Below are 141808 nucleotides of genomic sequence, written 5' to 3' on the forward strand. Positions count from 1 at the left end.
GTTTGCTGAGGAGAGTCTGAGGTGCTGGGTGGGGACGGAGAGGCCGCCATTTTCCTCAGGCCCTGGAGAGTCCAGAGGGGGGACACATACATTTGGAGCCTCCCCCCCTCCCACAGAGACTGGGAAATGATCAGTGTGAGGACACAGGGGAATGCTCGGAAGATGTGGCCCAAACTCCACAAGTGAGTGTTGTGGTGTTACCTTGCACTGAAATACATGCAACAGCAACAGCACCGGTAGTGTTACCGGCAGATTTACTGCTGAACTGCGCTGCTGAAGGCACTGAAAAGTGTCCTGTATACTGTCTGTGAGGGGCTGTGTGTGTGTTAAACGTTCGCTCACTAAGAAATTGTCTGGGACTCTCTGAGCTGACTGGCAGCTGTTGTTAACTCCTACAGGCAGGGGCTGGCACCGTAGCTCTGAGCTTCAACTCTGTGCAAAACTTTTCTTTTTTGAAGTCCTGAAAAGACAGAGCTCAGGCCTGCGCTTCAGCAGGGAATTGTGCTGAGGGGCAGGGAAGGGGGGTGTCACAGTTACACATAATTCTACCTCCGCCTCCCCCAGCCCATTGCATCTCTGTGCCCTGCTGCAGCATCGCCACTGGTCCAACCCAGCCTGACTCCTGGCAGCGGCTTCCCCCTCACCTACCAGGTGGGTGGTGTCAGGGGCGGGCTGGCCCTTTTAGGGGATTTGGGCTCAGCCCCATCAGTGTGCAGTTAGCCCCCTGCCCCCTACAGGTGATGGGTTTGGGACACTGGCTGGATCAGACATCAGGTGATGGTAGCCTGGGGTAGGGTCAGGGCTGCTTGTCAAATGGAGCCTGCTGTCTCACAGAGGGGAGACAAGGGGCTCAGAATGACATAGAGGGCTGGTGGGTGAGGCCCAGAGTCTTGCAAGGGGCCGGTCGAGCTGCCTCGCTCAGGGAGAGCTGGTGCCCGGTGCCCTGATAGACGGGGAAAGGGCAGAAAGAGACCTGTGGAGGATCCAGAGGGGATCCTGGGAGCACCTTCCCCAACACCAACCAGAGGAAAGGGCCTGGCTGGAGCTACCTGAGTGAGGGCCAGGAGCCAACCCTTAAGGCCTGGTCATCACTGCAGAAGAGGGACCTTAACTTAGAGAATCATAGAACCATCGATCTATAAGGGGCCGCAAGGGTCGTCTAGTCTAATCCTGCCAAGCTGCCGGGTTTGCTGTGTCTAAACCATCCCAGACAGTCGGCGAGCCTTTGAAACCCTCCAGTGAAGGAGCTTCCACAAACTCTCTAGGCATCTGTTCCATTGTCCTACTGTTCTTACAGTGAGGAAGGTTGTCCTGAGATTTAATCTCGATCTGCTGTGCTGTAGTTTGAACCCATCGCCCGTCGTCCTGCCGTCTGTGGCAAAAGAGATCAACTTTTCCCCATCTTTCTTATGGCAGCCTTTCACGTGTTTGAAAATCAATGTCATGTCCCCCCTTAGTCTCCTCTTTTCCAAAACAAACATACCCAGTTCCTTCAGTCTTTGCTCAGATGACTTGCTCAGACATTCCATCCCTCTGGCCATCTGTGTCCACCTCTGGATACTCTCCAGTTTCTTTACACCCTTTCTATACAGTGGTGACCAGAATTGGACACAGTTCTCCAGCTGAGGCCTACCCAGCACTGAGTAGACTGTTACTGTCACCTCCTATGACTTTCATGCGAGGCCTCTGTTAATGCAACCTAAAACTGCATTTGCTTTTTCTGCAACAGCACCACATTGCTGACTCATGTTGAGGTTGGGATCCACCACAACTCCCCGATCCTTCTCAGCTGTGCTGCTGCCAAACCAGTTTCCCCCCATTCTGTATTTGTGTATTTGGTTGTTCTTCCCTATGTGTAGCACCTTACGTTTGTCTTTGTTGAATTTCATGTTGTTGTCTATAGTCCAGTTCTCCAATTTAGCAAGATCCCTCTGAATTTTAGCTGTATCCTCCAAAGTGCTGCAACCCTTCCCGCCCAGCCTTGGGTCACCGGCAGACTCAATCCGTGTGCTCTCCATACCTACACACAGGTCAGTACTGAAGAACTTGAGTTAACTAACTTGAGGTAAAATCTGAGTGAAGACAAGTCTGTGTGTAGTTTTCACATGAGCTCTTAGCAGATCACGTTAAAGCCGGTGGAGGAGCCTAACAACTAATGTGAAAAATATGATCTGCCTTGTCTCCATGAGGTTTTAGCTTGAGTTAAGGGCAAACCTTTCTCCCCATCCTGACAAGGCCATCTGGAGCTTAGGAACGATGCAGGGGACTGTTTAGCATGGAGAAAAAGACTTTTAATGAAAATTAGAATCTTTTGGTTAAACCCAAATGACAAAACATGCAACCGAGAGAGTAGGAGACAACTGGGGGATGATAAATCTGAAAGTCCTCTGCCTGAAATGCAGCCTGCTGGTAAGAAAATCCAATTTTCTGGTCCAACTGTGCCCTTGAATGACTCAGAAACCTCCTGCAACACAGAGTATATAGAGAGCCAGAATGCATGTTCTCTTGAGGTTAACACTAGGCTGGGGCGGAAGTTGGTTTTAACAGGAAACCCCCCTTTCCTCCACTGAAAATGTTGTTTCTCACGTTGGCTGAGGATGGAAGCTAGATTACAACAACTGCCCAGTGCAGTAGGACTGGGTTCTGCCATGCTTATCCACACGGGGTTATACCTTCCCCCACAAGCAGCCTCATTCATTTCAAGGGGACCAGCTGCAAATTAAGGTATTTCTCATAGTGAGTAAAAGTGGCAGAATCTCACCCTCTGGCTTGGTCTACACTGCAGAGTTCATAGAATATCAGGGCTGGAAGGGACCTCAGGAGGTATCTAGTCCAACCCTCTGCTCAGAGCAGGACCAATCCCAAACTAAATCATCCCAGCCAGGGCTTTGTCAAGCCGGGCCTTAAAAACCTCTAAGGAAGAAGATTCCACCACCTCCCTAGGGAACCCATTGCAGTGCTTCACCACGCTCTGAGTGAAGAAGTTTTTCCTAATATCCAACCTAAACCTCCCCCATTGCAACTTGAGACCATTGCTCCTTGTTCTGTCTTCTGCTACCACTGAGAACAGCCGAGCTCCATCCTCTTTGGAACCCCATTTCAGGTAGTTGAAAGCAGCTATCAAATCCCCCCTCACTCTTCTCTTCTGCAGACTAAACAATCCCAGTTCCCTCAGCCCTCCTCATAAGTCATGTGCTCCAGCCCCCTAATCATTTTTGTTGCCCTCCGCTGGACTCTTTCCAATTTTTTCACATCCTTCTTGTAGTGTGGGACCCAAAACTGGACACAGTACTCCAGATGAGGCCTCACCAAGGTCAAATAGAGGGGAATGATCACATCCCTCGATCTGCTGGCAATGCCCCAACTTATACAGCCCAAAATGCCATTATCCTTCTTGGCAACAAGGGCACACTGTCAACTCATCCACCTTCTCATCCACTGTAACTCCCTAGGTCCTTTTCTGCAGAACTGCTTCCTAGCCATTCGGTCCCTAGTCTGTAACAGTGAATGGGATTCTTCTGTCCTAAGTGCAGGACTCTCAACAAGGACATGTGCAACCTCATCAGGTTTCTTTCGGCCCAGTCCTCTAATTTGTCTAGGTCCCTCTGTATCCTATCCCTACCCTCCAGCATATCTACCACTCCTCCCAGTTTAGTGTCACTGCAAACTTGCGGAGAGTGCAGTCCACACCATCCTCCAGATCATTAATGAAGATATTGAATAAAACCGGCCCCAGGACTGACCCTTGGAGCACTCCACTTGAAACCGGCTGGAGCCGTTGATCACTACTTGTTGAATCCGACAATCTAGCCAGCTTTCTAGCCACCTTATAGTCCAATCGGCCAGCCCATACTTCTTTAACTTGCTGGCAAGAATACTGTAGGAGAGCATATCAAAAGCTTTGCTAAAGTCAAGGAATAACACATCCACTGCTTTCCCCTCATCCACAGAGCCAGTTATCTCCTCATAGAAGGCAATTAGGTTAGTCAGGCATGACTTGCCCTTGGTGAATCCATGCTGACTGTTCCTGATCACTTTCCTCTCCTCTAAGTGCTTCAGAATTGATTCCTTGAGGACCTGCTCCATAATTTTTCCAGGGACTGAGGTGAGGCTGACTGGCCTGTAGTTCCCCGGATCCTCCTCCTTCCCCTTTTTAAAGATGGGCACTACATTAGCCTTTTTCCAGTCATCTGGGACCTCCCCCGTTCGCCATGAGTTTTCAAAGATAATGGCCAATGGCTCTGCAATCTCATCGGCCAACTCCTTTAGCACCCTCGGTTGCAGCACATATGGCCCCATGGACTTGTGCTCATCCAGTTTTTCTAAATCGTCCCGAACCACTTCTTTCTCCACAGAGGGATGGTCACCTTCTCTCCATACTGTGCTGCAGAGTGCAGCTGTCTGGGAGCTGACCTTGTCTGTGAAGACAGAGGCAAAAAAATCATTGAGTACACTAGCTTTTTCCACATCCTCTGTCACTAGGTTGCCTCCCTCGTTCAGTAAGGGGCCCACACTTTCCTTGACTTTCTTTTTGTTGCTAACATACCTGAAGAAACCCTTCTTGTTACTCTTAACATCTCTTGCTAGCTGCAACTCCAAGTGTGATTTGGCCTTCCTGATTTCACTCCTGCATGCCTGAGCAATATTTTATACTCCTCCCTGGTCACTTGTCCAATCTTCCACTTCTTGTAAGCTGCTCTTTTGCGTTTAAGATCAGCAAGGATTTCACTGTTGAGCCAAGCTGGTCGCCTGCCATATTTACTTTTCTTCCTACACATCGGGATGGTTTGTTCCTGCAACCTCAATAAGGTTTCTTTAAAATACAGCCAGCTTTCCTCGACTCCTTTCCCCGTCATGTTATTCTCCCAGGGGATCCTGCCCATCAGCTCCCCGAGGGAGTCAAAGTCTGCTTTTCTGAAGTCCAGGGTCTGTATTCTGCTGCTCTCCTTTCTTCCTTGTGTCAGGATCCTGAACTCGACCATCTCATGGTCACTGCCTCCCAGGTTCCCATCCACTTTTGCTTCCCCTACTAATTGTTCCTGATTTGTGAGCAGTAGGTCAAGAAGAGGTCTGCCCCTAGTTGGTTCCTCCAGCACTTGGACCAGGAAATTGTCCCCTACACTTTCCAAAAACTTCCTGGATTGTCTGTGCACCGCTGGATTGCTCTCCCAGCAGTTATCAGGGTGATTAAAGTCTCCCATGAGAACCAGGGCCTGCGATCTAGTAGCTTCTGCTAGTTGCCAGAAGAAAGCCTCGTCACCTCATCCCCCTGGTCTGGTGGTCTGTAGCAGACTCCCACCACGACATCACCCTTGTTGCTTCCCACTTCTAAACTTAATCCAGAGACTCTCAGGTTTTTCTGTAGTTTCATACCGGAGCTCTGAGCAGTCATACTGCTCTCTTACATACAATGCAACTCCCCCACCTTTTCTGCCCTGCCTGTCCTTCCTGAACAGTTTATATCCATCCATGACAGTACTGCAGTCATGTGAGTTATCCCACCAAATCTCTGTTATTCCAATCACATCATAATTCCTTGACTGTGCCAGGACGTCCAGTTCTCCCTGCTTGTTTCCCAGGCTTCTTGCATTTGTGTCTAGGCAATTAAGATAACTCGCTGATCATCCCCCTTTCTCAGAATGAGACAGGAGTCCTCCCCTCTTGCACTCACCTACTTGTGCTTTGTCCCGGAATCCCACTTCCCCACTTACCTCGGGGCTTTGGTCTCCTTCCCCCGGTGAACCTAGTTTAAAGCCCTCCTCACTAGGTTAGCCAGCCTGCTTGCAAAGATGCTCTTCCCTCTCTTCGTGAGGTGGAGCCCGTCTCTGCCTAGCAATCCTTCTTCTTGGAAGACCATCCCATGGTCAAAGAATCCAAACCCTTCTCTCCGACACCATCTGCGTAGCCATTTGTTGATTTCCACAATTCGACGGTCTCTACCCTGGCCTTTTCCTGCCACAGGGAGGATAGACGAGAACACCACTTGTGCCTCAAACTCCTTTATACTTCTTCCCAGAGCCACGTAGTCTGCAGTGATCTGCTCAAGGTCATTCTTGGCAGTATCATTGGTGCCCACGTGGAGAAGCAGGAAGGGGTAGCGATCCGAGGGCTTGATGAGTTTCGGCAGTCTCTCCGTCACATCGTGAATCCTAGCCCCTGGCAAGCAGCTGGCGACAGGGTGGCTCTCACCACCGGGCATCACTTCTCATTTCTATTTCTGGGCCAGGGCTGCTGTCAGAGGGAGGCTCTAACCCAGCAGGCTGCAGAAAGGACCCACAGGCCAGTCATCAGGGGCTCGGCTCAGTGCGAATCCAGGACAATGGCCAGGGGCAATATCTATGAGAACATGCCGATGACGGAAGCTGCTCCCCAGCCCAAAGGTAAGCACAAGAGGCTGCACCGGACCCTGGACTCCCGCTGGCCTCTCCTTGGCTTCGCGGTCTCTGCATGAGCGTCCTGGGCAGCAATCGCTTGCTCCACTGACCACGAACCCAGAGCTCAGCCTTGTGCTGGCCAGACAGCACCACGGGCAGTGGGCGAGGGTGCTCGGTCAGTGCTTCCCAGTGCGTTCTCTCCCCTGCCAGTCCCCAACGGGAGAAGGGCACAGGGGGAGAGATGGGAGTCCCTGCCCAGCATCCCAGCCTCCTGCCAGGCAGAGCAGTGCCATGGGCTGGCCATAAAAGCCAGCCAGGCTCCCCCTCCCCAGCTCACTGCCACCATCAGCCTTTCCCAGGAGGAGATCATAAGAACGGCCGTACTGGGTGAGACCAAAGGTTCATATAGCCCAGTGTCCTGTCTACCGACAGTGGCCAATGCCAGGTGTCCCAGAGGGAGTGAACCTAACAGGCTATCCATCCAGGGTCGAATCCTCACAGCCCCCATCTCTGGGGACCAGCTCCCTCTCATCTCCCCCATTTCACAGTGACACCTCCTTTCCTTACCCTCTGCCCCTTCCCTGCTAGAGCACACGCGTCTAACCATGAGCATGGGCAGGGAGATGTAGCTGTGTTAGCAGAGAAGGGTTTTCCCCAGGGCTCGGGGATGGGGAGGGAGCCTGTTCCTCCAAGGACAAGGAGTAAATGGAGTTGGAAGTTCTGAGATAAGGACCAGGCTGTTTTCCTAAAGCTCCCAGCACAAGGGGCCCCTCTCAGGGCTTTGGCTGGGTGACTGGGCAACAAAATGGCAGATGAAATTCAGTGTTGATAAATGCAAAGTAACGCACACTGGAAAACATAATCCCAACTATACCTATAACACGATGGGGTCTGAATTAGCTGTTTCCACTCAAGAGAGGGATCTTGGAATCATTGTGGACAGTTCTCTGAAAACATCCACTCAATGTGCAGTGGCAGTCAAAAAGGTGAAGAGAACATTGGGAATCATTAAGAAAGGGACAGATAATAAGATAGGATATTTTCTATTGCCTCTGTATAAATCCATGGTACACCCACATCTTGAATACTGCATGTAGATCTGGTCACCCCATCTCAAAAAAGATATATTGGAAAAGGTTCAGAAAAGGGATTAGGGGTATGGAACAGCTGCCATATGAGGAGAGATTAATAAGACTGGGACTTTTCAGCTTGGAAAAGAGATGACTAAGGGGGAGCGGGGGATATGACTGAGATCTATAAAATCATGACTGGTGTTGAGAAAGTAGATAAGGAAGTGTTGTTTACTCTTTCTCATAACAGAAGAACTAGGGGTCATCAAGTTAAATTAATAGGCAGCAGGTTTAAAAGAAACAAAAGGAAATATTCTTCACATGATGCACAGTCAACCTGTGGAACTCCTTGTCAGAGGCTGTTGTGAAGGCCAAGACTATAACTGGCTTTAAAAAAGACCTAGATATGTTCATGGAGGACAGGTCCATCAGTGGCTATTAGCCAGGCTGGGCAGGGATGGTGTCCCTGGCCTCTGTTGGCCAGAAGCTGGGAATGAGCAACAGGGGCTGGATCACTTGATGATTCCCTGTTCTGTTCATTCCCTCTGGGGCACCTGGCACTGGCCACTGTCGGAAAACAGGACACTGGCCTGGATGGACCTTTGGTCAGCGCCCTCCGCTCAGCCCGGAGCTCGCAGCCCCGCCCCCTTACCACGCGGCTCTGAGAGGAGTGGAGTTCAGGGGGCCCGCTGGAGCCACGCTGCAGCTGTCCAGGGATGCTCCTGGATGCACTGCGGCTCCGGGTGAGGGGGGAGCCGGGGGTCAGGGTCCGGGGCCGGGGGGGTTGACTAAGGGGCAGGGGTCCCAGGGACAGTCAGGGGACAGGGAGGGGCAGAGGTTGAGGGGCGGTCAGGTGACAGGGAAAGGGAGGTTGGTTGTGGGCCTTCCGGGTCTGTCAGGACTCAGCGGGGGTGGATGGGGTCAGGGCAGCCAGGGGACAGGGAGCAGGGGTGGGGTCCTGGGGTGGTGGTTGGGGGTGGGGTCTCTGAGGGCCGGTGAGGGGACAAGGAGCAGGATGAGTCGGGGATTCTGAGGGGGGTGGGCAGTCGGGGGATAGGAAGTGGGTGGAGGTCGGATAGGGGGCAGGGCCAGGCTGTTTGGGAGGCATAGCCTTCCCCACCCTAAAGCTCATTCAGCAGTTTGAGGCTTGCAGAAGAGCCAAGCTGTTAGCTTTTCCATTAGGGCTCCCATCCCTTTCACTTCTCAAATGCCGAATTATAGTCTACATGTAATTTCAGTGCCATAGGGAGATTCGTGTCAGGGGAGGGGAGCTTCAAATTAAAATTAGCCACTGGGGGAGGGATCGCATGAGAAGAGCAATATCCTTCCCAACCCTACCAAGCGAGACCCCCCCCCCACTCCCGTGCATTCCCTGAGGCTCCAGAAGGGTTAATTCAGTGGTTCTCAAACTTCTGTCCTGGTGACCCTTTCACATAGCAAACCTCTGATGCGACCCCCCCCTTTATAAATTGAAAACACTTTTTAATATATTTAACACTATTATAAATGCTAGAGGCAAAGTGGGGTTTGAGGTGGAGGCTGACTGCTTGTGACCCCCAGTAATAACCTCATGACCCCCTGAGGGGTCCTGACCCCCAGTTTCCGAACCCCTGGATTAATTTAATTTTAGCACCTTGTGTCCATTCACATGCATGTGCTATTTTGAGCATTTCAGTGTTCACAACATAGGCTCATCCCAGATTCTGGAACAAGCTCAAATGCTCAGTTCCTGGAGTATGTACATAGTCTATACTAAAGACAAATGCACAGTAACCGTCTCCAGTTTGTGAGGGACCCCAGGGAGCCAGTCTCTAGGAAACAGATAAATTCATGGAGGTTAAGTCCATTAATGGCTATTAGCCAGGATGGGTAAGGAATGGTGTCCCTAGCCTCTGTTCGTCAGAGGATGGAGATGGATGGCAGGGGAGAGATCACTTGATCATTGCCTGTTAGGTTCACTCCTTCTGGGGCACTTGGCATTGGCCATTGTCGGTAGACAGGATACTGGGCTGGATGGACCTTTGGTTTCACCCAGTATGGCTGTTCTTATGTTCTAAGCTAAATGAACCCAAAGTTATGGAGACAGATATGAGTCAAGGAAGCCAGCAGAGTATCAGAAACCTGGAAAAATCTCTGCCTGGATGGGCTCAGGCGTTTGGTCACAAGCTGAGGTGGTTCAAAAGTTTTGGATTTTTTTTTAAGCGGAATATTTTTTATTGTTTCTTTAAACAATCAAACACAACAAGCAGCAAATATTTGGCCCCACACTTCTGAAACCCCAAACCATAGTCAGGTTTTGGCAGACTAATTTCAGCTTTTCAATTAAAAAAACCACAACAAATTTTGAAGGAAAGCAGACAACGTCCGTGCTTTTTTCTGCTTTTTAAAACCCCTAGTTTTCGATCCAGAAAAAGTTTTGATGGAAAATATTTGTCCAACCCTTTTAATGAGCTTTAGTGCCGTTTAGCACTAGCTGATGAGAAGAACCAGTGATTCCTCGTAAAGAAGTTTTCTCAAACCTGGGTTTGTGCCGAGATGCAGAAGGTTTATTTTTCCTAGGGCTGCCTGTGGGTGTGGAGCAAGTGGGGCAATTTCTGCCAGGCCCCGCAGGTGACCCCTACGAGAATATAGTATTGTCTAGTGTTGCAAATTTTTTTTATGGAAGGGGCCCCCGAAATTGCTTTGCCCCAGGCCCCCTGAATCCTCTGGGCAGCCCTAGTTAGAGTGAGAGAAGCCACTTCTGCAATGTAAGGGGATTATCTGGGCATCTGAGTGTTGTCTGCTGGTTCCAGGAACCACACCCCATGGGAGAGCGGCGCGAGCTAATGGCTGAGGCCCAGATCAGACAGGGAGGGGGTGCGGCAGGCTGAGACTTTCAGGGAGAGGAGAATCTGACAGTCTTGTGTCTCCAAGCAGCTGCCGTTCACCCTGGGGAGACCAAATCCAGAGCACACCGAGCACACTTACTTCTGTCTACACATAGATCCTGGCTCGAATGCAGCTCTAGTCTTCTCCCTTTAATGTGCAGGGGAGACACAGTCTTCGGGCTTTGCCCTGTGATTCGCCCCTTGGCTGCCTTGCAGGGGGGAGCCCAGCATCCTGGGGATGGGTTATCAGACAGGGATGCTGTAGAAAGGCCCTTCTGAGCACACGGCTGCTGTCAGCCCCACTTTTCTCCTGCACAGAATAATTTCCCCTCATTTCACAGCCTCGTTGAGTTCATATTTCATAAGTTGTTTCAGGTTCCTTTTCTCACTCCGTTGGGCTTGGACTTCACAAGCCCTGAACTTCCCTCTCAAGAAATGCTTAGGCAGGGGGGAAATCCTGCTCCCAGATCTCTCTCACAGGACGCCTGCCTGGCACTAGAGTCACTCCTGATTTAGGGAGGGTCGCTTTTCACGTTCGAGTTCTGGTCGGTTCTGACGTTATTTGGCCTCATTCCGCTGTTGCTGTTAACCACAGTCGGGGAATAGGAGGCTGAGCAGTTACTGGATTTGAGGGGTGGATTTTCCTCGGTCAGTGGCAGTTGAGCTGTAACTTTCCATGGATACGTTTCTTCTTCTCCTTCAAGGAAACCCTCCTGAGACATCGGTCCCTTGGCGGCACAGGGCGCGGGGCATCGTCACTGCTGTCCTTCTCCTCCTGAGTCTGGCCCTGGCCACATCCCTCCTTGCTGTGACGCTTCTATGTAAGTTCAACTGCAGCTCCAAGCCCAACGTTTGCCAACTTCCATACAGGCCAGCTGGCTCGACTGGGGGGGAGGGACACCCCCACATTCCAGCAGAATATCGACCGTGTTTCCACTCTGTCCCTCCAAATAAATCTCCTGCTCCAGGGAGTTCGAATGGAGCTGTAAGATCTTGCCCTGCTGGTTTGATACTAGCACAAACTTTCTAAGTCTAACGATGGCCCAGCACTGGCACAGGTCACCGGGGGAGGCTGTGGAACCCCCATCAGGGGAGGTTTTTCAGGACAGGTTAGACAACCACCTGTCAGGGATGGGATGGGTGAACTTCATCCTGCCTGAGCATCACCTCAGGACTTCAGATCACATGGGGCAGCCCCACATGCTCAACCTGCACCCTGAGGGTCACGCTGGGTCCGTTCCTGACCACATATCAGCAGCACGAGCCTCAGCCCCAGGCGTCCTCATGGCACCATTGAAATGCCCTATGGTGAGACCGGACGGCCCAGTGGTTCGGGCGCTTGTCTGGGGCTCAGACTGCTGGGTTTAATTCCCTGCTCTGCCAAAGAGTCCCTGCCCTGGAGCCAGCAAACAGCTGAAAGCAGGGAGCTGGAGTGGAGAGCTCTTGGAGGAGAGGGGAGACAAGCCCCTGTTCCTTAGGGGCAGTGAGTGGCAAAGACGACTGGTGCCTCCCCGTCCTGGGGGGCCCCAATCTAAAGGGGAGGACACATGACTGCCCCACGTGTCTCCTCTGCCCAGCGACCCCCGTGCCCAGCCCAGGGCCACCATGCACTCCCTGCCCTGCCAGAGTTATCTGCGGGGGGGGCTCTGTCCTTCTCCCGCCGCGCCTCCCTCCATCACGTTCGGCCAGTCTCCCTGGCAGCCGGGCCCGGGCGAGGAGCAGGAGGGAGCCGCCTCTCATGCGACTGAAGCCGGCTGCTCCAGGTCACTGCTCTGTGCAGGGCAGCAGCTGTCTGAGAGAGCCTGGCTGGGGGTGCAGGGCCTGGATACCCCCACCAGGGCCCCGCTGCTGTGGACAGGGGCTGAGTGAGCCGGAAACGTGCCGGGGGGTCAGGGGACTCCAGCTTGCTCGACCCCTGTGCCTGGTAGCCTGGCCTTGATGGGGCAGCCCCCCCACCTCCCCACCAGGCTCTCTCAGGCAGCCGCTGTGGCCCACAGAGCAGAGACCCTGAGCGGCCGACATAAGAAGTGGCTGGTCCTGCCCCCTCCACTCCCTGCCCGGGCCCGGCTGCCAGGGATGGGGCCGAGCGTGACAGGAGTCAGCGTCAGCGGGAGAAGGACAGAGCCCCTCTTCCTCCTCCCACCCCGGCATGCCAAGCAGAAATATGGGGGGCGCTTCACCCTGCACACACCCCCTATGCGTCGCCTCTGGCGAGTGGGTTCTGGAGAGTTTGCTGGTTTGTTGTATTCAGTTTGCAGAGGCTGGTACGGGCCGTGTGCTGAGAGATGCAGAGCCTGTGATCACATCAGATCGGGCGAGGGGCTTCCCTGGTTAGGGGGCGTATAAAGGCAGCCAAGCCGTGGTAAAGAAGCCAGCAAACAACTGGAAACAGGGGAGTTAGCGTGCGGGATTGTAAGGAGAGTTTCGGGGAGGGACGGTGACGTTCTGTTTTTGTGTGGTGTGGGGTTTTCTCTCTCCTTGGCAGGCGCTTAGGCAGGAAGGGTGTGACAGACAGAGGCAGCAGTGGTAGTGACCCAAGCAATGGAAGAGACAGTGACCAGATGTGGAAGCTGTGGGATGTACATGTTCCTGGTGCAGGCACCTGAAAAGAGCTTGTTTGTATGAAGCACCGCCTGAGAGAGCTGATGAAAGAGAAGAGCCGAGGGCTGGAGATGCAGGTGGAAACTGTGTTTGAGTTTTGAAGGGGATTCGAGCAGATGATGGAGGGAAGGCAAGAGGAGGCTGTCACAGGGTCCCCAGGCGAAGCTCTTGAACTGCCCCCCACCAAGCCAGTCAGGACTTTTGGGAGCCTCCTCTCCCTTGGAGCAGACTCTCTTCAAGGCAAGAAGTTCACACGGCTTCACCTCCTGGGTCTCTCCTTGGAGCATTCAGCATCCTCTGCCCCTCCGTGCACTTCCCACAGCAAGTCCACCAAGGAGGGGTCCTGGGGAAGCCAGAGGATCCTGCACCCCCACTTCAGTCAAACGTGACTCTTAGGCAGCCAGTAAAACAGAGGTTTATTTAGATGATAGGAACACGGTCCAAAACAGGTCTTGCCAGTACAGACAATGGGACTCCCTTTAGTTAGGTCCATCTTGGGCCCCCAGGGAGGCCACAGCCCCGTTGGGAAGCCCATGCCCCATCGGGGCTCCCCTCTCCATTTCCCAGCCAGCTCCCAAACTCATAACTCCCCCCAGCCTCTCACTCAGCCTCCCCCCGGCTCCTCCCCCAGCCTTTGTGTCCTTTGTTCAGTGTCCCAGGCAGAGGTGTCACCTGGCCTCCAACCCCCCATCCTGGGTTCTCATGTTACATGCTAAGGTATCCTCCCTTCCCCAGTGCAGCCGTCCCAGCACAACTCCCCTGCAACCTTCCCAGGTCACTACTCCCCACTCAGTACTCCCATAACACATCAAAAACATTCCCACTTCGTCACAGAGGCTGAAAGGAAAACTCAAACTGGACTGGAGAACTCGGAGGGGAGAATACTGGGTGAGTAAAGTGGCCAGTGGAAACATGATGAGGAGAATCGGGCAGAGGAAAAGACCAGCTAGTGCAGGAGAAGTAGAGCTCAGGAACAGGTTTGCTGAGTTGGAAAGTGAAGAAGGCTGCAGCAGGGAGTAGCAGAAGGTGGGAGGGCCAGGGAGAAGAGAAGAGCAGCTAGTCCTACAAGAAGAGGGGAAGAGTCAATGTACATACCCAGAGTTCGGAGCCCCAGGAGGACAGAGGATGACTTGCAGTAGATCGCAAGGGAGAACAAAAGACAGGAGGACTTGCATTCAGAAGGAACAGGAGGAAGGCTGGAGAATGGCACCAACACCAGGAAGATGCAGGTCTACGTGATTGGTGACTCCTAACTAAGAAGAATGAACAGGCCTGGCACCAGAGCTGATCCAGGGAACAGAAGGGTGAGCTGTCTGCTGGGAGCTAAGTTATGGGATGTGGACCTGAGGCTGAAGAGTATCCTAATGGGAGCAGGAAAGAATCCACTGATTGTCCTTCACGTGGGAACAAAAGATACTGCTAGATTCTTGCTGGAATGGATCAAGGGAGATGATGCCTGGCTGGGGAAGACACTTAAAGAAATGGAGGCTCAAGTGATCTTCAATGGGATTCTACCTGTCCCTAGAGGAGGAGAAGGGAGGTGAGACAAGATGATGATGATGAATGCACGGCTCAGGCAGTGGAGCTCTAAGGAGGTCTCTGGGCTGTTCGACCACTGGGAGGCATTCACGGACAAAGGACTGTTCTCATGGGACAGACTCCCCCTGAGTAGGGCGGGAAATAGATTCTAGGATGGAGGGTGGCACAGCTGATTAAAAGAGCTTTAAGGTTGGAATTCAGGGGAGACAGTTGAGATGCTCATGTAATCTCCACTTCTGATTCTGATATTGAGCAGGAGAAAATCAAGTAAGAGCAGACACAGCAAAGGAGAAAGGAACAGCAGAGGGAAGGAGAATGGACATCAAGAGGAAAGACAGTTCCCAAACCAATGATGCTAACAACCAAGTAGTAGGTGATACTGGCACTAGCATGACTGTGCCTAATCGCGTGAGGAGCCGTGGCAAAGCCAAGCGGAAACAACTAAGGTGTCTATGCACCAGTGCAAGAAGCCTGAGGAACAAAATGGAGGAACTAGATCTACTGGTGCAGGAAGTGAAACCAGATGTTATGGGTGTAACCCTTCTGCCCCTCTGAGTTGGCAGCATCCAGGGCCGGGTTCAGTATCCAGGGGTTTTGTTTCAATAACACAATGCAAAACCTCCTCAAGCCCCCACCCAGTGACCTGGGACAATTACATACCACCCCCCCAGGTGCCTCTAGGAGGCAATACTTTCCACTCGCACGCATGGATGCTGAGTGTATCAAAATCCTTTTAATAAAGGAGGGAAACAATGCTGCATCACCATTGGAGAGACACCACAAACCAGATTATAACACAAACCATAAGCAAAAGAAAACAATCCACCTCCAAGTACATTTGGCAATGTCCTTTTCCCCCTTAGGGTCTTAAGTCCAATCACCCCAAAGTCCAACAACCCAAAAGTCTCTGGTCAGTGCCACCCCAGAGTTCAACAGTTTATCTGCAGAGTTTTACCCCCCCAGCCTGGGTGGAAATGGGGGGGTCACACACGGGGTGTTAAGGGGGCACCTTACGTGGGCCAGAGCCAACTGCTCCGCCTCTCCGTGGAGTTCTGCTGCAGCCTTCCCCACGACTGGCTCCACTCCACCAGATGTGCCGCTCCTCCAGCCGACCCGTGAACCGCTCCAGCCATCCCCACAAACCGCTCCGTTCGCTGATCCGTGGGCTGCTCCAACACGCTGCAGACTGTTCCGCTCTGCCAGCCGCTTAGTGATACATCTTCAGGCGCCCCCACTAGTTAACACAGCACTCAATGATCTCAGCTCAGTAAGCTTAGCTCTTTTAGTGATTTCAGCTCTTTTAGTGGTTTCAGCTTGTAGTAGGGGACTCCCAGTGCTGGTGCACCATTGGCCCAATGTGAATTCAGGTCAGCAGCCTCTAGATGGACTCCTAAAGGATTCAAAATTAGCTCTGCTCTTCAACAATGGAGAGAGGGGGAAGTGCAATTGGTTTTCCAGGCCCTCAAAAGGGGCCCATACCATCAGCTACACACACCAATCCCCAACCTCTCTCAATTCACTGTGTTTTGGCACCCATGTCCCTTGTCTAGCAAGTGCTACTTAATGGATAGTGAGACATCTCTGTGCTAACGCAGTCTCATAGCTCCTCATTCACATAATCTGGGTGACAACACTTTATTCCTCCTGCCCCAATAACAAAGAAATTGGGGGTCCCAGAGCTGTCAAAATAACCATCCCAGGCTGCCGTGGGTAATATTAGGTGGGGTGGGTGTGCCAATGCAAATACCTGAAATTTCTTTCCACACTCCCCATACTTCACCACCAGATGTCAGGGTAGAGCTCATCCTGACTCTGCTTACATCGGGATAACAGAAACATGGTGGAATAGTAGCCAGGACTAGAGTACAGACAATGGAGACTATGTGCTGTTCAGGAAAGACAGAAATGAAGGTGAAGGTGGTGCAGTAGTGTTGTATATTGATGAGGAGATAGACTGACTGTAAAGAGATTAGAAGTGCTGGAACGGCTAAAACAGAGTGTATTTGGGTCAAAATCACTTTGGGGAAGAAAACTACCACAGGTTCCCCTGAGATAGTGCTTGGGGTCTGCTACAGACCCCCAGGATCCTATGTGGATATGGATGGAAACCTCCAGGGATACCTTCAATGAAATATATATTCCTGGGAGCTGTGTGATTATGGGAGACTTTAATTTCCCGGATATATATCAGAGTACAAGTGGTAATTATAATGGTAGGGCCCACACTTTCCTGGCTGTGAGAGCTGACAGATTTCTTCACCAAATAGTCACCAAACCAAGAAGAGGGGGTGCCATTTTAGACTGAGTGTTGGTGAGTCAGGAGGATCTCCAGAGAAGAACTGGCTGTAGGGGACAACTCGCGTGATCATGAGCTGATTCAGTTTCAACTAAATGGAAGGATAAACAAAACTAGGTCTGCAACTAGGGGCCTTCATTTCAAAAGGGGAAACTTTAAAATATTAAGGCAATTAACTAGGGGAACAGACTGGGCTGAAGAACTCAAGGATCTGAAAGGGGGGGAGGCTTGGAATTACTTTGAGTCCAAGTTCCAGAAGCTCTCTGAAGCCTGCATCCCAAGCAAGGGGAAAAACTTCCTAGGGAAGGGTTGCGGACCAGGCTGGATGAACAAGTGTCACACAGATGATTAAGAGAGAGCTGAAATCCCACAAGGAATGGAAGATGGGATGGATCAGCAAGGAAAGCCACCTCTTGGAGGTCAGAAAGTCCAGGGATAATATGAACTGCCAACAGAGTTGGACCTTGCAAAGGAAATTAAAACCAACGTAAATGGTTCTATAGCAATATAAACAAAAAAGAAACAAGGACGGAAGGAGTGGGATTGCCAAACATGGAGGATGAGGTGGACATTAAAGATAATCTAGGCATGGCCCAACACCTAAACGAATACTTTGCATCAGATTTTAATAAGGGAAATGAGTTTCGGGGTAGTGGCAGGGTGGCTAATGGAAATGGGGATATGGAAGTAGAAATTACCACCTCTGAGGTGGAAGTCAAACTCCAACAGCTTAATGGGACCTAATTGTGGAGTCCAAATAATCCCCATCTAAGACTATTAAAGGAACTTGCAACTGCAAGCCCAATAGAAGGGATTTTTAAAGAATCCATAAATGCGGCAGTTGTGCCCTGTACTGGAGAATTGCTAACAGCCTACCTATTTTTGAGAAAGGGAAAAAAGTGACCCAGGAAACTACAGGCCTGTTCGTCTGACCTCAATTTGATGCATGGTTTTAGAACAAATTTGGAAGAAGAAAGTAGTTAGAGACAGAGGTAAACAGTAATTGGGATAAAATACAACATGATTTTACAAAAGGGAGATGGTGCCAAACCAACCTGCTACCCTTCTTTGAGACGATAAGTGATTTTTTAGACAAATCTATCTGGATTTCAGTGGCATTTGATACAGTTCCACATGGGGAATTATTAGTCAAATTGGAGGAGATGGGGATTAATGTTGTTCTTAGTTCCTAAGTGCATGACCTTGCATTTGCACTATTGAATTTCATCCCAGCGAGCTCTGCAATGGGCAGATAAAGGGGCAGAACATTTTGCCACATTGTTTCTGGGGATCTTGTTCACAACAGAGTCTGCACAGCAGAACCAAGCTCGAAAGGGGCTTTGATTCTCCACTGAGACAATAACATTCTTTTATCCGGGAAATACAGTCACCCAACTCAAAATAGAACCAATTTCCAATCCAATTCCTGGCCCTTTATGGAAACTAGCCCCTCCCATGTCCCGAAGGAAAACAATTACTGCTGCAGCTCTCGGCACGGCCTCAAGAAAGAAGAATTTCCAAGGAATGCAGAAGACCCACTCGGCTGTCAAGACACAGTCATGCTGGCTTTGGATCTGGGCTATTAATTTGAAAAGCAAGGGCCAGGCTCTGTTCTCACACCAGTCTCATTCTATTGTCTTGAGTTACTCCTGTGTATGAGGCTACGTCTACACTACCCGCCGTATCGGCGGGTAGTGATCGATTTTTCAGGGATCGATATATCGCGTCTCATCTAGACGCGATATATCGATCCCCGAACGCGCTTCTATCGATTCTGTAACTCCACCGCCCCGAACGGCGGTGGCGGCGTCGACATGGAGAGCCCCGGACATCGATCCCGCGCCGTGAGGACGGGTAAGTTATCGATATAAGATACTTCGACTTCAGCTACGTTATTCACGTAGCTGAAGTTGCGTATCTTATATCGATTTTTCCCCTTAGTGTAGACCAGCCCTGAGAGACCAGAATCAGACCCCGAGAGTATAAACCCAGCTCAGGATTCTTTTCCCCGTCTAATTGCAGCCTGGCCTGGGGGTTGCAGCCTTAAGAAGTGTGTCATGACATTGTCCCTTCCAAAAATCATGGGGAAGCTTTTAATGGCCTTCTGGCTGTTGGGGCAGGTTCTGAGCAGGTTGGGCATAGCTGGGCTGAGCGTCAGCCCAATTTAGAATATATATTTTTTCCTTTCAGAAGTGTCTGAAATGGGCAATTCTCTGTTTATTGGGCAGTTTTTGGTACCTGTGCTGTCTACTTCACTTGCTGTTCTGTTTTCCTTTCATATGGACACAACAGCAAAATATGTGAGTATTTTAAAGAACTCCGACCCCCTGTCTGTCATCTCAGAGCTTAGTTAATGCTGAATACTGAGAAGCAATTAACCATTGGAACAACTTACTGAGGAATGTGGTGGATTCTCCATCTCTTGACGTCTTTAAATCAAGATTGGATGGCTTTTTAGAAATCATGCAGTAGCTCAACCACAAGCTATGGGCTCTACAGATGGGTCACTGGATGACAGTCTCCGGGTGGTGTTATACAGGAGGACAGACTAGATGATCACAATGGTTCCTTCTAGCCCTGGAATCTACATAACACAATTTACCAGTAGCAGCACGACTCACCCAGGGCCAGGCTGACATGGGCAAGTGGTAACTGCCTAGAGCATTTCACATCTAGGTCAACAATTTAAATCCACTCCAGCTGGTAATGGCTGAAGGTTGTTGACAGCTGGTTGCTGTTCATCATCTTCTGTGGAAAGACTCTTGTGGTCCCGGTAGAGAGGTGCCCCCAAACCACCACCATTATTGGTAGCTTATTGGTTAAGAACTGAGTGGGTCTCAGAGATGGAGCAACCCCATCCCCAGTGAGGAGGGGGGGTGTTGGTAGAGGTCCATCGGCAGAGCTACTTGCTGTAGACATCAATCCTCAGGGCTGTCATCTTTCTCCCAGTAATAAATGCCCTTGGAAATAAATATTCCACAGCTTTGAAGGAAGAGCAGCCTGAGATGCAGAAAAACAACCAATTGGGTCCTTCCAAGGAAGTGACAGTTTTGGGAGGGACTGCTCCTGTTGGGTTGGAAGGGACAGACACGTTTTGTTATGTGGCACAGTGGCACAGGGATAGGAGAATTCGAACAGCTGTTGAAGCCAGTCTCCCAGCTGAGCCTGAATTTATCTCCTTGGTGGCCCAAACATATTGTGCGACATACCTTGCTTACCACATACAATTGGACTTTTTAACATATATATATATCGTTGTGACATCATCACAACATCTGATCAAAAGGTGCAAAAATTAGAAATTCAAGTCAAGCAAATAATTATTTATTGGGTGATTATGAAACAATAACTCCATGATCCAAGGAATTATTCAGTGACAGACCTGGAAACATACAAATTAAAAGCCAGCCACACTGAGCGGCATAAGGGCAGCTCTCTCTGCTACAGCCAGAAATATCACACCAAGAGAAAGCGTCCCTGCAATGCACATTGTATGCGGCCTCCCTCAGTGAACAGGGTTCCTCACCAGCAGGTGGCTGGGAAATATTCTAGTTTGGAAATTAAGGTGCTTTCTGAGGTGCTGAGACCTGCATATCACAGCCCAGCCTGTCCATGGGCCTGCTTACAAATCCACTTAGAAGGCAGAGAGCAGTTGGCATCATTCCACCACTTCAGTTCCATTGTGCGGGTCTCAACACAGTCTTCTCTGCCTCCTTTCCCCTGATGCCAGTTGTCTGGCTGATTCTCCTCCCAGAACCTACAGATCAGAGTGTTAATGTCTCAGGGGAGAACCACAGCCAATTCCTGAGCTCAGTTCTGCTCTGTGGACTCTGTTGTTGGCAGGGGACCAAGACACCCAGCAATGACGCGGTGAAGCGATGCAGCCCCCGGCCACCCCTCAGAGTTCTCCACAGCTCTTGTGGCCATGGTAACGAAGGGCTTCTGACGGCCGGGGGTAGCACCTGCCCGGCGCCTGACAGGCCAGCAAAGAGCCAAAGTCAGTGTGTGGCTCCAAATGCTGAGCAGCAGCAACTCGGATCTCAGTGCCCAGAACCAGAGCAGGTGGCACAGCACGTCCCAGGCACCCCCGAGACGGGAACGCAGGAACGGGGAGAGAGGGCAGCGGGGGTCAGTGATTAACTTCTCCCTGGCCCTGCTTATGGGCCTCGCCCACAGCCCCCTGAGGTCACTGCACCAACTGCAGCTGGCTCGGCCATGCCCCCGGCCCCACGGCCTCCCCGTGCCCAGCCTGACCGAGGGGAGAGCGCAGCGCAATCCCAAGGGGAGCGGGAACCTGCCGCTCACTCCAGACTCCCCTGGCTGCACTGAGTCGACCTGGGGCCAGACCCTCAGCTGGTGTAAATCCCTGTGGTTCATTCAAGTCAATGCCGAGTTACCCAGGGGAGGCTCTGGCCCTGGGTCTCAGTGGGCACTGAACACACACTCCGTGTTGAGGCTCCTGCTCTAAGCAAAGGGGCGTTAGCAGAAATTCCTGAGAGGATTCACTGCTGTCGTGGCAGCGCCCGGGGGCCTCCCTCAGGATCGGGCCCACTGTACCGGGTGCTGCATAGACACCAGGGGACGCACAGACGCTGCCCGAAAGAGCTTGTGACCCAACGTGTAATAAATAATCACGTCTCTCAAGCTTTACTCACCCCCTGCTTGCGTCTGCTCTGTATTCTGTGCCATCCACCCAGCGCCAGCTGCCCTCTGTCCCCAAGTCGGTGAGTCCAATCCAGTGATCTTGTCCCTTGGTCTCGTTGGAGATAAACTCCTGCACAACACAGTTTGCAGCATGTGCAGGTCACCCAAGAGAGGCTGCAGGATGCAGCCGCAGCTGCCTGGGCTGAACAGATTTTGCGGGATTAGAAAGGGCGTCTGGTGGTGTGAGCAGGGCACTGGGCAGCGGGAGACGCGGTGTCCTGCCCCCAACGCTGACAGTGACTAGCTGGGAGACCCTGAGGGAGCCCTGGAGCAGCTCTGTGTCTGTGTCTACATCTGTATCTGCCTGGGGCTAGCAGCAGGGACCTGTCTCAGAACACTCCCCCCACGGCCCCCTCAGAGCTGGGCTGCGGCAGGTACTGACGGGCACCTCAGAGTTCACACCAGCCCCCTGCCCTTGCAGGAGGCAAAGCTCGGAGCAGAGAACTGGGTGCAAAGTCTGGCCCTGCCGGAGGGTGGGATTTTCCTCCTCCGAAAGTGCCGCAGAGGCCTGGGGTGAGGGCTGCAGTGGGCACGTGGGGAGAGAGGATTCTCTGAGAGGTGCATGGCCCCTTGCACACAAGCCTTCCAGATACAGGCTTCTAGATTGTCCAGCAGGAGCTCAGGCCTGGGGAGAGGGATCAAAGGGGTCCTCACTGGGAAAGGCCATTGGGTTTGCAGGAAATGCTACATGGGAAGTAGGGAAAATCAGAAATGAGCCTGACCCCAAATCCCCCTCCCCCAGCATCTCAGACTCTGGGAAGTCCAGATCCTGGCTCTGTTCCTCTGCCTCATCTCTACTGATGGGTGAATCCCTTGAGTCAGGTTCCAAGGCTTGGCATCCTCTCCGATGGTTTCCCACCTCAGCTGCCACCTTCTACTTCCTTCTGGTGTGAAACAAGGCACTGACCCATTATCCAAGCCCCTAGGAGCTTCCTGCACTCACCTGTTCTGCATGGGAGGAGACAGAGGTCAGGTGCGAGTCCTGAGACACACAGAACCGCTCGGCCTCGTCCCACGACTTTTTTCCTTTTGAAAAGTAATAGAAGTTCCCACCGTAAAACCTCCAGCCCCTGGAGAGCTTTGTCAGCACGTCACCTAGGAGCAGAGACTGAGGTGAGACGCCCGGGCTAAAGTCACAGGGACACGTGCAGGGAGCTCAGGGTTTCTAGTGCTGCATTTCCCCTGCCCTTCAGCTGCCCCCAGCCCAGGGAGCTTCTGAATCCTGATTCTCCAGCATCACAATAAGTAACTTGTGTGGCCACATGATGGATCCCACAGAGCACTGCAGAAAGCAGGCACCACGGGGTCACTTCCCCAGCACTGAAATGCAGCTGCATCTGGGCTGGAGCATGGGCACTGTTCCCAGTGCAGAGCACTACGGCTGTAACGGGAAAGGGGAGAATCACTGTTCAGCTGAGCTGGGAGGGAGAGTTCAGGTGGGGTGAATGTAGCTGCCCAAAGTGGAACATCCCCTGGTTCTGCATCAAATATTTTCAGTGATGAAGGTCTCGGGTCATTTCAGGGCCGCCCAGAGGATTCAGGGGGCCTGGGGTCTTTGGTGGTGGGGGTCCCCCATCGCCAAATTACCGCTGAAGACCCGGAGCAGAAGAAGCCCCACTTGCCCCCAACCCACCACCCGGGCGGCCCGGGGACTTTTGCACTTTGGCATCTCCTCCAACACCCCTGCAGGGGGCACTGGCTCAGGGATGGTTCTGAAAGCTACGCCCCATACGCTGAAATCTAAGAAGAGCTGACAGCTGGGAGCTCCCATTAGGCTAACGAGGCCTAGGGTGTAATTTAACTCCACACCGATCACCACGGTGTGGGCGCAGGTGCAGCCACCGGTGATTTTTAATGGAAGAGAACTCGGTGCTGGAGAAAGTCGCTGTGTTGTCAGCCTGGGAGCCTGAAATCCTCCGTTCATCCTCAGCACCTACAGAAATGGCATCAGCCAGTACTGCAGCTAGTACTTACTGCAGCAATCTTGCACTGGGGTTCGCGCTGCACTGACGTTGTCCAGCCGGATCTGGATTTCTCCATACGCTGCACTGACATTACCCAGCTGGGTTTTCAGCAGCCGGAATCCTGCCTGCGCTTCATCCAATAGCTGCAGACCTAGAAGAAAATCACCGTGACGTCAGTGGAGATGCAGAACACTTGATTATCAGCACGTGTGGTAGAGCAGCACCTGCAGGCCCCTGTGTGCCAGGCGCTGTATGGACAGGAGGGGACAGTCCCAGCTCTCAACAGCTCACAGCCAAAATAGACGCGAGGTGGGAGAAATAAAGGCTGATTTTCCTGCAGGGGAACTGAGGTGCAGGGAGAGGTGCCCAAGATCACACAGGAAGTTTGCAGCAGAGCTGGGAATTGATCCCAGCTCTCCTGAATTCTAGCCCTGTCCCCCCAGTCTCCCCAGCCACCTCTTCCCAATTGCTCCCCCCTTGTGAGCTGTGAGCGGGTCCCCTGCAGTGGGGAAGAGCTGGGGCTGCAAGAACATCCATGGCCCCGAGCCCTGGCCCTGGGCTCCAGGCCGGGTTTTGAACAGCCCAGCGTTCAGGCGAGTTCTGTGCCGGGGTTTAGTTCAGGCCCATTTTCTGACTGGACGCTGAATAACCTGATCCATGGACGGGTTTGTATGTGCAGCCCTGTGCCAGACAGACAGACAGTTGTGAGACGTGGCCACAAGGGGGCGCTCTGCCTCCAGCAATGGGACTGTGGCAGGTACCCAAATTATTGGAGCTGCACAGGGAGGGCTCCGGGACTGGGGGGCAAATGGAGACCCACGAGTGCAGCTCCACTGACGTCCTGCTGACACCAGGGTCTGAATTCGGCCCTGTATGTCTCCTGAGCTGCATCCGTCTTTCCCGCCAATGCAACCCTGACAATACAGGGGCCAAGGTGAAAACTATGGAGCGAAGGGAGCAACAGTGAAAGGACGGAAGATGGTGACCACTAGGCATCCTGCGCAGGAGCATGGGGCGGATGCAGCCAGCCTGCCACTGCCAGGAAGGGAGCTAGGAGGGAGCCTGGAGCAGCCACCCGTCCCTGGGAACAGAGCCTCCGCTGGCAGAGGAAGGTGCAGAGCAGCAGCTCGTTAGACAGGGGACGGGACCACCTGGCAGGGAAGTCTATGGAGGGGAGCAGGAGAATGCCAGGCACCCACCATCCCTGTAGGCAGGAGAGTGCTCAGCTTCCAGGCCAAGGGAGGGAAGCTGACCCACCCTGATGCCTAAGACCCTTGTCCTGCGACTTACTGTCCGATCCCTTTGCTGACGCGTCTGAGGCATCGTCAGGCTGCAGAGAGACTTGGAGCTTCTGCACCCCTTCTTCAACCGCTTGCAGCTTGCTCTGTGCCCGGAGATCTAGAAATCACACGTCTGCAGGTCAGCGACCGAACCGAACTGCGGCTGGAGACCAGCCACGCCAGAGAAGGAACATGCTCTGAGCGCGAGGCTGTTCTCTATAACGTCTTTTATTTTAATCTTGGACAGCTTCCCTCCCGAGGAGGGACACCGGCTCAGCCAGGGCCCCGTTCGGGGCTCTCTCCTGGTGTATATTACACCGTCTTAACATAGGGCGTCAGCTCCTTGGAGCAGGGAGCTACAAACTCCAGCAGAGCCGACTGAGAGTAAATCTCAGGAACAGACGCCTCGGGAAGATGTGGAAGCTCTTTCATGGGAGGTTTTCAAAAGGAGGCTGGAGCCGTCTGTCTGGGGGTACGTCTACACTACGGGATTATTCCGAATTTGCATAAACCGGTTTTGTAAAACAGAATTTATAAAATCGGGTGGAGCGCGGCCATACTAAGCACATTAAATTGGTGGTGTGCGTCCATGGTCCGTGGCTAGCGTCGATTTCTGGAGCGTTGCACTGTGGGTAGCTATTCCCTAGCTATCCCATAGTTCCCGCAGCCTCCTCCGCCCCTTGGAACTTCCGGGTTGAGATCCCAGTGCCTGATGGGGCAAAAATCATGGTCGCGGGTGGTTCTGGGTAAATGTCGTCAGTCACTCCGTCTGGGAAAGCAACGGCAGACAAGCATTTTGTGCCTTTTTCCCCTGGATTGCCCTGGCAGATGCCATAGCATGGCAATCATGGAGCTTGTTTTGCCGTTTGTGACTCTCACCGTATGTGTACTAGATGCCGCTCACAGAGGCGGTTCAGCAGCGCTACACAGAAGCATGCTTTTGCTTTTGCATGACAGCAGAGATGGTTACTAGCCATATTGCACCATCCAAACCCTTCCATAAATTGGAACTGAGGATGATCATGGCTACCAGTCCTTTTGTACCATTTGCTGCTAGTGCCCCTGGCCGATCAGCCAGGGGCGCAAAAGCCAAGATTGGTTACTAGCCATATTGCACCTTCCATCATTTTGTACCATTAGCTGCTGTCATATGTGCCCCTGGCCGATCAGCCAGGGGCAAAAGCAAAATTGGGAATGACTCCTGAGTCAATCCCTCCTTTTGGTATCTAAAAATAGAATCAGTGCTGCCTAATATAGGCAAGTGTGCTAGAGAACCACCGTATCATAGAACCAGAGAGCACAGCTGCTCTGTGTCAGAGCCTGCAGAAATTATGATCTGTATGCTATTCACAGGGGGTGCTCCTGTAACAACCCCACCTGTTGATTCCGTTCTTCCCAGCCTTTCTTGGCTACCGTAGCATTGTCCCCACTTGTGTGATGAATTAATAAAGAATGCAGGAATAAGACACACTGACTTGTTAGTGAGAAATGAGTGGAAGGCAGCCTCCAGCTGCTATGATAGTCCAGACAGGACATTAAGCAGTGTGTAGGAGAGAAGCCCAGCATCCCACTGCTAGTCCAGGGGCAACTGAATCTTTTCTTTACACATGAAGGGTGGGGCTGATGGAGCTCAGCCCCTGTTGCTATGATGAGGATGGTTACCAGCCATATTGCACCATCCATCCACCAGAAAAATTAGGGCCAATAGGCTGATGATGAGGATGGATTTCAGCTTATTGTACCATCAGCTGAGGCTGATGATGAGGATGGATTTCCATCATATTGTACCATCAGCCGCCCATGGCGAGGGAGCAACGATGTTGGTGTTGAGAGCTTCACTATCGAGTCTATCTGCAGCATTCAGTAAAGATAGGGTGACATGTAAAAGAGTCAGAGGATTGTTTTACAGTTCCAGTCTGGGGGTGGGTGGGGTGGGTGAGTAGATTGCCAAGCTATGCCTGACCCGCGGACACTGTGTTTGACCCTAGAAGCATTTGGAGCTCAGCCAAGAATGCAAATACTTTTCGGAGGCTGCAGGAACTGTGGGATAGCTTCAGTCCTCCAGTCCATGAGCATCCATTTGATTCTTTGGCTTTCCGTTACGCTTGTCACGCTGCAGTGCGCTGAGTCCCTGCTATGGCGTCTGTCTGGAGATTTTTAAAAAAGGATTCTGAATTTCATCTTCTGTAACGGAGTGCTGATAGAACGGGTTTGCCTGCCCTTACAGCGATCACATCCGCATGGTCCATGCGGGAGCTCTTTTTTTATTTTGATTTCGGACTGCATCGCCACCCGTGCTGATCGGAGCTCCACGCTGGGCAAACAGGAAATATTCAAAAGTTCGCGGGGCTTTTCCTGTTTACCTGACCACTGCATCCGAGTTCAGATTGCGGTCCAGAGCGGTCACTGGTGCACTGTGGGATAGCTCCCGGAGGCCAATACCGTCGATCAGCGTCCACACTAACCCTAATCCGATATGTTAATACCGATAATAGCGTTACTCCTCTCGTTAGGGAGGAGTACAGAAACCGGTTTAAAGAGCCATTAAAATCGATATAAGGTGCCTCCTAGTGTGGACGGTTTTGGCGTTAAATCGGTTTTACGCTCCTAAAACCGATTTAAACGCCTAGTGTAGACCAGGCCTGGGATGGGTCAGACACAATAAATCCTGCATCTTGCCAGGCGTTAGACTAGATGCCCCTGCGGTCCCTTCTCACCCGATGGTTCTGGGATTCTGTGACCTGGGTGCAGCTTCTGGGCACTATGGCCGGCCAAGTGCCGATCCTGACAGCTCCACTCCTGGTGTGTCTCAGGGGCCTTTCTGCTAACTGGAGGCCCAGACCCTTAGAAGTGTTCAGGCACCAAACTACAAGTGATTTCAATGGAAACCAGGAGCCCAAATGCCTCTGAGGATCTGGGCTTGCAGACTAATGGCCAGCTGCTCAGATAGTGTCAATCTGACTTCAGAGGAGCTACTTCAATTTACACCTGCAGAGCATCTGTCCCTAAAAATCAGCCTTTCACTTCCCTTAGGGTTGCAGGGCCAACACAGCGATGCCCCAGGGAGCCAGCTTCTCTTCCAGCTTGTGCACCATCAACAGACTTGTGATCTAGCTGCTGCCTGTGGAATCTTTCCCACAATCCATCGTATGTCTCTGGCTCCTTTCACTGCAGTATCTGAGCACCTCACAGTCTTTAATATATTATTTCATGTCGCACAACACCCCTGTGAAGTAGGGAAGTCTCCTCCCCCCGTTTTACAGGTGGAGAACTGAGGCAGAGACAGGTCTCATAGACCTTACAGCCAGAAGGGCCCATCATGATCATAATCTGAACTCCTGCAGGCCACAGAACCTCGCCCACCCACTCCTGTAATAGGCCCATAACCTTTGGCTGAGTTACTGAAGCCCTCAAACCATGATCTAAAGACTTCAAGTTACAGAGAATCCACCATTTACACTAGTTCAAACCTGCAAGTGACCCGTGCCCCAGGCTGCAAAAAACCTCAGGGTCTCTGCCAATCTGATTTGGGGGAAAATTCCTTCCCGACCCCATTGAAAGGTGCATCAGGACCCTGTTAAATGGGAGACTACAACTGATCATGCTCAAAGGTGAACTGTCAGGCTGGAGGGAGGTTACTAGTGGAGTTCCTCAGGGATCACTCTTAGGACAAATCTTATTTAATGTTTTCATTAAAGACATTGGCACAAAAAGGGGAGTGCGCTAATGAATTCTGCACATGACACAAAGTTGGGAAGTATTGCCAGCATGGAGGAGAACCGGAATATCATACGAATAGAGCTCGACCTTGAAATCTGGAGTATTAGAAATGCAATGAAATTCAGTAGTGCAAAGTGCAAGGTCATTCACATAGGGATTAACAGCAATATTAATCCCCATCTTCTCCAAATTGACTAATAATTTCCCTTGTGGAACTGTATCCAATGTCACTGAAATCCAGAGAGATGAGATCTACTGCATTTCCTTTCTCTAAAAGATGAGTTATCTTCTCAAAGAAAGGGAAGGTTGGTCTGGCACGATCTACCTTTTGTAAAACCATGTCATCGTTTATCCTTATTACCCTGAACCTCTATGCCCCTAATTACTTTCTCCTTCCAAATTTGTTTGAAGACCTAGCATACAATTGAGGTCAAATTAGTCATAGGGTCTGACCCCTGAGTTTATGGATTCACTAAAAATCCTTGCTGGTGGGCTTGCAACTTCACATACCAGTTCCTTTAATATTCTTGGATGGAGATTATCCAGGCCCCCCAGTTTGGTCCTATTAAGTTGTTTGAGTTTGACTTCCACCTCAGGTGTGGTAATTTCTACTTCCTTATCCTCGTTCCCATTAGCCAGCCTGCCACTAGGCCAAAACTCCCAATTCCTTTTAATAAGATCGGAGGCAAAATATTTGTTTAGGCATTTGCCCATGCCTAGATTATCTTCAATCTCCACACACCCTCCTCTCGGGCAGTCCCTTTGTGTTTATATGGCTATAGAACCCTTTACTGTTGGTTTTAATTCCCTTTGCAAGGTCCAGCTCTGCTTGGCTCTTGCTGTTCTCACTTTTCCCTGCACTTTCTGACCTCCAAGAGGTGGCTTTTCTTCCTGATCCATCCCATCTTCCATTCCTTGTAGGATTTCTGCTGTCTCCTAATCACCTGTGTGAGACACTTGTTCATCCAGCCTGGGCCGCAACCCTTCCCTAGGAAGGTTTTCCCCTTGCTTGGGATACAGGCTTCAGAGAGCTTCTGCAACTTGGACTTAAAGTAATTCCAAGCCATTCTCCAGCCTTCCTCCCATTCCTTCTGCATGCAACTCCTCTTGTCTTTTGTTCTCCCTTGCGATCTACTGCAAGTCATCCTCTGTCCTCCTGGGGCTCCGAATTCTGGGTATGTACATTGACTCTTCCCCTCTTCTTGTAGGACTAGCTGCTCTTCTCTTCTCCCTGCCCTCCCACCTTCTGCTACTCCCTGCTGCAACCTTCTTCACTTTCCAACTCAGCAAACCTGTTCCTGAGCTCTACTTCTCCTTCACTAGCTGGTCTTTTCCTCTGCCCGGTTCTCATCATCACGTTTCCACTGGCCACTTTACTCACCCAGCAGTCTCCCCTCCACGTTCTCCAGTCCAGCTTGGATCTGCCAGCCTTGAGTTTTCCCCTCAACCTCCTCTCGCCTTCCCTCCATCATTCGCTCGAATTCCCTTCAAAACTCAACCATAGTTTCCACCTGCATCTCCAAACCTCGGCTCTTCTCTTCCATCAGCTCTCTCAGGCGGAGCTTCATACAAACAAGCTCTTTTCAGGTAGCTGCACCAGGAACATGTACATCCCGCAGCTTCCACATCCGGTCATCTTCACTGTCTGTTCCATTGCTTGGGTCACTACCACTGCTGCCTCTGTATCTGTCACACCCTTTCTGCCTAAGCGCCTGCCAAGGAGAAAGGAAACCCCACCGAACACAAAAACAGAACGCCACCCCCCAAAAAAACTCTCCTTACAATCGCGCACGCTAACTTGACCATCTTTAGCATTAGAAGGTTTGTGCTAGTATCAAACCAGTAGGGCAAGATCTCCTTTTGAACTCTCTGGAGTAGGAGATTTATTTGGAGGGACAGACTGGAAACGTGGCCAATATTCTGCTGAAATGTGGAGGTGCCCCCTCCGACCCCCCCAGTCGAGCCAGCTGGCCTGTATGGAAGTTGGCAAACGTTGGGCTTGGAGCTGCAGTTGAACTTACATAGAAGCGTCACAGCAAGGAGGGACGTGGCCAGGGCCAGACTCAGGAGGAGAAGGACAGGAATGACGATGCCCCCTGCCCTGTGCCGCCAAGGGACCGATGTCTTGAGAGACTTTCCTTGAAGGAGAAGAAGAAACGTATCCATGGAAAGTTACAGTTCAAATGCCACTGACCGAGGAAACTCCACCCCCCAAATCCAATACCTGCTCAGCCTCCTAGTCCCTGACTGTGGTTAACAGCAACAGCGGAATGAGGCCAAATAAGGTCAGAACCGACCGGAACTCGAATGTGAAAAGCGACCCTCCCTAAATCAGGAGTGACTCTAGTGCCAGGCAGGCGTCCTGTGAGAGAGATCTGGGAGCAGGATTTCCCCCCTGCCTCAGCATTTCTTCAGAGAGAAGTTTAAGGCTTGTGAAGTCCAGGCCCAAAGGAGTATTTTTAAGTGAGAAAAGGAACCTGAAACAACTTATGAAATATGAACTCAACGAGGCCGTGAAATGAGGGGAAATGATTCTATGCAGGGGAAAAGTGGGGCTGACAGCAGCAGTGTGCTCAGAAGGGCCTTTCTACAGCATCCCTGTCTGATAACCCATCCCCAGGATGCTGGGCTCCTCCCTGCAAGGCAGCCAAGGTGCGAATAACAGGGCAAAGCCCGAAGACTGTGTCTCCCCTGCACATTAAAGGGAGAAGACGAGAGCTGCATTCGAGCCAGGATCTATGTGTGGACAGAAGTAAGTGTGCTCGGTGTGCTCTGGATTTGGTCTCCCCAAGGTGAATGGCAGCTGCTTGGAGACACAAGACTGTCAGATTCTCCTCTCCCTGAAAGTCTCAGCCTGCCGCACCCCCTCTCTGTCTGATCTGGGCCTCAGCCATTAGCTCGCGCCGCTCCCCCATGGGGTGTGGTTCCTGGAACCAGCAGACAACACTCAGATGCCCAGATAATCCCCTTACATTGCAGCAGTGGCTTCTCTGACGCTAACCAAAGGGTGAAGCTGCCTCTCACTAATGTACTGAGTTTACAGTTCTCAGCCTTTCCTGAAACAGATTCTGGGAAGAGCTTCTCTGTCACCCAGCGCAGGCTACATTCCCCTTGTGTTTTCCTTTGTCGCTGCAGAGAGCCTAGCTGAGCTCGGTGCGGAGCTGCAGCTGCCTTCGGCCGCACCCTCCACTTCTGTCTCCTGACCCTTCCTGGGCGTCTTTCATGTGTTCAAATCCAGAACAGCTGCCACACGGCATCTGGATTGCACTGAAACCAAAGGGGATAAACAACCCGCAGAGCAGGCCCTTGTTCAGCTGACACCTGCACAACCAAATGTAAGAACATAAAAATGGCCAGACTGGGTCAGACCAAAGGTCCAACCAGCCCAGTGTCCTGTCTGCCGACAGTGGCCAGTGCCAGGTGCCCCAGAGGGAATGAACAGAACAGGGAATCACCGACTGATCCATCCCGTCTCCCATTCCCAGCTTCTGGCAAACAGACGCTAGACACACAGCTAGAACTCCTGGTAGAGGCTGACGGTGGCAGTGAGCTGGGGAGGGGGAGCCTGGCTGGCTTTTATGGCCAGCCCATGGCACTGCGCTGCCCGGCAGGAGGCTGGGATGCTGGGCAGGGACTCCCATCTCTCCCCCTGTGCCCTTCTCCCGTTGGGGACTGGCAGGGGAGAGAACGCACTGGGAAGCACTGACCGAGCACCCTCGCCCACTGCCCGTGGTGCTGTCTGGCCAGCACAAGGCTGAGCTCTGGGTTCGTGGTCAGTGGAGCAAGCGATCGCTGCCCAGGACGCTCTGCAGAGACCTCAAAGCCAAGGAGAGGCCAGTGGGAGTCCAGGGTCTGGTGCAGCCTCTTGCGCTTACCTTTGGGCTGAGGAGCAGCTTCCGCCAACTCCATGTGGTCGTAGATATTCTCGCTCGACATTTTCCTGCCTTCGCACTGAGCCGAGCCCCTGATGACTGGCCTGTGGGTCCTTTCTGCAGCCTGCTGGGTTAGAGCCTCCCTCTGACAGCAGCCCTGGCCCAGAAATAGAAATGGGAAGTGGTGCCTGGTGGTGAGAGCCACCCTGTCGCCAGCTGGGCCATGTGTGGTCAGTGCTAGTGGTGGAAGCGAGAGTTCAGGCAATGGGCTAGAGCTGGGTCCAGCGTGGGCAGCATCTGGGAAATGGGCCCAGGGTCAGAAGCCAAATGGCAGAGCCAGGGTGGGGGGCACAGAGGCAGAGCCCAGGATCAGTACCAGCGAGACAGACGCCCAAGCCAGAAGTGGGGGGGGCAAGCAGTGAGTGAGGCAGGGGCAGGGCTGGGCATCAAACCGGACGTCTGAAGCCGAAGGGGAGCAGGGGCTGGAGCAGAGCAGGAGCAGGGCCTGGCAGCCAGCCGGAGCAGGGCCTGGACGAAGAGGAAGCACAGCTGCAGCAGCAAGATCCACATTGAGCAGCCACTGATCTCAGCTGGGTGCCAGGCTTCTAAGCAGGCTGGTGAGAGTCGGCCAGCAGCTGTCCCCGCCGGTCCGGTCCCTGACAAGACCTGGCAATAGGGACTCCCGGTTTCTATTCCTTGCTCTGCTCCTGACTCACTGGGAGACTGTGGGCAAGTTACCTGACCTGTCTGTGCCTCAGTTTCCCCCCCCATTTACCATTCTAAGGAAATAGGTGGGGGGATCGGGGGATCAGGGCTTTGGTAAGGGCCTACAGAGCCTTTCAGCTCAAGGCAGACCGGTAAAAGCCAACCAAAGTTGCCACGTCGCACGAGATAAATATGCGACCCTGCCCTTCAAAAACAAGCCCAACCCCCCAAAACAAGCAGGTTGGTCAGAGGTGACATGAGCTGCACCGAGGCTGGCCAGCCGCCCCCGGGTTCCTGGTCCCAACTTCCACCCCCGGCCAGCGTCCCCTGTTGTTCTCCTCCGACAGCCCTGAACCCCCGCCCTCTCGGGAACCCTGCGGGAGGGGCAGGGAGGTGAGCTGAGGAAGGGCGGGAAGCAGGGGGAGGAAGGATGCGGGTGGAGGGGAGAGATGGGTGGAGGGGGAAGCAGGGGTGGGGAGAGGCGGGGATAGGGAAGGAGGAAGGAATTGGAGGGGCAGGGGTGGATGGGGAAGGAAGTGGAGGGGGGTGGATAGGGAAGGAGGGGGAGTGGAGAGGTGGTTGTTTGAGGAAGGAGTGTGGGGGCATGGAGGGGAGAGATGGGTGGATGGGGAAGGAAGGAGCAGGGGGAGGGGAGGGGAGTGGAGGGGAGAGACGGGTGGATGAGGGAAGGAGGTGAGAGGGAAGAGGAAGACAGCACTTTCTCGGCAGTGCCTGGCCATAGGTGCTGGATGTAGGGGGGCTGCCGCACCCCGTGGCTGGAATCATAGAATCATAGAATCTCAGGGTTGGAAGGGACCTCAGGAGGTATCTAGTCCAACCCCCTGCTCAAAGCAGGACCAATCCCAACTAAATCATCCCAGCCAGGGCTTTGTCAAACCTGACCTTAAAAACCTCTAAGGAAGGAGATTCCACCACCTCCCTAGGGAACCCATTCCAGTTTTTCACCACCCTACTAGTGAAAAAGTTTTTCCTAATATCCAACCTAAACCTCCCCCTCTGCAACTTGAGACCATTACTCCTTCTTCTGTCATCTTCTACCACTGAGAACAGTCTAGATCCATCCTCTTTGGAACCCCCTTTGAGGTAGTTGAAAGCATCTATCAAATCCCCCCTCACTCTTCTCTTCTGCAGACTAAACAATCCCAGTTCCCTCAGCCTCTCCTCATAAGTCATGTGCTCCAGCCCCCTAATCATTTTTTTTGCCCTCCGCTGGACTCTCTCCAATTTATCCACATCCTTCTTGTAGTGGGGGGCCCAAAACTGGACACAGTACTCCAAATGAGGCCTCACCAGTGCTGAGTAGAGGGGAATGATCACATCCCTCGATCTGCTGGAAATGCCCCTACTTATACAACCCAAAATGCCATTAGCCTGTTTGGCAACGAGGGCACACTGTTGACTCATATTCAGCTTTTCGTCCACCGTAACCCCTAGGTCCTTTTCTGCAGAACTGCTGCCCAGCCATTCGGTCCCTAGTCTGTAACAGTGAATGGGATTCTTCCGTCCTAAGTGCAGGACTCTGCACTTGTCCTTGTTGAACCTCATCAGATTTCTTTTGGCCCAATCCTCTAATTTGTCTAGGTCCCTCTGTATCCTATCCCTACCCTCCAGCGTATCAACCACTCCTCCCAGTTTAGTGTCATCTGCAAACTTGCTAAAGATGCAGTCCACACCATCCTCCAGATCGTTAATGAAGATATTGAACAAAACCGGCCCCAGCACCGACCCTTGGGGCACTCCACTTGATACCGGCTGCCAACTAGACATGGAACCATTGATCACTACCCGTTGAGCCCGACCGTCTAGCCAGTTTTCTATCCACCTTACCGTCCATTCATCCAGCCCATACTTCTTTAACTTGCTGGCAAGAATACTGTGGGAAACTGTATCAAAAGCTTTGCTAAAGTCCAGAAATAGCACATCCACTGCTTTCCCCTCCTCCACACAGCCGGTTATCTCCTCATAGAAGGCAATTAGATTAGTCAGGCATGACTTGCCCTTGGTGAATCCATGCTGACTGTTCCTGATCACTTTCCCCTCCTTTAAGTGGTTCAGAATTGATTCCTTGAGGACCTGCTCCATGATTTTTCCAGGGACTGAGGTGAGACTGACTGGCCTGTAGTTCCCTGGATCTTCCTTATTCCCTTTTTTAAAGATGGGCACTACATTAGCCTTTTTCCAGTCATCCGGGACCTCCCCCGATCGCCATGATTTTTCAAAGATAATGACCAATGGCTCTGCAATCTCATCGGCCAACTCCTTTAGCACCCTCGGATGCAGCGCATCCGGCCCCAGGGGCTTTTGCTCGTCCAGCTTTTCTAAATAGTCCCGAACTACTTCTTTCCCCACAGAGAGCTGGTCACCTCCTCCCCATACTGTGCTGCAGAGTGCAGCTGTCTGGGAGCTGACCTTGTCTGTGAAGACAGAGGCAAAAAAAGCATTGAGTACACTAGCTTTCTCCACATCCTCTGTCACTAGGTTCCCTCCCTCATTCAGCAAGGGGCCCACACTTTCCTTGACTTTCTTCTTGTTGCTAACATACCTGAAGAAACCCTTCTTGTTACTCCTAACATCTCCGGCTAGCTGCAACTCCAAGTGTGATTTGGCCTTCCTAATTTCACTCCTGCATGCCTGAGCAATACTTTTATACTCCTCCCTGGATATTTGTCCAATCTTCCACTTCTTATAAGCTGTTTTTTTATGTTTAAGACGAGCGAGGATTTCACTGTTGAGCCAAGCTGGTCGCCTGCCATATTTACTTTTCTTCCTACACATCAGGATGGTTTGTTCCTGCAACCTCAATAAGGTTTCTTTAAAAATCTACAGCCAGCTTTCCTCGACTCCTTTCCCCATCATGTTATTCTCCCAGGGGACCTTGCCCATCAGTTCCCTGAGGGAGTCGAAGTCTGCTTTTCTGAAGTCCAGGGTCTCTGTTCTACTGCTCTCCTTTCTTCCTTGTGTCAGATCCTGAACTCGACCATCTCATGGTCACTGCCAAGGTTCCCATCCACTATTGCTTCCTCTACTATTTCTTCCCTGTTTGTGAGCAGCAGGTCAAGAAGAGCTTTTCCCCTAGTTGGTTCCTCCAGCACTTGCACCAGGAAATTGTCCCCTACGCTTTCCAGAAACTTCCTGGATTGTCTGTGCACCGCTGTATTGCTCTCCCAGCAGATATCAGGGTGATTAAAGTCACCCATGAGAACCAGGGCCTGTGATCTAGCAACTTCTGTTAGTTGCTGGAAGAAAGCCTCGTCCACCTCATCCCCCTGGTCTGGTGGTCTGTAGCAGACTCCCACCACGACATCACCCTTGTTGTTCATACTTCTAAATTTAATCCAGAGACTCTCAGGTTTTTCTGCAGTTTCATACCGGAGCTCTGAGCAGTCATACTGCTCTCTTACATACAAGACAACTCCCCCACCCTTTCTGCCCTGCCTGTCCTTCCTGAACAGTTATATCCATCCATGACAGTACTCCAGTCATGTGAGTTATCCCACCAAGTCTCTGTTATTCCAATTACATGCTCTTCCCTCTCTTCGTGAGGTGGAGCCCATCTCTGCCTAGCAATCCTTCTTCTTGGAACACCATCCCATGGTCAAAGAATCCAAACCCTTCTCTCCAACACCATCTGCGTAGCCATTCGTTGATTTCCATGATTCGACGGAAATGGAAGCGGTTTCCATCACATGCAGGGTTACAGTTCAGTTCAGTGGCTCTCAGCACCCCACTATTCACATTGTTCCAGCCCCCTGGGCCCAGCCTTTCATGGCCCCCTCTTGCGGGTGGGGCTCTGGCGAGAGCGTAAAGGCATCATCCCCGTGCGCGGCGCGTGCGATTGGCTGTCGGAGGTTGTGCGGTGGAGGGGCTGGGCCTGGGACAGCCTGGGTCCTCTCCCCTCCTGGGACACCCCCAGCTCCGCCCCAGCCATGGCATCCTGCTCTGTGTCCTGGGCCCGCTTGTGTTGTGGGGCCTCCAGCGTCATCCCGCTGAAGCATGGTGAGGGGCAGGCTGGGGGCAGTGTGGGGCCAGGCCTGTGTCCTGCTCCTTGCCTCCGGACCATGTCCCCTCCCCCCCGACCTTGGCGCCCTGGGCAGTCACCCACATCGCCCGCCCCGAAGGCCGGCCCTATCCTATGGGAATCCATGACTGTCCAAATCTGCATCTTTTTCCTATGTGTGACCATCCACGGGTGGGAGTTCTGCTGTCCAAAGAGACAGACCCTGCTCACTGCTCCGGCGGTAACATGGGATGAGAGGGGGCACGTGTGGTATCAAAGGTTAGCGTGTTACACAAGCACTCCTGGTGAGTACGAGCAGCACTGGCACAAGCAGCCAAGTGGGCACATGCCCAGCGATACACAAACGTTGGTGGCTGAACGCCGACATGACTTTGTAGCGTGGACACGGCCTCGGTCACCATCTCTGGGGCAGTACAGGAGGTTTCCAGGAAGGACAAGCAGCCTTGCAGGTTCCACATTCACCGGGAGCGGAGCCGGTCAGAGCTCAGGGGGAAGGTTACAAACATGGGAGCTAGAGACAGTCCTGGGGGCTTGGTGACTGATCCATGTGGGACCAAGGGCTGTGTCTGCTGTGAAGGCTGCATCCCAGTTCCTGAGCCACCTTGGAAACAGGCCCCTGATTCCCCATCTCACTGAAAAACGAGGAGATGCTTGTCTGTTAGCTGTGGGACGGGTGTAACCCCACGGAGATGACCGAGATTCCTGGGGCTCTGTCTGCTGGCAGCTCAGGGGGAGCCAAGGCAAATTCAGAGTCTGCCCGGCAATGACTCGGGAGTGAGATGCCCTCCCAGGGAGCTGTGGAGAGGGGAGAAGCCATTTTGAGTCAGTCTGGAGCCAGTCAGGGCAAGGGCAGGACTGGCTGTGTGGGGAGGTGGGGAGTCCCAGGTCTGCAGGCAGGTTCCCCCTGAGAACTGGCCTCTAGGGACCACACAGCAGATCCCTCAGCTGGGTTTTCCTTCTCCACTGATGATTCCCCGTTTGTAGAGTTTTCCCCAGCCAGGCTGAGTTCGCCCTCCAGCTCCCTAGGGGAGACCAGGCCCCACATGCTCAGCTCTGCTCTGGCTGCGAGTCCAGGGCTGCTGCCTGCTGGGGGGGTGTCTGGGCGCTGGGCTGGGAGACGACAGTTTGTATGTTAGTGTAGTTGTGTAACCTGCACCTTGAGCCCTGCACCCCTTTGTGGGGAGGGGAAATCCTGGGACCGACGCAGCCTGACTCCTGCCTGAGGAGGATCCCGGCCAGCAGAGACCAGCCCCTCTGCAGTGATCGAGGGGTCCAGAGTCAGCTCTGAACCTGAGGATTATTCCTGGAGTTTGTGAGGGCACCAGCTTTTACTTAGTCAGTCAGAGAATTTGTTTTGGGGACCCCCTGCTCCCTGAACTGTGTCCTCAAGCCAGGGAGTGACGGTTTGGGGATTTTATAACCTGCTGCTTATTAAACCTGTGGAAGGACTTACCACCTCCTCCCACTTGTGAGTCCTTGGGGCTGTACTGAACCCAGCCAGCACGGCTAAACCACTGCAGAGAAGAGATCGTGGTCATAGGTCATCAAAGGCCCCAACAAGGTACACGTACTAATAGGACACTAATCGTATATTTGCTACATCAGGTCCCGTGACTGGGGAAAGTCACGGGTATTAGCAGTGTTTTACCCTGTTATGGTATGTTTGTCTCCTGTTTAATACAATTACTGTGTTGAATACATTGTATGTGTTTGTGTTGTTTCTTGGGAGTCTCCAACAATCTGGCAAGTAAGTGGGAGTTCCCCTGTGGTAAGAATTTTCCGCCCAAGCTGCCCTGGTGACCCTGCCAGGAAGAAGCAAGGCGGCTGAGGCACCGCCAAATAAATTCATAGGGAGAACTAGAGAAGATTCACCCTGCTGAGGGGGTGGCGGGATCCAGGAGAACCCAGACCTGTCCATCAACTCCTGTAAGCCAACTGGCTATACGGTGCAGCCCCCTTACTCCCTGCAGAAAGCCTCGGCATCTGGGCTGCAGCCCTCTCTCCCAGCTTCTGCCCTGCCTGCACATTCCAGTGCTTCCTGCCCTGGCCAGAGTCTCGCCACCTGCCTTCCGCTTATTGGCAACTGCCAGGTACTAGCAATGTTGTGCTGGTGGCTGAGGAGGGGCGAATAAGCAGCTAACGGAGTAGCTGCTATGATTAATAAAAGAATTAAACTTGGGTGACTGGCGTCTTTAGGGAGAGATGAGGCCAGCCAGTGCCAGAATTAGCCATCAGCTTCCCAGGATCACCAAAGCCATGACGACTAACCCAGGCAGCCTAGGAAGGGGCTGGGGACCAGGGCCCAGAGGATGGGCTGTAGAGAAGCCCTGAAAGGCAGAAAAAACTTTTCCTCTGTTTGGGACTTTTTATTTTGCTGCCTGTGACGTTATTGATATAAACTGGGACCATATAGAACATGGCTGCAACCAAGGTCCTGTAGTGGCACCAAATCTTAGGTAAAGGGGGTCATATAAGGTGTCTAAGACCAGGTTCTGGGTTGCTGGTTATGATTATGCTGTCTGTATGTCTGTGTATCATTTTGTAGTTGAAGTTATGAATATTGGCTCTGTACTGTCTGTATTTCAAACGTATGCTGTGCTTCTGGGAGACATCCCAGACAAGTTGGTGTTAGCTCTGCCTAGCCTGCGTGATGGCCCATTAAGGACCATCAGCTACACAATTGACCCATGGAGAGAAGGCAGACACGCCTTGTAACTCGGCAAAGTATGCAGGGACTTGTCCATGTGACTCCAGACTCCATTTTCCTGTAATTTTCCACAGTGGGGACAAAGAGATTCTTACACCTGGAAAAGCCTATATATGGCTGATGCCTCATCTCCATCTTGTCTTCAGTCCTGCTTCTTACCTCTGGAGGGACTTTGTTACAAGCTGAAGCCCTACACAAGGGACTGAATGACCCATCCCAGCGGGGGATGTTCCAGAGACTTGATTTGAACCTGCAGGTTACTCCATCACTGCTACAAGCCTGAACTAAGAACTTTGCCATCACTGCATGTAATTGATTCCATTTAACCAATTCTAGCTCTTATCTCTATCTTTTTCCTTTTATGAATAAACCTTTAGATTTGAGATTCTAAAGGATTAGCGACAGCGTGATTTGTGGGTAAGATCTGATGTGTATATTGACCTGGGTCTGGGGCTTGGTCCTTTGGGGTTGAGAGAACCTTTTTCTTTTATTGGGGTGTTGGTTTTCATAACCATTCATCCCCAGGACGAGTGCACTGGTGGTGATACTGGGAGACTGGAGTGTCTAAGGAAATTGCTTGTGTGACTTGTGGTTAGCCAGTGGGGTGAAACCAAAGTCCTTTTTGTCTGGCTGGTTTGGTTTGCCTTAGAGGTGGAAAAACCCCAGCCTTGGGCTGTAACTGCCCTGTTTGAGCAATTGGTCCTGAATTGGCACTCTCAGTTGGGTCCCGCCAGAACCGCATCGTCACACTGCCCAGGAAGTGGTTATGTTTGTCCTGACTTGGCCAGAAGACCAGGCTGCAGAACACCCAGCGACAGACTGGGAAAAGCCATCACGGGGCCGAGGAAGAGGTCACCAGCGGGCACCAGAGAGGAGGACTGCTTACAGCGCCACCCCTAGTCACAAGGGCGTGCTATGGAGGTAAGGGCAATCCCTAGCAGAGGGCAATATAACTAACTCCAATCAGCATGGGTTTATGGAAAACAGAGCTGTCAAGCTAACTTGATATCTTGTTCTGACGAGATTACAAGTTTGGTGCAAGTGAACAATGTGTGTTTTAATACAGCTACATGTAAAAGCACACAGGTAGGAACAAAGAGCCTTACAAGATGGGGGGCTGTATCCTGGGAAGCAGGGACTCTGAAAAAGAATTGGGGGCTGTGGTGGATAATCAGCGGAACATGAGGTCCCAGTGCAATGCTGAGGCCAAAGGGCTAATGTGATCCTGGGCTGCATAAACAGGGGAATCTCGGGTAGGAGCAGAGAGGTTACCTTACCTCGGTATCTGGCACTGGTGCAACCGCTGCTGCAATACCTTGTCAAGTTCTGGTGCCCACAATTCAAGAACAATGTGGATAAATTGGCGAGGGGTCAGAGAAGAGCCATGAGAAGGATGAAAGGATTCAAAAACTGCCTTGTAGTGATAAGAACATAAGAACATAAGAAAGGCCGTGCAGGTCAGGCCAAAGGTCCATCTAGCCCAGTATCTGTCTACCGACAGTAGCCAATGCCAGGTGCCCTGAGGAGTGAACCTAACAGGCAATGATCAAGTGATCTCTCTCCTGCCATCCATCTCCATCCTCTGACGAACAGAGGCTAGGGACACCATTCTTACCCATCCTGGCTAATAGCCATTTATGGACTTAGCCACCATGAATTTATCCAGTCCCCTTTTAAACATTGTTATAGTCCTAGCCTTCACAACCTCCTCAGGTAAGGAGTTCCACAAGTTGACTGTGCTGCGTGAAGAAGAACTTCCTTTTATTTGTTTTAAACCTGCTGCCCATTAATTTCATTTGGTGATCCCTAGTTCTTGTATTATGGGAATAAGTAAATAACTTTTCCTTATCCACTTTCTCAACATCACTCATGATTTTATAGACCTCTATCATGTCCCCCCTTAGTCTTCTCTTTTCCAAACTGAAGAGTCCTAGCCTCTTTAATCTTTCCTCGTATGGGACCCTCTCCAAACCCCTAATCATTTTAGTTGCCCTTTTCTGAACCTTTTCTAGTGCTAGAATATCTTTTTTGAGGTGAGGAGACCACATCTGTACACAGTATTCGAGATGCGGGCGTACCATGGATTTATATAAGGGCAATAATATATTCTCAGCCTTATTTTCTATCCCCTTTTTAATGATTCCTAACATCCTGTTTGCTTTTTTGACCGCCTCTGCACACTGCATGGACATCTTCAGAGAACTATCCACGATGACGCCAAGATCTTTTTCCTAACTCGTTGTAGCTAAATTAGCCCCCATCATGTTGTATGTATAGTTGGGGTTATTTTTTCCAATGTGCATTACTTTACATTTATCCACATGAAATTTCATTTGCCATTTTGTTGCCCAGTCACTTAGTTTTGTGAGATCTTTTTGAAGTTCTTCACAATCTGCTTTGGTCTTAATTATCTTGAGCAGTTTAGTATCATCTGCAAACTTTGCCACCTCACTGTTTACCCCTTTCTCCAGATCATTTATGAATAAATTGAATAGGATTGGTCCGAGGACTGACCCTTGGGGAACACCACTAGTTACCCCTCTCCATTCTGACAATTTACCATTAATTCCTACCCTTTGTTCCCTGTCCTTTAACCAGTTCTCAATCCATGAAAGGACCTTCCCTTTTATCCCATGACAGCTTAATTTACGTAAGAGCCTTTGGTGAGGGACCTTGTCAAAGGCTTTCTGAAATCTAAATACACTATGTCCACTGGATCACCCTTGTACACATGTATGTTGACCCCTTCAAAGAACTCTAATAGATTAGTAAGACACGATTTCCCTTTACAGAAACCATGTTGACTATTGCTCAACAGTGTATGTTTTTCTATGTGTCTGACAATTTTATTCTTAACTATTGTTTCAACTAATTTGCCCGGTACCGACGTTAGACTTACCGGTCTGTAATTGCCGGGATCACCCCTAAAGCCCTTTTTAAATATTGGCGTTACATTAGCTAACTTCCAGACATTGGGTACTGAAGCCAATTTAAAGGCCAGGTTACAAACCTTAGTTAATAGTTCCGCAACTTCACATTTGAGTTCTTTCAGAACTCTTGGGTGAATGCCATCTGGTCCCGGTGACTTGTTAATGTTGAGTTTATCAATTAATTCCAAAACCTCCTCTAGTGACACTTCAATCTGTGACAGTTCCTCAGATTTGTCACCTACAAAAGCCAGCTCAGGTTTGGGAATCTCCCTAACATCCTCAGCCGTGAAGACTGAAGCAAAGAATCCATTTAGTTTCTCCGCAATGACTTTATCGTCTTTAAGCACTCCTTTTGTATTTTCATCGTCAAGGGGCCCCACTGGTTGTTTAGCTGGCTTCCTGCTTCTGATGTACTTAAAAAACGTTTTGTTATTACCTTTGGAATTTTTGGCTAGTCGTTCTTCAAACTCCTCTTTGGCTTTTCTTATTACACTCTTGCACTTAAGTTGGTAGTGTTTGTGTTCCTTTCTATTTGCCTCACTAGGATTTGACTTCCATCTTTTAAAGGAAGTCTTTTTATCTCTCACTGCTTCTTTTACATGGTTGTTAAGCCACGGTGGCTCTCTTTTAGTTCTTTTACTGTGTTTCTTAATTTGGGGTATACATTGAAGTTGGGCCTCTATTATGGTGTCTTTAAAAAGGGCCCACGCAACTTGCAGGGATTTCACTTTAGTCACTGTACCTTTTAAATTTTGTCTAACTAACCCCCTCATTTTTGTATAGTTCCCCCTTTTGAAATTAAATGCCACAGTATTGGGCAGTTGAGGTCTTCTTCCCACCACAGGGTTGTTGAATGTTATTGTATTATGGTCACTATTTCCAAGCGGTCCTGCTATAGTTACCTCTTGGACCAGCTCCTGCGCTCCACTCAAGATTAAATCTAGAGTTGCCTCTCCTTGTGGGTTCCACCAGCTGCTCCATGAAGCAGTCATTTAAAGTATCGAGAAATTTTATCTCTGCATTTCGTCCTGAAGTGAAATGTTCCCAGTCAATATGGGGATAATTGAAATCCCCCACTATTATTGGGTTCTTAATTTTGATAGCCTCTCTAATTTCCCTTAGCATTTCATCATCACTATTACTGTCCTGGTCAGGTGGTCAATAATAGATCCCTAATGTTATATTTTTACTAAAGCATGAAATTTCTATCCATAGTGTGGCAGAGCTCTGATCTTGCTCCTGTGGGTCCTGCGCTTCTAGGCAGTTTATGCTGCCTCAGTGGCTCACTGTGACCCTCCACGTAGCCCTTCTCTCTCTAGGGCCAGGGTTACAGTCTACTGAGCCCTTTTCATCATAGGCTGCAAGGAGGTTGGTGAGAGAACTCCCACAGTCTCTGTTCAGCCTCCTGTCCTGACAGGGACCTGACTTTCCCTTCCAGGAGCTGTTCCTGTAATGGTGGGTTGGGGGGAACCCGGGCCCGCCCTCTACTCCGGGTTCCAGCCCAGGGACCCTAATGGTAGCAGTTGTTGGCAGCCAACCTTTCACTGCCAGAGTTGCTACATTTCCCTGGGCCACTTCCCCACAGCTCTCCTGCTTCTCCCTTCTTCACCCTTACCTTAGGGCTCCTTTAACAATGTTTTAGGGTGTCTTCAGTAACCAGCCCTTCAGCCGCACTTCCTCTCCTCTGGCTCCCTGGCTTCCCTGCCTGACTGGAATGAGCCCTTTTTATAGTAACAGCAGGGCCTTAATTAGAGTCAGGTGGTCACATTAATTGAATGGCCTCACCTGACTCTTTAGAGGTTAATTAGAGTCAGGTGTTCTCATTAGCCTGGAGGTAATGTTAGCCACTGCTTGCATCCGAAGAAGTGGGTATTCACCCACGAAAGCTCATGCTGCAAAATGTCTGTTAGTCTATAAGGTGCCACAGGATTCTTTGCTGCTTCTACAGAACCAGACTAACACGGATACTTCTCCAAATAGTCACCAAACCAAGAAGAGGGGGTGCCATTTTAGACTGAGTGTTGGTAAGAAGGGAGGATCTCCAGAGAAGAACTGGCTGTAGGGGACAACCTTGGTTTGCGTGATCATGAGCTGATTCAGTTTCAACTAAATGGAAGGATAAACAAAGCTAGGTCTGCAACAAGAGGCCTTCATTTCAAAAGGGGAAACTTTAAAATATTAAGACAATTAACTAGGGGAATGGACTGGGCTGAAGAACTCAAGGATCTGAAAGTGGGGGAGGCTTGGAATTACTTTGAGTCCAAGTTGCAGAAGCTCTCTGAAGCCTGCATCCCAAGCAAAGGGAAAAACTTCCTAGGGAAGGGTTGTGGACCAGGCTGGATGAACAAGTGTCACACAGATGATTAAGAGAGAGCTGAAATCCCACAAGGAATGGAAGATGGGATGGATCAGCAAGGAAAGCCACCTCTTGGAGGTCAGAAAGTCCAGGGATAACATGAACTGCCAACAGAGTTGGGTCTTGAAAAGAAAATTAAAACCAACATCAACGGTTCTATAACCATATAAACACAAAGGAAACAAGGAAGGAAGGAGTGGGACTGCTGAACACGGAGGATGAGGTGGACGTTAAAGATAATCTAGGCATGGCCCAACACCTAAACGAATACTTTGCATCAGATTTTAATAAGGGAAATGAGTTTCGGGGTAGTGGCAGGGTGGCTAATGGAAATGGGGATATGGAAGTAGAAATTACCACCTCTGAGGTGGAAGTCAAACTCGAACGGCTTAATGGGGCCTAACTATGGAGTCCAAATAATCCCCATCTAAGACTATTAAAGGAACTTGCAACTGCAAGCCCAATAGCAAGGATTTTTAATGAATCCATAAATGCGGCGGTTGTGCCCTGTACTGGAGAATTGCTAACATCCTACCTATTTTTGAGAAAGGGAAAAAAGTGACCCAGGAAACTACAGGCCTGTTCGTCTGACCTCAATTTGATGCATGGTTTTAGAACAAATTTGGAAGAAGAAAGTAGTTAGAGACAGAGGTAAACAGTAATTGGGATAAAATACCACATGGTTTTACAAAAGGTAGATGGTGCCAAACCAACCTGCTATCCTTCTTTGAGACGATAAGTGATATTTTAGACAAAGGAAATGCAGTAGATCTCATCTATCTGGATTTCAGTGGCATTTGATACAGTTCCACACGGGGAATTATTAGTCAAATTGGAGGAGATGGGGATTAATGTTGTTAGTCCCTAAGTGCATGACCTTGCATTTGCACTATTGAATTTCATCCCAGCGAGCTCTGCAATGGGCAGATAAAGGGGCAGAACATTTTGCCACATTGTTTCTGGGGATCTTGGTCTCTTGCTCACAACAGAGTCTGCACAGCAGAACCAAGCTCGAAAGGGGCTTTGATTCTCCACTGAGACAATAACATTCTTTTATCCGGGAAATACAGTCACCCGACTCAAAATAGAACCAATTTCCAATCTAATTCCTGGCCCTTTATGGAAACTAGCCCCTCCCATGTCCCGAAGGAAAGCAATTACTCCTGCAGCTCTGGGCACGGCCTCAAGAAAGAAGAATTTCCAAGGGATGCAGAAGACTCACTCGGCTGTCAAGACACAGTCATGCTGGCTTTGGATCTGGGCTATTACTTTGAAAAGCAAGGGCCAGGTTCTGTTCTCACACCAGTCTCATTCTATTGTCTTGAGTTACTCCTGTGTATGAGAGACCAGAATCAGACCCCGAGAGTATAAACCCAGCTCAGGATTCTTTTCCCCGTCTAATTGCAGCCTGGCCTGAGCATTGCAGACTTAAGAAGTGTGTCATGACATTGTCCCTTCCAAAAAGTCATGGGGAAGCTTTTAATGGCCTTCTGGCTGTTGGGGCAGGTTCTGAGCAGGTTGGGCATAGCTGTGAGGAGCGTCAGCCCAATTTAGAATATATTTTTTTTCCTTTCAGAAGTGTCTGAAATGGGCAATTCTTTATTTATTAGGCAGTTTTTGGTACCTGTGCTGTCTACTTCACTTGCTGTTCTGTTTTCCTTTCATATGGACACAATAGCAAAAATATGTGAGCATTTTAAAGAACTCCGACCCCCTGTCTGTCATCTCAGAGCTTAGTTAATGCTGAATACTGAGAAGCAATTAACCATTGGAACAACTTACTGAGGAATGTGGTGGATTCTCCATCTCTTGACGTCTTTAAATCAAGATTGGATGGCTTTTAGAATTCATGCAGTAGCTCAACCACAAGCTATGGGCTCTACGGATGGGTCACTGGGTGACAGTCTCCGGGTGGTGTTATACAGGAGGACAGACTAGATGATCACAATGGTCCCTTCTAGCCCTGGAATCTACATAACACAATTTACTAGTAGCAGCACGACTCACCCAGGGCCAGGCTGACATGGGCAAGTGGTATCTGACTAGAGCTGGTAATGGCTGAAGGTTGTTGACAGCTGGTTGCTGTTCATCATCTTCTGTGGAAAGACTCTTGTGGTCCCGGTAGAGAGGTGCCCCCAAACCACCACCATTATTGGTAGCTTATTGGTTAAGAACTGAGTGGGTCTCAGAGATGGAGCAACCCCATCCCCAGTGAGGAGGGGGGGTGTTGGTAGAGGTCCATCAGCAGAGCTACGTGCTGTAGACATGAATCCTCAGGGCTGTCATCTTTCTCCCAGTAATAAATGCCCTTGGAAATAAATATTCCACAGCTTTGAAGGAAGAGCAGCCTGAGATGCAGAAAAACAACCAATTGGGTCCTTCCAAGGAAGTGACAGTTTTGGGAGGGACTGCTCCTGTTGGGTTGGAAGGGACAGACACGTTTTGTTATGTGGCACAGTGGCACAGGGATAGGAGAATTCAAACAGCTGTTGAAGCCGGTATCCCAGCTGAGCCTGAATGTATCTCCTTGGTGGCCCAAACATATTGTGCGACATACCTTGCTTACCACATACAATTGGACTTTGTAACATATATATATATATCGTTGTGACATCATCACAACATCTGATCAAAAGGTGCAAAAATTAGAAATTCAAGTCAAGTAAATAATTATTTATTGGGTGATTATGAAACAATAACTCCATGATCCAAGGAATTATTCAGTGACAGACCTGGAAAAATACAAATTAAAAGCCAGCCACACTGAGCGGCATAAGGGCAGCTCTCTCTGCTACAGCCAGAAATATCACACCAAGACAAAGCGTCCCTGCAATGCACATCATATGCGGCCCCCCTCAGTGCACAGGGTTCCTCACCAGCAGGTGGCTGGGAAATATTCTAGTTTGGAAATTAAGGTGGCTTTCTGAGGTGCTGGGACCTGCATATCACAGCCCAGCCTGTCCATGGGCCTGCTTACAAATCCACCTAGAAGGCTCAGTGCAGTTGGCATCATTCCAAAAATTCCGGTTGATTGGATGGATGTGAACACAGTCTTCTCTGCCTCCAATCCCCTGATCCCAGTTGTCTGGCTGATTCTCCGCCCAGAACCTACAGATCAGAGTGTTAATGTCTCAGTGGAGAACCACAGCCAATTCCTGAGCTCAGTTCTGCTCTGTGGACTCTGTTGTTGGCAGGGGCAGCGGGGGTCAGTCATTAACTTCTCCCTGACCCTGCTTATGGGACCCGCCCACAGCCCCCTGAGGTCACTGCACCGACTGCAGCTGGCTCCGGCCATGGCCCCGGCCCCACAGCCTCCCCGTGCCCAGCCTGACCGAGGGGAGAGCGCAGCGCAATCCCAAGGAGAGCGGGAACCTGCCGCTCACTCCAGACTCCCCTGGCTGCACTGAGTCGACTTGGGGCCAGATCCTCAGCTGGTGTAAATCCCTGTGGTTCATTCCAGTCAATGCCGAGTTATCCAGGGGAGGCTCTGGCCCTGGGTCTCAGTGGGCACTGAACACACACTCCGTGTTGAGGCTCCTGCTCTAAGCAAAGGGGCATTAGCAGAAATTCCTGAGAGGATTCACTGCCGTCATGGCAGTGCCCGGGGGCCTCCCTCAGGATCGGTCCCGCTGTGCCGGGTGCTGCATAGACACCAGGGGCTGCACAGACGCTGCCCGAAAGAGCTTGTGACGCAACGTGTAATAAATAATCACTTCTCTCAAGCTTTACTCACCCCCTGCTTGCATCTGCTCTGTATTCTGTGCCATCCGCCCAGCGCCAGCTGCCTTCTGTCCCCAGGTCGGTGAGTCCAATCCAGTGATCTTGTCCCTTGGCCTCGTTAGAGAGAAACTCCTGCACAACACAGTTTGCAGCATGTGCAGGTCACCCAAGAGAGGCTGCAGGATGCAGCCACAGCTGCCTGGGTTGAACAGATTTTGGGGGAGAGGAAAGGGCGTCTGGTGGTGTGAGCAGGGCACTGGGCGGCGGGAGACGCGGTGTCGTGCCCCCAACGCTGACAGTGACTAGCTGGGAGACCTTGAGGGTGCCCTGGAGCAGCTCTCTGTCTGTGTCTGCATCTGTATCTGCCTGGGGCTAACAGCAGGGACCTGTCTCAGAACACTCCCCCCACGGCCCCCTCAGAACTGGGCTGCGGCAGGTACTGACGGGCACCTCAGAGTTCACACCAGCCCCCTGCCCTTGCAGGAGGCAAAGCTCAGAGCAGAGAACTGGGTGCAAAGTCTGGCCCTGCCGGAGGGTGGGATTTTCCTCCTCCGAAAGTGCCGCAGAGGCCTGGGGTGAGGGCTGCAGTGGGCACATGGGAGAAAGGATTCTCTGAGAGGTGCATGGCCCCTTGCACACAAGCCTTCCAGATACAGGCTTCTAGATTGTCCAGCAGGAGCTCAGGCCTGGGGAGAGGGATCAAAGGGGTCCTCACTGGGAAAGGCCATTGGGTTTGCAAGAAATGCTACATGGGAAGTAGGGAAAATCAGAAATGAGCCTGACCCCAAATCCCCCTCCCCCGGCACCTCAGACTCTGGGAAGTCCAATCCTGGCTCTGTTCCTCTGCCCCATCTCTACTGATGGGTGAATCCCTTGAGTCAGGTTCCAAGGCTTGGCATCCTCTCCAATGGTTTCCAACCTCAGCTGCCACCTTCTATCTCCTTCTGGCGTGAAACAAGGCACTGACCCATTATCCAAGCCCCTAGGAGCTTCCTGCACTCACCTGTTCTGCCTGGGAGGAGACAGAGGTCAGGTGCGAGTCCTGAGACACACAGAACCGCTCGGCCTCGTCCCACGACTTCCTTTCGTGTGAAAAGTAATAAAAGTTCCCACCGTAAAACCTCCAGCCCCTGGAGAGCTTTGTCAGCACGTCACCTAGGAGCAGAGACTGAGGTGAAAAGGACGGGCTAAAGTCACAGGGACACACGCAGGGAGCTCAGGTTTTCTAGTGCTGCATTTCCCCTGCCCTTCAGCTGCCCTCAGCCCAGGGAGCTTCTGAATCCTGATTCTCCAGCATCACAATAAGTAACTTTTGTGACCACATGATGGATCCCACAGAGCGCTGCAGAAAGCAGACACCACGGGGTCACTCCCCCAGCACTGAAATGCAGCTGCATCTGGGCTGGAGCACGGGCGCTGGTCCCAGTGCAGAGCAGCACGGCTGTAATGGGAAAGGGGAGAATCACTGTTCAGCTGAGCTGGGAGGGAGAGTTCAGGTGGGGTGAATATAGCTGCCCAAAGTGGAACATCCCCTGGTTCTGCATCAAATATTTTCAGTGATGAAGGTCTCGGGTCATTTCAGGGCCACCCAGAGGATTCAGGGGGCCTGGGGTCTTTGGTGGCGGGAGTCCATTACCGAATTACCGCCGAAGACCCGGAGCAGAAGAAGCCCCACTTCACCCCACCCCACCCCCGGGCGACCCGGGGTCTTTTGCACTTTGGCATCTCCTCCAACACCCCTGCAGGGGGCGCTGGCTCAGGATGGTTCTGAAAGCTACGCCCCATACGCTGAAATCTAAGAAGAGCTGATAGCTGGGTGCTCCCATTAGGCTAACGAGGCCTAGGGTGTAATTTAACTCCACACCGATCACCACAGTGTGGGCCCAGGTGCAGCCACCAGTGATTTTTAATGGAAGAGAACTCGCTGCTGGAGAAAGGCGCTGCGCTGTCAGCCTGGGAGCCTGAAATCCTCCGTTCATCCTCAGCACCGGCAGAATCGGCACCAGCCAGCACTGAAGCTAGTACTTACTGCAGCAATCTTGCACTGGGGCTCGTGCTGCACTGACATTTTCCAGCTGGATCTGGATTTCTCTATACGCTGCACTGACGTTACCCAGCTGGGCTTTCAGCATCCGGACTCCTGCCTGTGCTTCATCCAGTAGCTGCAGAGCTAGAAGAAAGTCACAGCGACGTCAGTGGAGATGCAGAACACTTGATTATCAGCACGTGCAGTAGAGCAGCACCTGCAGGGCCCTGTGTGCCAGGCACTGTACAGGAGGGGACAGCAGGGCTGCCCAGAGGATTCCAGGGGCCTGGGGTCTTCAGTGGCGGGGGGGCCCCGCTTAGGCGGTAATTCGTTGGCGGGGGGCCCCTTCCATTCTGGGACCCGCCACTGAAGTGCCCCGAAGACCCGCGGCAGGGGCCTCCTGCCGCCGAAGCGGGACCCGCCGCTGAAGTGCAGCCCGGTCTTTGGCGGTAATTCAGTGGCGGGGGGCCCCCGCCGCGGGTCTTCGAGGCACTTTGGCAGCGGGTCCCAGAACGGAAGGGCCCCCAGCCACCGAATTACAACCAAAGACCCGGCTGCATTTCGGTGGCGGGTCCCACTTCGGCTGTAATTCGCCGGCGGGGGGTCCTTCCGCCCCGGAGTGGAAGGACCCCCCATCGGTGAAGACCAGGGGACTCTCTGGGGGCCCAGGCCCTGCAAGAGTTTTCCGGGCCCCCCAGAGCGAGTGAAGGACCCCGCTCCAGGGGCCCCAAAAAACTCTCGTGGGGGCCCCGGCAGGACCCGGGGCCTGGGGCAAATTGCCCCTCTTGCCCCTACCTCTGGGCGGCCCTGGAGGACAGTCCCTGTTCTCAACAGCTCACAGTCAAAATAGACGTGAGGTGGGAGAAATAAAGGATGATTTTCCTGCAGGGGAACTGAGGTGCAGGGAGAGGTGCCCAAGATCACACAGGAAGTTTGCAGCAGAGCTGGGAATTGACCCCAGCTCTCCTGAATTCTAGCCCTGTCCCCCCAATCTCCCCAGCCACCTCTTCCCAATCGCTCCCCCTTGTGAGCTGTGAGTGGGTCCCCTGCAGCATGGGGCAGAGCTGGGGCTGCAAGAACATCCATGGCCCCGAGCCCTGGCCCTGGGCTCCAGGCCGGGATTTTGAACAGCCCAGCGTTCAGGCGAGTTCTGTGCCGGGGTTTAGTTCAGGCCCATTTTCTGACTGGACGCTGAATAACCTGATCCATGGACGGGTTTGTAGGTGCAGCCCTGAGCCAGACAGACAGACAGTTGTGAGACGTGGCCACAAGGGGGCGCTCTGCCTCCAGCAATGGGACTGTGGCAGGTACCCAAATTATTGGAGCTGCACAGGGAGGGCTCAGGGACTGGGGGGCAAATGGAGACCCACGAGTGCAGCTCCACTGACGTCCTGCTTACACCAGGGTCTGAATTCGGCCCTGTGTGTCTCATGAGCTGCATCCGTCTTTCCCGCCAATGCAACCCTGACAATACAGGGGCCAAGGTGAAAACTATGGAGCAAAGGAAACAACAGTGAAAGGACGGAAGATGGTGACCACTAGGCATCCTGCGCAGGAGCATGGGGCGGATGCAGCCAGCCTGCCACTGACAGGAAGGGAGCTAGGAGGGAGCCTGGAGCAGCCACCCGTCCCTGGGAACAGAGCCTCCGCTGGCAGAGGAAGGTGCAGAGCAGCAGCTCATTAGACGGGGAGATGGGACCTCCTGGCAGGAAAGTCTATGGAGGGGAGCAGGAGGATGCCAGGCACCCACCATCCCTGTAGGCAGGAGAGTGCTCAGCGTCCAGGCCAAGGGAGGGGAGCTGACCCACCCTGATGCCTAAGACCCTCGTCCTGCGACTTACTGTCCGATCCCTTTGCTGACGCGTCCGAGGTGTCGTCAGGCTGCAGAGAGACTTGGAGCTTCTGCACCGCTTCTTCAACCGCTTGCAGCTTGCTCTGTGCCCGGAGATCTAGAAATCACACGTCTGCAGGTCAGCGACCGAACCGAACTGCAGCTGGAGACCAGCCGCGCCCAGAGAAGGAACATGCTCCGAGCGCGAGGCTGTTCTCTATGACGTCTTTATTTTAATCTTGGACAGGTTCCTCCCGAGGAGGGACACCGGCACAGCCAAGGCCCCGTGCGGGGCTCTCTCCTGGTGTATGTTACACCGTCTTAACGTAGGGTGTCTGCTCCTTGGAGCAGGGAGCTACAAACTCCAGCAGAGCCAACTGAGAGTAAATCTCAGGAACAGACGCCTCGGGAGGTTGTGGAAGCTCTTTCACGGGAGGTTTTCAAAAGGAGGCTGGAGCCGTCTGTCTGGGATGGGTCAGACACAACAAATCCTGCATATTGGCAGGGGTTAGACTAGATGCCCCTGGGGTCCCTTCTCACCCGATGGTTCTGGGATTCTGTGACCTCATTTTCCTGTGTGTTTGTGCAGCACCTAGCGCTATGGAAAGCAGGACCTGGGTGCAGCTTCTGGGCACTATGGCCGGCCAAGTGCCGATCCTGACAGCTCCACTCCTGGTGTGTCTCAGGGGCCTGTCTGCTAACTGGAGGCCCAGACCTTTAGAAGTGTTCAGGCACCAAACTACCAGTGATTTCACTGGAAACCAGGAGCCCAAATGCCTCTGAGGATCTGGGCTTGCAGACTAATGGCCAGCTGCTCAGATGGTGTCAATCTGACTTCAGAGGAGCTACTTCAATTTACACCTGCAGAGCATCTGTCCCTAAAAATCAGCCTTTCACTCCCTTAGCGCTGCAGGGCCAACACAGCGATGCCCCAGGGAGCCAGCTTCTCTTCCAGCTTGTGCACCATCAACAGACTTGTGATCTAGCTGCTGCCTGTGGAATCTTTCCCACAATCCATCGTACGCCTCTGGCTCCTTTCACTGCAGTATCTGAGCACCTCACAGTCTTTAATATATTATTTAATGTCGCACGACACCCCTGTGAAGTACGGAAGTCTCCTCTCCCCGTTTTACAGGTGGAGAACTGAGGCAGAGACAGGTCTCATAGGCCTTACAGCCAGAAGGGCCCATCATGATCATAATCTGACCTCCTGCAGGCCACAGAACCTCGCCCACCCACTCCTGTAATAGTCCCATAACCTTTGGCTGAGTTACTGAAATCCTCAAACCATGATCTAAAGACTTCAAGTTACAGAGAATCCACCATTTACACTAGTTCAAACCTGCAAGTGACCCGTGCCCCAGGCTGCAAAATCCTCAGGGTCTCTGCCAATCTGATTTGGGGAAAAATTCCTTCCCGACCCCATTGAAAGGTGGATCAGGACCCTGTTAAATGGGAGACTACAACTGATCATGCTCAAAGGTGAACTGTCAGGGTGGAGGGAGGTTACTCATGAAGTCCCTCGGGGATCACTCTTGGGACAAATCTTATTTAACGTTTTCATTAAAGACCTTGGCACAAAAAGGGGGAGTGCGCTAATGAAATCAAGAGATGACACAGAGTTGAAAGGTATTGCCAGCATGGAGGAGAACCGGAATATCATACGAATAGAGCTGGACGACCTTGAAAACTGGAGTATTAGAAATGGGATGAAATTCAGTAGTGCAAAGTGCAAGGTCATTCACATAGGGATTAACAGCAATATTAATCCCCAACTTCTCCAAATTGACTAATAATTTCCCTTGTGGAACTGCATCAAACGTCACTGAAATCCAGACAGATGAGATCTACTGCATTTCCTGTCTCTAAAAGATGAGTAATCAGTTATCTTCTCAAAGAAAAGGAAGGTTGGTCTGGCACGATCTACCTTTTGTAAAACCATGTCATCTTTTATCCTTATTACCCTGAACCTCTATGCCCCTAATTATTTTCTCCTTCCAAATTTGTTTGAAGACCTAGCATACAATTGGGGTCAAATTAGTCATAGGGTCTGACCCCTGAGTTTATGGATTCATTAAAAATCCTTGCTGGTGGGCTTGCAACTTCACGTGCCAGTTCCTTTAATATTCTTGGATGGAGATTATCCAGGCCCCCCAGTTTGGTCCTATTAAGTTGTTTGAGTTTGACTTCCACCTCAGATGTGGTAATTTCTACTTCCTTATCCTCGTTCCCATTAGCCAGCCTGCCACAAGCCCAAAACTCCCAATTCCCTTTAATAAGATCGGAGGCAAAATATTTGTTTAGGCATTTGCCCATGCCTAGATTATTTTCAATCTCCACACACCCTCCGTGTCGGACAGTCCCTTTGTGTTTATATGGCTATAGAACCCTTTACTGTTGGTTTTAATTCCCTTTGCAAGGTCCAGCTCTGCTTGGCTCTCAGCAGTTCTCACTTTTCCCTGCACCTTCTGACCTCCAAGAGGTGGCTTTTCTTCCTGATCCATCCCATCTTCCATTCCTTGTAGGATTTCTGCTGTCTCCTAATCACCTGTGTGAGACACTTGTTCATCCAGCCTGGTCCGCAACCCTTCCCTAGGAAGGTTTTCCCCTTGCTTGGGATGCAGGCTTCAGAGAGCTTCTGCAACTTGGACTCAAAGTAATTCCAAGCCATTCTCCGGCCTTCCTCCCATTCCTTCTGCATGAAACTCCTCTTGTCTTTTGTTCTCCCTTGCGATCTACTGCAAGTCATCCTCTGTCCTCCCGGGGCTCCGAACTCTGGATATGTACATTGACTCTTCCCCTCTTCTTGTAGGACTAGCTGCTCTTCTCTTCTCCCTGGCCCTCCCACCTTCTGCTACTCCCTGCTGCAGCCTTCTTCACTTTCCAACTCAGCAAACCTGTTCCTGAGCTCTACTTCTCCTTCACTAGCTGGTCTTTTCCTCTGCCCGGTTCTCATCATCACGTTTCCACTGGCCACTTTACTCACCCAGCAGTCTCCCCTCCACGTTCTCCAGTCCAGCTTGGATCTGCCAGCCTTGAGTTTTCCCCTCAACCTCCTCTCGCCTTCCCTCCATCATTCGCTCGAATTCCCTTCAAAACTCAACCATAGTTTCCACCTGCATCTCCAAACCTCGGCTCTTCTCTTCCATCAGCTCTCTCAGGTGGCGCTTCATACAAACAAGCTCTTTTCAGGTACCTGCACCAGGAACATGTACATCCCGCAGCTTCCACATCCGGTCATCTTCACTGTCTCTTCCATTGCTTGGGTCACTACCACTGCTGCCTCTGTGTCTGTCACACCCTTCCTGCCGAAGCGCCTGCCAAGGAGAAAGGAAACCCCACCGAACACAAAAACAGAACGCCACCCCCCAAAAAAACTCTCCTTACAATCGCGCACGCTAACTTGACCATCGTTAGCATTAGAAGGTTTGTGCTAGTATCAAACCAGTAAGGCAAGATCTCCTTTTGAACTCTCTGGAGTAGGAGATTTATTTGGAGGGACAGACTGGAAACGTGGTCGATATTCTGCTGAAATGTGGAGGTGTCCCCCCAACCCTCCCAGTCGAGCCAGCTGGCCTGTATGGAAGCTGGCAAACGTTGGGCTTGGAGCTGCAGCTGAACTTACATAGAAGTGTCACAGCAAGGAGGGACGTGGCCAGGGCCAGACCCAGGAGGAGAAGGACAGGAATGACGATGCCCTGCGCCCTGTGCCGCCAAGGGACCGATGTCTTGAGAGAATTTCCTTGAAGGAGAAGAAGAAACGTATCCATGGAAAGTTACAGCTCAAATGCCACTGACTGAGGAAACTCCACCCCCCAAATCCAATACCTGCTCAGCCTCCTAGTCCCTGACTGTGGTTAACAGCAACAGCGGAATGAGGCCAAATAAGGTCAGAACCGACCAGAACTCGAATGTGAAAAGCGACCCTCCCTAAATCAGGAGTGACTCTAGTGCCAGGCAGGCGTCCTGTGAGAGAGATCTGGGAGCAGGATTTCCCCCCTGCCTAAGCATTTCTTGAGAGGGAAGTTTAGGGGTTGTGCAGTCCATGCCCAAAGGAGTATTTTTAAGTGAGAAAAGGAACCTGAAACAACTTATGAAATATGAACTCAACGAGGCAGTGAAATGAGGGGAAATGATTCTTTGCAGGAGAAAAGTGGGGCTGACAGCAGCAGTGTGCTCAGAAGGGCCTTTCTACAGCATCCCTGTCTGATATCCCATCCCCAGGATGTTGGGCTCCTCTCCGCAAGGCAACCAAGGGGCGAATCACAGGGCAAAGCCAGAAGACTGTGTCTCCCCTGCACATTAAAGGGAGAAGACTAGAGCTGCATTCGAGCCAGGATCTATGTGTGGACAGAAGTCAGTGTGCTCGGTGTGCTCTGGATTTGGTCTCCCCAAGGTGAACGGCAGCTGCTTGGAGACGCAAGACTGTCAGATTCTCCTCTCCCTGATAGTCTCAGCCTGCTGCACCCCCTCCCTGTCTGATCTGGGCCTCAGCCATTAGCTCGCGCCGCTCCCCCATGGGGTGTGGGTCCTGGAACCAGCAGACAACACTCAGATGCCCAGATAATCCCCTTACATTGCAGAAGTGGCTTCTCTCAGACTAACCAAAGGGTGAAGCTGCCTCTCACTAATGTACTGAGTTTACAGTTCTCAGCCTTTCCTGAAACAGATTCTGGGAGGAGCTTCTCTGTCACCCAGCACAGGCTACATTCCCCTTGTGTTTTCCTTTGTCGCTGCAGAGAGCCTAGCTGAGCTCGGTGCGGAGCTGCAGCTGCCTACGGCCACACCCTCCACTTCTGTCAGCCCCGTCTCCCTGCCTGTCTCCTGACCCTTCCTGGGCGTCTTTCATGTGTTCAAATCCAGAACAGCTGCCACACGGCATCTGGATTGCACTGAAACCAAAGGGGATAAACAACCCCCGGAGCAGGCCCTTGTTGAGCTGATACCTGCACAACGAAACATAAGAACATAAGAGCGGCCAGACTGGGTCAGACCAAAGGTCCATCCAGCCCAGTGTCCTGTCTGCCGACAGTGGCCAGTGCCAGGTGCCCCAGAGGGAATGAACAGAACAGGGAATCATCAAGTGATCCAGCCCCTGTCGCCCATTCCCAGCTTCTGGCAAACAGAGGTTAGGGACACCATCCCTGCCCATCCTGGCTAATAGCCATTGATGGACCTATCGGCCATGAGCTTATCTAGGTCTTTTTTGAACCCAGCTAGAACCCCTGGGAGAGGCTGATGGTGGCAGTGAGCTGGGGAGGGGGAGCCTGGCTGGCTTTTATGGCCAGCCCATGGCACTGCGCTGCCCGGCAGGAGGCTGGGATGCTGTGCAGGGACTCCCATCTCTCCCCCTGTGCCCTTCTCCCGTTGGGGACTGGCAGAGGGAGAACGCACTGGGAAGCACTGACCGAGCACCCTCGCCCACTGCCCGTGGTGCTGTCTGGCCAGCCCCAGGCTGAGCTCTGGGTTCGTGGTCAGTGGAGCAAGCGGTCGCTGCCCAGGACGCTCTGCAGAGACCACAAAGCCAAGGAGAGGCCAGCGGGAGTCCAGGGTCCGGTGCAGCCTCTTGTGTTTACCTTTGGGCTGGGGAGCAGCTTCTGCCAACTCCATGTGGTCATAGATATTGTCCCTCGACATTGTCCTGCCTTCGCGCTGAGCCGAGCCCCTGATGACTGACCTGTGGGTCCTTTCTGCAGCCTGCTGGGTTAGAGCCTCCCTCTGACAGCAGCCCTGGCCCAGAAATAGAAATGGGAAGTGGTGCCTGGTGGTGAGAGCCACCCTGTTACCAACTGGGCCATGTGTGGTCAGCACTAGTGGTGGAAGCGAGAGTTCAGCCAATGGGCTAGAGCTGGGTCCAGCGTGGGCAGCCTCCGGGAAATGGGCCCAGGGTCAGAAGCCAAATGGCAGAGCCAGGGTGGGGGGCACAGAGGCAGAGCCCGGGATCAGTACCAGCGAGACAGATGCCCAAGCCAGAAGTGGGGGGCCAAGCAGTGAGTGAGGCAGGGGCAGGGCTGGGCATCAAACCGGACGTCTGAAGCCGACGGGGAGCAGGGGCTGGAGCAGAGCAGGAGCAGGGCCTGGCAGCCGGCCGGAGCAGGGACTGGACGAAGGGGAAGCACAGCTGCAGCAGCAAGATCCACACTGAGCAGCCACTGATCTCAGCTGGGTGCCAGGCTTCTAAGCAGGCTGGTGAGAGTCGGCCAGCAGCTGTCCCCGCCGGTCTGGTCCCTGACAAGACCTGGCAATAGGGACTCCCGGTTTCTATTCCTTGCTCTGCTCCTGACTCACTGGGAGACCATGGGCAAGTTACCTGACCTGTCTGTGCCTCAGTTTCCCCCCCCATTTACCATTGTAAGGAAATAGGTGGGGGAATCGGGGGGACCAGGGCTTTGGTAAGGGCCTACAGAGCCTCTCAGCTCAAGGCAGATGGGTAAAAGCCAGCCAAAGTTGCCACGTCTCACGAGATAAATATGCGACCCTGCCCTTCAAAAACAAGCCCAACCCCCCAAACCAAGCAGGTCGGTCAGAGGTGACATGAGCTGCCCCGGGGCTGGCCAGCCGCCCCCGGGTTCCTGGTCCCAACTTCCACCCCTGGCCAGCGTCCCCTGTTGTTCTCCTCCGACAGCCCTGAGCCCCTGCCCTCTCGGGAACTCTGCGGGAGGGGCAGGGAGGTGAGCTCAGGAAGGGCAGGAAGCAGGGGGAGGAAGGATGGGGGTGGAGGGGAGAGATGGTTGGAGGGGAAGCAGGGGGTGGGGGAGGGCCGGTTGGAGGGAGAGGCGATTGGATAGGGAAAGAGGGGAAGGAAGTGGAGGGGGGTGGATGGGGAAGGAGGGGAGTGGAGAGGTGGTTGTTTGAGGAAGGAGCGTGCAGGGTGTGGAGGGGAGAGATGATTGGATGGGGAAGGAAGGGGCAGCGGGAGGAGGGAGAGACGGTTGGAGGGAGAAGTAGGGAGTGGAGGTGGGAGGCGGTTGAATGGGGAAGGAGGGGGAGGGGAGGGCATGGAGGGGAGAGACGGGTGGATGCGGGAAGGAGGCGTGAGGGAGGAGGAAGACAGCGCTCTGTCGGCAGTGCCTGGCCATAGGTGCTGGATCTAGAGGGGCTGCCGCACCCCCTGGCTGGAAGCGGTTTCCATCACATGCAGGGTTACAGTTTGGCTCAGTGGCTCTCAGCACCCCACTATTCACATTGTTCCAGCCCCCTGGGCCCAGCCTTTCATGGCCCCCTCTTGCGGGTGGGGCTCTGGTGAGAGCGTAATGGCATCATCCCCGTGCGCGGCGCGTGCGATTGGCTGTCGGAGGTCGTGCAGCGGAGGGGCTGGGCCTGGGGAAGCCTGGGCCCTCTCCCCTCCTGGGATACCCCCAGCTCCGCCCCAGCCATGGCATCCTGCTCTGTGTCCTGGGCCCACTTGTGTTGTGGGGCCTCCAGCGTCATCCCGCTGAAGCACGATGAGGGGCAGGCTGGGGGCAGTGTGGGGGCCAGGCCTGTGTTCTGCTCCTTGCCTCCGGACCACGTCCCCTCCCCCCTGACCGTGGCACCCTGGGCAGTCACCCACATCGCCCGCCCCGAAGGCCGGCCCTATCCTCGGGCATCCACGACTGTTCAAATCTGCATCTTTTTCCTATGTGTGACCATCCACGGGTGGGAGTTCTGCTGTCCAAAGAGACAGAACCTGCTCACTGCTCCGGCGGTAACATGGGATGAGAGGGGGGCACGTGTGGAATCAAAGGTTAGCGTGTTACACAAGCATCCTGGTGAGTACGAGCAGCACTGGCACAAGCAGCCAAGTGGGCACATGCCCAGCGATACACAAACGTTGGTGGCTGAACGTCGACATGACTTTGTAGCGTAGACACGGCCTCGGTCGCCATCTCTGGGGCTGTACAGGAAGTTTCCAGGAAGGACAAGCAGCGTTGCAGGTTCCACATTCACCGGGAGCTTAGCCGGTCAGAGCTCAGGGGGAAGGTTACAAACATGGGAGCTAGAGACAGTCCTGGGGGCCTGGTGACTGATCCATGTGGGACCAAGGGCTGTGTCTGCTGTGAAGGCTGCATCCCAGTTCCTGAACCACCTTGGAAACAGGCCCCTGATTCCCCATCTCACTGAACAACGAGGAGATGCTTGTCTGTTAGCTGTGGGACGGGTGTAACCCCACGGAGATGACCGAGATTCCTGGGGCTCTGTCTGCTGGCAGCTCAGGGGGAGCCAAGGCAAATTCAGAGTCTGCCCGGCAATGACTCAGGAGTGAGATGCCCTCCCAGGGAGCTGTGGAGAGGGGAGAAGCCATTTTGAGTCAGTCTGGAGCCAGTCAGGGCAAGGGCAGGACTGGCTTTGTGGGGAGCTGGGGAGTCCCAGGTCTGCAGGCAGGTTCCCCCTGAGAACTGGCCTCTAGGGACCGCACAGCAGATCCCTCAGCTGGGTTTTCAACCAAACATAAGAACATAAGAACGGCCAGACTGGGTCAGATCAAAGGTCCATGTAGCCCAGTGTCCTGTCTGCCGACAGTGACCAGTGCGAGGGTGCCCCAGAGGGAATGAACAGAACAGGGAATCATCAAGTGATCCATCCCCTGTTGCCCATTCCCAGCTTCTGGCAAACAGAGGCCAGGGACACCACAATCCTTCCCATTGCATGACATAGATAGAGAAAATAAAGCTACTATTGCTACTACCAGGACTGTCTGTAATAAAACTTTACTATTGGAATAAGCCTGAAAAAGTGAACACTCACTGTCACATTTTCCTCCGTGTCTTCCCTCCTCCTCCTCCAGCCAGGCTGTGGACACTAGGCTCCATGCTTTCTCCCTGCCTGGCACTGAGCAGCAGCTGCAGGGGCTTCCCTCTGGCTTTCAGCAGGGAGCAGGGAGACTGGCTAAGGGAGGGAGAAGCCTGCCTCCTGCATAAGAACAGTTTAAACTCAGCTGTTCCCTGTGCAGCTCAGTAACATTTCAAAGAGGATCTGCAAGCAGTTTGGCCATCACAACCATGATCCTTTGCTGGGGAGGGAATGGGATAGATTTGAACTTGGAAATGGTTCCTGATTTTGACTGTGTTTTTTGTGTATAGGAGAGCGGCTCATCCCGGGGCAGAAAAGAACTGTCCCTGCCATGATCTCACACACCCTTCTCCCGCCCCCAACAACAACTGGGAGTGAAATTAACAAGGATGCCAGAAAGGGCTTCTAACCTTGGGGGCTGAACTGCACAGGGAACAGCTGAGTTTAAACTGTTCTTATGCAGGCAGCAGCAGCAGGCATCTCAGCCAGTGTCCCTACTGCAAGCTAGAGCCTAGAGGAGAACCCTGCTGGGGAGGAGACGAGAAACCAATGTGACAGTGAGTTTTCCCCTTCCACCTGCTTTTATTAGCCAGAAACTGCTCCTAACCCCGAGGGCTGAACCACTCAGGGAACAGCTGAGTTTAAACTGTTCTTATGCAAGGGGCAGGCTTCCTCCCTGCCAGTCTCCTTTTCTTACCGGTCCTCCGTACCGGCCTGTACCGGCTTACTTTCACCTCTGACCTTATGTCAATCCTTTGAAGAGAGCTCTCTGATGTGAGTGTCAGAGGCCAGGCAAATGGCATGGAAAGCTCCTGTCTGTGACACAGCAAAAAAGCAGAGAATTTCCCTGGAAAACAGATCAACAAGGTCACGGCTTGGGGCAATAAAATGATCCTTTGAGAAAGTAAATGTCTCTCCTGCTAATGGAACAAAGTGTGTATCTGAGGCATTGGAAGCGAGTGCAGGGTTCTGTCTGCGCTGAGATTTGCACTTCATAGAAGGATGAAAATCCACGTGTTTCTCCCTTCAGTTACTGAATTCAGTCTCCAGATTGGACTCTATCTTTCTTCCTGAGACAGCTGAACTTTCCTTGGAAATAACAGAGTCATTTTGCAGAGGAAACATGTTGAAATGCTCTGTTTCAAAATTCATCCTGATAGGTACAGCAAAAAGTGAGACTTTTTTAGAACCAGAGCTTTGGATGTAAAGGTTTGGTAGGCCAATCCATCCTCTCCATGCTGTGTCATAGCCTGCTGCCCTGCTAGGAACAGGTATCAGTCTGCTCGCCTTCCATGGCAAATGAGTTTGGACTTCAAAGCAGAGTTTTCCTTCTCCTGGACAGACTTGCCTGAAGAGGCTAAGTGAGCTCTGAGTGCCCTAATCTGAAATCAGTTTCCCTGCTCCTGCATACTGTTGGATTACAGCACCTGATTCGAAATATTCAGTGCAACCCCTTCTGGGTTTCCTGAAGACAGGTTACCTCCATCCACCTCCAGCCATCTACACCACTGTACCCCAGTGTGGGTGGGGACACTGCAGAAGACAAACAGATGACAGGATGCCAAAGAAAGTAACACAAACACAACCAAGGTGGGTCTGACGAGAAGCTGACTACCCTCTAGATGGCAGGACGTGGTATGCAGGGTTGTGACCAGGCTGACGGATTCTCTGTAACTTGAAGTCTTAAATCATGATTTGAGGACTTCGGTGACTCAACCAGAAGTTCTGGTCTGTTACAGGAGCGGGTGGGCGAGGTTCTGTGGCTTGCAATGTGCAGGAGGTCACACTAGATGATTGTGATGGTCCTGTCTGGCCTACAGTCGATGAGTCCTGAGGAGCAATGTGGACAGGAAGGAAGGGCCATGCGGTACTGCTCCCTGGGCTGCAGAGATGCTCCGGGCTGAGAAGGTGGCTCACTTTGGGGGTGTTCTTCTAGCTAAACAACTACAGTCCCCAGCAACGCGGGACTGCACACTCCACCTCCACAGCACCCTGCCCCCCCACCATATGACACATCAGACAGTCCACTTTCAAACATCCCTAGTAAACATGTACCAAGGAATAGCCTCTGATTCCAATTTCCAAGAAAACCCAGCAGAGCTGCCCACATCCTCCAGCCACTTCCTCATTCCAGTACAACAGGAGGCAGTTCTTTCTATAGCAGAGCTACAAGCTGCCAGTCTCCGATCACTTGTGACTCCATTTCCCCACCCGGCCCTAACACTTTTTGTAACAGCAAGAGGCCCCGGAAGGGACGGGGAGAGGGGTGAGTGAAGGCCCAGGTTGTCAGAATGAATGAGCATCCCTGTAAAGGGAAACAAATGGCTACTAGCCAGGCAGGGCCGGGGTGGTGTCCCTAGACTGTCTGCCAGAAGCTGGGCATGGGTGACTGAGGATGGGTCACTTGATGATTCCCTGCTCCGTTCATTCCCTCTGGGGCACCTGGCAATTGGCATTGGCCACTGTCGGCAGACAGGATACTGGGCTACGTGGAGGGCCGGTGGAAGCATTAGGCAAGTTAGGGAGCCACCTAGGGCAGCGAGATCTGGGGGGTGCTAGACGCAGGCTGCAAATCGCAGACTGTAGGGAGGACCTAGGTAAGAACTGCGCTCCCAGTGAATTGCTCTCTTGCCATTTACAAAGCCAGCGATTAGGGAAGTCCTTTGGTTAGATCGCAGACTATAGGGAGGTGATAAGAATCACGCTCCCAATGAATTGCTCTCCAGCTACTGCCATTTAGGAAGCCAGCGTTAGATCGCAGACTATAGGGAGGAGGAGGTGATAAGAACCACGCTCCCAGTGAGTTGCTCTCTGACTCCTGTCTCCTGTCACTTAGAAAACCAGGGAAGTCCCAATTGCTCTCTGACTCCTGCCATGTGAAGTCCTTTGATTGTGAATCCATCATTGTACAAACTGCTGTGTTGTAGGTACATTATTACAGAACTAGCTCCTCCTCTGTCTTGTAGTAGATTGCACAGCAACAGCCAGTAGGAGAGTGGAGCAGCTTGGAGGGGGGGGTTGTAAGACCCCCCCGCTGGGGTTAGGGTGACCAGATGTCCCGATTTTATAGGGACAGTCCCAATTTTGGGGTCTTTTTCTTATCTAGGTTCCTATTACCCCCAACCCCCATCCTGATTTTTCACATTTGCTGTCGGGTCCCCTAGCTGGGGCTGAGCTGTGCTGGCAGTGCGGTGCAGCCGGGGCCGGCTTGCATGGGATGCTCCTTGGAGAGCAGGCTGCAGGGTTTCCAGGGCAGAGGCTCTGCTCCCTGGGGAGAGAAGGGAGGGAGGCCGCGGCTGGCAGCTCTGTGGGCTCTCTTGCATGGAGGGGCTGCTAAGCTGCTTTAACCCACCTCCCTGTGCCCCAGCTTTCTACCCTCCCGACTCTGCTTTGGTGTGAGGGCCGCACACTCTCTGCCTCACAGTCCTGCCTGCCCCGCACCCTCCTGCCAGAGCGAGAGCCTAGCATTCAACTCCCCAGCCCGGGCACAGGACGGACGGCGACACGCTCCCATTGCCCCATTGCAATTGCCCCGTGACTTGGCCCACGGCTGCATGCCAGGGACTGGAGAGGAGAGCGGCCATTTCCCCTTGCGGCTCTTTGAATCCTACCCCGTCCGCCGCCCCCCTCCTCATCCAAACCCGGTCTGCTCCCCTGTCACTCCCCAGCCAAACCCAAACCCCCACTGACCAAACCCAGTCTGCTTCCCTTCCCCACCTAACCCGATACCCCACTGACCGAACCCGGTCTGCTCCCCTTCCCCACCTAACCCGATACCCCACTGACCGAACCCGGTCTGCTCCCCTCCCCCACCTAACCCGACACCCCACTGACCGAACCCGGTCTGCTCCCTTCCCCCACCTAACCCGATACCCCACTGACCAAACCCGGTCTGCTCCCCTCCCCCACCTAACCCGATACCCCACTGACCCCAAACCCGGTCTGCTCCCCTCCCCCACCTAACCCAATACCCCAGTATGATGGAGTATCTGCCATTCTAATTTTATAAATAACAATAATTCAGTATTATAAAGGTAGAATAAAATGTAATAGATTTTTATATGAAAGAATAAAGGAAGGAAGGTGACCAAAAAGGGTGTATTTCTGATTACAATCAACATTGCTTAATTTTCAGGAAAAGTTGTCCTGATCTCTTACTCAATGTTTACGTCACCTAGGGAAAGACGTACAGAATGAGTTTATTCAGCTTCTAGCCAATGCCATCATCAAAAATCCTAGCATCTGCTTGTGCTGCAAAATACTTTTGGATCATTCTAGATTGTACACCAGATGCAGGCCACATTGAACAAATGACCATGATCATTCGGTTTGTGGATAGGCCTACTTCAGAGAGCGAGAATGAGACTGAATCGGTATGCATAAAGGAACACTTCTTGGGATTTGTGTTGCTTACGGAGACAACTGGAGCTGGTATGACAGAAACTATTCTTCACCAGTTAGAAGAGATATCACTGCCTATAGAAAACTTGTGTGGACAAGGGTACGATAATGGGAGCAATATGAAAGGGAAAGAAAATGGTGTCCAGCGAAGAATATTGGATATTAATCCACAAGCCTTTTTCGTTCCTTGCAGTGCACATTCATTGAATTTGGTTGTTAATGATGCTGCAAAGTGTTGCTTGGAGGCAACCACCTTCTTTGGTTTAGTTCAACGTGTTTATGTGTATTTTTCAGCTTCTACACATCGCTGGGAAGTTCTAACACACCACGTATCTAATCTCACAGTTAAACCACTGAGTGAAACAAGAAGGGAAAGTCGAATTGATGCCTTGAAACCTCTTCGCTATCAGCTTGGTGACATCTATGATGCTCTGATAGAGGTCTGTAAAGACAGTACTCTAACAGGGTCATCTAGCAATACGTCACGAGTGGATGCAAAGGCTCTTGCAAAAGCCATTTCTAGTTTCAAGTTTCTTGTTTCTCTCATTGTGTGTTATGACATATTGTTTGAGATCAGCATGACTAGCAAACAACTTTAGGCGAAATAATTCGACATAAGTGACCCCATTAATCAACTTGGAGAAACCAAGAAGTTTCTTGTAGGCTACAGAAGTGACACAGTCTTTGAGAAAACATTGGTAGATGCAGGTGAACTTGTGGAGGAGTTGGATGTACCAGCACTTTTTGAACCAGATCCAATCCGTATTAGAAAAAAAGAGGAAGCAGTTCACATATGAAGCAGATGACGAACCTATTTATAATCTGAAAGAAAAATTCAAAGTGAACTTTTACTTTGCAGTCATCGACACAGCAATACCTTCAGTTGAAGAAGGATTCACACTGATGCAGCAAATTTGTTCAGTATTTGGCTTCCTATATGATGTTTACAGTTTGCAAAATACAACACCAAAGCAAATTATGGAACATTGCTTGACTCTGGAGCAAGCTTTGCAACATGGTGAATCCAAAGATATTGATGCCTTTGACTTGTGCAATGAATTGCAAGTTATTGCACGACGAGTCCAAAAGAGTGCATCACCGCAAGATGTATTGAACTTCATATGCACACATAAGCTGACAGATAGTGTCCCCAACACAGTTGTTGCTCTTCGCGTCCTCTTGACTCTCTGTTTCTGTGGCCAGCGGTGAGCGAAGCTTCTCGAAGCTCAAGTTGATAAAAACATACACGCGAACATCAAAGTTGCAACAAAGACTTGTTGGGCTACCTACCTTGTCAATAGAACATGACATTGCTTGCAGCATTGACTTGGAGGAACTTGTTTCTAAATTTGCTTAACTGAAAGCGCGGAAAAAAGAATTATAACGTGTTACTCTGTGACAGTGGACTGTGTATAATGTATGTGATTTATTTTAAGATCCATGCTATGTTGTGCAAAGTGAAAACAATAACAATGTCAACACTGTCAGGTTATTCATTTATTTACATTAAATATGTAGACTAAATTAAATTAATACATTTTCAAGCCGAACGTGTATTAATTCCAATGAACAATGCCACATTATGCAGCATTCATTTTTTAAAGTTTTTAATAAGAGATGCTCGGTGGGGGCGGGGGGGGCGGCGCAAGGCAGAAGTTTCGCCTAGGGCGCAAAATATCCTTGCACTGGCCCTGGCTACATGGGCCTTTGGTCTGACCCAGTCTGGCCGCTCTTATATTCTTAAACAGTGTTTGGCATGAATTTGTCTGTACCGATTATAAAGGCTTGAAGTCGGCTGGCTTGGGCCCTGGCTGTGGCCGGTGTCCCGGGTGCCCTGTGAGCGCTCAGGAGGAAGTTGAGTTGTGGGGGTGGGAAGGGTGGTAGACCTAGAGAGTCAAATTCACTGGGCTCCTAAGTCAGGTTGGGTATGTCTGCCCTGGAGCGGGAGATATAAATTCTAGTTCCAGGAGACATACCCGCACTAGGTCTGATTTGGCTAGAGCGCTAAAAATACCCGAGTGACCCGTGACCGAGAGGAATGGCTCGCTGTCCTGAGTCTGTACCTAGGGTCCCGGGCGGGATTTGAGGCCACCAGCCCATCCTGCTACTTGCACTGCTGAGTCTCCACTTCTGTTTTTAGCACGCTAGCTCCATCACACCCAGGAAAGTCAACTGACACATTGACGAGAGGCCTGCTCATTGCCCGTTGGACGTAGCGATAAAGATGGGCTGGAACGACGTTAAAACCCACTGATGGTGGAGAAGGCTTGGGGCCGGAGTCAGATCTGAATGCTGAGTTCAGCCTAGGGCCTCGTCTTAGATTAGATCACGGCGCAGAACTTCTGCGCCTGGAGCTGCATTCGGCTTTGATCGCTCCTGTGGGCTGGGCTGCTGCATGTCCTTTTTATGTGATCCCCCTGTTAGTTCCAGCAGTCGGCTTCTTGATGTCGGACAAGAATCTTCAGGGTTTGACTAGCCCAGGCTTCCAGGTAGCTAAAACCACAAGTTAGAACTCAAGCCGCCTTCTGTTCCTGGCTCTGTCACTGACTTGCTGGGTGACCTTGAGCAAGTCACTGTCCTGCTGTCTGCCTCAGTTTCCCCATCTGTAAAATGGGGGTGATGATACTGACTCTTTTATGAAGTGCTTTGAGATCTGCTTAGGACAAGCTTCAGAGTAGCAGCCCTGTTAGTCTGTATCCACAAAAAGACCAGGAGCACTTGTGGCACCTTAGAGACTAACAAATTTATTTGAGCATAAGCTTTCGTGGGCTACAGCCCACTTCATCGGATGCATAGAATGGAAAGCGCTATAGAAGAGCTGGGTATTATTATTACTCTGGTTTCCACTGAGGAGAAAATGTAGGCAGCAGACACAGCAGGATGCAATAGCACAGCAGACCACTAGGTGACACTAGACCCTCAGCCATACCTAAGCTGTGTCATGCTGGTGGCAGGGCTGCCAGAGGATTCAGGGGGTCGGGGGCAAAGCGGGGGAGCTGCGGTGCCTGTACTCACCCGGCGGCGGTGCGGGTCTTTGGCAGCATTTCGGTGGCAGCGGGCCCTTCAGTCACTCTGTGTCTTCGGCAGCACTGAAGGGCCCCCCGTCGCTGAGACGCCGCTGAAAAACCGGAGTGACTGAAGGCCCCCCACCGCCGCCGAAATGCTGCCAAAGAACTGGACTGCCGCCGGGCCAGGGGTCGCGGGGCCCCTGCAGGGCCCGGGACAAATCGTCCTACTTGGCCCACCCCGGGTGGCCCTGGCTGCTGGAGCAGGTAAATACATTTTAATAAGAAGTGGCAGAAGAGTAACTAGTCGAATGGGCAATAGAGGACAGAGATCTACCCAGGGAGCTGAACCCAAATAGATCTGCTCTGCAAAATGGAGGGACACGAAGGGTCAGGTCTGACTCTCAGAGACACCCGTGTACATCCCAGTCACCTCACTGAAATCAGTGGAGCAGCTCCAGATTTGCAGCAGCAGCGTGGCTGATCTGTACGAGTCCAGGGTACCTCCAGCGGTCACCCTGGATTTGCATTTGTGTAACTGGGCAGATGAAGGCTGATGAAGGCTGTCTTCTCCTTATCTTCTTCACCCAGAGGGATCTGGTAGTATCCACTCCGAAGATCCAACACAGAGAACCACTGGCTTCCCAGCAAACAGTCTAAGGCATCTTGGACTCGAGGCACTGTGTACTGGTCAACCACAGTACGGCGGTTCAGGGTGCGGTAGTCAATACACATCCGGATTTTCCCATTCTTTTTACGGACCACCACAATGGGTGAGGCGTATGAGCTGCGGGACTCTGTAATGATGCCATTTGCAGCCAGCTCTTGAAGATGTTGTCGCACATCTTCCATCTCGGAGAGAGCAAGCCTCCTAGATCTCTCTCGGAAAGGTCGAGAGTCATGTAGTCTGATGTTGTGCTCTACTCCTTTTGCACATCCCACATCCCACTCATACAGTGAGAACACCTTGGGTCTTTCACAAAGTTTCCTCCTCAGGCGATCTTTCCACTCCTCGCACAATGGTGAATCTCCAAAGTCAAACTTTGCTGGGTCTATTGTCGGAACTTGAGTCTCGCACTGGGGTTTTACAATTGATTCAGGCTCGAAGAGGTCTGCTATCTTTTGTCCTTGCTTCACAACAACATCTCGACTTGTTTCATTAGCAATCAGTATAGTCACCTTTTCCTGGGCTTCAGCAGGGTTATGACTCCACTGGGGACCAGCACTCCTTCCGGGAGCTCTCCTTCAACCAGCTGCTCTACCATCACTAATGCCCCTTTACTGCCTTTCAACCTGGTACTCATGACAAGCACCTCTTGCTCCGTCCTTGCAGGCACTACTAAGGAGGTTGTGCCCATGTACTTCAGTGCCCCAATCGGTAGCTCAGATGTCTCCTTTTTAGCACTCTCAATCTTCCTATAGGCTTCAGCACAAAGCGTATGGATCATCAGGGTACTCAGCTACTGGTCCCCAGCCCATCGTCTGCAGTAATCCGCGAGCACCTTGAAGAGGCTGGAGTTGGTCCCTATCAGCACAGACACATCAGAGGTCCCTTTAGGGTCAGGGCATATTAAGGCAGCTGTGTCTACCTCTTCCCTTACCCCAGCAACCTCCTCTGGGAATTCCAGGTGCACTATGACATACCCTTGATAGGGGTATTCATCCATGCTGAGGCCACACAGACCAAGGCCAGTCAGTGGTTGTATAGGCAGGCGCCTAAGCATCTGTTGGTAGAATGACTGAAATATAATAGTCACTTGAGATCCAGTGTCAAGCACGGCTTTACACTCCGCCCCTTCAATCCTCACCTTGACCTCTGCTCGAGGCCCTATCAGTCCTGTGGGGATCCCAGCTGGACGGTCTTTTCTGAGGGAATCTTCAAATCCTGGAGGCCTAGGTGGTCTCCGTCCCCAGACCTTCTGGCAGCTACTGGATCTCTCCCAACTGATCCTCAGCTTTTCATACACTAAGGAAGGGTTCTCTTCCTTATGGCAGTTAGCAGCACTGTGCCCGTCCCGACCACACCGGTAGCAAAAGAATTGCCCTTTCCCCCTTCGCCGGGGTGGGACAGTGGCTCTAGATACTGACTTCTCCATCGTCACAGTCTGAGTCTCCTTGTTCCTGGAAATCTTAGCTCGGTCAATGATGCTTTGCAGCTCACCTATCCGTTCTGTCAGGACCTGCATTTATTGGGCAAGTTCCTCTGTGGTGCTCACCATCAGTACACTGGCCATTTGCAGTGGCGTTGTGCTGGCTGGTTCCAATGTTTGGGCTTCCCAACACTCGCTGGCAGCCTGCCTCTCTTCCTCTTCCCTGACCTCCTTCATCAGCTGGGAGTAACTTGGGGGATGATCCTGCCGTTCTCTTAGTCGGAGATGAAGTAGGATCGGGTTCTGATACTGAGTCCCTCTTACAACTTGAGCCAGTCTGGTCTGATCCATCCGCTCAGCAGTCACTGCTCCCCTCATAACAGCTCTCTAAAGCAATCTCTCCAGCCTCTGTATTTAGGCTGAAATTTTCTCACCCCTTTGCTGTCGGGAATTAAGGAATTTACAGTAACTGTCTTCAGGGCTCTCTACGCTCCCACAGGTATTATCAAGGGCCTCTAGGAAGTCCTTCACACTGACCTCAGGGTCAATGAGCTTCAGGGTGCGAATTACATCTAATGCTGGGCCACCAAGGCTCTCTATTAGACATCTTTGCTTTTCTACATCGGGTGCGGCCCACTCCCGCAGCATTTCAGTGGTATGCTCCAGCCAGGGTTCAAACTCCTCTTCCCCAGCAAATAACCTTAACTTTCGACAAGAGTTTGACGTAACATAGGCCAAACCAATCTTTTCCAATATATGCCCCAGTGCTTTTGCCCAATCATTGGCTGAGGCTGCGGCCCCTGAGCTAGAGGCTGCAGGACTGGGGCCCAACAAACCCGACATATTAGCCATTATACAAACAGTAATTTCCTCAAAATATCAACACAATTGTTTCCCAATACAGTGGAACTCTCAACAGGTGCTTGCGAGGGGTACTGACCCAGGGATCCTGGACGAGCCCCCCAAAATGTAACCCTTCTGCCCCTCTGAGCTGGCAGCAGCAAGGCCGGGTTCAGTATCCAGGGGTTTCATTTCAATAACACAATGCAAAACCAGCTCGAGCCCCCACCCAGTGACCTGGGACAATTACATACCACCCCCCCCCCCTCCGGGCACCTCTAGGAGGCAATACTTCCCCTCTCGCAAGCACGGAGTCCGAGTGTAGCAAAATCTTTTTAATAAAGGAGCGAAACAATGCTGCATCACCATTGGAGAAACACCACAAACCAGATTATAATACAAACCATAAGCAAAAGAAAATAATCCATCTCCAAGTACGTTTGGCAATGTCCTTAGGTATCAGAGGGGTAGCCGTGTTAGTCTGGATCTGTAAAAGCAGCAAAGAATCCTGTGGCACCTTATAGACTAACAGACGTTTTGCAGCATGAGCTTTCGTGGGTGAATACCCACTTCTTCGGATGCAAGTAGTGGAAATTTCCAGGGGCAGGTTTATATAAGCAAGCAAGAAGCAAGCTAGAGATAACAAGGTTAGTTCAATCAGGGAGGATGAGGCCCTGTTCCCAGGGCCGGCTCCAGACCCCAGCGCGGCAAGCACGCGCGTGGGGTGGCCCTTTCCCGGGGGGGCGGCAGGCTGGGCCGGCGGACCTGCCGTAGTCATGCCTGCGGGAGGTCCAGCGGAGCCCCGGGATGACCGGAGCTGCCGTAGGCATGACTGCGGAGGGGGCGCTCATCCCGCGGCTCCAGTGGACCTCCCGCAGGCATGACTGCGGACGGTTCGCTGGTCCCGCGGCTCGGCTGGACCTCCCGCAGGCATGACTGCGGCAGCTCAAGCGGAGCCGCCGGACCTGCGAACCATCCGCAGCTGCGGGAGGTTCAGCCGAGCCGCGTGACCAGCGGACCCTCCGCAGTCAGGCCCGCGGGAGGTCCGCTGCTCCCGCGGCTCCGGGGCGCCTCCCGCGCATGACTGCTTGGGGCGGCCAAAAAGGTAGAGCCGCCCCTGCCTGTTCCAGCAGTAGAGGTGTGAAAACCAAGGGAGGAGAAACTGGTTCTGTAGTTGGCAAGCCATTCACAGTCTTTGTTTAATCCTGAGCTGATGGTGTCAAATTTGCAGATGAACTGAAGCTCAGCAGTCTCTCTTTGAAGTCTGGTCCTGAAGTTTTTTTGCTGCAGGATGGCCACCTTAAGATCTGCTATTGTGTGCCCAGGGAAGTTGAAGTGTTCTCCTACAGGTTTTTGTATATTGCCATTCCTAATGTCTGATCTGTGTCCATTTATCCTTTTCCTTAGAGACTGTCCAGTTTGGCCGATGTACATAGCAGAGGGGCATTGCTGGCATATGATGGCGTATATTACATTGGTGGACGTGCAGGTGAATGAACCAGTGATGGTGTGGCTGATCTGGTTAGGTCCTGTGATGGTGTCGCTGGTGTAGATATGTGGGCAGAGTTGGCATCGAGGTTTGTTGCATGGATTGGTTCCTGAGCTAGAGTTACTATGGTGCGGTGTGCAGTTACTGGTGAGAATATGCTTCAGGTTGGCAGGTTGTCTGTGGGCGAGGACTGGCCTGCCACCCAAGGCCTGTGAAAGTGTGGGATCATTGTCCAGGATGGGTTGTAGATCCCTGATGATGCATTGGAGGGGTTTTAGCTGGGGACTGTATGTGATGGCCAGTGGAGTCCTGTTGGTTTCTTTCTTGGGTTTGTCTTGCAGTAGGAGGCTTCTGGGTACACGTCTGGCTCTGTCCTTAAGAACATAAGAACATAAGAATGGCCGTACCGGGTCAGACCAAAGGTCCATCTAGCCCAGTATCTGTCTACCGACAGTGGCCAACGCCAGGTGCCCCAGAGGGAGTGAAACTAACAGGCAATGATCAAGTGATCTCTCTCCTGCCATCCATCTCCATCCTCTGATGAACAGAGGCTAGGGACACCATTCTTACCCATCCTAGCTAATAGCCATTTATGGACTGAGCCACCATGAATTTCTCCAGTCCCCTTTTAAACATTGTTATAGTCCTAGCCTTCACAACCTCCTCAGGTAAGGAGTTCCACAAGTTGACTGTGCGCTGCGTGAAGAAGAACTTCCTTTTATTTGTTTTAAACCTGCTGCCTATTAATTTCATTTGGTGATCCCTAGTTCTTGTATTATGGGAATAAGTAAATAACTTTTCCTTATCCACTTTTTCAACATCACTCATGATTTTATATACCTCTATCATATCCCCCCTTAGTCTTCTCTTTTCCAAGCTGAAGAGTCCTAGCCTCTTTAATCTTTCCTCGTATGGGACCCTCTCCAAACCCCTAATCATTTTAGTTACCCTTTTCTGAACCTTTTCTAGTGCTAGAATATCTTTTTTGAGGTGAGGAGACCACATCTGTACACAGTATTAGAGATGTGGGCGTACCATGGATTTATATAAGGGCAATAATATATTCTCAGTCTTATTTTCTATCCCCTTTTTAATGATTCCTAACATCCTGTTTGCTTTTTTGACCACCTCTGCACACTGCGTGGACATCTTCAGAGAACTATCCACGATGACTCCAAGATATTTTTCCTGACTCGTTGTAGCTAAATTAGCCCCTGTAGTGAGACGGCCTGGCTCCCAGCCGCACCTGAGAGGGACGAGCCAGAACTGCTGCCTCAGTAGGCGGAGCCACCACCACCTGTCCCCGCTCCCCAGAAGTCAAGGGGCGGGACAGGAAGTATAAAGGCCCGGGCCCAGCACTCAGTTGGGGCCCGGCCGCTGGAGAGGACAGACGCTGGTGCCCGAGCTCCTGCTGAACCGAGCCTGCCCCGAGCCCGGTACCCTGAGGAGGACTGGCCGGGCCTGCCCCGAGCCCGGTACCCTGAGGAGGACTGGCCGGGCCTTCCCCGAGCCCGGTACCCTGAGGAGGACTGGCCGAGCCTGCCCCGAGCCCGGTACCCTGAGGAGGACTGGCCGAGCCTGCCCCGAGCCCGGTACCCTGAGGAGGACTGGCCGGGCCTGCCCCGAGCCCGGTACCCTGAGGAGGACTGGCCGGGCCTGCCCCGAGCCCAGTACACAGAGGAGGACTGGCCGGGCCTGCCCCGAGCCCACTACACAGAGGAGGACTGGCCGGGCCTGCCCCGAGCCCGGTACCCTGAGGAGGACTGGCCAGGCCTGCCCCGAGCCCCGTACACAGAGGCGGACTGGCCGGGCCTGCCCCGAGCCCGGTACCCTGAGGAGGACTGGCCGAGCCTGCCCCGGGGCCCGGTACACAGAGGAGGACTGGCCGGGCCTGCCCCGAGCCCGGTACCCTGAGGAGGACTGGCCGGGCCTGCCCCGAGCCCAGTACACAGAGGAGGACTAGCCGGGCCTGCCCCGAGCCCGGTACCCTGAGGAGGACTGGCCGAGCCTGCCCCGGGGCCCGGTACACAGAGGAGGACTGGCCGGGCCTGCCCCGAGCCCGGTACCCTGAGGAGGACTGGCCGGGCCTGCCCCGAGCCCGGTACACAGAGGAGGACTGGCCGGGCCTTGCCCCGAGTCCGGTACCCTGAGGAGGACTGGCCGAGCCTGCCCGTGCACCCGTCTCCTGAGGAGCCCATGCTGGTGGACACCCCTGCTGAAGCCACACCAACACAGGTACCACTGGAGGGGGAGATTGGAAGTGGCCCGGGGATAGCCGACCCCAGTCTGGCTGTAGATGACACTGAGCCTATGTCAGTGTGTTGCGGCCAGGATCCCCACTGACTGCAGCGGATCCACGCCGCTGCTAGGGCCCCGGGCTGGGACACAGTGGAGTGGGTGGGCCTGTGTCCCCCCTGCCACCCCACTCACGGGTGGCAGTCGCCCCCTCAACCCCAATGCTCAGGCTTAGAAGCCTGGACTTACCTGTTTGCTGCTCAGCCCTGCCTGAGGGTCTGAGCCCTGTACCTGTTGCTGCCCCGCCCTGAGCTAGGGCTTGGGCTTTACAGACTGAACTGCTGCTCAGCCCTGCCTGAGGGTTGGAGCCCTGTATTTGTTGCTGCCCTGCCCTGACCTAGGGCTTGGGCTTAAAGGACTGTCTGTTTGCTCAGCCCCTGCCTGAAGGTCTGAGCCCAGGACTACTGCCTGTTGCCCCGCCCTGATCTAGGGCGTGGACTGTGAGACTGAAACGCTACTCAGCCTCCGGTAGTGAGGCGGCCTGGTTCCCAGGTGCCCTGAAGTCGAAGAGCGACCCCTCACCTGACAAGGGGACCCGCACCCGGACCCTTACTCGTGGCACCTGACCAGGGAGCCTTGCCCAGATATGTGGTCACGGACCCTCGACCCTTCGGAGAGTGGACCTGGGGGGGAGCGAACCCCACCCCGAGACATGGATCTGTCTCAGCTCTTCGCCTTCCTGACCAAAAGCCAGGAGTAACAGCAGGCGGCCCAGCTCCAGCAACAGCAAGAGCAGCAGGCCGCCCAACAACAGCAACAGCAGCAGCTGGTTGAGCAGCTGGGAGCCCAGCAGCACCAGCTGATGCAAGACCTGGCCACGCGCCATCAGGACTTCCAGAGGGAATGCCTCCACCAGCTGGCCGCGGCACTGCCCCAGCCCACGGAGCACCAGCCGGGGGGCTCCGAGGGGGCACCGCGGCCGAACCCACCCATCCGGCTGACCAAGATGAGCCCCAGTGACGACCCGGAGGCCTTCCTGGTCACGTTTGAATGGGTCGCCATCGTCGCGGGGTGGGCTCCGCATCAGTGGGCGTCCCTCTTGGCCCCGTACCTGACGGGGACCGCCCAGACGGTCTACCGGGGCCTGTCTACAGAGGCCGCCCAGGACTACCAACAAGTAAAAGCGGCAATTCTGGACGCCCTGGACGTGAGCCCGGAAACCTTCCGCCAGCGGTTTAGGGGCTTGACCTACCCCACAGGGGGCCGGCCCCAGATGGTGGCCCAGGAACTAAGGGAGACATGTAAGCGGTGGCTACAACCCGAGACCCGAACGCCGGAGGAACTCACGGAGCAAATTGTGTTGGAACAGTTCCTCCATATACTCCCGCCACGGGGGAGAGCCTGGGTCCTCCGCCATCGGCCCCCGATGCTGGCGACTGCCGTCTCCTTAATGGAGAACTTCCTAGCGGCGGAGGTGGCCGCAGCCACGACCCCGCGAGTCGCCACCCCCGGGGTGGGTCGCCCCAATCCTGAGAGGAGGGCCTCTCTGGCCCGGACGGACTCCCGAGAGTCCCCCTGGGGGGCCGAGCCCCGAGGCCGACCCATGGAGACCCTGGTGCGACCCGCGCCCACCTCGCCTCCCGTAAAGCGGGGGACCATGCGGGACTCTCCGGGAGGAGCCGCAGGAAGACGTCCCCAGCCGGGACGAACTCACCTGGGACCCTGCTTCTCCTGCGGGGAGCATGGACACCTACGCCAGGACTGCCCGATGATGGAGTGCCACTTCGGCCAAGTTTACTCCAGGGAAGGCCGCGCCCGGCATCCCCGGGCCGCCAGAATCACGGTGCCCGTGGTCCTGGAGGGGTCTCCAACGGTGGCTCTCATCGATTCCGGCTGCGGTCAGATGCTGGTCCGCCAGAGCTTGGGGCCCCGGGCCGACCCCCACCTGGGAACGATCCGGTTGCAATGCATCCACGGGGATACTCGGCCATACCCCAGTGCTCAGGCCCAGCTAACAATAGAAGGGGTCACCCGACTGATGATAGTGGGCCTCGCCCCGTGCCTGGCGTACCCAGTAATCCTGGGCCGCGATTGGCCTGAGTTTTCGGAGGTCCTCCGCCGCCACGCCGGGGAATGCCCAAGGATCACGCCGGCCTGGGAAGGAGAGCTGCCGGAGGCCGTAGAGGGCGAGGAGGAAACGTCCGAACCCCCCGAGCAGCTGAACGAGTCAGAGGACTCCCCTACAGGGACCCTAGAGGGCCCCCCACTTCAGACGGACTTCTGCCGCGACCAGCGGGCCGACCCCAGCCTCAAGCGGGCGTATGAACAGGTGGCCGTCGTCGACGGCACCATCATAGACTCTTGCCAGGCCACCCAATGGCCCCACTCCGAGTTACGGCAGGAACGCCTGTACCGGGTGGAAAAGGACCCCCGGACAGGCGAGCTTCAGACCCAGCTTCTCGTTCCCCAGTGTCACCGACGAGCCGTCATGAAGCTAGCCCATGATGTCGTGGAGGCTGGACACCTCGGCCAGGAGAAAACGTTGTCCCGGATTTTGACGCGCTTCTTTTGGCCTGGCGTGCATCAGGAGGTGCGGACTTACTGCCGGTCCTGCCCCGACTGCCAGTTGGCTGCGCCAGCCCAGACCCCGAAGGCACCATTGATTCCCATGCCACTGATTGAAACCCCCTTCGAGCGGGTGGCCATGGACTTGGTGGGCCCGCTCCCCAAGAGCGCGGCCGGCTTCCAGTATATACTGGTCTTGCTGGACTATGCTACCCGGTTCCCCGAGGCGGTACCTCTCCGCACTATCACGGCCCGTAGCATCGCCAGCGAGCTTGTGAAGATCTTTGCCCGCGTCGGTTTGCCCTGAGAAATCCTGACAGATCAGGGTACAAACTTCACCGCTCGGCTATTACGGCAGGTGTGCGAAGTACTAAGGATTAAGCAGTTGCATACGTCTGTTTACCATCCACAGACTGACGGGCTGGTTGAACGCTTTAATTGGACCCTGAAGAGCATGCTACGAAAGTTTCCCCCAGACGACCTCCGACGCTAGGACCAGTTACTACCCCCACTGCTCCTGGTGATCTGGGAGGTCCCACAGTCTTCCACGAAGTTCTCCCCATTTGAGTTACTGTACGGCCGACGGCCCTGAGGCCTCCTGGACCTGATGCGAGAGACATGGGAACAAGCCCCGTCCCCGGCCCAAGGCCTCTTGAAATATGTGCTGCAGCTTCAGGAGCGCCTAGCCCAGGCGGGGGCCCTCGCCCGCGAGACGCCCAGGAGTCTCAGGCACAAACCTACAATCACGGGGCGCAGACTCGTGAATTCCAACCCGGGGACCGGGTCCTACTCCTCCTCCCGTCTAGCGAGTCAAAGATTCTGGCCCGGTGGCAAGGGCCATATGATGTGATCCGACGGGTCGGGCCCGTCACGTATGAAATCTACCAGCCCGACCGGCGGAAAAAGAAGCAACACTACCACGTAAACCTTCTGAAACCATGGCGGGAGCGAGAGGGGCTGTTGATTACCCCCTACCCGCCGGAACCTGAGCTGGGCCCCCAGGTGGCCGAACCAGTGGACTCCGAAGGCCCCAAGCTCGGACCGACCCTGACGGCAGAGCAACTTAAACAAACCCAGTCTCTCTTGTTGGCATTCCCCCACACCTTCACAACCCATCCGGGGTGCACCACTCTGGTCCAGCACACCATCCAGACAGAGCCAGGCGTGGTGATCCGAGGTGCAGCCAGGCCTTTGCCCTACCACATGCGGCCAATCATCGAGGAAGAGGTACGAGCCATGTTGGACTTAGGGGTCATCGAACCAGCCCAGAGTGAATGGCGCAGTCCAATTGTCCTCGTCCCCAAGCCGGATGGCAGCAGACGGTTCTGCATTGATTTCAGGCACGTCAACGCCATCTCGAAGTTCAATGCGTACCCAATGCCCCGAGTAGATGAGTTGCTCGGCCGGTTGGGAGAAGCCCGATACATCACCACTCTGGATCTGAGCAAGGGGTATTGGCAGATCCCCCTCAAACCGGCCTCCCGGGAGAAGACCGCTTTCGCCACCCCCACGGGCCTGTACCAATTCACCCGAATGCCCTTCGGCCTCCATGGGGCCCCGGCCACCTTTCAGCGGCTGATGGACCGCCTCATCCGGCCCCATCAGGACTACGCCGCCGCATACCTGGATGACGTCGTCATTTATAGCCGTCAATGGGAGGATCACCTCAACCGGGTGGCCGCCGTCCTGAGGTCTCTGCGGGCTGCCGGGCTGACAACCAACCCGAAGAAATGTCGAATCGAGTGGCAAGAGACAAACTACCTGGGGTATACCGTCGGCAATGGACTGGTAAAACCCCTCGTAGGGAAGGTTCAGGCTATTGCAACCTGCCCCCCACCAACTACTAAGCGCCAGGTACGCCAGTTCCTGGGGCTGGCTGGCTACTATCGGCATTTCATTCCTCAATTCGCGACCATCGCAGCCCCCCTGACAGGATTGCTGGCCAAGGACGGCCCCGACAGATACAATGGACTCAGGAATTCGACGCGGCATTCCAGACCCTCAAGGACAGCCTCTGCCGCGAACCCGTCCTCTGCAGCCCTGATTTTGATCGGGCCTTTATCCTCCAGACCGACGCCTCGGAGGCAGGACTCGGCGCGGTCCTCTCCCAAGAGGTCGGTGGCAAAGAACACCCAGTCATCTATATCAGCCGAAAGCTATTCCCCAGGGAGAAGAACTACGCAGTGGTGGAAAAAGAGGCCCTCGCTATAATATGGGCGTGCGATGCCCTCCGGTATTTTCTCCTGGAAGCCCCATTCACACTGGTGACCGACCACGCCGTGCTCCAATGGTTGGCCCGAATGAAAGACCACAACATGAGGCTGCAGAGGTGGTACCTAGCACTACAACCGTACGCCTTTACGGTCCTCCACAGAGCTGGGAAGGACCACGCGAATGCGAACTTTCTTTCCCGGCTGGGAGGCATGGACGGGTCCGGCCCCGCTGTACAGGAGCCGGACTTGCATGTGGGGGTGTGTAGTGAGGCGGCCTGGCTCCCAGCCGCACCTGAGAGGGACGAGCCAGAACTGCTGCCTCAGTGGGCGGAGCCACCGCCACCTGTCCCCGCCCCCCAGAAGTCAAGGGGCGGGACAGGAAGTATAAAGGCCCGGGCCCCGCGCTCAGTTGCTGCCCGGCGGCCAGAGAGGACAGACGCTCCTGACCAAGCTCCTGCTGGACCGAGCCTTCCCCGAGCCCGGTAACCTGAGGAGGACTGGCCGAGCCTTCCCCGAGCCCGGTACCCTGAGGAGGACTGGCCGAGCCTTCCCCGAGCTCGGTACCCTGAGGAGGACTGGCCGAGCCTTCCCCGAGCCCGGTACCCTGAGGAGGATTGGCCGAGCCTTCCCCGAGCTCGGTACCCTGAGGAGGACTGGCCGGGCCTGCCCCGAGCCCGGTACCCTGAGGAGGACTGGCCGGGCCTGCCCCGAGCCCGGTACCTGAGGAGGACTGGCCGGGCCTGCCCCGAGCCCGGTACCCTGAGGAGGACTGGCCGGGCCTGCCCCTAGCCAGGTACCCTGAGGAGGACTGGCCGGGCCTGCCCCTAGCCCGGTACCCTGAGGAGGACTGGCCGGGCCTGCCCCGAGCCCGGTACTCTGAGGAGGACTGGCCGGGCCTGCCCCGAGCCCGGTACCCTGAGGAGGACTGGCAGAGCCTGCCCGTGCACCCGTCTCCTGAGGAGCCCATGCTGGTGGACCCCCTGCTGAAGCCACACCGACACAGGTACCACTGGAGGGGGAGATTGGAAGTGGCCCGGGGATAGCCGACCCCAGTGATGAGCTGCCAAATTTTTAACAACTGGTTCCCTCCTCCCTCCAAAATTTTAACAACGGGTTCCCTCCTTCCCCCCCCTCCGGGGGGGGGTCGTGCCCCTCATGTTCCTTGACACACACACTCCGAGACCCCTGACCCATCCCCCCTTCCCTGTCCCCTGACTGCCCCTTGCCACCACCCAACCCCTCCTCTCATTCTCAATGGCCCCCCAGAACCCCTACCCGATACAACTACCCCTTCTCTCTGTCCCTGAGTGCCCCCACCACCTCATCCAACCCTGCTCTTTCCTGACTGCTCCCCAGGACCCTTGCCCTCATTCAATCCCCCAGTTCCCTGCCCGCAGACGGCCCGGGCCCCGATCCAGCCGCCCCCCCCAACCCACCCCCTCCCTGCCCCCTTACCACACTGCCTGGGGACCATGTCCACTCGGCCAGGACCATGACCTGCGCCTCGGGGCCCAACTCCCTGAGCCCGGCCGGCCCAGAGCAGGCACCGCTCGGCGGCATCCGCTTGGCCCGACTCCCGGGCCGGCACCGGGCCGAGCCGCTCGGCGGCAGCCGCCGGCCTGACTCCCGGGTCGGCACCGGGCCGAGCCGCCGGCGGCAACCGCTCGGCCCGACTCCCTGGGCCGGCGCTGGGCTGGAGGGAGCCGCGGTCTGGGACCGGGAGCTGCTGAGCCAGCCGCACCTCCCCTCCCCCTCCGCGTCCCTGCCTCCATGCTGCTTGTTCAGGCTTCCCGCGAACATCTGATTCGCGGGAAGCAGGGGAGGGGGAGGAGAAGGGGGCGGAGCAGGAGAGGAGCAGGAAGTGAGTTTGGGCCGGAACTTTTGTTAAATTTAGCAGCCCTTAACAACCGGTTCTAAAATGGCTGCTAAATTTAACAACGAGTTCGCACGAACCCGTGCGAACCGGCTGCAGCTCACCCCTGGCCGACCCCAGTCTGGCTGTAGATGACACTGAGCCTATGTCAGTGTGTTGCGGCCAGGATCCCCACTGACTGCAGCGGATCCACGCTGCTGTTAGGGCCCCGGGCTGGGACACAGTGGAGTGGGTGGGCCTGTGTCCCCCCTGCCACCCCACTCACGGGTGGCATCTCCCCCTCAACCCCAACGCTCAGGCTTAGAAGCCTGAACTTACCTGTCTGCTGCTCAGCCCCTGCCTGAGGGTCTGAGCCCTGTACCTGTTGCTGCCCTGCCCTGACCTAGGGCTTGGGCTTAAAAGACTGTCTGTTTGCTCAGCCCCTGACTGAAGGTCTGAGCCCAGGACTCTGCCTGTTGCCCCGCCCTGATCTAGGGCGTGGACTGTGAGACTGAAACGCTACTCAGCCTCTGGTAGTGAGGCGGCCTGGTTCCCAGGCGCCCTGAAGTCGAAGAGCGACCCCTCACCTGACAAGGGGACCCGCACACGGACCCTTACAGCCCCCATCATGTTGTATGTATAGTTGGGGTTATTTTTTCCAATGTGCATTACTTTACATTTATCCACATTAAATTTCATTTTCCATTTTGTTGCCCAATCACTTAGTTTTGTGAGATCTTTTTGAAGTTCTTCACAATCTGCTTTGGTCTTAACTATCTTGAGCAGTTTAGTATCATCTGCAAACTTGGCCACCTCACTGTTTACCCCTTTCTCCAGATCATTTATGAATAAATTGAATAGGATTGGTCCGAGGACTGACCCTTGGGGAACACCATTAGTTACCCCTCTCCATTCTGACAATTTACCATTAATTCCTACCCTTTGTTCCCTGTCCTTTAACCAGTTCTCAATCCATGAAAGGACCTTCCCTTTTATCCCATGACAGCTTAATTTACGTAAGAGCCTTTGGTGAGGGACCTTGTCAAAGGCTTTCTGGAAATCTAAGTACACTATGTCCACTGGATCCCCCTTGTCCACATGTTTGTTGACCCCTTCAAAGAACTCTAATAGATTAGTAAGACACGATTTCCCTTTACAGAAACCATGTTGACTATTGCTCAACAGTTTATGCTTTTCTATGTGTCTGACAATTTTATTCGTAACTATTGTTTCAACTAATTTGCCCGGTTCCGATGTTAGACTTACCGGTCTGTAATTGCCGGGATCACGCCTAGAGCCCTTTTTACATATTGGCATTAAATTAGCTAACTTCCAGTCATTGGGTACCGAAGCCGATTTAAAGAACAGGTTACAAACCTTAGTTAATAGATCCGCAACTTCACATTTGAGTTCTTTCAGAACTCTTGGGTGAATGCCATCTGGTCCCGGTGACTTGTTAATGTTGAGTTTATCAATTAATTCCAAAACCTCCTCTAGTGACACTTCAATCTGTGACAGTTCCTCAGATTTGTCACCTATAAAAGCCAGCTCAGGTTTGGGAATCTCCCTAACATCCTCAGCCGTGAACACTGAAGCAAAGAATCCATTTAGTTTCTCCGCAATGACTTTATCGTCATTAAGCGCTCCTTTTGTATTTTGATCGTCAAGGGGCCCCACTGGTTGTTTAGCAGGCTTCCTGCTTCTGATGTACTTAAAAACATTTTGTTATTACCTTTAGAGTTTTTGGCTAGTCGTTCTTCAAACTCCTCTTTGGCTTTTCTTATTACACTCTTGCACTTAAGTTGGCAGTGTTTGTGTTCCTTTCTATTTGCCACACTAGGATTTGACTTCCATCTTTTAAAGGAAGTCCTTTTATCTCTCACTGCTTCTTTTACATGGTTGTTAAGCCACGGTGGCTCTTTTTTAGTTCTTTTACTGTGTTTCTTAATTTGGGGTATACATTGAAGTTGGGCCTCTATTATGGTGTCTTTAAAAAGGGCCCATGCAACTTGCAGGGATTTCACTTTAGTCACTGTACCTTTTAACTTTTGTCTAACTAACCCCCTCATTTTTGTATAGTTCCCCCTTTTGAAATTAAATGCCACACTGTTGGGCAGTTGAGGTGTTCTTCCCACCACAGGGATGTTGAATGCTATTGTATTATGGTCACTATTTCCAAGCGGTCCTGCTATAGTTACCTCTTGGACCAGCTCCTGCGCTCCACTCAAGATTAAATCTAGAGTTGCCTCTCCCCTTGTGGGTTCCCGTACCAGCTGCTCCATGAAGCAGTCATTTAAAGTATCGAGAAATTTATCTCTGCATTTCGTCCTGAAGTGAAATGTTCCCAGTCAATATGGGGATAATTGAAATCCCCCACTATTATTGGGTTCTTAATTTTGATAGCCTCTCTAATTTCCCTTAGCATTTCATCATCACTATTACTGTCCTGGTCAGGTGGTCGATAATACATCCCTAATGTTATATTTTTACTAGAGCATGAAATTTCTATCCATAGAGATTCTATGGAACATGTGGATTCGCTTAAGATTTTTACTTCATTTGAATCTACACTTTCTTTCACATATAGTGCCACTCCTCCCCCTGCACGACCTGTTTTGTCCTTCCGATATATTTTGTATCCCGGAATGATTGTGTCCCATTGATTGCTCTCAGTCCAGCAAGTTTCTGTGATGCCTATTATATCAATATCCTCCTTTATCACAAGGCACTCTAGTTCACCCATCCTATTATTTAGACTTCTGGCATTTGTGTACAAGCACTTTAAAAACTTGTCCCTGTTTATTAGCCTGCCTTTTTCTGATGTGCCAGATTCTTTTTTATGTGACTGTTTATCATCTGATCCGGCCCTTACATTATCCTCTTCCGTCCTCTGCTCCTGACTATAACCTGGAGATTCTCTATCATCAGACTCTCCCCTAAGAAAAGTCTGTGTCCGATCCACACGCTCCTCTGCAGCAGTCGGCTTTCCCCCATCTCCTAGTTTAAAAACTGCTCTACAACCTTTTTAATGTTTAGTGCCAGCAGTCTGGTTCCACTTTGGTTTAGGTGGAGCCCATCTCTCCTGTATAGGCTCCTCCCATCCCAGAAGTTTCCCCAGTTCCTAATGAACGTGAACCCCTCCTCTCTACACCATCGTCTCATCCACGCGTTGAGACTCTGAAGCTCTGCCTGCCTACCTGGCCCTGCGCGTGGAACTGGGAGCATTTCTGAGAATGCCACCATAGAGGTCCTGGATTTCAGTCTCTTCCCTAGCAGCCGAAATTTGGCTTCCAGGACATCTCTCCTACCCTTCCCTATGTCATTGGTACCTACATGTACCACGACCACTGGCTCCTCCCCAGCACTACACATAAGTCTGTCTAGATGTCTTGAGAGATCCGCAACCTTCGCACCCGGCAGGCAAGTCACCATACGGTTCTCCCGGTCATCACAGACCCAGCTATCTACATTTCTAATAATCAAATCTCCCATTACTAACACCTGCCTTTTCCTAGAAACTGGAGTTCCCTCCCCCGGAGAGGCAACCTCAGTGCGAGAGGCAACCCCTGCACCATCTGGAAGGAGGGTCCCAACTACGGGAAGGTTTCCCTCTGCTCCCATTGACTGCTCTGCTTCCCTGGGCCGTTCTTCCTCCTCAACAGCGCAGTGGTTGTCTGAGCAGAGGTGGGACAATTCTACAGTATCCCAGAAAGCCTCATCAACATACCTCTCTGTCTCTCTTAGCTCCTCCAGTTCCGCCACCCTGGCCTCCAAAGTCCGTACATGGTCTCTGAGGGCCAGGAGCTCCTTGCACCGACTGCACACATATGCCACCCGCCCAAAGGGCAGGTAATCATACATGCTACACTCAGCGCAATAAACTGGATAACCCCCACTCTGCTGCTGGGCTTCTGCCTGCATTGTCTCCTAGTTAATGGTAGGGTGGTTTACAGAAAGGGGTTTTGAAATGTGGTTCGGTTTCTAGGTTTTAGGGGGACCACAGGGAAGGGGTTAGGGCTGGCGAGGGACTCCCACTCCCTTCCCACTCCCCTTCTAAACTCCCTTGCGAAACTCCCTGTTAGCCGCCCCTGTTCACAAAGACTTAGGGTCTTAAGTCCAATCACCCCAAAGTCCAACAACCCAAAAGTCTCTGTCTCTGGTCAGTGCCACCCCAGAGTTCAACAGTTTCTCTGCAAAGTTTTACCCCCCCAGCCTGGGTGGAAAGGGGGGGCCCACAAACACAGGGTGTTAAGGGGGCACCTTACATGGACCAGGGCCAACTGCTCCGCCTCTCCGTGGAGTTCTGCTGCAGCCTTCACCACAACCAGCTCCACTCCACCAGCTGTGCCGCTCCTCCAGCCGACCCGTGAGCTGCTCCAGCCGTCCCTGCAAACCGCTCGACTCCGCTCACTGTTCCATTGGCTGCTCCAACATGCTGCAAACTGCTCTGCTCTGCCAGCCGCTTAGTGATTTCAGCTTGTAGTAGGGGAGCCCCGGTGCTGGTGCACCATTGGCCCAACGTGAATTCAGGTCAGCAGCCTCTAGATGGACTCCTAAAGGATTCAAAATTAGCTCTGCTCTTTAACAGTGGAGAGAGGAGGAAGTGCAATTGGTGTTCCAGGCCCTCAAAAGGGGCCCATACCATCAGGTACACACACCAGTCCCCAACCTCCCTCCCTTCACTAGGTTTTGGCACCCATGTCCCTTGTCTAGCAAGTACTACTTAATGGATAGTGAGACATCTCTGTGCTAACGCAGTCTCATAGTTCCTCTTTCAAATAATCTGGGTGACAACATTTTATTCCTTCTGTCCCAATAACAAAGAAATTGGGGATCCCAGAGCTGTCAAAATAACCATCCCAGGCTGCCGTGCCCAGGATCTGCTTACATAGGGATAACAGAAACATGGTGGAATAGTAGCCAGGACTGGAGTACAGACAATGGAGAGTATGTGCTGTTCAGGAAAGACAGAAATGAAGGTGAAGGTGGTGCAGTAGCGTTGTGTATTGATGAGGAGATAGACTGACTGTAAAGAGATTAGAAGTGTTGGAACGGCTAAAACAGAGTGTGTTTGGGCCAAAATCACTTTGGGGAAGAAAACTACCACAGGCTCCCCTGAGATAGTGCTTGGGGTCTGCTACAGATATGGATATGGATGGAGACCTCCAGGGATACCTTCAATGAAATACATATTCCTTGGAGCTGTGTGATTATGGGAGACTTTAATTTCCCGGATATATATCAGAGTACAAGTGGTAATTATAATGGTAGGGCCCACACTTTCCTGGCTCTGAGAGCTGACAGATTTCTTCACCAAATATTCAACAAACCAAGAAGAGGGGGTGCCATTTTAGACTGAGTGTTGGTGAGTAGGGAGGATCTCCAGAGAAGAACTGGCTGTAGGGGGCAACCTTGGTTTGCGTGATCATGAGCTGATTCAGTTTCAGCTAATTGGAAGGATAAACAAAGCTAGGTCTGCAACTAGGGGCCTACATTTCAAAAGGGGAAACTTTAAAATATTAAGGCAATTAACTAGGGGAATGGACTGGGCTGAAGAACTCAAGGATCTGAAAGTGGAGGAGGCTTGGAATTACTTTGAGTCCAAGTTCCAGAAGCTCTCTGAAGCCTGCATCCCAAGCAAGGGGAAAAACTTCCTAGGGAAGGGTTGCGGACCAGGCTGGATGAACAAGTGTCACACAGATGATTAAGAGAAAGCTGAAATCCCACAAGGAATGGAAGATGGGATGGATCAGCAAGGAAAGCCACTTCTTGGAGGTCAGAAAGTCCAGGGATAACATGAACTGCCAACAGAGTTGGGCCTTGAAAAGGAAATTAAAACCAACATAAACGGTTCTATAACCATATAAACACAAAGGAAACAAGGAAGGAAGGAGTGGGATTGCCAAACATGGAGGATGAGGTGGATGTTAAAGATAATCTAGGCATGGCCCAACACCTAAACGAACACTTTGCATCAGATTTTAATAAGGGAAATGAGTTTCGGGGTAGTGGCAGGGTGCCTAATGGAAATGGGGATATGGAAGTAGAAATTACCACCGCTGAGGTGGAAGTCAAACTCCAACAGCTTAATGGGACCTAATTGTGGAGTCCAAATAATCCCCATCTAAGACTATTAAAGGAACTTGCAACTGCAAGCCCAATAGCAAGGATTTTTAATGAATCCATTAATGCGGCGGTTGTGCCCTGTACTGGAGAATTGCTAACATCCTACCTATTTTTGAGAAAGGAAAAAAAGTGACCCAGGAAACTACAGGCCTGTTTGTCTGACCTCAATTTGATGCATGGTTTTAGAACAAATTTGGAAGAAGAAAGTAGTTAGAGACAGAGGTAAACAGTAATTGGGATAAAATACAACATGGTTTTACAAAAGGTAGATGGTGCCAAACCAACCTGCTACCCTTCTTTGAGACGATAAGTGATTTTTTAGACAAAGGAAATGCAGAACTCATCTATCTGGATTTCAGTGGCATTTGATACAGTTCCACATGGGGAATTATTAGTCAAATTGGAGAAGATGGGGATTAATGTTGTTCTTAGTCCCTAAGTGCATGACCTTGTATTTGCACTATTGAATTTCATCCCAGCGAGCTCTGCAATGGGCAGATAAAGGGGCAGAACGTTTTGCCACATTGTTTCTGGGGATCTTGGTCTCTTGCTCACAACAGAGTCTGTGCAGCAGAACCAAGCTCGAAAGGGGCTTTGATTCTGCACTGAGACAATAACATTCTTTTATCCGGGAAATACAGTCACCCGACTCAAAATACAACCAATTTCCAATCTAATTCCTGGCCCTTTAAGGAAACTAGCCCCTCCCATGTCCCGAAGGAAAGCAATTACTGCTGCAGCTCTGGGCACGGCCTCAAGAAAGAAGAATTTCCAAGGGATGCAGAAGACTCACTCTGCTGTCAAGACACAGTCATGCTGGCTTTGGATCTGGGCTATTACTTTGAAAAGCAAGGGCCAGGTTCTGTTCTCACACCAGTCTCATTCTATTGGCTTGAGTTACTCCTGTGTATGAGAGACCAGAATCAGACCCCAAGAGTATAAACCCAGCTCAGGATTCTTTTCTCCGTCTAATTGCAGCCTGGCCTGAGCATTGCAGACTTAAGAAGTGTGTCATGACATTGTCCCTTCCAAAAATCATGGGTATGCTTTTAATGGCCTTCTGGCTGTTGGGGCAGGTTCTGAGCAGGTTGGGCATAGCTGTGAGGAGCGTCAGCCCAATTTAGAATATATTTTTTTTCCTTTCAGAAGTGTCTGAAATGGGCAATTCTTTATTTATTAGGCAGTTTTTGGTACCTGTGCTGTCTACTTCACTTGCTGTTCTGTTTTCCTTTCATATGGACACAACAGCAAAAATATGTGAGTATTTTAAAGAACTCCGACCCCCTGTCTGTCATCTCAGAGCTTAGTTAATGCTGAATACTGAGAAACAATTAACCATTGGAACAACTTACTGAGGGATGTGGTGGATTCTCCATCTCTTGACGTCTTTAAATCAAGATTGGATGGCTTTTTAGAAATCATGCAGTAGCTCAACCACAAGCTATGGGCTCTACGGATGGGTCACTGGGTGACAGTCTCCGGGTGGTGTTATACAGGAGGACAGACTAGATGATCACAATGGTCCCTTCTAGCCCTGGAATCTACATAACACAATTTACTAGTAGCAGCACGACTCACCCAGGGCCAGGCTGACATGGGCAAGTGGTATCTGACTAGAGCTGGTAATGGCTGAAGGTTGTTGACAGCTGGTTGCTGTTCATCATCTTCTGTGGAAAGAATCTTGTGGTCCCGGTAGAGAGGTGCCCCCAAACCACCACCATTATTGGTAGCTTATTGGTTAAGAACTGAGTGGGTCTCAGAGATGGAGCTACCCCATCCCCAGTGAGGAGGGGGGGTGTTAGTAGAGGTCCATCGGCAGAGCTACTTGCTGTAGACATCAATCCTCAGGGCTGTCATCTTTCTCCCACTAATAAATGCCCTTGGAAATAAATATTCCACAGCTTTGAAGGAAGAGCAGCCTGAGATGCAGAAAAACAACCGATTGGGTCCTTCCAAGGAAGTGACAGTTTGGGGAGGGACTGCTCCTGCTGGGTTGGAAGGGACAGACACGTTTTGTTATGTGTCACAGTGGCACAGGGATAGGAGAATTTGAACAGCTATTGAAGCCGGTCTCCCAGCTGAGCCTGAATTTATCTCCTTGGTGGCCCAAACATATTGTGTGACATACCTTGCTTACCACATACAATTGGACTTTGTAACGTATATATATATCGTTGTGACATCATCACAACATCTGAAAAGGTGCAAAAATTAGAAATTCAAGTCAAGCAAATAATTATTTATTGGGTGATTATGAAACAATAACTCCATGATCCAAGGAATTATTCAGTGACAGACCTGGAAACATACAAATTAAAAGCCAGCCACACTGAGCGGCATAAGGGCAGCTCTCTCTGCTACAGCCAGAAATATCACACCAAGACAAAGCGTCCCTGCAATGCACATCATATGCGGCCCCCCTCAGTGCACAGGGTTCCTCACCAGCAGGTGGCTGGGAAATATTCTAGTTTGGAAATTAAGGTGGCTTTCTGAGGTGCTGGGACCTGCATATCACAGCCCAGCCTGTCCATGGGCCTGCTTACAAATCCACCTAGAAGGCTCAGTGCAGTTGGCATCATTCCAAAAATTCCGGTTGATTGGATGGATGTGAACACAGTCTTCTCTGCCTCCAATCCCCTGATCCCAGTTGTCTGGCTGATTCTCCGCCCAGAACCTACGGATCAGAGTGTTAATGTCTCAGTGGAGAACCACAGCCAATTCCTGAGCTCAGTTCTGCTCTGTGGACTCTGTTGTTGGCAGGGGACCAAGACACCCAGCAATGACGCGGTGAAGCGATGCACCCCCCGGCCACCCCTCAGAGTTCTCCACAGCTCTTGTGGTCATGGTGACGAAGGGCTTCTGACGGCCGGGGGTAGCACCTGCCCTGCGCCTGACAGGCCAGCAAAGAGCCAAAGTCAGTGTGTGGCTCCAAATGCTGAGCAGCAGCAACTCGGATCTCAGTGCCCAGAACCAGAGCAGGTGGCACAGCACGTCCCAGGCACCCCCGGGATGGGAACGCAGGAACGGGGAGAGAGGGCAGCGGGGGCCAGTCATTAACTTCTCCCTGGCCCTGCTTATGGGCCTCGCCCACAGCCCCCTGAGGTCACTGCACCGACTGCAGCTGGCTACGGCCATGCCCCCGGCCCCACGGCCTCCCCGTGCCCAGCCTGACCGAGGGGAGAGCGCAGCGCAATCCCAAGGAGAGCGGGAACCTGCCGCTCACTCCAGACTCCCCTGGCTGCACTGAGTCGACTTGGGGCCAGACCCTCAGCTGGTGTAAATCCCTGTGGTTCATTCAAGTCAATGCCGAGTTACCCCAGGGGAGGCTCTGGCCTGGGTCTCAGTGGGCACTGAACACACACTCCGTGTTGAGGCTCCTGCTCTAAGCAAAGGGGCATTAGCAGAAATTCCTGAGAGGATTCACTGCTGTCGTGGCAGCGCCCGGGGGCCTCCCTCAGGATCGGGCCCACTGTGCCAGGTGCTGCATAGACACCAGGGGCCGTACAGACGCTGCCCGAAAGAGCTTGTGACCCAATGTGTAATAAATAATCACTTCTCTCAAGCTTTACTCACCCCCTGCTTGCGTCTGCTCTGTATTCTGTGCCATCCGCCCAGTGCCAGCTGCCCTCTGTCCCCAGGTCGGTGAGTCCAATCCAGTGATCTTGTCCCTGGGTCTCGTTGGAGAGAAACTCCTGCACAACACAGTTTGCAGCATGTGCAGGTCACCCAAGAGAGGCTGCAGGATGCAGCCGCAGCTGCCTGGGCTGAACAGATTTTGAGGGAGAGGAAAGGGCGTCTGGTGGTGTGAGCAGGGCACTGGGCAGCGGGAGACGCAGTGTCCTGCCCCCAACGCTGACAGTGACTAGCTGGGAGACCCTGAGGGAGCCCTGGAGCAGCTCTGTGTCTGTGTCTGCATCTGTATCTGCCTGGGGCTAACAGCAGGGACCTGTCTCAGAACACTCCCCCCACGGCCCCCTCAGAGCTGGGCTGCGGCAGGTACTGACGGGCACCTCAGAGTTCACACCAGCCCCCTGCCCTTGCAGGAGGCAAAGCTCGGAGCAGAGAACTGGGTGCAAAGTCTGGCCCTGCCGGAGGGTGGGATTTTCCTCCTCTGAAAGTGCCACAGAGGCCTGGGGTGAGGGCTGCAGTGGGCACGTGGGGAGCGAGGATTCTTTGAGAGGTGCATGGCCCCTTGCACACAAGCCTTCCAGATACAGGCTTCCAGATTGTCCAGCAGGAGCTCAGGCCTAGGGAGAAGGATCAAAGGGGTCCTCACTGGGAAAGGCCATTGGCTTTGCAGGAAATGCTACATGGGAAGTAGGGAAAATCAGAAATGAGCCTGACCCCAAATCCCCCTCCCCCGGCACCCCAGACTCTGGGAAGTCCAGATCCTGGCTCTGTTCTTCTGCCTCATCTCTACTGATGGGTGAATCCCTTGAGTCAGGTACCAAGGCTTGGCATCCTCTCCGATGGTTTCCAACCTCAGCTGCCACCTTCTACTTCCTTCTGGTGTGAAGCAAGGCACTGACCCATTGTCCAAGCCACTAGGAGCTTCCTGCACTCACCTGTTCTGCCTGGGAGGAGACAGAGGTCAGGTGCGAGTCCTGAGATACACAGAACCGCTCGGCCTCGTCCCACGACTTCCTTTCTTGTGAAAAGTAATAGAGGTTCCCACCGTAAAACCTCCAGCCCCTGGAGAGCTTTGTCAGCACATCACCTAGGAGCAGAGACTGAGGTGAGACGCCTGGGCTAAAGTCACAGGGACACATGCAGGGAGCTCAGGGTTTCTAGTGCTGCATTTCCCCTGCCCTTCAGCTGCCCCCAGCCCAGGGAGCTTCTGAATCCTGATTCTCCAGCATCACAATAAGTAACTTTTTGTGGCCTCGTGATGGATCCCACAGAGCACTGCAGAAAGCAGACACCACGGGGTCACTCCCCCAGCACTGAAATGCAGCTGCATCTGGGCTGGAGCATGAGCGCTGGTCCCAGTGCAGAGCAGCATGGCTGTAATGAGAAAGGGGAGACTCACTGTTCAGCTGAGCTGGGAGGGAGAGTTCAGGTGGGGTGAATGTAGCTGCCCAAAGTGGAACATCCCCTGGTTCTGCATCAAATATTTTCAGTGATGAAGGTCTTGGGTCATTTCAGGGCCGCCCAGAGGATTCAGGGGGCCTGGGGTCTTTGGTGGCGGGAGTCCCCCATCGCCAAATTACCGCTGAAGACCCGGAGCAGAAGAAGCCCCACTTGCCCCCACCCCACCACCCGGGCGGCCCGGGGACTTTTGCACTTTGGCATCTCCTCCAACTCCCCTGCAGGGGGCGCTGGCTCAGGGATGGTTCTGAAAGCTACGCCCCATACGCTGAAATCTAAGAAGAGCTGATAGCTGGGTGCTCCCATTAGGCTAACGAGGCCTAGGGTGTAATTTAACTCCACACCGATCACCACAGTGTGGGCACAGGTGCAGCCACCGGTGATTTTTAATGGAAGAGAACTCAGTGCTGGAGAAAGTCGCTGCGTTGTCAGCCTGGGAGCCTGAAATCCTCCGTTCATCCTCAGCACCTGCAGAAACGGCACCAGCCAGCACTGCAGCTAGTACTTACTGCAGCAACCTTGCACTGGGGCTCGTGCTGCACTGACATTGTCCAGCTGGACCTGGATTTCTCCATACGCTGCACTGACGTTACCCAGATGGGTTTTCAGCAGCTGGACTCCTGCCTGCGCTTCATCCAGTAGCTGCAGAGCTAGAAGAAAGTCACAGCGACGTCAGTGGAGATGCAGAACACTTGATTATCAGCACGTGCAGTAGAGCAGCACCTGCAGGGCCCTGTGTGCCAGGCGCTGTACGGACAGGAGGGGACAGCAGGGCCGCCCAGAGGATTCCGGGGGCCTGGGGTCTTAGGCAGCGGGGGGGCCCCGCTTAGGCAGTAATTCGGCAGTGGGGGGCCCCTTCCATTCCGGGACCCGCCACTAAAGTGCCCCGAAGACCCGCGGCAGGGGCCTGCCGCCGAAGCGGGACCCGCCGCTGAAGTGCAGCCCGGTGTTTGGCGGTAATTCAGTGGCAGGGGACCCCCGCCGCGGGTCTTCGAGGCACTTCGGTAGCGGGTCCCGGAACGGAAGGGCCCCCAGCCACCGAATTACCGCCGAAGACCCGGCTGCATTTCGGCGGCGGGTCCCACTTCAGCTGTAATTCGCCGGCGGGGGGTCCTTCCGCCCCGGAGCGGAAGGACCCCCCGCCGGTGAAGACCGGGAGAGGCTCCGGGGGCCCAGGCCCCGCAAGAGTTTTCCAGGCCCCCCAGAGCGAGTGAAGGACCCCGCTCCAGGGGCCCCAAAAAACTCTCGTGGGGGCCCCGGCAGGACCCGGGGCCTGGGGCAAATTGCCCCTCTTGCCCCCCCCCCCTCTGGGCGGCCCTGGAGGACAGTCCCTGTTCTCAACAGTTCACAGTCAGAATAGACGTGAGGTGGGAGAAATAAAGGCTGATTTGCCTGCAGGGGAACTGAGGTGCAGGGAGAGGTGCCCAAGATCACACAGGAAGTTTGCAGCAGAGCTGGGAATTGACCCCAGCTCTCCTGAATTCTAGCCCTGTCCCCCCAATCTCCCCAGCCACCTCTTCCCAATCGCTCCCCCCTTGTGAGCTGTGAGCGGGTCCCCTGCAGCATGGGGCAGCGCTGGGGCTGCAAGAACATCCATGGCCCCGAGCCCTGGCCCCGGGCTCCAGGCCGGGATTTTGAACAGCCCAGCGTTCAGGCGAGTTCTGTGCCGGGGTTTAGTTCAGGCCCATTTTCTGACTGGACACTGAATAACCTGATCCATGGACGGGTTTGTAGGTGCAGCCCTGTGCCAGACAGACAGACAGTTGCGAGACGCGGCCACAAGGGGGCGCTCTGCCTCCAGCAATGGGACTGTGGCAGGTACCCAAATTATTGGAGCTGCACAGGGAGGGCTCAGGGACTGGGGGGCAAATGGAGACCCACGAGTGCAGCTCCACTGACGTCCTGCTTACACCAGGGTCTGAATTCGGCCCTGTGTGTCTCATGAGCTGCATCCGTCTTTCCCGCCAATGCAACCCTGACAATACAGGGGCCAAGGTGAAAACTATGGAGCGAAGGGAGCAACGGAGAAAGGACGGAAGATGGTGACCACTAGTCATCCTGCGCAGGAGCATGTGGCGGATGCAGCCAGCCTGCCACTGCCAGGAAGGGAGCTTGGAGGGAGCCTGGAGCAGCCACCCGTCCCTGGGAACAGAGCCTCCGCTGGCAGAGGAAGGTGCAGAGCAGCAGCTCGTTAGACAGGGGACGGGACCGCCTGGCAGGGAAGTCTATGGAGGGGAGCAGGAGGATGCCAGGCACCCACCATCCCTGTAGGCAGGAGAGTGCTCAGCTTCCAGGCCAAAGGAGGGGAACTGACCCTGATGCCTAAGACCCTCGTCCTGCGACTTACTGTCCGATCCCTTCGCTGATGCATCCGAGGTGTCGTCAGGCTGCAGAGAGACTTGGAGCTTCTGCACCGCTTCTTCAACCGCTTGCAGCTTGCTCTGTGCCCGGAGATCTAGAAATCACACGTCTGCAGGTCAGCGACCGAACCGAACTGCGCCTGGAGACCAGCCACGCCCAGAGAAGGAACATGCTCCGAGCGCGAGGCTGTTCTCTATGACGTCTTTTATTTTAATCTTGGACAGGTTCCCTCCCGAGGAGTGACACCGGCACAGCCAAGGCCCCGTTCGGGGCTCTCTCCTGGTGTATGTTACACCGTCTTAACGTAGGGTGTCAGCTCCTTGGAGCAGGGAGCTACAAACTCCAGCAGAGCTGACTGAGAGTAAATCTCAGGAACAGACGCCTCGGGAGGTTGTGGAAGCTCTTTCACGGAAGGTTTTCAAAAGGAGGCTGGAGCCGTCTGTCTGGGATGTTTCAGACACAACAAATCCTGCATCTTGGCAGGGGTTAGACTAGATGCCCCTGGGGTCCCTTCTCACCCGATGGTTCTGGGATTCTATGACCTCATTTTCCTGTGTGTTTGTGCAGCACCTAGCGCTATGGAAAGTAGGACCTGGGTGCAGCTTCTGGGCACTATGGCCGGCCAAGTGCCGATCCTGACAGCAACACTCCTGGTGTGTCTCAGGGGCCTGTCTGCTAACTGGAGGCCCAGACCCTTACAAGTGTTCAGGCCCCAAACTCCCAGTGATTTCACTGGAAACCAGGAGCCCAAATGCCTCTGAGGATCTGGGCTTGCAGACTAATGGCCAGCTGCTCAGATAGTGTCAATCTGACTTCAGAGGAGCTACTTCAATTTACACCTGCAGAGCATCTGTCCCTAAAAATCAGCCTTTCACTCCCTTAGCGCTGCAGGGTCAACACAGCGATGCCCCAGGGAGCCAGCTTCTCTTCCAGCTTGTGCATCATCAACGGACCTGTGATCTAAGTGCTGCCTGCGGAATCTTTCCCACAATTCATCGTACGTCTCTGGCTCCTTTCACTGCAGTATCTCAGCACCTCACAGTCTTTAATATATTATTTAATGTCGCACAACACCCCTGTGAAGTAGGGAAGTCTCCTCCCCCCGTTTTACAGGTGGAGAACTGAGGCAGAGACAGGTCTCATAGGCCTTACAGCCAGAAGGGCCCATCATGATCATAATCTGACCTCCTGCAGGCCACAGAACCTCACCCACCCACTCCTGTAATAGTCCCATAACCTTTGGCTGAGTTACTGAACTCCTCAAACCATGATCTAAAGACTTCAAGTTACAGAGAATCCACCATTTACACTAGTTCAAACCTGCAAGTGACCCATGCCCCAGGCTGCAAAAAACCTCAGGATCTCTGCCAATCTGATTTGGGGGAAAATTCCTTCCCGACCCCATTGAAAGGTGCATCAGGACCCTGTTAAATGGGAGACTACAACTGATCATGCTCAAAGGTGAACTGTCAGGCTGGAGGGAGGATACTAGTGGAGTTCCTCAGGACTGGTCTTTGGACAAATCTTATTTAATGTTTTCATTAAAGACCTTGGCACAAAAAGGGGAGTGCGCTAATGAATTCTGCACATGACACAAAGTTGGGAGGTATTGCCAGCATGGAGGAGAACCGGAATATCATACGAATAGAGCTGGACGACCTTGAAATCTGGAGTATTAGAAATGCGATGAAATTCAGTAGTGCAAACTGCAAGGTCATTCACATAGGGATTAACAGCAATATTAATCCCCATCTTCTCCCAATTGACTAATAATTTCCCTTGTGGAACTGTATCAAACGTCACTGAAATCCAGAGAGATGAGATCTACTGCATTTCCTTTCTCTAAAAGATGAGTTATCTTCTCAAAGAAAGGGAAGGTTGGTCTGGCACGATCTATCTTTTGTAAAACCATGTCATCTTTTATCCTTATTACCCTGAACCTCTATGCCCCTAATTATTTTTTACTTCCAAATTTGTTTGAAGACCTAGCATACAATTGAGGTCAAATTAGTCATAGGGTCTGACCCCTAAGTTTATGGATTCACTAAAAATCCTTGCTGGTGGGCTTGCAACTTCACGTGCCAGTTCCTTTAATATTCTTGGATGGAGATTATCCAGGCCCCCCAGTTTGGTCCTATTAAGCTGTTTGAGTTTGACTTCCACCTCAGGTGTGGTAATATCTACTTTCTTATCCTCGTTCCCATTAGCCAGCCTGCCACTAGCCCAAAACTCCCAATTCCCTTTAATAAGATCGGAGGCAAAATATTTGTTTAGGCATTTGCCCATGCCTAGATTATCTTCAATCTCCACACACCCTCCTCTCGGGCAGTCCCTTTGTGTTTATATGGCTATAGAACCCTTTACTGTTGGTTTTAATTTCCTTTGCAAGGTCCAGCTCTGCTTGGCTCTTGCAGTTCTCACTCTGGGTATGTACATTGACTCTTCCCCTCTTCTTGTAGGACTAGCTGCTCTTCTCTTCTCCCTGACCGTCCCACCTTCTGCTACTCCCTGCTGCAACCTTCTTCACTTTCCAACTCAGCAAACCTGTTCCTGAGCTCTACTTCTCCTTCACTAGCTGGTCTTTTCCTCTGCCCGGTTCTCATCATCACGTTTCCACTGGCCACTTTTCTCACCCAGCAGTCTCCCCTCTGCGTTCTCCAGTCCAGCTTGGATCTGCCAGCCTTGAGTTTTCCCTTCAGCCTCCTCTCGCCTTCCCTCCATCATTCACTCGAATCCCCTTCAAAACTCAACTTGCAGGTCTGCACTTTCTGACCTCCAGGAGGTGGCTTTTCTTCCTGGTCCATCCCATCTTCCATTCCTTGTAGGATTTCTGCTGTCTCCTAATCACCTGTGTGAGACACTTGTTCATCCAGCCTGGTCCGCAACCCTTCCCTAGGAAGGTTTTCCCCTTGCTTGGGATGCAGGCATCATAGAGCTTCTGTAACTTTGACTTAAAATAATTCCAAGCCATTCTCCGGCCTTCCTCCCATTCCTTCTGCATGAAAATCCTCTTGTCTTTTGTTCTCTCTTGCGATCTACTGCAAGTCATCCTCTGTCCTCCCGGGGCTCAGAACTCTGGGTATGTACATTGACTCTTCCCCTCTTCTTGTAGGACTAGCTGCTCTTCTCTTCTCCCTGACCGTCCCACCTTCTGCTACTCCCTGCTGCAACCTTCTTCACTTTCCAACTCAGCAAACCTGTTCCTGAGCTCTACTTCTCCTTCACGAGCTGGTCTTTTCCTCTGCCCGGTTCTCATCATGACGTTTCCACTGGCCACTTTTCTCACCCAGCAGTCTCCCCTCTGCGTTCTCCAGTCCAGCTTGGATCTGCCAGCCTTGAGTTTTCCCTTCAGCCTCCTCTCGCCTTCCCTCCATCATTCACTCGAATCCCCTTCAAAACTCAACTTGCAGGTCTGCACTTTCTGACCTCCAGGAGGTGGCTTTTCTTCCTGGTCCATCCCATCTTCCATTCCTTGTAGGATTTCTGCTGTCTCCTAATCACCTGTGTGAGACACTTGTTCATCCAGCCTGGTCCGCAACCCTTCCCTAGGAAGGTTTTCCCCTTGCTTGGGATGCAGGCATCATAGAGCTTCTGTAACTTTGACTTAAAATAATTCCAAGCCATTCTCCGGCCTTCCTCCCATTCCTTCTGCATGAAAATCCTCTTGTCTTTTGTTCTCTCTTGCGATCTACTGCAAGTCATCCTCTGTCCTCCCGGGGCTCCGAACTCTGGGTATGTACATTGACTCTTCCCCTCTTCTTGTAGGACTAGCTGCTCTTCTCTTCTCCCTGACCGTCCCACCTTCTGCTACTCCCTGCTGCAACCTTCTTCACTTTCCAACTCAGCAAACCTGTTCCTGAGCTCTACTTCTCCTTCACGAGCTGGTCTTTTCCTCTGCCCGGTTCTCATCATGACGTTTCCACTGGCCACTTTTCTCACCCAGCAGTCTCCCCTCTGCGTTCTCCAGTCCAGCTTGGATCTGCCAGCCTTGAGTTTTCCCTTCAGCCTCCTCTCGCCTTCCCTCCATCATTCTCTCGAATCCCCTTCAAAACTCAACTATAGTTTCCACCTGCATCTCCAAACCTCGGCTCTTCTCTTCCATCAGCTCTCTCAGGCGGCGCTTCATACAAACAAGCTCTTTTCAGGTACCTGCACCAGGAACATGTACATCCCGCAGCTTCCACATCTGGTCATCTGGTCACTGTCTCTTCCATTGCTTGGGTCACTACCACTGCTGCCTCCGTGTCTGTCACACCCTTACTGCCTAAGCGCCTGCCAAGGAGAAAGGAAACCCCACCGAACACAAAAACAGAACGCCACCCCCCAAAAAAACTCTCCTTACAATTGCGCACGCTAACTTGACCATCGTTAGCATTAGAAGGTTTGAGCTAGTATCAAACCAGTAAGGCAAGATCTCCTTTTGAACTCTCTGGAGTAGGAGATTTATTTGGAGGGACAGACTGGAAACATGGTCGATATTCTGCTGAAATGTGGAGGTGCCCCCTCCAACCCCCCCAGTCGAGCCAGTATGGAAGCTGGCAAACGTTGGGCTTGGAGCTGCAGTTGAACTTACAGAGAAGCATCACAGCAAGGAGGGACGTGGCCAGGGCCACACCCAGGAGGAGAAGGACAGCAGTGACGATGCCCCGCGCCCTGTGCTGCCAAGGGACCGATGTCTTGGAAGGGTTTCCTTGAAGGAGAAGAAGAAACGTATCCATGGAAAGTTACAGCTCAAATGCCATTGACCGAAGAAACTCCACCCCTCAAATCCAATAACTGCTCAGCCTCCTAGTCCCTGACTGTGGTTAACAGCAACAGCGGAATGAGGTCAAATAAGGTCAGAACCGACCAGAACTCGAATGTGAAAAGTGACCCTCCCTAAATCAGGAGTGACTCTAGTGCCAGGCAGGCGTCCTGTGAGAGAGATCTGGGAGCAGGATTTCCCCCCTGCCTAAGCATTTCTTGAGAGGGAAGATTAGGGCTTGTGCAGTCCATGCCCAAAGGAGTATTTTTAAGTGAGAAAAGGAACCTGAAACAACTTATGAAATATGAACTCAACGAGGCAGTGAAATGAGGGGAAATGATTCTTTGCAGGAGAAAAGTGGGGCTGACAGCAGCAGTGTGCTCAGAAGGGCCTTTCTACAGCATCCCTGTCTAATAACCCATCCCCAGGATGCTGGGCTCCCCCCTGCAAGGCAGCCAAGGGGCGAATCACAGGGCAAAGCCCGAAGACTGTGTCTCCCCTGCACATTAAAGGGAGAAGACTAGAGCTGCATTCGAGCCAGGATCTATGTGTAGACAGAAGTAAGTGTGCTCGGTGTGATCTGGATTTGGTCTCTCCAAGGTGAACGGCAGCTGCTTGGAGACACAAGACTGTCAGATTCTCCTCTCCCTGAAAGTCTCAGCCTGCTGCACCCCCTCCCTGTCTGATCTGGGCCTCAGCCACTACGCTCCCCCATGGGGTGTGGTTCCTGGAACCAGCAGACAACACTCAGGTGCCCAGATAATCCCCTTAAATTGCAGAAGTGGCTTCTCTCACGCTAACCAAAGGGTGAAGCTGCCTCTCACTAATGTACTGAGTTTACAGTTCTCAGCCTTTCCTGAAACAGATTCTGGGAAGAGCCTCTCTGTCACCCAGCGCAGGCTACATTCCCCTTGTGTTTTCCTTTGTCCCTGCAGAGAGCCTAGCTGAGCTCGGTGCCTAGGGCCGCACCCTCCACTTCCGTCAGCCCCGTCTCCCTGCCTGTCTCCTGACCCTTCCTGGGCGTCTTTCATGTGTTCAATCCAGAACAGCTGCCACACGGCACCTGGATTGCACTGAAACCAAAGGGGATAAACAACCCCCGGAGCAGGCCCTTGTTGAGCTGGCACCTGCACAACGAAACATAAGAACGTGAGAACAGCCAGACTGGGTCAGACCAAAGGTCCATCCAGCCCAGTGTCCTGTCTGCCGACAGTGGCCAGTGCCAGGTGCCCCAGAGGAAATGAACAGAACAGGGAATCATCCAGTGATCCACCCCCTGTTGCCCATTCCCAGCTTCTGGCAAACAGAGGCTGGGGACACCATCCCTGCACATCCTAGCTAATAGCCATTGATGGACCTCTCCTCCATAAGCTTATCTAGGTCTTTTTTGAACCCAGCTAGAACCCCTGGGAGAGGCTGACGGTGGCAGTGAGCTGGGGAGGGGGAGCCTGGCTGGCTTTTATGGCCAGCCCATGGCACTGCGCTGCCCGGCAGGAGGCTGGGATGCTGGGCAGGGACTCCCATCTCTCCCCCTGTGCCCTTCTCCCGTTGGGGACTGGCAGGGGAGAGAACACACTGGGAAGCACTGACCGAGCACCCTCGCCCACTGCCCGTGGTGCTGTCTGGCCAGCACAAGGCTGAGCTCTGGGTTCGTGGTCAGTGGAGCAAGCGATCGCTGCCCAGGACACTCTGCAGAGACCACAAAGCCAAGGAGAGGCCAGCGGGAGTCCAGGGTCCGGTGCAGCCTCTTGTGCTTACCTTTGGGCTGAGGAGCAGCTTCCGCCAACTCCATGTGGTCGTAGATATTCTCGCTCGACATTTTCCTGCCTTCGCACTGAGCCGAGCCCCTGATGACTGGCCTGTGGGTCCTTTCTGCAGCCTGCTGGGTTAGAGCCTCCCTCTGACAGCAGCCCTGGCCCAGAAATAGAAATGGGAAGTGGTGCCTGGTGGTGAGAGCCACCCTGTCGCCAGCTGGGCCATGTGTGGTCAGTGCTAGTGGTGGAAGCGAGAGTTCAGGCAATGGGCTAGAGCTGGGTCCAGCGTCGGCAGCATCCAGGAAATGGGCCCAGGGTCAGAAGCCAAATGGCAGAGCCAGGGTGGGGGGCACAGAGGCAGAGCCCGGGATCAGTACCAGCGAGACAGACGCCCAAGCCAGAAGTGGGGGGGGCAGGCAGTGAGTGAGGCAGGGGCAGGGCTGGGCATCAAACCGGACGTCTGAAGCCGAAGGGGAGCAGGGGCTGGAGCAGAGCAGGAGCAGGGCCTGGCAGCCGGCCGGAGCAGGGCCTGGACGAAGAGGAAGCACAGCTGCAGCAGCAAGATCCACACTGAGCAGCCACTGATCTCAGCTGGGTGCCAGGCTTCTAAGCAGGCTGGTGAGAGTCGGCCAGCAGCTGTCCCCGCCGGTCCGGTCCCTGACAAGACCTGGCAATAGGGACTCCCGGTTTCTATTCCTTGCTCTGCTCCTGACTCACTGGGAGACCGTGGGCAAGTTACCTGACCTGTCTGTGCCTCAGTTTCCCCCCCATTTACCATTCTAAGGAAATAGGTGGGGGGATCGGGAAGATCGGGGCTTTGGTAAGGGCCTACAGAGCCTTTCAGCTCAAGGCAGATGGGTAAAAGCCAACCAAAGTTTCCACGTCTCACGAGATAAATATGCGACCCTGCCCTTCAAAAACAAGCCCAACCCCCCAAACCAAGCAGGTCGGTCAGAGGTGACATGAGCTGCCCCGGGGCTGGCCAGCCGCCCCCAGGTTCCTGGTCCCAACTTCCACCCCCGGCCAGCGTCCCCTGTTGTTCTCCTCTGACAGCCCTGAGCCCCCGCCCTCTCGGGAACCCTGGGGGAGGGGCAGGGAGGTGAGCTGAGGAAGGGCGGGAAGCAGGGGGAGGAAGGATGGGGTGGAGGAGAGATGGTTGGAGGGGAAGCAGGGGTGGGGAGGGCCGGTTGGAGGGAGAGGTGATTAGATAGGGAAGGAGGGAAGGAAGTGGAGTGAGGGGTGGATGGGGAAGGAGGGGGAGGGCATGGAGGGGAGAGACGGGTGGATGGGGAAGGAAGGGGAAGGGAAGGGAGTGGAGGGGGGAGGTGGTTGGATGGGAGAGGGAGGCGGAGAGGTAGGGGGAATTGGGGGCAGAGACGGGTGGATGCGGGAAGGAGGCGTGAGGGAAGCGGATGACAGCGCTCTGTCGGCAGCACCTGGCCATAGGTGCTGGATCTACGGGGGCTGTCGCACCCCCTGGCTGGAGGCGGTTTCCATCACATGCAGGGTTACAGTTCAGTTCAGTGGCTCTCAGCACCCCACTATTCACATTGTTCCAGCCCCCTGGGCCCAGCCTTTCATGGCCCCCTCTTGCGGGTGGGGCTCTGGCGAGAGCGTAAAGGCATCATCCCCCTGCGCGGCGCGTGCGATTGGCTGTCGGAGGTCGTGCAGCGGAGGGGCTGGGCCTGGGGAAGCCTGGGCCCTCTCCCCTCCTGGGATACCCCCAGCTCTGCCCCAGCCATGGCATCCTGCTCTGTGTCCTGGGCCCACTTGTGTTGTGGGGCCTCCAGCATCATCCCGCTGAAGCACGGTGAGGGGCAGGCTGGGGGCAGTGTGGGGGCCAGGCCTGTGTCCTGCTCCTTGCCTCCGGACCATCACCTCTCCCCCCCGACCATGGCACCCTAGGCAGTCACCCACATCGCCCGGCCCGAAGGCTGGCCCTATCCTGGGGCATCCACAACTGCCCAAATCTGCATCTTGTTCCTATGTGTGACCATCCACGGGTGGGAGTTCTGCTGTCCAAAGGGACAGACCCTGCTCACTGCTCCGGCGGTAACATGGGATGAGAGGGGGCACGTGTGGAATCAAAGGTTAGCATGTTACACAAGCATCCTGGTGAGTACGAGCAGCACTGGTACAAGCAGCCAAGTGGGCACACGCCCAGCGATACACAAACGTTGGTGGCTGAACGCTGACATGACTTTGTAGCGTAGACACGGCCTCAGTCCCCAGCTCTGGGGCTGTACAGGAGGTTTCCAGGAAGGACAAGCAGCCTTGCAGGTTCCACATTCACCGGGAGCGGAGCCAGTCAGAGCTCAGGGGGAAGGTTACAAACATGGGAGCTAGGGACAGTCCTGGGGGCCTGGTGACTGATCCATGTGGGACCAAGGGCTGTGTCTGCTGTGAAGGCTGCATCCCAGTTCCTGAGCCACCTTGGAAACAGGCTCCTGATTCCCCATCTCACTGAACAATGAGGAGATGCTTGTCCGTTAGCTGTGGGATGGGTGTAACCCCACGGAGATGACCGAGATTCCTGGGGCTCTGTCTGCTGGCAGCTCAGGGAGGGGGAGCCAAGGCAAACTCAGAGTCTGCCCGGCAACCACTCGGGAGTGTGGGCACTCAGGAGGAAGTTGAGTTGTGGGGGTGGGAAGGGAGGTAGCTGAGGTTGAGAAGGGGAAGCGATGGGTGGAGTATTGAATACCCGCTGGTTATTTACTGTCTAGCGCTGCATTGTGCTCAGTGTAGCAGCTTCGGGAGGGATCGTCGGGGGGTTATTCAAAAGCAGGATGCCCTGGGGGTTGGGGACCCTCGTTTAGGAGGTGTCCCAGGTTCAATTCCCTACGCTTCTGCAAATGTCATTTGTGACACTGAGCATGACACATAGGCCCAGATGTTTATAGGGATGTAGCTGTTTCTCCGTTCCAGGCTCCAAGCCCTACTGACTTCCAATGAGACTTAGCCTCTGAGGTGCCTAAATCACTTTTGGAAATGGGACATAGCCATCTAAGTCACTTAGACAGATTTGTAAAGGTATTTAGGCTCCCAAAAATCCAGCTAGGTGCCTAGTGGGATTTTCCAACGCGCCTCACTGGCGCTGAAATCAATGGGAGCCAGGCACTTTGAGAAGCCCGACCAGAGGCCAATCTTCATCTGCAGGAACCCAAATATATTTCAAAACGTGGCCCTTGTGAGGTGCCTCAGTCCCAATCTGTGCAATGGGGGTGGTAGCACCGCCCAGCTCCGAGGCTAAAAAGGTGGCGAGGGACCGCGACAGGAAAGTAACGGGAGTTCTCTGCTGGTGGACTTGCCCTGCAATCAGTGGCGCGAGCCACCTGGCAAGGTCAAAGGTGATGCTGATTTGCTGTGGGAAAGACCTAGAGAGTCAAATTCACTGGGCTCCTAAGTCAGGTTGGGTATGTCTGCCCTGGAGCGGGAGATATAAATTCTAGTTCCAGGAGACATACCCGCACTAGGTCTGATTTGGCTACAGCGCTACAAATACCCGAGTGACCCGTGACCGAGAGGAATGACTCGCTGTCCTGAGTCTGTACCTAGGGTCCCGGGCGGGATTTGAGGCCACCAGACCATCCTGCTACTTGCACTGCTGAGTCTCCACTTCTGTTTTTAGCACGCTAGCTCCATCACACCCAGGAAAGTCAACTGACACATTGACGAGAGGCCTGCTCATTGCCCGTTGGACGTAGCGATAAAGATGGGCTGGAACGACGTTAAAACCCACTGATGGCGGAGAAGGCTTGGGGCCGGAGTCAGATCTGAATGCTGAGTTCAGCCTAGGGCCTCGTCTTAGATTAGATCACGGCGCAGAACTTCTGCACCTGGAGCTGCATTCGGCTTTGATCACTCCTGTGGGCTGGGCTGCTGCATGTCCTTTTTATGTGATCCCCCTGTTAGTTCCAGCAGTCGGCTTCTTGATGTCGGACAAGAATCTTCAGGGTTTGACTAGCCCAGGCTTCCAGGTAGCTACAAACACACGTTAGAACTCAAGCCACCTTCTGTTCCTGGCTCTGTCACTGACTTGCTGGGTGACCTTGAGCAAGTCACTGTCCTGCTGTCTGCCTCAGTTTCCCCATCTGTAAAATGGGGGTGATGATACTGATTCTTTTATGAAGTGCTTTGAGATCTGCTTAGGACAAGCTTCAGAGTAGCAGCCATGTTAGTCTGTATCCGCAAAAAGAACAGGGGTACTTGTGGCACCTTAGAGACTAACAAATTTATTTGAGCATAAGCTTTCGTGGGCTATAGCCCACTTCATCGGATGCATAGAATGGAAAGCGCTATAGAAGAGCTGGGTATTATTATTACTCTGGTTTCCACTGAGGAGAAAATGTAGGCAGCAGACACAGCAGGATGCAATAGCACAGCAGACCACTAGGTGACATTAGACCCTCAGCCATACCTAAGCTGTGTCATGGGCAATAGAGGACAGAGATCTACCCAGGGAACTGAACCCAAATAGATCTGCTCTGCAAAATGGAGGGACACGAAGGGTCAGGTCTGACTCTCAGAGACACCCGTGTACGTCCCAGTCACCTCACTGAAATCAGTGGAGCAGCTCCAGATTTGCAGCAGCAGCGTGGCTGATCTGTGCGAGTCCAGGGTACCTCCAGCGGTCACCCTGGATGTGCATTTGTGTAACTGAGATCTGAACCGGGCCCAGTGTCGCCAACCACTTCCACTGGTGCCAGGCCCTGCCCGGCATGCTGTGACAAACTGGAACTGTTCTTACTATGGTCTATGAGTGCTGAGTGGGGGGTGTTGGCCTGGGAAGACGATCTGCATTGGGGGATGGGAGACTGGCCTTGAAGGAAGATGCCTGAGAATCCAGGAAGGGGTTAGAGGCCAGGTGACACCTCTGCCCGGGAAGCTGAACAAAGGCTGGGGGGAGGAGAGGCTGGGGAGTGAGAGAGTTTGAGGGGGAAGGCTGGGGAATGGAGGGAAGAACACACAGGGCTCTGACCCCCCAAGGGGGCTGTGGTGCTCCTGGGACCCCAAGATGGACCTAATTGGGGAAGATCCTGTTATCTGTGCCTGCAAAACGTGTCTGGGACTGTGTTCCTGTCATCTAAATAAACCTTCTGCTTTACTGGCTGGCTGAGAGTCATGGTGAATTGCAGGAACCTGGGGTGCAGGGCCCTGACTCCCCCACACTCCGTGACACAGGCCTATTCTGTCCTAACAGGCAGTGTCCTCTGCCACCCTCCCCGAGCTCGGTATGCGGAGTGTTTGCCTGCCATTAGCTGCATGATCAACACAAGAGCCCTGCCCAACACACCAATATATAGACAAAGTCATCATCAGCGGAGTGCAAACGGCTGGCATAGACCGGAAACTAATTAGCCACTATAAATAAAGCTATTGTCATTGCCAATCTGTATGCAAAAAGGGGCTATTTCTCCACTTTAAGCATGCCCAGATGAGCGTCCTACCTGAGAATTAGCTCCCAGAAGGGGGCAGAAGGCAGATACAGTTGTTACCGTTATTATCAAAGGGTGAAATTGTTATATTTGGCTCTACACCTGCTTAATTATATAGAACATCTACTTAATTGTGTGCTGCACAGCTGGCTAACCTATCGCATCCCTTGCCGTGCGTGCCCTCCTGGCTGGTTTTTCTACCGCACTCGTCAGCGGAGGAGCTGAGCTCTGAGGCCCTCTGATGAAAGGTGCTAGGGGAGCTCAAATATCAACACGTATAATCAGTAACGATTCCAAAGACTGACTTCGGCACGGCACCTCGCAGGCTGATGTGCCTTCGCGGCGTCCTGTGTCAGTCCAAGACACACTCGTGTCTCCTGTCCTGCAGAGAGCAGAGACCCCAACGGGACCAAGGGACGAGGCATATCCAGCATCAGGCCTGTGTGGAACAGGAGCAACTCCTGATTTACCCAGGTCTGAGTGAGCTCGGCCGCTGGCATCCTGACTTGGAAATTGTCTGGTTTATCGGCTTGATGTGGCCTTGTCCTAGGGATTCAACGTGGTAGTATTACCGCTGAAGCAAATTAGCAGAATCTCTCTTTGGAGTCGTAGAAACTGCCTGCTAAGACTATATATTGTGGGTCTCTTGCTAGCGCAAAGGCAGTTTGTTTCTCTCATATTATTTCTACCAGCAAGAATTGCTCTGTGACCAGGGCGGTCCTCAGGCATACACAGCATACGGGGCTGCGTAGGGCAACAAAAAATGTGGGGCACCGCTGGGTCTTCGTGTCCACCCATCCCCTTTCCTATTCCTGTTCTGACCCTTCCTGCAGGCTCCCGCAGCCGGCAGCTGCAGCCTGGTGAGCCCTCCTCCGAGGGGATCTAGTAACTGAGAAGTGAAAAGGCCTCCAGCCTGCCAGCCCTGTTAGCCCAGCACTGAACCTGTGAAAGAGCCATTCAGGTGTAACGAAGCCATTTAACAGGCACTTGCCAACCCCCAGGTATCTACTGTCAGTTTCTGAATTTACTGACAAAAACGGTAGCCCATTACTGTAGTGTGGGTCTTCAGACATATCATTTTTTAAATAAATCCTTCCAAAGACCACCTGTGGCGGGGCGATGACTCGCCGCTGCAGCGCCTCCTGCTGGTCGGCCAGGGAATTAGCTCCTTTCCAGCTCCGGAGCGCCCTCTGCCGGCTGATGTCTGCCTGCCGCTGGCCCCCGTGTCCCTCCCGGACCCCGGTGCCCTTTGACCAGGGGTTCTGCCCCCTGCAGTACCCTGCAGTCTCTGGGTCTCCCCACCCAGGGGAGCCCCCAACCCTCTATCCCCACTCGCCTCAGTGGCTACTGCCAGTCACCATCCAGCCCCGCGCCCTGGGGCAGACGGCAGCCTGTGAACCACTCATCATCGGAGGGGGGGGGGTTGGACCAGCCGCCTCCGCCTGGCTCTGGGCTGCCCCTCTGCAGCCCCAGCACCCCTGTGGGCCCTTAAATCGGCCTGCAGCCTGGGGCTTTGCTCCCCAGCTCCCTCTGCCCTTCCCCAGCCCTGCTCCACCCTAGGTTCCCTCCTCGGCTCCCAGGCAGCCAGGTCCTTTCCTCTCAATGAGGCGAGAGAGAGAGAGTGTCCTTCAGTCTCTGGCCCTCAGCCCTCTTATAGGGCCAGCTGGGGCCCGACTGGGGTGTGGCTGCAGCTGCAGCTGCTTCCACCAATCAGCCCCGCTTCCCCCGCCTGCTACAGCGTCTCCCAGGGCTGGTTTAAGCCCTTCAGGGCAGGAGCGGGGTGACCACCCTGCTACCCCACCCTTATCTAAAATACACATTTCAATTTGAATTATTATAGTAGAAAAACTTGCCTCCAAAGTCTTCCTGTCCTTTCTGTCCATCCCTTTCTCCCTTCACCCCTTAAAGGGACAACACCCTTTCCTGCAAGATAGGGAAACTCATTTGTCCAGCTTTCTTTACTACTGACTATTTGATGAACTAGTTTTAAGCGAACCCTCCAGTAAAATCAGTAACTCTTAAGATATAAACTCCTTTGTTATGCCTAAAATCTTTGGAAACATTTTTTAAAGTTGGTGAAATTTCATAACCATGTCTCTTGTTATGGAGCTCACACACAGTAAATTAGTGTTCCCTTTTCCTAAAAGCAATGAACATTGTTATGAACACACTAAACCTCTGTGACCGATTAATTTAAAATACTGTCTTTGTTTCAGTGAGTTAAATATGTGGTAATCCAGAATGATTACTTAATGAAGGCTTAAAAGTACATTTCAAATATAAAATCAGCTTAGAAATACTGATTAAAAAATGTAAAACAGAGAAGAGCTGCATCATGTATTCCATAATATTTCATGTTGTATTCAGCGGTTCAGCTGACTCCCCCTTACTACAAAGTTTTTGCAAATAAATCTCTGACAAACTTCAGGGTATATAAAAATACCTGTGACTGACATTTTTTATTCCTAAATTTAGTGCTTTTAATTAGGTACCTTCTGCATGTCCAGTCTTCACCTTCTGGCATGCAGTGGAAAACATGCTCCATTATTTTTTGAAAAACAAAACAAAACAAAAAAAACCCCACTCTTCTTCAATTTCTTTCTAATGTCATTTGCTTCATTTTGGTTCAGGGATTTGGCTGGAAGGGGGTATGCAGGGAGGGGGAGGGAAGAGAGGAGAGAGAGAGAGTGGGGAGAGGGCGGAGCCTGGGCAGCGTGGGGGCGGGGCCTGGGGCGGAGCAGGGGTGGAGTATGGGGGCAGGCAGAAGAGGTGGGCTGGGAGCTGCCTCCCAAGCGGCAGCTTCACCCACTGCCCATGACAGCAGTTAAGAGCGGGTCGGCTCCGGCACACCCAGCGTGCGCTGCTGTGTCCTTCGGCAGGGGCCGTATTCACAGAACCGAATGCACCGGCGCCGCGCATTCTGCGTGAGGGAGAGGGTCCGGGGGTCTCTGCGGGGAACTGAGACTCTCCGCCGCTGTGAGGTGAGCCGGGCGGCTCCGTATCCTTTGCTGCCTTGTCCCTCTCCCGCAGGCTGTGAACCCAGGCTGCCGTCGGGCACAGGGGCACCAGTTTAATAATACTGCGTAGGGCCCCGTAAATCCTAAGGACGGCCTTGTCTGCGACTTTATGTAATGCTCTGGATGGGCTTCTTAACCCAGACCACCACTGAGTCAGCTCTTCTCTGGGCAGCGAATGGACCCCGATTTCTCTGACTCTAGAGGTGAAGATTCACTGCATTGTTTACACAAACAGATTTCATCCACTGCATTGTTATGACCTGTTTGGTTCAGGTCCCAACAATCTGTGGGGCATGATTGGTCACTTGAGTCACCTGGTGTCATTTCTCCTCCCTGGCCCCTTGACTTGCCGTATGGAATTTCAGCCTTGCTAAAATCCAGGAGACTTTGGGGACCTGTGACCCATTTTCATGGATGCCCAGCAGCTCCCCATTAGCCACCTGGAACCAAACTGAGTGTTAATCTACTAAGCCAGCCTTTGTGAAAAATTTAACCAGTTCTGCTATGGCTCATGAGAGTCAGCCACACTTCTACCGGCAGTGGTATGTCAGCCTGGCTAGCCGATTGCAACGTCCTGGCTTGAGGAGTTGTGTCTGATGGTGAGTGTTCCTCTGGGGTGCAGTTCTCAGACGATGGCCTCTGGACTGAGCCACAGGTGGAAATGCAATGACACATTCTGAGACCCAGCTACCGCTGGGCAGAATGCGCTGCATGGTCAGGACGCTCTGTGGAGATACAGTCTAAAACACATCAAGGTTCAGCCTTAGACGCAGCCCGGCCAGCTGATTGCAATTCCCTTTCCTTGGGAGCCCCGGACTCTATGATTTATGGATTGTAGTTTGTAGAGAAATTGGCAGCTCACAGTGCTCGCAGATAATTGCGCTTTTGCAGCCGATGCAGCCGTTTTTAAAAGCCTGTTCCTGCAGCCGTAGGAGTCAGGGACAAAACTCTCATTAACTTTTATGGGAGCAGGACGCATGCTAAGGCCCCAAGCCCTTAAGCATGTGCATAATTTTAAGCGCAGAAATAGTTCCATGGTGAGTGAACCAAGTGGCCCCCAGGCATACAGAGGCAGGATTAGAAATGAGCAGCTCCAAGCTCCCGGCCCTTGGCTTGTGATAGGGTGACCAGACGTCCTGTTTTCAAAGGGACAGTCCCGTATTTAGGATCTCCTGCAGCTGTCCCGACTTTTCTTAAAAACGGGCAAATTGTCCCGTATTTTCTGTCTCCCCCACATCAGTACTGGCAGGTCCTGCTGCTGGCCAGATCCCTGCTCGCCAGCCGCCCGCCCACCAGCGGAGAGTGGTAGGGTCCAGTGGCCAACATGGGGCTGGGTGTGCCAGGCTGGTGGCAAGGAGACGGGCTGGCCGCTCCCCCTGCTGATCCATCAGCGCAGCCCCCACCGCGTGCTGGCTCTCTGCCAGCAGGGCCTCATTCCCTGTCCCGTTTCCGACCGGCACTGGCTGCGCACTGTGTGCTCCAGTGGCTGGTGAGTGCGGGCAGGTGCCAGGCGGCAGCTGGTTATGTGTCGCCTCCGCTGCCCACCCATCAGCCCTTTACATGGTCCCCAGCTCGCTGTCCTCTCCCTGCTTTGCCCCTTCACCCCCCACAACCCCGCTGCTCTTCCATATCCCCCCGGCGGCGCACATCCCGCTCCCAGCGCTGGGCGGAGAACCAGCCCCTGGTCGGAGCGCGCAGCTCACCAACAGCCTGGCCGGCAGGCGCCTTCCTTCCCCCCGAGGCAGAGGCTTAGCACCCTCTGCTCCTCTCCACTCACCGGCGCGGGGCTGCTCCGTCCCCTGCTGAGCCACCGCTCTGGCCGGGTTCGCTGAATGCCCTGCAGTCAGGTTCCCTGGGCCCTGGCCCACAATGCTTAACCCCTTCCTGCCCGCGCTGTAGCCAGGGGACAGGAGGGGCTGGGGTATGTCGGTGGCCAGCCTGGAGGTGTTAGCTGCCTTTTGACACTGCATGGACAGGACGGGGCAAGCTTCTTCCAGCCCCGGGGGGTGGGCGGGGGAAGAGACGAGCCCGTCCCTTCCCTCCCGCACAGTGCAGAAAGCCTACTGCTGGCCCCGTCCTTGTGTGAACCCTGGCAGCAATCCGGGGAGGGGACATGTGACCCTGCGGGCCCCCCCCCCCCATGTGTTGCCTTGGGAAGATGCGGCACCAGGTGCCAGGAGAGGCGGGTCTGTCCCGGGGGCCCAGCCAGGCACGGAGGGTGGAAAGCGCTGGGCAGGGAGGGTCAGGTCAGTTGCCCCCCGCCCCATGTTAGACGTGTATGGGAATATGTGTGTCACCTCTCCTCATGTATGTGGGGGGGGGGGTAGATCCACCACCTGCGGAGGGAGGAGCCGGAGGCACCGAGGAATTCGAGACTGGCCTGGCTCCGAGGAATCTCTCACAAGACAGATCAAACTGCCGAAGGAGGCACCACCCAAGGCCAAGCTAGGCTGGGAGCTCAGGACAGTCCTAAGGTAACGGCCCATGCGGCACAAAGCAGCACCACAGGCAGAGCCGGCAATGGAGTTAGACGTCCTGCCCGGTGTACAGGGGCTACGCACGGGGAGCTCGGGAGGGGAGCGCGACAGATGGCGACAGCTGCCGTGGTGACGGACACCTGTCCCACTAGCATTGTGGTGGTGCCTAGAGCCCCTGAGATCAGGGCCTCCTCCTGCTAGGACAGACCCATTGCAAGAGAGCGTCCCTGCCCCAGAGAGCTTCCAATCTAAACCCTTCGCTAGACCGGGCTTGACCCACACCAGGCTAGGTTCCCTCCGGCGTGGATGCTGCTCCACCCCTATGCAGGTGCGTATATTGGTATGGGGAAGGGGCATTCCAGGATAAGGCACTTTGATGCCAGAGTAACTGAGTCCACACCAGGGTTGCACCAGGGAAAGTAACACATCCCGACCCTGCGTTAGTGACCCTGGATAAAAGCTGTGCAGGCAAGACAGGCAAAAGGCAGGAGGGGAACCAGGCCCAGGGAGAGGAAGGTATGTGCCAAAGCTCACCCAGTAGGACAGTGTCTGAACCCTAAAGCCTTACAGATAAGAAGGTAAATAAAAATAATCCAACTACATGTAACCTTTGGGTGGGCTACAGTTCACTTCATTTCCCATCTCCAGTGCTTTAAAAAAACCCAACTCCCCTAGAAAGTAGCTGGAGACCCAGAGTTCAGTCTGTAGGGGCTTTCAGCAAGGAGTGCACAGGGTCAACCTCCCCACATTCAAGTCCCAAAAGGAACAAAAGAAATTAATTTAATTTAATAACTTTAGAAAATCTTATGATAGAGAAACAAATAATAATCGAATTTTTACAGCATGAGATGGCTATTTTATACCCCACAGACATTATCTTCACAGTTCTACAGAAACATAAATAAAGAAAACAAATGAAAATCGGAACAGTTCAGTCCCCACACAAACACAGTGAGAAGAAACTGAAAGTTCCCAAAAGCTTCGCTTTTGTTCACTGAAGTCTCTGATCACCAAATCTGGACAATCTGCTGAGTCTAAAACAACATCTTCCCTCCCCTTGCTTGAAGGGATCTTCAGCTGGAATTAGGGTGACCAAACGTCCCGATAAAATTGGGACTGTCCCGATGTTTAGGCGTTTGTCCCGCGGCCTGACTGGGTCTGGGTCATTGTTGCTAGGCAGATTAGCACTCCACAGCCAGAAGTTTCTGGAATTGGGTGTAGTGGATTTGGGCCTGCTCCAATAGGTTCCCTGTAGCTGGGGTCAGACTTTAGGAGGGCGAGTGGGCAGGGCAGGTGCTTTGCAGGGGCCATCTGGTCACCCTAGCTGGAATCCAGGCAGACTCTTCCTCTGCTCCCATCCCTGCTAGCCAGCCAGCGAACTGATCAACCCACCACTCCGTTACGTGTGCAGATTTCAAGAAAACCCCATTACAAGATAATACAAAACTGAGAAGAATAAACTAGAAATGACTCTTTCCCCATTGCTACAGTTAAAGAAAAGTTGGTGACTCAGACTAGTTGAGACATTGTAACTAGAACAGTTTGGCTAAAATCAAAACCACATTCAAAGCGCACAATTAAAACAGAAGAAGTTATTTTCCCCTCCCAGTGTCCCCCGGCTATAATTAGCATTGCCCAGGATTCCCTGTTGGAGGGTTCACAGTAGCACTCACCTGCTGCAAAATGCTCCAGAGTTTGGGACAGCAGCCGGCTTCCTGCTCCTGGGCTCAGCTTCTCCCGACTCACCCAGGGCACAGGGCCCCCTGCAAAGCACCTGCCCTGCCCGCTCACCCTCCTGGAGTCTGAGCCCAGCGACAGGGAACCTAGTGGAGCAGGCCCAAATCTACAACACCCAATTCCAGAAACTTCTGGATGTGGAGTGCTTAATCTGCCTAGCAACAATGACCCAGACACAGCTCACTCCTACCTCCCCAATGGGTCTCTTAAAGAGATATCTTCCTATTAGGCACATGGGTTACATATGCAGGATTTCTTCTAAACAGGGGCTGAGTCAACTTGACGTTAATTTGAACGTTTGCACGGCATAGTTCTGATTGATTGCTGTTGAGCTCCTTGAATATGAGTAATTTTACCAGGTGTCCTGTATTCAGCATAGGGAAATATGGACAGCCCAGCTTGCGATGTTCTGGCTTCCAGAATTGTAGTGCAAATCCAGCAGAAGTCCAGGGGTGCTCGGCACCCTTCGAAGAACAGGTCCTAGGGGTATATCCCTGCTCAGAAACACACACCCCCAAAGCCCCACACCAACACACGGCATCTCTAACCACTCCTCTTCCAGCCATTCTCATGGGAGTCCCCCTCCTTTGAGCCCCAGCAGGGATCCCTCTGGGGACCCATGTAAGTTTCCTGTCCCAGTAGATAACGTTCCAGCTCTGCGGGATTCATCTCAGCTGCACCTGCCCACTTCCCCAGAGAGCTCAGAAAGGTGGAAGTTCTCTCTGGGGAGCATGGCAAGCAGCCGGGGCATCCTGCTTTTACGCTGCGTTTCTCGCTTGCGTCTGCATCGGCTGAATGATCATTGGGCCAAGCCAGGATTGGACAGTAATTGCTGGAGCTGAGATCGGGGCCCCCAGTGCTGGGTGCTGGGCAGGCACAGAGTGAGACCTGATCCCTGCACCAGGCTAGAGGGGCCTGGCAGACAAGGAAGCATTTTTACCCTTGTGGGGCAGTGGGGAGCTGATGCACGGAGTGTTTCTCCAGCCTGCGTTATAGAAACTGCCATAGAACCATAGCATTGGAAGGGACCTCGAGAGGTCGTCTAGTCCATTCCCCTGCACTCCTGGCAGCACTAAGGATTATCTAGACCATCCCTGACAGGTGTTTGTCCAACTTGCTCTTAAACATCTCCAGTGATGGAGATTCCACAACCTCCCCAGGCAATTTATTCCAGTGCTTAACCACCCTGACAGGAAGTTTTTAAAGAAACGAATGCTATGAGCTATTAAAGCGAATTTAGGGTTTATCTGACTAACTAACTTAAACTGAAAATCAAAACCTAATAAACAAAAAATAAAACTTAGAGAAACCAAGCTTGGCCTAGTTCCTTTGAAACTTCAAGTTTAAGAAGAACAAGTTTAGCCTACTAATAGTAGCAGTCATGGTAGATAGATAGAGTGGGAGAAGTAAGTAAGAATAAGTAAGAAATAGAGTAAAGTGAGAAATCGAGTAGGTGAGAACAGAGTACTCCATTGAGGTGGGTCACCTCTTTTATAGGGCAAATACCAGAAATCCTTCCTCTTATGCCCAAATTTCATTCCTCACCCACAGAAATGTTAGGGTATCCTTACCCCAAAGGCTAGTATGTATGTGCGTGTTGATGACAGGTATGTATGCACATCAGTCTCTTGTGGTGTACTTGTTAAGTCTGTGGGTACAACACTGAAAACCCCCCTATGCCATTCTCCATTGTCTGTTGGTCTAACTAAAAGGTCATAGGCGTAGATACTTTATCCATTTGGGTACAGGATAAACAAGATAAAGGTCAACTTTGCTCTCTGAGTAAAAGGTCTTAATATAGATATGCTAACTTTGCTTTAGCTTAACATATAGGATATGGCCTGTAGGTCTCTTGCATTACAGCCAAACTTACATTTAATATATATCTATAAACCTATTACAATAAACCAAATACTTAAACTATAAGAAAAGATAGAGATAGAGATAGAGATAGAGATCTCCATATCTATATCTCTAGCTATATATCGATATAGATAGAGAGATACAAAAGAAGCAGGTTAGTCCTGTAGGCTACAGACGTCTCTTCCCTTTCCACGTGCTACCTCCATTGAGGGATCGCCTTGGTTCTAGCATCCCTTAGCGCTTTCCTGCCACCGGGCACCTCTGTGCATGAGACTTTGCTCTCACACCCCTTCTCCCTTCATTCCCCCTCATTGTACTTGCAGATCAGGTTCCTCTGGGGTGCAGTTGTCCGGGGCCTCATGGCAGAGAATCTCCCCAGCTCGACGTTCTCCAGTTCTTCACCCTCCTCTCTGGCTGTCAGAGGCCAGGTCTGGAGCCCGGGCAAGAGACGTGGAGTTCTGACACCTGCTGAGTCACCGGCCCCGGTTCCTGGGCTGTCTCCTGAGCGCAGTTCCCCGGCCCTGCGGGGCCGTGTTCCTTAGTACAGTAGGATGCCTGGTTTATTATTGGGCTCATTAAATGTTTCTGTTATAAGCAGACGGGGATTTAGCTGTTAGCCAAGAGCTCCTCTAGCTGCAAGAAAACGTTTAGTTCATTCTTTATTACTTCCTATTTTCTGTCCCACGCTGCCTCTGAGGAGGCCTGTTTTGCTGGGTTGCAATTCACTGAACACATTTTTGCTCTTTTTATTCCATGTGCCAGGGAGGAAATCACGCAGCTCTTGGGAACTGAGCTGAGGGCTTCCCAGGGCTGCCTCTGGCATTCTGCGCAGCATCCGAAAGTCATTAGTGAAGTCATCCTTGTCTGTGTTAGGGGGAACACCTCAGCTCCCTTTCTGGCTGCCCTGAAAAATCCAACTGCCTTACATTGTGGGCACGGCAGAGAGATGGCTATATCTTCTTCCACACTTGTACAGCTCCATGTGTAGGGATATTAAAGAAGGTTTACATTATATGAGAAATGATTTATTGATTTATGGTTTTATTATTAACTAATACTTTATAACTTAAGGTTTATGTTAGAAGTAAGTTTGTAAGGATTTATTGTCAGAAATATCTATGTAAGGTTTATGTTAAAAGTAGATTTGTAAGGATTCATTGTTGTAAGGATTTATTGTTAGAAATAGCTATGTCTGTACAAGCCTGCTCAAGGAGATACTTGAAAAGTCTTAAAAGTCAATTAACTCCAAGCGCCTGTGTTCTAAAGTGAAACTTTGAAGTCGCTACTTTGCTTTGTAACTAGTTAATTGACGTCAATTGACTCTAAGTGCCTGTTTTCTAAGTGAAAGTTTGTAGCTACTTTGTTTTGAAAATGGCCGCTGTAAGCTGCTGACTCAGCACCTTGTTAACTCATTGCGCGAGCTGTCAATTGCCTCTGTAAGCTGCTAATTGGCCAATTGACTTTGTTAACTCAGCGCGCAAGTCGTCAATTACCCCTATGCCTCAGGCAAAACTATGTAACATACAAATAGAGACCCCCACCTCTGTTAAAGTCATTTTTTACCTCACTTTATGTTTTTAATTGTTAAAAGACAAGGAGTCTCACACCCCAAAAGGATAAAGAAACTGTAAAATAAATGTAGTTAAGATAAAAAGTATATGTGAATGAGAGTCTAGTTTAAATGTTGAATGAATGGTTAGGGAGTTACCAAGCCTGAAAAAGTCAGTGTCGGCTGAAGAAGGTGTGAAGTGGAATCAACCAGATGACCCCCGGAGGGCGAACTGGAATCCACCCCGGCACCTCAAAGGAAACAAAGGACAGAATGGAACCAGCTATCTGCTGATTGATCTGGCAACAGCAGAATGAAGACCTAACAGAGGGAAAAATCCCTATAAAACTGAACCCTGGAGAATAAGGACTTTGAGTCAACGGTTCTGCTGCCAGCCTCCAGGAGCATCAGGTGCACCTGACCCGGACTCGGCTCCACTCTTGTGTACAGGATACCTGGCCAGTATTCTGTCACAAGCAGCTTCAGGCTGGTAACTATAACATCTACACAGAACTTGTCTGAATGATTGTGTGAATGGATACACATATACACATATATATAAGTAATCATAGAAATAAGTAGTCAAAGGCAACGTTGTTTGCTGTTATCTTCCATTTTATTATAATATTTACAATAAATGTGACATCTTTGCCTTATCCCACTTAATAAGATCCTGCTGGTTTTTATTATATTGGTACAGCTCCATGCACCCTGGCAGGACTCCATAGTTAATAGATTATGATGATGACGATATCCCCCAAAACCCTTATTGTTGTGGCGGTAGGAAAACGTCTTGGGGCTCACGTTCTCTGCACTGCCAGGGGTGTGTGAGCTGCAGAGCGCACCAGAGTGTTGTGCACTAACTGCCCCATGTGGATGCTGCTGGTGCTGACCAAAAGGCGCATTATTTAGTCATTCAAAATGCCATAATTCATAAACTCCAAAGCCAGAAGGTAACATTGTGATCATCTAGTCTGACCTCCTGGATAGTCCATGTCAGAGACCTGCCCCACAATAGTCCCTAGGGCCGAGCTTTCAGGAAAACAGCTAATCTTGATTCAAAAATTGTCACTGATGGAGAATCCACCGTGACCCTTCCTAAATTGAGCCATGGTTGATTACTCTCCCTGTTGAAAACGCACGCCTTAGTCCCAGTCTGAATTTGTCTAGCCATTGGCTCGTGTTACATCTGCTTATAACAGAAATATTTAATGAGCCCACTAATAAACCAGGCATCCTACTGTACTAAGGAACATCCCATTCACTAGCATCCCACCTCCCTACCAGGAGAAGGTGCATACAATGCTGTAACGACCCAGACGCAACTGCACTTTTCATGCAATGTTCCCCAAAGGCGTTAACCCTCATTCAATAAGGTTTAGCTCATTTAGTAAAGTTTATGTTATTTCCACAGGTGCGTTCAGAGTATTACAGGGTAGTGTCAGTCTGTCACACTCCTACTCGAGATTCCCCTGTCTATGCAGCCCAGGATCACAAATTAGCTCTTTGGCCACAGCATCGCACTGGGAGCTCACGTTCTGCTGATTATCCACCACAGCCCCCAATTCTTTCTCAAGTCCCTGCTTCCCTTGGTGATGTCACTTCCCCCTTTTATAGTTTCTTCCATATGGTGGGAACCCCTTTGTTCCAACCAAGCCAAATTTTCCCAGCCCGGTTTGTGGAAAATTATGGGTACTGAAATGGAGCTCAGCGTCATGTGGTCTAATCACAAGCCCTTGCATGTCCCGATGAGTCATGGCAGCCAATATCCATAGGCTGGCTGCAGTGTCCCCAGGTGAGGACAAGCCTTTTCCATGGCCTGTTTTGACTGATGGGCCGTTAGCACTGTCTGGCTTCTTCATTGTTGTACCTGAAAGGGTAGTTGTGGGTGTTACCCAGGACAAGCACATTTGAAATACAGATACACGGTCAATATTCATAACTCCAGACACAAAAATGATACGTGTACACAAATAGGATAATCATATTCAGCAAATCATTGACACCTTACTTGATGCATTTTGTACAAGGTGCATCATAATTATATCATCATCCTACCACGCTGCTAAATATGGGGTGCCAAGTGTCACACACATCTGTCCAAGGATGGTTCCTATTTTGAGAGCTGTCAGTTAGCCAACCTTTAATGCATTTCACGTATGCCATGTTAATTTTATATCAGTCTAGTTTTTTAATCAAAATGTTGTATGGTACCAAGTCAAATGCCTTATAGAGTCTAAGTATATTACAGTGACACTATTACCCTTATCGACCGAACTTGCAATCTCATCCAAAAAGATATCAAGTTAGTTTGACAGGATCTATTTTCCATGATGTTCGTCCATCGTTTTCGAAGACCTTGACATCTAGCAGGTTGTGAGCTGTCCACAGTGCATCCGCAGGTGGCTGATAAGGCCAATACGGGCACGAAATGTTCTGCCACATGTCGGGCAGACATGTGTGGGCACCACTGTTACAACATTTACAGCTCTGGCTTTACGGAGTGCTCGCTTCTCTTGTGCTATAGTTATCCTTCTGGCTTCAGATGTCTGGCAGCCTTGATGGATCAGCGTACGCCATGTCGATCGGTCTTGTGCCAGGGTTTCCCAGGAGGTGATGTCAATATCCAGGGACTTAAGAGAGGCTTTCAGCATGTCTTTGTATCGCTTCTTTTGTCCCCCGTGCGATCGCTTTCCTTGAGACAGCTCACCATAAAAGAGCTGTTTGGGGATGCGGTGCTCTGGCATCCTTACAACATGGCCTGCCCAGCGTGTCTGAGCTTTCATAAGCAGAGTATAAACTGACGGCAGGCCTGCTCTCCATATACCCAGGTTGATTGGCATTAATTTATATTACCCTCCTTTCATTCTTTATTAATCGAGTTCCTTATCAGACTCTCCATTATCCAAGATAAATGTCAAACTGACAGGCCTATAATTACTTGGGTCATCCCATTTACCCTTTTAAAACAGCGGCATGACATTAGCTTTCTTTCAATCCTCTGAAATGTTCACAACGTTCCAAGACTTATTGAAAATCAACATTAATGGTCCAGTGAACTCCTCAAACAGCTCTGGTAAAACTTTCAGATGCAAATTATTTGGACCTGCTGATTTAAGAAATGTCTCACTTTTAGCAGCTGCTGTTTAACATCCTCCTGAGATACTAGTGGGATGGAAAGAATGTTATCATATATATGATGACATCATCTCTCTTTTTCCCCCAAATACAGAATAGAAATATTTATTGAATGTTTCTGCCTTTTCTGCATTCTTATTGGTAATTCATAATATACTTTTAAACTCTTCCTGAACTCTGCGGCCCATAGATTTCTCCTTGTATCCCTTGACTTCCCTTATCAATTTTCATAATTTTGTTCCACATCAAAATGCAACTAAAATTTCAAAACCTCAAGGTTTTTCATGAAACCAAATTGTTGTTTTCCAGCCAGCTCCTGTCCTACCTTCCCATGTTCTCTGACTCTGACATGTGTCTCCTGGGGAAATGGGTGAATTCTCTCTCTGTGTCTCTCTCTTTTTTTTTTTTCCTTTCAAATAAGTGGCACCAAAAAAAGTATGTTTCACCAGGTTATTGATTCCCTCCGTTTCCTGGTGTGATGGGTTTGGTCACAGAGACTCCCTTGGGACTGTCACCTGATGTGCTGAATTTGCCTCTGAGCCCATTTCCCCTGCCAGCCTGGGACTCCAGCACCCTGCCTTGTTGAGCCAGATATGCCAGCCTGCTGCAACACAGACCCAGGTCTGGTCCATGCCCCCAGAGCTGCAGGCTTTAACCAAAAACTGCTCAGCAGGTCACCTGTCTCCAGCACCCAGACACCCAGCTCCCAATGGGATCCAAACCCCAAATCAATCCGTTTTACTCTGTATAAAGCTTATACCGGGCAAACTCATAAACTGTTCACCCTCTATAACACTGATAGAGAGAGATGCACAGCTGTTTGCTCCCCCAGGTATTAATCACTTACTCTGGATTAATTAATAAACAAAAGTGATTTTATTAAGTATAACAAGTAGGATTTAAGTGGTTTCAGATAATAACAGACAGAACAAAGTAAGTCACCAAGCAAAATAAAACAAAACATGCAAGTCTAAGCCTAATACATTAAGAAACTGAGTACAAGTAAAATTTCACCCTCAGAGATGTTCCAATAAGCTTCTTTCACAGACTAGACTCCTTCTTAGTCTGGGCCCAATCCTTTCCCTGGTACAGACCTTGTTAGTTCCAGCAGCATCTTAGGTGAAAAGCTGGGGATTTCACACGACTGGGACCCTTTGTTCTTTTCCACCCCATTTTATAGCTTTGGCACAAGGCAGGAATCCTTTGGCTCTCTCTGGGTTCCTACCCCTCCTTCTAAATGGAAGAGCCCCAGGTTTAAGATGGATTCCAGTATCTGGTGACATGGTCACATGTTCTGTGAGATCCCTAGTCTCCAATCTTCCAAGGCTGGCCAGCAGGTACCCAGGAAGTTTTGCAAGTAAACAGAGCCATTCACAACCAATTGTCCTAGTTGATGGGAGCCATCCAGATTCCAAGCCACCATTAATGGCCCACACTTTGCATAATTACAATAGGACTTCAGAGTAATACTTCTTTCTAGTTTTAGATACAGGAATGATGCATACATACAAATAGGATGCCCACACTCAGTAGAACATAAGCTTTGTAATGATACCTTACAAGAATATGCTTTATGCTTATGCATAAAGCATATTCCAGTTACATCATATTCACACTTATGAACATATTTTTATAAAGCATATGGAGTGCAACGTCACACCTGGGAATACATGCTAGTGTGTTTTGACAGCTGCTTGTTCAGACATCACAGCCAAGTGTCAAACGACGCCATGCAATGCCATGGTGATGGCTCCATGCTCTTCTCCTGCCTCCTCCTGTGAGCGCTCCAACCTTTTATCAAAGGAATCTGGAAATCAGAGAAGGAAAGGCTGATGACAGCATCCATCCCTCCAGGACAACACAGTATGGTTCCTGCTCTGCCTAGGGCTTTACTCCAATCTCATGTGAAATGTCTCCAGGAAGGGGGCTTCTGCTGCTTCACCAGCAAGACTCTTCTACAGTCTGAACCTCCCTGGCTCATAACACAAGAACAAGAGGACGTTCAATGAAGCTGAAAGGTGGGGAGCTATTTTTCCTAAACAACATAGGAAACTGTGAGACTCTCTGCCACCAGATGTCATTACGGCCAAGAATGGAGTGAGATTCAAAGAGGGGGTTGACATTGATATAGCTAACGCTGGATCACGGTTAATGCTCACAAAAAGGTTGGATGGGATGTTGTCATGGGTCTACCCTCACTTGAAGCTGGGGGGTTTCAAAGTGAGGACCAGCATGTCTTCCCCACCCCAAAATCCTAGGGTAGGTCTCCTTCAGGCTGCCACCACTCGGTCAATTACGTGGGCCGAGACACCCCTATATTCCCCCTCCCACTCCCCTTTCCAGAGACGTTCCCTGGGGAAATACAGATCCACTCATCAGAGGGAAACCTCCCCCCACTCTCTCTCCTAGCCACTGGAAAGAGATACCTGATTCAACTGTTTGAATCAAACCTAGGAGGAACTCTCTCCCCCCTCCCTTCTCTGCCCGGAGATAAGCCTGTCTCACCACCGAGAGAGTGTCTTTGCCCCTCCCCCTATCCACAGGAGAAGGGATTTAATCAAGTCTTTATAGAAATAATTTATTAAAAGAAAAACAAGAAAATACAGAATCTCTATGAGCCCAAGCTGGACACTCATAGGGTATAACCTTGCTAAGTTCTGGAGAGAATCCTCTCTCTTTCTCAGTACAACAAAACAGCAGAATTAAGAATAATCAATAACAAACACACAGAATTGTAAGCATAGGATTATTAGGTGAGGACACAAAGTATCTTTCTAATACTCACTATCTTGACTAGAAGAAATTAGTTCAGAAAGGTGGAAACTTGTAGACTTGATTAAAACATCTGGACTCTTGTAACTCCAGACGGCTAAAGACAAAGACCCCCCCAAACAGAGGGAAAAGTTCCCTCCTAGGAGTTTCAAATTCTCTTCCCTGATTGGTCCTCAGGTCAGGTGCCCACCAGGTACTATGCTTTAACCCTTTACTAACTATTCATGACACGCCCCCCAAATCGTCACAGTGGGATCCACTGGCGGCGATTTCCTCCTAGAACTGTAAAACAACCAGAGTAATAAAACACATGCACTATTACATCGACTACTAAGCATGAAAACATTTTAAGAACAGTTTTTAGCCACTTGATTCTGGGAAACTTTCACGAGAGAGTGCATCAGCAACTTTGTTGGAAGCTCCTGAAATGTGCTGAATGTCAAAGTCAAAGTCTTGGAGAGCTAAGCTCCAGCGGAGAAGTTTCTTGTTGTTTCCCTTGTTGGTGTGCAGCCACTTTAGGGCAGCATGGTCAGTTTGTAGCTGGAACTGCCGGCCCCAAACGTATGGGCGTAGCTTTTCCAAGGCATACACAATGGCGTAACATTCTTTTTCACTGATGGACCAGTGGCTTTCCCTCTCAGACAGTTTCTTGCTGAGAAACAACCTTTTGCTCCACTTGAGCATCCTTTAAGCTCTCTCGAGCAAGGGCCCAAGAGTCTCGGAGGGTGTTTTGAAGGTTGTTTACAAAGTCCAGAATGTTAGTCCCTGGAGGAGGTGTAAAACCCTCCCATTGCTGCTTTACCAGCTGTAATGGCCCCTTAACCTCATGGCCATACACCAGCTCGAATGGTGAGAATCCTAAACTGGGATGTGGAACAGCCCTGTAGGCAAACAGCAACTGTTGTAACACTAGATCCCAATTATTGGAGTGTTCATTGACGAATTTTCGGATCATGGCCCCCAAAGTTCCATTGAACCTTTCCACTAGGCCATTAGTTTGGTGATGGTACGGGGTGGCAACCAAGTGATGCACCCCATGAGTTTCCCACAGGTCTTTCATGGTCCCTGATAGGAAATTTGTTCCCGAATCTGTAAGAATTTCAGAGGGCCAACCCACCCTGGTAAAAATGTCAGTTAAGGCCTGGCACACAGTGTTAGCCCTGGTGTTGCCTAGAGCTACTGCTTCCGGCCATCTGGTAGCAAAGTCCACAAAAGTCAGTATGTACTGCTTTCCTCTGGGGGTCTTTTTTGGGAAAGGACCCATAATATCCACAGCTACTCGCTGAAATGGGACCTCAATTATGGGAAGTGGCTGGAGAGAATCCTCTCTCTTTCTCAGTACAACAAAACAGCAGAATTAAGAATAATCAATAACAAACACACAGAATTGCAAGCATAGGATTATTAGGTGAGGACACAAAGTATCTTTCTAATACTCACTATCTTGACTAGAAGAAATTAGTTCAGAAAGGTGGAAACTTGTAGACTTGATTAAAACATCTGGACTCTTGTAACTCCAGACGGCTAAAGACAAAGACCCCCCCCAAACAGAGGGAAAAGTTCCCTCCTAGGAGTTTCAAATTCTCTTCCCTGATTGGTCCTCAGGTCAGGTGCCCACCAGGTACTATGCTTTAACCCTTTACTAACTATTCATGACAGATGTTTAAGCCAATCTCTAAGTATTAGAGATCGGGAAGAGACCTTTTGGGGGGCGGACTCTCTCACATCTGCTATTGCAGGGTTCTTGCACTTTCCTCTGCAACATCTAGTGCTGGCCACCGATCTAGGTGGGCTCACGGCTGAACCAGTCTGGCAATCCATATATTACAGACCTCACTGTCAAGAGGTCCTGACTGAATTGCCAGACTGGATCAGACCCAAAGTCCGTCTAACCCAGTATCCCATCTCCAGCAGTGGCCAGCATCAGATGCAAGTGCAAAAAAAAATCCCTGGTGTGCAACAATGGGCTAACCCATCCATGGGAAACATTTCTTCCTACCCTCTGGTGGGTACAGGTTGGCCCAAGCCCTGGAGCCTGCGGGTTTATAATCTCCCGATCGCCATAAATCCCGTCCTTTTGGGGCGATGGGCAGGACCATGCCTGTGTGGCAGGAGGTGACTTGGGAGCCTGGTTTGGGGCATGGATAGGAGAGCTGGAATGTGCCGAGGTCTGCTGGCTTTGTGACCTTGGTGCCTTTCTGTTGATATTTGACCAGACCTGAGCTTGCCCCGGCCAGGTGTAGTTAAATACAAGAGGGAGAAGAATCCCCTCCCCAGCCTCCTTCTTTGTTTAAAATCTTTCCTTTCCCCTTAGTCCCAAGGAGTCTCAGACTTGCCCAGGGTCCCGTCATCTGGTGGTTTTGATATCAGTACAGAACCTCTCTCGATTAAAACTAAACAGCGGCATTTCTAGGCACAGGGCTGGGACTGTGACGTGTGAGTCTTGTTTCCTTCTAGTGGCTGCTCCGCATACAGGATAACAACCCACTACTGCTATCCACTAATGGAGTTGGTCCTTTAGCTTTACACAGCAGAGGTCTGTGCTTTGAAGATCCCAGGTTCATTCCCTGCCAGTGACCTCTGCTGGGGTTGTTAAAGCACATGCTAGTGCATACATGGGTGCATTAGTTTGGCTGGCTTGGGTCTGCCTTGGAGACAGCAACTCCATTCCCTCTCTTGTCCCCGTTCTCTTCCCCACCCCAGACTTTGAGACCTGTCATCATGGATGTCCTAACGGGCCAGGACCCTCTCTGTCGAGCCAGAGCCAGTGCAGACGGGGCCTTTCTCCTCCCTATCTCTCTCAACAGCTCCTGTACAGGATGCATTCAGAGTTGCTAATGGGCTCGCAGTGTATTCACAGCCAGCTCGGTCTCCCCCACCCTGCTGGGCCAATCAAACACCCCCCGGGTGATCTCAAAAGGAGAACAGGTTGAGGCTTGGAATTGATCTTAACCCAATATTCTGCATTGACTTCAAAGCATGTGCTGGCCACTCAGAAATCAGCCAGACGGCAGCTGTGCTTCCTGGGCCCAGCTGTTTCCTGTCTTACCAGAGGGCCTAATTTTTGCTTGCCCTTTGACCCCTTTCTGACAGTCTGGCACCGGGAATGGGCTATGGACTGGGTAGAGGCGGCTCCGGAGGAATAGCACAGGTGGGAGAGGGGACCTGCCAGAATAGTGCCACCCTGTCCCCCTTTCACACCATGTCATGGGGGTGTCAAAGGCGCGTCCGGGAAAGCAGGAACGTGAGCAGAGTGCGCCGCAGTGGCTGCTCGACCCGCGCCCGCCTGGACTCTGGAGAAGATCCCATCCACTTCTGGACCCGCCCAGGGACCACCTTTACCTCGGGGGATGGGCTCCCTTTTGCAGGCTGCTGTGGGGTGGTGCTAACCCACTGCATCACCCTAGCCAGGCCCCTGGCTCCTTGGCTAGCACCACCCCCGCTTCAGCTGCACTGACCCACCCCAGGGTGCAGACCGTGCATGGCTACAACTGTCCTCCAGGGGGCGCTTTCACCACCAGAGGCCCTGAGCCCTGGCAGCCGGCAGCCTAGTCAATCCGAAGCCTTTGCACTCCAGTGTCACAGGACGGGGTTTGTTGCAGGGTCGGAAACTCAAACCCAGCTCTGGGGTGCAGCTGGGAGGGGAGCCGGGGAGGTTTTTACTTCCAGTTGAATAAGGGGGGGTGGGAAGTCAATGTGTCACGGAGTGCTGGCCATGTGTGAACGCAGCAATACAGATGCAGCCACATGGGGACGAGACGGAACAGGGGCTGGAGCAGCACGCGGCTGTGCAGGGCACCAGGAAATGTGGTGCCCCAATTTCCGGGTGCCCTACGCAGCATATGGGTCAGGACGGCCCTGCCTATGAGAAGGGCTGCAGGGCAGAGAGGGGCTCAGTCTCCCCTGGAGCTTGAGGGGGGACGACTGGCTGCCTGCAGAGAGAAGTGCCTGGGACAGAGCAGTGCTGGGCAGGGTCAGGGGAGCCTGGCTGGCTCCCGCACTGAGGCCTTGATACAGGGGCCGAGTAGGTGCTGGGGCTACGGGGAAGTAGCCCAGGGAAAGCAGGTAGAGGGGAAGGAGAGGCAGTGAGCGGCTGCCAGCTATAGGGTCCCGGGGTCGGGGCCCACTGTAGCAGGCAGGCCTGTCTCCCCCCACTTTGCCCCACTGGGGACCAAGGGAAGTGGCCAGGCAAAGGAAGGCAGTTTGCCCCTGAGCGAGGGGTTGGATTAGGGGCTGCAGTTCACCACTGCGGCGAGAGGCCGGGCAGAGGACGCCAGTTACCCCGGAGGCCGTGCCCTGAAGAGGACGTCGTGGTCTGGGAGCCACGCAGGTCCCCACAGACAGCGGAGACGGTGGAGCGGCAGTGACGGAGAGTGGGACACCACAAGAGGAGGGTGCCCTGCTGACAGACAAAGCTAATTCCCGGAGCAACCAGCAGGAGGTGCCACGGTGGAGAGCACCACCCATGACAAGTACAGAAGATTGCTATCCCTTATAGTCGAGCAGATCAAAGCAGGTTATCTAGCAAATAAACAAAACACACAAACTAAGCATAATATACAACATAGATCGGACATGAATAGCAAATTCTCACCCTATACGATGATACCAGCAGGCTGCAAGTTCTGAAAGAGCCAGCTGCACAGGCTGACAACGGAGAAACCGCAGGTCTTCTAAAAACACCCAGAGAATAATACAGTGATAGTAACAGTCAGCCTGGATCTGTCAAAAACAAAGCGTGTCAAATCAACCTGATACCCTGGGGTGTCTCCATCATTGGGGATTTTTAAGAGCAGGTTGGACAGACACCTCTCAGGGATGGTCTAGATAATTAGTCCTGCCACGAGTGCAGGGCACTGGACTAGATGACCTCTCGAGGGCCCTTCCAGTTCTGTGATTCACAGGCTAAAAGTCCCTTTAGCCTGGGTCCAGCACTTCCCTCCAGTTCAGTCCTTGTTCCTCAGGTGTTTCCAGGAGTCTCTTTGGGGCGAGGAGTCAGGGAAGAGCCACGATGATGTCACTCCTCTGCCTTAAATAGCTTTTGCATAGGGCGGGAACCCTTTGTCTCAATGTTTGGTTCCCAGACCAGTCACTGGTAGTCCAAGATGGAGTCCAGCACCAGGTGACCTGGTAGTGTCAGAGCAGCCACGAGTCAGAGGCTGTTTACAGCCTCCTCAGGAAGGTTTCCTGGTGGGAGATTAGCTGCTTCTAAAGCCTATTGTTTTCTCCTAATGGCCTTTTAAGCTGAATGGGTCCTTCCCAGCCAGCCATCTAGACTGACAGCCTCTCGCCGAGTGGGCCTTCCCCCGGCGTAAACACTTCCGTAGTACAGATAGAGAGTCAATATTCCTAACGTCAGATACAAAACTGATCCATGAATACAAACAGGACAATCATGTTCAGTAACTCACAACCTCTCCAATGACATCTCATATGACCCATCCTGCATGCACTATATTATGTTTATGTTATAATCATGTCCTAATAATAGCCCTGTGAAGCCTATGGGGTGCAGTGTCACAGTCACCCAGCAGAGTGGGGCCAGAGCTGAGCCCCAGTGTTGCACGCTCACCATTGGGCCACACAGCCCCTCCTCAGCCAGGGGAGGCCGCCTGCAGGTGGTGTAACGTGGCAGGCGGTCAGTCACTGCAGCCCGCCACCAGAGGAGACCGAGACGCCGTCACATGCACGGAGCTGGTGTGTTGCTTCTGTCGTCCCGTGGTCCGAGATGAAAAGGGCCTTTAACGCTGTGTCTATTCCAGCTCCGTGCAGGGGTGACTAGGAGGCTGGTCCTGCAGTCACGCTTTGTCTAGTCTGAATGACTCGAGCCGGGATGAAGCGGGGCGGGTACAATGGCTTTTCCTTTCCTTAGATTTCTTTGCATAATTCACTGTGTCCCTTTACGCGTTCTGGGTTCGGGCTCTGTTCAGCTCCTGCCGCCACCTTCTCTGATCTGATTCCCTGCCAGCGTTAGCACTTTTAATTGCATCTCCTTTGCTGTCTTCTCTGGCTGCCCTTCCATCCTGCGGGGTGGAGCTGGGGGAGGGGGCCAGACTGTGCAGGGAATAACGGGCAGAGGGGGAAGTGGCAACCCAGTCAGCTGGCTCCTTTTCCCAGTGCTCATAATATTCTCGCTACTCCAGGGAGCACCTGCCCAACCGTCCCCGCCGCAGAGAAGGCCTTGGGGGGGCAGGGGAGGGGAAGGGGAGAGAGAGATTTACATCTGCAAGCGTCATCCTTCACGGAGCCCTGAGGTTTGCTCGGGGTGATCACAAGCTGCAGCAAGGGACCTGGCTCATCGGCTTGGTCTGAGTCCCGGGTGACCTGGCCACCCCATGCGACTCCCCTGCAGATCCAGGAAGTTGATTTCCCCCCCCCCTCCGCATCAGGGTCTCAGTGAGAAAATATTGCCTAGCGGCAGCGTAGCCTGTAAATAGGGAGTCAGGTGGCCTGGTTTGAGGAAGGTGCAGAAAGGAGAGAAAGGACGGACCAGTGGTTACAGCACTTGCCTGGGGTGTGGGAGACTCGGCTTCAGTTCCTGCTCAGCCATAAGCATCCTGTGTGACGACAGGCAAATCACTCCATTTCTCTGTGCCTCGGTTTCCCCATCTGAACAGTGGTGTTAACAGCTCTGCCCTGATGCACAGCGGCGCTGGGAGCCGAACTATACTGAGGACAGTGAGGCTTTCAGGTATTGCAATGATGGGGGGCCAGATATGGACCTTTGCTGGAGAGACGGTGTCTGATCCCAGCTCTGCCACTGACTCATGGGGTGACCACGGGCAAGTCACATAGTGACCTTTTCAAACCTCGAGCCCTGAATTCAGGCCCCAGTAGTGCAGCCCTCCATGCCCACCGACCGCAAATACTTAACGAGCTAACTCACCCCATGGGGAAACTGAGGCCTGGGAGGGTTAAGGCCCTAGCGTTCAGCACCTAAACCCAGATAAAAGGGGGCGGATTTGCAGTGCTGTTCAGGGGAAGTCTCAGTGCCACAGGCCAGCCACCCCACCCCACGGGTGCCCCAGCCCTGGCGAGGTGTGAAACCCCCAGTGCCCCCAGACAGGCCCAGCTGAACTCTCTGAGATCAGTGCGGATTGAACAGGAATGCGGCATCTATATTGCGAGTGAGAGAGGCCCCCAACAGCCGGGTCCCTGGGGCCCGTCCAAAGCAGATTTTAATTTCCTCTTTCATGCCAATCCCCAGCCTCCGGCTCTGCCCTGCCTTTGGGGGAGCCTCATGCAATGCAGAGAGGCTCGTTTGCATGAACCACCTTGGAATGAATTGGCCATTTGCAGTGAATACATCATCTGGCTTCCAAGGTAGCGCCTGAGCCGGAGATGAAATTCAATCTCTGCTGATAATGAATCGCAGCCCATGGGGATACAGAGCCGGCCAGCAGGGCTTCCTCAGGAGCAACTTCACTGGCCTGTGTTCACAACTCAGGGATGCAGGCGCCGCCCATGCCAGTAACTAGATCCAAAACCCGCTTGGGGACAGCATACGATCCACGTGTCATTAGAACAACTATTCGCAGAGGCAGAGGGCTTGGCTACACAGCACGGTGATGCCCACTAGCAGGGTGTGATTTCTAAAGCACCAGTGTGTCGTGCCCTGCCTGGCCCACGTAGATCCTGCTAGTGTGCACTAAACGTTCCCTAATGCTCGTTAAGATCATGCGGATTCCTGATTCAGATCTAAGTCGGGAATGACACTGACTGCCATTCAGTCGAGACAGTCTGCTCATAAACTGTAGCTACTGGAGGTGCCTTTGGCTAGTGCCAAGTAGTTAAGTGGTGATAAATAGGGCTGAGGGTCTATGCTCAGAAGCAGAAATTTCAAAGGGAGATTAAAGAACAGAAATGTAGGTGACACTCAGGAAGTATCCTTGGTATTCAGTGCAGTGTCTTATGGGAGCTTGAGACTTGTCATCAGCCTCTTCTCTGAACTGGGACAGCCCCGCTGGCCCCTCGCTATTATGCTGCTGTGTGTATGTCCCTTCCAGCCATGGCCATGTAACCCAGGCATAGCCTGACGCCCACAGGGACACCTGGCCAAGCTCTTGCTCACCACGGTCAAAGTCAGTGGCAGAAGTGGAGCTGTTACAACCCAATCCAGGATGTAACGATGCTGCCTTTGGTGGGACACTTCTGAGAGTATCAATTCAAGACCAATCGCTTCAATCAGGGCAGTTACGGCCCTAGGCTGGGGGTTTTCCACCTCTAAGGCAAACCAAACCAGCCAGACAAAGAGGACTTCGGTCTCACCCCACTGGCTAACCACAAGTCACACAAGCAATTCCCTTAGACACTCCAGTCTCCCAGTATCACCACCAGTGCACTCGTCCTGGGGATAAATGGTTATGAAAACCAACACCCCAGTAAAAGAAAAAGGTTCTCCCGATCCCAGAGGACCAAGCCCCAGACCCAGGTCAATAGACAATCAGATCTTACCCACAAATCACGCTGTTGCCAGTCCTTTAGAATCTAAAATCTAAAGGTTTATTCATAAACAGAAAAATATAGATGAGAACTACAATTGGTTAAATGGAATCAATTACATACAGTGATGGCAAAGTTCTTGGTTCAGGCTTGTAGCAGTGATGGAGTAAACTGCAGGTTCAAATCAAGTCTCTGGAGTACATCCCCCGCTGGGATGGGTCATTCAGTCCTTTGTTCAGAGCTTCAGTTTGTACCAAGGTTCATCCAGAGGTAAGAAGCAGGATTGAAGACAAAGTGGAGGAGTTTTCAGGGCCTTTTATATTCCCTGCCCATGGAAGGACACCCCTTTGTTCATCTTGCTGCTGTAATTTTCCACAGTAAGGCGTCTGGAGTGACATGGACAAGTCACATGTCCATGCATGACTCAGTTTGCAGGCCGACGCCATTGTTTACATGTTAGTTTGAACGCTCCCAGGAAAGCTCAGATGTGGATTGGCGTCTCCCAAAGTTCATTGTCATTTAAGTGTTTCTTGACTGGGCACTTACTGAAAACAGTCCCTTCTCAAGAACTGACCAAATGCTTCACTGAGGCCATTTAGAATCAAAACACACTGAGATACAAGTACAGAGCCAATATTCATAACTTCAGCTACAAAAATGATACACCCATACAGACAGCATCATCACAGTCAGCAAACCATAACCTTTCCAGAGGTTTCAGAGTAGCAGCCGTGTTAGTCTGTATCCACAAAAAGAACAGGAGTCCTTGTGGCACCTTAGAGACTAACACATTTATTTGAGCATAAGCTTTCGTAGGCTACAGCCCACTTCTTCGGAAGCATAGAATGGAACACACAGACAGGAGATATTTATACATACAGAGAACATGAAAAGGTGGAAGTAGCCTTACCAACTGGAAGAGGCCAGTCAATTGAGATGAGCTATCATCAGCAGGAGAAAAAAACTTTTGAAGTGATAATCGAGATGACCCATAGAAGGTGTGAGGATACTTAACAGGGGAAATAGATTCAATTAGTGTAATGACTCAGCCATTCCCAGTCTCTGTTCAAACCTAAGTTAATTGTATCTAATTTGCATATTAATTCGAGTTCAGCAGTCTCTCTTTGGAGTCTGGTTTTGAAGTTTTTTTGTTGTAAAATTGCCACCTTCAAGTCTGTCACTGAGTGGTTAGAGAGGTTGAAGTGTTCTCCCACTGGGTTTTGAATGTTCTGATTCCTGATGTCAGATTTGTGTCCATTTATTCTTTTGCGTAGAGACTGTCCCGTTTGGCCAATGTACATGGCAGAGGGGCATTGCTGGCACATGATGGCATATATCACATTGGTAGATGTGCAGGTGAACGAGCCCCTGATGGCGTGGCTGATGTGATTAGGTCCTATGATGGTGTCACTTGAATAGATATGTGGACAGAGCTGGCATCAGGCTTTGTTGCAAGGATAGGTTCCTGGGTTAGTGTGTTTGTTGTGTGGTGTGCGGTTGCTGGTGAGTATTTGCTTCAGGTTGGGGAGCTGTCTGTAAGCGAGGACTGGCCTGTCTCCCACGGTCTGTGAGAGTGAGGGATCATCTTTCAGGATAGGTTGTAGATCCTTGATGATGCGCTGGAGATGTTTTAGTTGGGGGCTGAAGGTGACGGCTAGTGGTGTTCTGTTATTTTCTTTGTTGGGCCTGTCCTGTAGTAGGTGACTTCTGGGTACTCGTCTGGCTCTGTCAATCTGTTTTTTCACTTCAGCAGGTGGGTACTGGAGTTGTAAGAACACTTGATAGAGATCTGGCAGGTGCTTGTCTCTGTCTGAGGGATTGGAGCAAATGCGGTTGTATCTTAGAGCTTGACATCTTACACGACAACCTTGGTACAATATTTGCTGCAAATATATAACAGGGGTTGCAACAATGATCTATAGGGTCACAGGTTACGTCAGTAACGTCACACAGGCCCATCTGACTCAGCCTCGGGCTCTGGTGTTCAAAGACCCCGGGAGAGCCACCTGGATGGACTCCTCCTGCATGGACGTTCTGGGAAGCTCCGAGGCCTTTTGCCCAGCCCTGCACGGCTGTCAGGGATGAGGAGGTCTCACTCGCTCTGGAGGACAGCAATGGGCCATGAGAGACTGTAGGAAGAAGAGAGGTGGAGCGACTGACCTTTGGACTTCATTATGGATGGCTGAGGGAGGACGGCTGAGCTCCGAGAGGCTGGCCGGCACCCTGCAATGGGCAGCTGAGGTGTCATGCCCTCACACGTGTGACCCAGACATTTGTGTCATGGGATGACTGGCACTTTAATGCATCGGTTCACACCAGCATGGGAGGCGGGGCTCTTCCCGGTGAGATGCACCATTTATCCCCCTGGAGGCCCTGCAGCCAGCTGACCGTTCTTTGATGGAGCTGTCCCAAGGAAACCCCGGGCCTATCCAGAGTCCCCTGGCTTGGCTGCAGGTGCTCCCTCTTCTCTAGGAGATGGGCACGCTGCCTTCACAGCTCTCACAGGCCAGGCCAGCAAAGCCACGCCCGGGGACTCCATTCTGGACTCCTGCACATTCTGACACAGCTCCCTTAAAAGGCTTCAGGGTTCCTCACCAGGGCAGGATCAGGAGGCATCTCCCCTGTGTCCTCCCCTAACCACCCTGCAGGCCACTGCCGCTGCCATTAGTGCTGGGCCGTGCCTGTGGGTTATTGACCTTCCCAGGTGTGGAGAGTGAGGGGATTGTCCAGTTGCTCGGTGAGCCTGAACCTGTGGGGCCTGCAAGGAAAGGCAGCCCTGCCCTAGAGCGCTTGCCATCCTCCATACTGCAGTCAGGAGCTGGGCCCCTCTGCACAGAACAAACCCCTGGGCCCTGCCCTGGGGCATTCCCCAGCCAGGAGGACAAGCAGCAGAGGGGAGGGCATTCAGGGTTTGTCCTCACATGGAGTGATTCCCATTCTGCTTTGCATTCCCACCTTACCTTGCTGCGGAATAACTCTCAGGCGTGGACACGCCCTTACGCAGCCCTCGTCTCCACAGGACCCAAGCGCCTTCCAGACTAAAGGTTTTAGTCCCACAGCAGTGGGGGGGGGGATGATCCCCATTTTACAGACAGAAAAACTGAGACTCAGTGACTGGCCCAGGGTTGCACAGGGACGTGGTGGCAGAGCTGGGAATTGAGCCCTGACCTCCTGAGTCCCGGGCCTCTAACCCACAGCTCCTTCTCCTCCTAAACCCACACACATTTGTCTGCCAGTCCCATGGTTCATTCTTCTCGTGGGCCTCTGGGGTGCCCTCCTACAGCTGGCCCCAGCAAACGCCACCAGCCCAAGGGAACTGACACACCCAGGGGCCTGGCCTGGGAGGCACCAAGAAAACAAGGAAAAAGGGGGTGGCCTTTGTTCAAAGCTCTCACGCCCAGCATGGAAGCCTGGCTCCACTGAAGTTGTTGGCAAAACTCCCATTGACTTCACCGGGGCCAGGATCTCGCTCCTGCCTCGTGGCCCCCGGGCTGCTGTGAAGCTCAGCCAGCCTGTCTTGGAAGTGACTTCTTGGCCCACTGAGGCCCGACGCTGCATTTCCTTCTGCTGCTGACCCCCTGCAGCTCCTCCTTCCTCCGGGCACCAGAGTTGCAGGCTCTGTCCCTCCCTATGGGGCTGCCAGGACTTCCCCAGCCTGCACTGCAGCTGCTCACAGGCCCCTCGGCTGCTGCCTGCCTCCATCAGCAGCGCAGAGGCCAGCAGGGGCCCGTCCGCTGCCAGCTGGCCTGGTGCTAGCAGCAGCCGGCACTGTGGGTGGGAGTGGTGGGATGCCAGCCACGCACGTATTCCAACCTCTCTTACGCCCACGTGGAGCTGAGCCGTATGGGCGACCGAACAAGCCGGGTGAGGTGCCAGCTTCGTTGAGTCACTGGCTATCTGCCTCAACTGGAAATGTGGCATTGAGTAGAAAACCGGCCTGAGCCAGGCTCCGGCTCCAGCTCCAGCTCCAGCCAGGGAGAAATGCAGCCTCCAGAATCTCCCCCCAAGCCCTCCCTCTCAGCCTCCTCCCAGCTCTCTTCACTTCCTAGCGTCTCTTTCCCCCTTCAACCTTCCGTCATTCAGAGCCAGATCCATGGGCCGCACCCCTCCCAAGCTCCAGCCTGCCTGTGGGGTGCACGGATGGTGGGGCAGGTCGAACTGCTGCCTTGCGGTGAACCCCATATTGCAACACAAGACAGAGGTTCATGGCTCCTACGGCCCACTGGTCACATCTCAGACCCCGCAGCAGCCAAGCTAGGCTCCTCTCATGCACTGGCCACACATAGCCCGTGATCAGAAGCCACATCTCTGCCAAGGACTCTCAGGCTGAGCCCACACCCACAGGAGACGGTCCCGGCCTCCATCAGCACGTGGCAGCACAGAGGATTGTGTAGACTGAGAGGCCGTGTGCTCTGCTGATTGGAAGCCTGAAGTAGCTACCCAGGCTCTGATGGGCAGACGAGCCACTGGCTTGCCCTGCGTGTCACCGTAATCGGACAGATCGCTTGTGCCCCTGCCAGTACAGGTGCTGAGTGCATTACAAGCCAAAGCCTGGCTGAGAAGCAGATGCTGCATCTCCGCTGAGAGATCCCTGCGGGAAGAATAAATCAGGATCCTCACGCAGTCACGAGCACTCCACACCGAGCACTCCACACCGCTCCCTCGCAACGTCCACGGGCCGCAGGTGTGTCTGTTGGGTGTGGGGGTGCAGCTCCTCCCATCCGCTGACCTGCCTTCAGCTCCAGCCGCGAGCCTCCCAATGGACCTGACAATCTCAGCCTGGCCCTTAACAAACAGGCATCAAACGAGGGCATCCACCTCCGAGCTGAGCCTAGAGCCGCGTCAGCCCAGTTCAAAAATAGAACAGCTGGGGGGGGAGGGGGCTGTTCCATTTGATATTTAGAGTGACATTTATTTTCCTTTATAATATGGAAGAGGGTGTTTCTTCCCTACTGAGGTTTTACTTCTGACAGCCAGACACACACACACACACGCACACGCACACAAAGCCAGACACACACACACGCACTCAACCACACACACAGAGCCACACACACACACACACACACAGCCAGACACACACACACGCACTCAACCACACACACAGAGCCAGACACACACACACACGCACACGCACACAACCACACACGCACACACACAGCCAGACACACACACACACACAGCCAGACACACACACACAGAGCCAGACACACACACACACACACGCTCACATACACAGCCAGACACACACACATGCACACAGAGCCAGACACACACACATGCACTCAACCACACACACAGAGCCACACACACACACACGCACACAACCACACACGCACACAACCACACACGCACACACACAGCCAGACACACACACACACGCACACAGAGCCAGACACACACACGCACACGCACACAACCACACACGCACACACACAGCCAGACACACACACACACACACGCACACAGAGCCAGACACACACACACGCACTCAACCACACACACAGAGCCACACACACATGCACACGCACACAACCACACACGCACACAACCACACACGCACACACACAGCCAGACACACACACACACACGCACACAGAGCCAGACACACACACACGCACTCAACCACACACACAGAGCCACACACACATGCACACGCACACAACCACACACGCACACAACCACACATGCACACACACAGCCAGACACACAACCACAACCACACACACAACCGGACACACACACAGCCAGACACACAGACACGCACACACAGACAGACAGACAGCCCCCCCACACACAGAGCCAGACAACCCCCCGCACACACACACACACAGAGATCTAAGCTCTGCTGCTGTACATCCAGAGTAGCTCCCCTGGAAATACCCCACATTCACACTGCTGTAACCCAGATCGGATGCAGGCCCTGTGGCTGCAGCATTAGCTCCCATGTGGTCCAGGCTAAACGGTCCATAAACATAGATCCAGAGAACCCTGTGCGTTAACCCTCCCTTCAGTGACCCCCAGGTACCAGCCAAAGGCTGTTTTCAGGGAAGAGCATCGTTACTGTTTCCCACATCAGTTAATAAAGTCCAGAAGGTGTTTGGACACCACCGTCAACCCTGGGGCTAGACTGGAGCATGAATGAGCCGATTCCACGCTGGGAACGGCTCTCCGATGAATTCCCAAGCACCAATTCAAACTTCACTCCCACCTCCGGTGCAGAGGATCCGGTGCAGAGGAACTACCCTCTTTCTACCCCTACTAGATATTCCTCTGCTTCTACATCCAGGAATCACATTAGCCCGTTTAGCCAGGGCATCGCACCGGGAGCCCCTGTTCAGCTTGCACCCGTGGACATGGTCCGGCATCCTTGGACGTTAGGTTCAAAATGGAAGGAAGGCACCTGTCACAGCTGCACCTTGGACCCCTTCTCTCTGGGGCCGGGCCTCCACCTGCCCCAGGGTGGAGTCCTGCCTTTCTCCCCCTCTCAGGCCGGGTCCCTGGGCTCCGGCCCTGTGTGCCCCCGTGGCTGCCCAGCAGGCGCCATGGGATCCGGCCCTGGGAGTCTGCCCTTCGGAGCTGCCACCAGCAGGGACTACGGAGACCCAACAGCCTCGTCCCCCCAAGTGCTGCTGAGTGGACACGGCCCAGCAGAACCAGCGCACAGGGGTGTAACCCAGGGAAAGGCCAGCCCCCACCTCTGGCACCTGACACTGCGCTACAAACCCCCCCGCAGCGAGTCTCAGAGCCCAGGCCTACAGACTTGTGCTTGTGGCGCTCACGCTACAGGGCCCAAAAGAGCCGTGTAAACGTTCCCCAGCAAGGGGGTGGGTCTCACAGCCCGAGCTGCAGCCCGAGCTGAAACGTCTGCACTGCTATCTCCAGCCCCATCCGCCAAGCCCCAGTCTGCCGAGCCAGGCTCTGAGACTCGCTGCCGCAAGGTTTGGGGAGTTTCTAATGCAGCACAGACAAATCCATTGAGACTCCTGAGCTCAGCCCGGGCCAGGGAAAACCTCAACGTGAATGACAGCAGCATGGGGCGTACGTCCTGGTTAACTGGGCCACCTGGAGTTACGGGCCCCTCTCCTGCATAGGGGCAAGTGAACCTGCTTGATTGACCCCCCTACAGCAAACCACATAAGACCAGCTGGACAAATGGACATACAAGAGTCACAAAATATTACAGGCAGCCTCGTGTCCTTCGCAGCTGTGACATTGCTGAGGTACAAGGCTGGGAACTGGGGAGATTTGGCTCTGGTGCCTTTCTCTGTGTGATTCATGAGTGGCTCTGGGAGCATTCATGCAACCCAGCTGGGTGTGGGGCTCCACCCGCTGAGTTGTGCTGAGTGATAACAGGGCCAGGAGGGGTTTGCTGCTTGTCACTGGCAAGGCATTGTGAGGGACAGCCCAGGCTGGAGAGAGTTCAGGGGGGCACAGCGGTCCCAGGCTGCACCCTGGGGTCTCGTCACAACAGCATCTTTCACGGAAGTAGGTTTATAGCTGAGCAGTTATTAATGTTAGTAGCAATATAGTAGGGTTCAAAAAAGAACTAGAAAAGTTCATGGAGGAAAGGTCCACCACTGGCTGGTAGCTATGATGGTCAGGGACACTACCCCATGCTCTGGGTGTCCCTAGCCTCTGACTGCCAGAAGCTGGGAGTGAGTGACAGGGGGACAGATGATTGGATAATTGTCCTGTTCTGTTCATCCCCTCTGAAGCATCTGGCATTGGCCACTGTGGGAAGACAGGATATTGGGCTGTCAGCGGTTCTCAAACTGTGGGTTGGGATCTCAAAATGGGTCACAACCCTGTTTTAATGAGGTCTCCAAGGCTCAGTTGTGTCGCTGATGGTCCTTAATGGGCCATCAAGCAGGCTAAGCAGAGCTGACACCAACTTGTCTGGGGTGTCACCCAGAAGAATAGCACAAGTTTGAAATACAGACAGTCTAGAGCCAATATTCATAACTTCAAATACAAAAATGATACACACATACAGCTAGCATAATTATAACCAGCAAATCATAATCTCTTCATAGACAACTCACACGACAACCGTGGTACAATATTTGCTGCAAATATATAACAGTGGTTGTAACAATGATCTATATGGTCATAGTTTATGTCAATAACGTCGCACTGGGAAGAAAATACCCGGTTAAAAAGGCCCTTTAATCTCCCCGGGAAAGGCAGAACAAGAACCAATGATTGGATGCTGAAGCCAGACAAATTCAAATTAGAAATATGGCAGAAATTGTTACCAGGTAGGGTGAGTGACCCTTGGAACAAACTCCCGAGGGAATGATGGATTCTACAGCTTCCTGCTGCCTTCAGCTCCAGACATGATGTCTTTCTGGAAGATGCTTTAGCCAAGCAGAATGTACTGGGCTCACGGGGGAGCTGGATGAATTTTAATGGCCTGTGCTAGACAGGAGGTTGGACTAGATAGACTAAGGGTCAGTTCTGGCCTTAAATGCCATGAATCTATGAAAAAAGTCCAACATCCCCCTAATGCAGCGGTCCCCAACCTTTTCGTCTGGTGGGCACCAGACAAAGGACCACTGCGGCGGTGGAGCACCCGCCGAAATGCCGCCGAATTTCTGCGGCATTTCGGCAGCGACGCCTCTTGTCAGCGACAAGCAGCGTCATCGAGAGGCGTCTCCACCGAAATGCCGCTGAAATTCAGCGACATTTCGGCAGGTGCTCCACTGGGGGTCAGGACACGGGTGCATTTAGCTGCCCCCGCGGGTGCCATGGCGCCCGCGGGCACCACGTTGGGGACCTCTGCCCTAATGCTACCTTGCAGCATCACATCAGCAACGGGGGTGAGCCACACGGACAGGCAGATCATGGTGAGAACAGACGCTACATCCGTCTTTACCCAGAGAAGCTGTGAACTGATGGCATCAGCTCCCGTTGGAGAGCCATCTGCTTCCCATGAGCAGGGAGCTGAATGCGGGACTCTAGCAGCAGCTGATGGTCCAGCCAGATAAAAGGCCTCAGCATCTGACACACCAGGGAAGGAAGCTGGAAGGACGGCTTGCCAATGAAGCAGCAAAGCTGTCGGGTCCAAGCTGCCTAAACATAAGCTCAGGAGCTGTTTATTCCAGGCAATCCGGCTTTGTCCAAGCCTGGGTGTCCATTAACGGGATGGTGCCAATTGCATGAACATTAGAACATAACATAAGAAAGGCCGTACCGGGTCAGACCAAAGGTCCATCCAGCCCAGTAACCTGTCTACCGAC

The 141808-nt window shown here is 52.5% G+C and overlaps 3 protein-coding genes across 3 annotated transcripts; all 3 read right to left on the minus strand.

Moving 5' to 3' along the window:
• Positions 1–20055: 20055 nt before the first annotated feature.
• On the minus strand, positions 20056–32504 carry LOC120406515 (C-type lectin domain family 4 member F-like). The gene is made up of 6 exons (XM_039541414.1): positions 32291–32504; positions 24706–24813; positions 23426–23566; positions 22395–22546; positions 21403–21521; positions 20056–20504 (listed from the first exon to the last, which is right to left on the minus strand). Exons 1-6 carry the CDS (start codon positions 32349–32351, stop codon positions 20342–20344), a joined length of 744 nt encoding a protein of 247 aa, XP_039397348.1. The 5' UTR covers positions 32352–32504; the 3' UTR covers positions 20056–20341.
• Positions 32505–47712: 15208 nt separating this feature from the next.
• LOC120406514 (C-type lectin domain family 4 member F-like) lies at positions 47713–58286 on the minus strand. The gene is made up of 7 exons (XM_039541412.1): positions 58178–58286; positions 56227–56343; positions 52612–52719; positions 50774–50914; positions 49748–49899; positions 48758–48876; positions 47713–48132 (listed from the first exon to the last, which is right to left on the minus strand). Exons 1-7 carry the CDS (start codon positions 58236–58238, stop codon positions 47970–47972), a joined length of 861 nt encoding a protein of 286 aa, XP_039397346.1. The 5' UTR covers positions 58239–58286; the 3' UTR covers positions 47713–47969.
• A 32127-nt stretch (positions 58287–90413) lies between these two features.
• On the minus strand, positions 90414–102352 carry LOC120406516 (C-type lectin domain family 4 member F-like). The gene is made up of 6 exons (XM_039541415.1): positions 102141–102352; positions 95625–95732; positions 93787–93927; positions 92755–92906; positions 91763–91881; positions 90414–90863 (listed from the first exon to the last, which is right to left on the minus strand). The coding sequence occupies exons 1-6, from the start codon at positions 102199–102201 to the stop codon at positions 90701–90703; spliced, it is 744 nt and encodes a 247-aa protein (XP_039397349.1). The 5' UTR covers positions 102202–102352; the 3' UTR covers positions 90414–90700.
• Between the last annotated feature and the right edge of the window lie 39456 nt (positions 102353–141808).

Source organism: Mauremys reevesii, linkage group 5 (genome assembly GCF_016161935.1).
Source record: "Mauremys reevesii isolate NIE-2019 linkage group 5, ASM1616193v1, whole genome shotgun sequence".
NCBI lineage: Eukaryota > Metazoa > Chordata > Testudines > Geoemydidae > Mauremys > Mauremys reevesii.

What these genes read in the sequence shown, in the direction of transcription:
- LOC120406516 (XM_039541415.1), bottom strand. Translation starts at nt 102,201, where the DNA reads ATGTCGAGCGAGAATATCTACGACCACATGGAGTTGGCGGAAGCTGCT. An exon ending in AGCTGCTCCTCAGCCCAAAG is followed by an intron (nt 95,733 to 102,140) that starts GTAAGCACAAGA and finishes TGTGATTTCTAG; the next exon opens with ATCTCCGGGCACAGAGCAAG. An exon ending in CCCAGTGCAAGGTTGCTGCA is followed by an intron (nt 92,907 to 93,786) that starts GTAAGTACTAGC and finishes CTCTGCTCCTAG; the next exon opens with GTGATGTGCTGACAAAGCTC.
- LOC120406514 (XM_039541412.1), bottom strand. Translation starts at nt 58,238, where the DNA reads ATGTCGAGGGACAATATCTATGACCACATGGAGTTGGCAGAAGCTGCT. An exon ending in CCCAGTGCAAGATTGCTGCA is followed by an intron (nt 49,900 to 50,773) that starts GTAAGTACTAGC and finishes CTCTGCTCCTAG; the next exon opens with GTGACGTGCTGACAAAGCTC. An exon ending in AGAGCAGATGCAAGCAGGGG is followed by an intron (nt 48,133 to 48,757) that starts GTGAGTAAAGCT and finishes TCTGATCTGTAG; the next exon opens with GTTCTGGGCGGAGAATCAGC.
- LOC120406515 (XM_039541414.1), bottom strand. Translation starts at nt 32,351, where the DNA reads ATGTCGAGCGAGAATATCTACGACCACATGGAGTTGGCGGAAGCTGCT. An exon ending in AGCTGCTCCTCAGCCCAAAG is followed by an intron (nt 24,814 to 32,290) that starts GTAAGCGCAAGA and finishes TGTGATTTCTAG; the next exon opens with ATCTCCGGGCACAGAGCAAG. An exon ending in CCCAGTGCAAGATTGCTGCA is followed by an intron (nt 22,547 to 23,425) that starts GTAAGTACTAGC and finishes CTCTGCTCCTAG; the next exon opens with GTGACGTGCTGACAAAGCTC.